Here is a 144,179-nt window from a genome sequence, read left to right on the forward strand (position 1 = left end):
TGTCTCAAGGCCAAATAGAACTAGGGGAGAAATTCACTTCAGTTCGCATTTAGAAGTGAACCTACCTAATTTGCAGTTTCTGAAATAATATACAAATCCAAACACAGCCATCCTTCAGAATTTATCCTCCTCTGAATTTTGCAGTGCAGTTCTCCAGTCAAGCAATGGGTACAAAATGCATATATTAGGGTAAAGTGTGTAAAGCATAAAAAGGCACATGTATTAGTGAAAATAACGGACGAAATGCATTCACTCCTCCGGACGTCCAAGCACGACATGCATCTGAAAATGCATGCACATAGTAAACAGCAGAGTTTAGCAGAAGCTAAGACTGAGGACGCATGGCACCTGAGTTTAGTGATTTATTTACAGGAACAAAATAAAGAACAGAGCAATCATGGCGTGTCTCTTCTCCTCCTGAGAGAGAACAACAAAAACAGAAAGTACAAAGAACAAAGAGCAGAAGTGACACACAGTTTCTTCTGTTCTCATGCTTCCAAAGAATGGAATGCAAAACACAGAGCATGTGATCTAGTAGTCTCACACACACACACCCAGCAACGGGAGAGAATGAAACTGCTGACAACTTGGAGGGTCTGCCATCGTGACTAATAGCCCTCCATAGCCTCCTCCATGAACTTTTCTGATCTCTTTTAGAGCCATCCTGGTTGTTGGCCATCACTGCTTCCTGAGGCAGAGAGTTCCACAGGTTAACTACGCACTGCCCAAAGAAGAATGTTCTCCATCCCGTCTCGTCTAACATACAGCTTCATTCGATGTCCGTGTGTTCTAGTGTCACAAAATGGGGAGAAAGACTTTTCTCTATTCACTTTCTCCATATTTTGCGTGATTCTGCAAAGATCTGTCATGTTGCCACCTCCTTGCTGTTTCTCTCAAATAAGAAAGTCCCAAACGCTGCAAACTTCCCATCCTTTTGTTCATTCTGCTTGATGTAACGTCTGGAGAGCAGCCGGTTGTAAAAGGCTACAGTAGGGACCAGTTCAGACCAGGGCTTGCCTCCCACTCCCCTAAAAAGCTCAACTACTCATTCCACACCCTTACTGAGCATCCGCTAAGGAGGACTTGCAGATTTTATTTTATTTTATTTTATTGTAAAGGGGCATTTAAATGGCGCTCTCCTTGCTGCTGTCTCTGCAGCCTTCCACTGTCAGCTTGCTCCTCCCACTGTTGGTTTTGGAGTTTTTGGTTGCTACTGGGAATCACAAATGGGGGCAACTCTGCTGCCGCTGTTGCTTTCTCAGCTTCCCAGAAGAGGCATCTGGGTGGCTACTGTGAAGTCACAAAGATGAGCTTAGCAGCAGCCTGAAGATGCCAAAGGGTGAGACAGAGCAGTCCTGGAGCCCAAAGTCCATAGGCCAGTCCTTGGCCAGGCTCTGGCTCCACAAAGGGATGCGGAATACTGTGCAATTCTCTTGTTTCTCTGGCAACCAGATGCCTGCCTTGAACTGATTCTAAGATCAGTTGGCAGCACAGACTCCTTCAGTTAACTGTCTTTGGTTCACCAGAAAGCCAGCAGGGAGGACTTCTGCCTCCCCTCAGAGGCGGACCTTGGTCTTTCCCATTTCAGCGGCACCCTGTGCAAATCCATTGATTTTCTAGTTTCTAGTGAGGCTTCTCCTGGGACTTTTTTCACTGGAACTCATTTCCAGATCCTCTCAGAGAACCAGGGAGGTGTTCATGGTGAGTTCTGGCACCCTTCTTCCTAGAAAAATAGCACTGGATGTCTCAGTTTTCATCAGAGAAATGTTGGAGGGTAAGTGAATGCAACCAAACACTGGGGAGGGCTTATCATTGAGCATACCTGGTGGTAGTGAAGGTTGCATTGAAGGCATGCTTTGCTGCCTCAATTGAGTCTCCATTGATTTTCTAGTTCCATTTCAATCAGGGTTTAGGCCCAGTGTTGGCAAAGAAACTGCTTTCGTCACCTTTCCTAACAACTCCCTGCATTCTTAACAAACCACTATTCCCAGTATTCTTTGGGGGAAGCCATGACAGTTGAAAGCGGTCTGAGCAATGACATTGATACTTGATACAGGCCATTTTCATTTTGTGTTTGTTTGGATCCAGGTAGCTGGGATTAAAGTAATCTGGTCTTCTTCAACCTGGTGCCCTCCAGATGTTGTCAGACAACAAATCCCAGCAGCCAGAATGCCCAACGTTCTGGGGTAATGATGGCAGCCTACTGAATCAGGCCAGTGGCCCATCTACTCCAACGTCCTGTTTTCACAGTGGCCAAGCACATGCCCTAATGGGAAGCCCACAAGCAGGATCCCAGCACAATAGCTCTCCCCCTTCCTATGGTCTTCAAAAGCATTGTGGCCTCCAACTATGGAGGAACAACATAGTCATTCTGGGTAGTAGCCCTCCATAGCCTCCTCCATGAACTTTTCTGATCCCTTTTCAAAGCCATCCAAGCTGTTGGCCATCACTGCCTCCTGTAGGAGAGAGTTTCACTGTTTACCATTGCACTGTCCAAAGAAGAACGTTCTTTTCTCCCTCGTGTATCTTCCAAAATTCAGCTTTTGGTGTCACAAAAATGGGAGAAAGACTTTTCTCTGTGCACTTTCTCTATGCTGGGCATCATTTTGCAAAGGTCTGTCCTGTTGCCTCTTTCTCGCTTTTTCCTGCAACTAAAATGCTGCAACCTTCCCATCCCTTTCTTCATTCTGCTTGGCTTAACATCTGGAGAGCAGCAGGATGAAGAAGTTGACAGCAGGGATTTGTTAAGACAAGGGCTTGTCCCCCACTCCCCTAAAAAGCTCAGTTCCTCATTCCTCACCATTACTGAGCATCCCTGAGGACGGGCAGGAGGTTTTATTTATTGTAAAAGGGCATTTAGACCACGATCTCCCTGCTGCTTGTTCCCATGTCCCTCCCTTTCATACTCCCCCACTCCAATTGTTGGTTTCTGAGCCTGTGGCTCAATCTCCCTTCAAGGGGTGACAAGGGCCTGGGAGACAGAGCAGTCCTGGAGCCCAGAGTCCATTGGCCAGTCCTTGGCCAGGCTCTGGCTCCACAGAGGGATGTGGAATCCTGTGGAATTCTCTTGTTTCCCTGGCAACCAGATGCCTGCTTTGAACTGATTCTAAGATCAGTTGGCAGAACAGACTCCTTCAGTTAACTGTCTTTGGTTCACCTGAAAGCCAGCAGGGAGGACTTCTGCCTCCCCTCAGAGGCGGACCTTGGTCTTTCCCATTTCAGCGGCACCCTGTGCAAGCAAGGCCAACATTCAACAGTGTCCCCCCATCTCTCGTCCTCCATTGTGCTCAATTGACTACGATGCCCTGCGATATCCCCTGGGCTCAGCACCCGGTGTGGAGGCACTGGGCACACTGCCCAAAATCTGCCTCAGCTCCCCAGTTGCACAATGTAGGGCTGTTTCAGTGGATTCCACAGAAGGTAAAGTCAGGTAAAGTCAGTTTATCAGTATCCTTCTTAAATTGTGGTACCAAGAATTGAACTGCCATCCCAGGTCGACCTGGGAAGGCAAAACCCAATACTTAAAACACACAAACACGCACAAACAACAACAACACACACACACACGTTAGCTCATTTTCCAGACCCTGCTGGGATTGGCACTTTGGCCTTTTCCTGACATTCCCCTCCTTTCTGCCCTCTTTGTGCAAAACTGCCTCTTAAATTCTCAGAAATACGTTTCTGGGCGTCCTGACTGTTCCCTTCCACCAGTGCATGTTCAAGAAGAACCACAGTAAGTCCACTTCCTTTGCTCAACCAGAGTCCACCCAGACTAGAGTCCACCCATTGACTATGTTGCCCTGTGGCATCCCCTAGGCTCAGCACCCAGTGTGGAGGAACTGGGCACACTGCCCCAAATCTGCCTTAGCTCCCCAGTTGCAGAATGTGGGGCTGTTTTGGTTGAGCACTTCCACTTCCTTTTGCTCACCCAGAGTCCACCCAGACTAGATCCCTGTTCTGTAGCTGGCATAGGCCGCTGCTTCCACATGGGTGGGTTGGGAGCAGGAGGCGAGATTCCCTCCCAAACCGCCCAGAGGGACAATTGGAGCAGAGCACCAGAATAACCCTTGGCAGTTGGGTCAAGCCCTAGGTGGCTCCGCTAGACCTGTGGCCTGTTGTCCCAGGAGCTCACAAGCAGCATGACAGGAGTCTCAGTGCAGCGCTTCCCAGGAACAGGTCTGGTCCAGAGACATCTCCTGCTTTGGGGGCGTTTATGTGAGGGAGAATGGAGGGGCTTGGACTGAAGCACAAGGAGGGTTCTTAAAGGACAACCCACAGAAAGGGATTCCCTCCTCTGTGGATGGCCTTCTTGCTCCTAGGGTCATCAGCTGCAGCAGAAACATCCTTTGGCTCCTGCCAGCACTAACTGCCTCCCATGCTCAGGCATCTCACACAAATATGCCACATTTACATACTTCAGAGTCTAGGGTGCGGAAACCAATTGGGAGATGAATTGAATGCATCTGGGAGAAATATCCAGCTCAATGCATACACTATTTTCCTGGGATGGTTCCGGTTTAACAGAAGCCACCCCAGTTTCTCATTTGATACCAGAATGTCCTGCTTCTTCAGATAAATTTTGGAGGGAATGTTGATAGGGCCCTATTATCATCAGAGAAATGTTGGAGGGAGTGGAGTGGGACTTCTCCTGGGACTTTTTTCTGGCCGGACCTCATCGGATCTCGTTTCCAGACCCTCTCAGAGAACGAGAGAGGTATTTGTGGTGAGTTCTGGCATCTTTTTTCCTAGAAGAATAGCACTGGGTGTCTCTGTTTTCATCAGAGAAATGTTGGAGGGTAAGTGAATGCAACCAAACACTGGGGAGGGCTTATCATTGAGCATACCTGGTGGTAGTGAAGGTTGCATTGAAGGCATGCTTTGCTGCCTCAATTGAGTCTCCATTGATTTTCTAGTTCCATTTCAATCAGGGTTTAGGCCCAGTGTTGGCAAAGAAACTGCTTTCGTCACCTTTCCTAACAACTCCCTGCATTCTTAACAAACCACCATTCCCAGTATTCTTTGGGGGAAGCCATGACAGTTGAAAGCGGTCTGAGCAATGACATTGATACTTGATACAGGCCATTTTCATTTTGTGTTTGTTTGGATCCAGGTAGCTGGGATTAAAGTAATCTGGTCTTCTTCAACCTGGTGCCCTCCAGATGTTGTCAGACAACAAATCCCAGCAGCCAGAATGCCCAACGTTCTGGGGTAATGATGGCAGCCCACTGAATCAGGCCAGTGGCCCATCTACTCCAACGTCCTGTTTTCACAGTGGCCAAGCACATGCCCTAATGGGAAGCCCACAAGCAGGATCCCAGCACAATAGCTCTCCCCCTTCCTATGGTCTTCAAAAGCATTGTGGCCTCCAACTATGGAGGAACAACATAGTCATTCTGGGTAGTAGCCCTCCATAGCCTCCTCCATGAACTTTTCTGATCCCTTTTCAAAGCCATCCAAGCTGTTGGCCATCACTGCATCCTGTAGGAGAGAGTTTCACTGTTTACCATTGCACTGTCCAAAGAAGAACGTTCTTTTCTCCCTCGTGTATCTTCCAAAATTCAGCTTTTGGTGTCACAAAAATGGGAGAAAGACTTTTCTCTGTGCACTTTCTCTATGCTGGGCATCATTTTGCAAAGGTCTGTCCTGTTGCCTCTTTCTCGCTTTTTCCTGCAACTAAAACGCTGCAACCTTCCCATCCCTTTCTTCATTCTGCTTGGCTTAACATCTGGAGAGCAGCAGGATGAAGAAGTTGACAGCAGGGATTTGTTAAGACAAGGGCTTGTCCCCCACTCCCCTAAAAAGCTCAGTTCCTCATTCCTCACCATTACTGAGCATCCCTGAGGACGGGCAGGAGGTTTTATTTATTGTAAAAGGGCATTTAGACCACGATCTCCCTGCTGCTTGTTCCCATGTCCCTCCCTTTCATACTCCCCCACTCCAATTGTTGGTTTCTGAGCCTGTGGCTCAATCTCCCTTCAAGGGGTGACAAGGGCCTGGGAGACAGAGCAGTCCTGGAGCCCAGAGTCCATTGGCCAGTCCTTGGCCAGGCTCTGGCTCCACAGAGGGATGTGGAATCCTGTGGAATTCTCTTGTTTCCCTGGCAACCAGATGCCTGCTTTGAACTGATTCTAAGATCAGTTGGCAGCACAGACTCCTTCAGTTAACTGTCTTTGGTTCACCTGAAAGCCAGCAGGGAGGACTTCTGCCTCCCCTCAGAGGCGGACCTTGGTCTTTCCCATTTCAGCGGCACCCTGTGCAAGCAAGGCCAACATTCAACAGTGTGCCCCATCTCTTGGCCTCCATTGTGCTCAGTTCACTACGATGCCCTGTGGCATCTCCTAGGCTCAGTGCCCAATGTGGAGGAACTGGGCACACTGCCCAAAATCCACCTCGGCTACCCGGTTGCACAATGTGGGGCTGTTTTGGTGGGTTCTACCGATAGTAAAACCAGGTAAATTCAGTTTATCAGTATCCTACTTAAATTGTGGTACCAAGAATTGAACAGCCCTCCCAGGTAGACCTGAGAAGGTAGAACCCAATACTTAAAACACACACACACACGTTAGCTCATTTTCCAGACTTTGCTGAGATTGGCACTTTTGCCCTTTTCCTGACATTCCCCTCCTTTCTGCCCTCTTTGTGCAGAACTGCCACTCACCTGCGGTTCCTGGGCGTCCTGACTGTTCTCTTCCACCAGTTCACGTTCAAGAAGAATCACAGTAAGTCCACTTCCTTTGCTCAACCACAGTCCACCCAGACCAGGTCCCTGTTCTGTAGCTGGAACAGGCTGCTGCTTCCACATGGGTGTGTTGGGAGCAGGAGGCAAGATTCCCCCCAAGCCCCCAGAGGGACAATTGGAGCAGAACACCACAAGAGCCCTTGGCAGTTGGGTCAAGCCCAAGGTGGCTCAGTTAGACCTGTGGTCTGGTCTCCCAGGAGCTCACAAGCAGCATGACAGAAGTCCCAGTACAGCGCCCTCCCCCCCCGGAAGAGGTCTTGTTCAAAGACATTTGCTGCCTTTGGTTTGTGTGGGTGGGGGGGGGGGGATGAAGGGACTTGGACTGAAGCACAAGGAGGGTTCTTAAAAGACAGCCCACAGAAAGGCATTCCCTCCTCTGTGGATGGCCTGCTTGATCCTGGGGTCATCAGCTGCAGCAGAAACATCATTTGGCTACTGCCAGCACTAACTGCCTCCCATGCTCAGGCATCTCACACAAATATGCCGCATTTACATGCTTCAGAGTCTAGGGTGCGGAAACCAATTGGGAGATGACTTGAATGCATCGGGGAGAAATATCCAGCTCAATGCATACAGTACTTCTATGGGATGGTTCCGGATTCACAGAAGCCATCCTGGTTTCTCATTTGATGCCAGAATGTCCTGCTTCTTCAGAGAAATTTTGGAGGGAATGTTGATAGGGCCCTATTATCATCAGAGAGATGTTAGAAGGAGTGGCGTGAGGCTTCTCCTGGGACTTTTTTCACTGGAACTCATTTCCAGATCCTCTCAGAGAACCAGGGAGGTGTTCATGGTGAGTTCTGGCACCCTTCTTCCTAGAAAAATAGCACTGGATGTCTCAGTTTTCATCAGAGAAATGTTGGAGGGTAAGTGAATGCAACCAAACACTGGGGTGGGCTCATCATTGAGCTTATCTGGTGTTAGTGAAGGCTGCATTGAAGGCATGCTTTGCTGCCTCAATTGAGTCTCCATTGATTTTCTAGTTCCATTTCAATCAGGGTTTAGGCCCAGTGTTGGCAAAGAAACTGCTTTCGTCACCTTTCCTAACAACTCCCTGCATTCTTAACAAACCACCATTCCCAGTATACTTTGGGGGAAGCCATGACAGTTGAAAGCGGTCTGAGCAATGACCTTGTGAATCTTCCAAAATTCAGCTTTTGGTGTCACAAAAATGGGAGAAAGACTTTTCTCTGTGCACTTTCTCCATGCTGGGCATCATTTTGCAAAGGTCTGTCCTGTTGCCTCTTTCTCGCTTTTTCCTGCAACTAAAACGCTGCAACCTTCCCATCCCTTTCTTCATTCTGCTTGGCTTAACATCTGGAGAGCAGCAGGATGAAGAAGTTGACAGCAGGGATTTGTTAAGACAAGGGCCTGTCCCCCACTCCCCTAAAAAGCTCAGTTCCTCATTCCTCACCATTACTGAGCATCCCTGAGGACGGGCAGGACGTTTTATTTATTGTAAAAGGGCATTTAGACCACGATCTCCTTGCTGCTTGTTCCCATGTCCCTCCCTTTCATACTCCCCCACCCCAATTGTTGGTTTCTGAGCCTGTGGCTCAATCTCCCTTCAAGGGGTGACAAGGGCCTGGGAGACAGAGCAGTCCTGGAGCCCAGAGTCCATTGGCCAGTCCTTGGCCAGGCTGTGGCTCCACAGAGGGATGTGGAATCCTGTGGAATTCTCTTGTTTCCCTGGCAACCAGATGCCTGCTTTGAACTGATTCTAAGATCAGTTGGCAGCACAGACTCCTTCAGTTAACTGTCTTTGGTTCACCTGAAAGCCAGCAGGGAGGACTTCTGCCTCCCCTCAGAGGCGGACCTTGGTCTTTCCCATTTCAGCGGCACCCTGTGCAAGCAAGGCCAACATTCAACAGTGTGCCCCATCTCTTGGCCTCCATTGTGCTCAGTTTACTACGATGCCCTGTGGCATCTCCTAGGCTCAGCACCCAATGTGGAGGAACTGGGCACACTGCCCAAAATCCACCTCGGCTACCCGGTTGCACAATGTGGGGCTGTTTTGGTGGGTTCTACCGATAGTAAAACCAGGTAAATTCAGTTTATCAGTATCCTACTTAAATTGTGGTACCAAGAATTGAACAGCCCTCCCAGGTAGACCTGAGAAGGTAGAACCCAATACTTAAAACACACACACACACACACACACACACACACACACACACGTTAGCTCATTTTCCAGACTTTGCTGAGATTGGCACTTTTGCCCTTTTCCTGACATTCCTGAAGAATCACAGTAAGTCCACTTCCTTTGCTCAACCACAGTCCACCCAGACCAGGTCCCTGTTCTGTAGCTGGAACAGGCTGCTGCTTCCACATGGGTGTGTTGGGAGCAGGAGGCAAGATTCCCCCCAAGCCCCCAGAGGGACAATTGGAGCAGAACACCACAAGAGCCCTTGGCAGTTGGGTCAAGCCCAAGGTGGCTCAGTTAGACCTGTGGTCTGGTCTCCCAGGAGCTCACAAGCAGCATGACAGAAGTCCCAGTACAGCGCCCTGCCCCCCCCGGAAGAGGTCTTGTTCAAAGACATTTGCTGCCTTTGGTTTGTGTGGGTGGGGGGGGGGATGAAGGGACTTGGACTGAAGCACAAGGAGGGTTCTTAAAAGACAGCCCACAGAAAGGCATTCCCTCCTCTGTGGATGGCCTGCTTGATCCTGGGGTCATCAGCTGCAGCAGAAACATCATTTGGCTACTGCCAGCACTAACTGCCTCCCATGCTCAGGCATCTCACACAAATATGCCACATTTACATGCTTCAGAGTCTAGGGTGCGGAAACCAATTGGGAGATGACTTGAATGCATCGGGGAGAAATATCCAGCTCAATGCATACAGTACTTCTATGGGATGGTTCCGGATTCACAGAAGCCATCCTGGTTTCTCATTTGATGCCAGAATGTCCTGCTTCTTCAGAGAAATTTTGGAGGGAATGTTGATAGGGCCCTATTATCATCAGAGAGATGTTAGAAGGAGTGGCGTGAGGCTTCTCCTGGGACTTTTTTCACTGGAACTCTATTCCAGATCCTCTCAGAGAACCAGGGAGGTGTTCATGGTGAGTTCTGGCACCCTTCTTCCTAGAAAAATAGCACTGGATGTCTCAGTTTTCATCAGAGAAATGTTGGAGGGTAAGTGAATGCAACCAAACACTGGGGTGGGCTCATCATTGAGCTTATCTGGTGGCAGTGAAGGTTGCATTGAAGGCATGCTTTGCTGCCTCAATTGAGTCTCCATTGATTTTCTAGTTCCATTTCAATCAGGGTTTAGGCCCAGTGTTGGCAAAGAAACTGCTTTCGTCACCTTTCCTAACAACTCCCTGCATTCTTAACAAACCACCATTCCCAGTATACTTTGGGAGAAGCCATGACAGTTGAAAGCGGTCTGAGCAATGACCTTGTGAATCTTCCAAAATTCAGCTTTTGGTGTCACAAAAATGGGAGAAAGACTTTTCTCTGTGCACTTTCTCCATGCTGGGCATCATTTTGCAAAGGTCTGTCCTGTTGCCTCTTTCTCGCTTTTTACTGCAACTAAAACGCTGCAACCTTCCCATCCCTTTCTTCATTCTGCTTGGCTTAACATCTGGAGAGCAGCAGGATGAAGAAGTTGACAGCAGGGATTTGTTAAGACAAGGGCCTGTCCCCCACTCCCCTAAAAAGCTCAGTTCCTCATTCCTCACCATTACTGAGCATCCCTGAGGACGGGCAGGAGGTTTTATTTATTGTAAAAGGGCATTTAGACCACGATCTCCTTGCTGCTTGTTCCCATGTCCCTCCCTTTCATACTCCCCCACCCCAATTGTTGGTTTCTGAGCCTGTGGCTCAATCTCCCTTCAAGGGGTGACAAGGGCCTGGGAGACAGAGCAGTCCTGGAGCCCAGAGTCCATTGGCCAGTCCTTGGCCAGGCTGTGGCTCCACAGAGGGATGTGGAATCCTGTGGAATTCTCTTGTTTCCCTGGCAACCAGATGCCTGCTTTGAACTGATTCTAAGATCAGTTGGCAGCACAGACTCCTTCAGTTAACTGTCTTTGGTTCACCTGAAAGCCAGCAGGGAGGACTTCTGCCTCCCCTCAGAGGCGGACCTTGGTCTTTCCCATTTCAGCGGCACCCTGTGCAAGCAAGGCCAACATTCAACAGTGTGCCCCATCTCTTGGCCTCCATTGTGCTCAGTTTACTACGATGCCCTGTGGCATCTCCTAGGCTCAGCACCCAATGTGGAGGAACTGGGCACACTGCCCAAAATCCACCTCGGCTACCCGGTTGCACAATGTGGGGCTGTTTTGGTGGGTTCTACCGATAGTAAAACCAGGTAAATTCAGTTACAGATAGGTAGCCGTGTTGGTCTGCCATAGTCAAAACAAAAAAATTCCTTCCAGTAGCACCTTAAAGACCAACTAAGTCAGTTCTTGGTATGAGCTTTCGTGTGCATGCACACTTCTTCAGATACTTGGTATTCTTCTTGGTATCTGAAGAATCTGAAGAATTGGTATTCTTCTTGGTATCTGAAGAAGTGTGCATGCACACGAAAGCTCATACCAAGAACTGACTTAGTTGGTCTTTAAGGTGCTACTGGCAGGTAAATTCAGTTTATCAGTATCCTACTTAAATTGTGGTACCAAGAATTGAACAGCCCTCCCAGGTAGACCTGAGAAGGTAGAACCCAATACTTAAAACACACACACACACACACACACACACACACACGTTAGCTCATTTTCCAGACTTTGCTGAGATTGGCACTTTTGCCCTTTTCCTGACATTCCTGAAGAATCACAGTAAGTCCACTTCCTTTGCTCAACCACAGTCCACCCAGACCAGGTCCCTGTTCTGTAGCTGGAACAGGCTGCTGCTTCCACATGGGTGTGTTGGGAGCAGGAGGCAAGATTCCCCCCAAGCCCCCAGAGGGACAATTGGAGCAGAACACCACAAGAGCCCTTGGCAGTTGGGTCAAGCCCAAGGTGGCTCAGTTAGACCTGTGGTCTGGTCTCCCAGGAGCTCACAAGCAGCATGACAGAAGTCCCAGTACAGCGCCCTCCCCCCCCGGAAGAGGTCTTGTTCAAAGACATTTGCTGCCTTTGGTTTGTGTGGGTGGGGGGGGGGGGGATGAAGGGACTTGGACTGAAGCACAAGGAGGGTTCTTAAAAGACAGCCCACAGAAAGGCATTCCCTCCTCTGTGGATGGCCTGCTTGATCCTGGGGTCATCAGCTGCAGCAGAAACATCATTTGGCTACTGCCAGCACTAACTGCCTCCCATGCTCAGGCATCTCACACAAATATGCCACATTTACATGCTTCAGAGTCTAGGGTGCGGAAACCAATTGGGAGATGACTTGAATGCATCGGGGAGAAATATCCAGCTCAATGCATACAGTACTTCTATGGGATGGTTCCGGATTCACAGAAGCCATCCTGGTTTCTCATTTGATGCCAGAATGTCCTGCTTCTTCAGAGAAATTTTGGAGGGAATGTTGATAGGGCCCTATTATCATCAGAGAGATGTTAGAAGGAGTGGTGTGAGGCTTCTCCTGGGACTTTTTTCACTGGAACTCATTTCCAGATCCTCTCAGAGAACCAGGGAGGTGTTCATGGTGAGTTCTGGCACCCTTCTTCCTAGAAAAATAGCACTGGATGTCTCAGTTTTCATCAGAGAAATGTTGGAGGGTAAGTGAATGCAACCAAACACTGGGGTGGGCTCATCATTGAGCTTATCTGGTGGTAGTGAAGGTTGCATTGAAGGCATGCTTTGCTGCCTCAATTGAGTCTCCATTGATTTTCTAGTTCCATTTCAATCAGGGTTTAGGCCCAGTGTTGGCAAAGAAACTGCTTTCGTCACCTTTCCTAACAACTCCCTGCATTTTTAACAAACCACCATTCCCAGTATACTTTGGGGGAAGCCATGACAGTTGAAAGCGGTCTGAGCAATGACCTTGTGTATCTTCCAAAATTCAGCTTTTGGTGTCACAAAAATGGGAGAAAGACTTTTCTCTGTGCACTTTCTCCATGCTGGGCATCATTTTGCAAAGGTCTGTCCTGTTGCCTCTTCCTCGCTTTTTCCTGCAACTAAAATGCTGCAACCTTCCCATCCCTTTCTTCATTCTGCTTGGCTTAACATCTGGAGAGCAGCAGGATGAAGAAGTTGACAGCAGGGATTTGTTAAGACAAGGGCCTGTCCCCCACTCCCCTAAAAAGCTCAGTTCCTCATTCCTCACCATTACTGAGCATCCGTGAGGACGGGCAGGAGGTTTTATTTATTGTAAAAGGGCATTTAAACCACGATCTCCCTGCTGCTTGTTCCCATGTCCCTCCCTTTCATACTCCCCCGCCCCAATTGTTGGTTTCTGAGCCTGTGGCTCAATCTCCCTTCAAGGGGTGACAAGGGCCTGGGAGACAGAGCAGTCCTGGAGCCCAGAGTCCATTGGCCAGTCCTTGGCCAGGCTCTGGCTCCACAGAGGGATGTGGAATCCTGTGGAATTATCTTGTTTCCCTGGCAACCAGATGCTTGCTTTGAACTGATTCTGAGATCAGTTGGCAGCACAGACTCCTTCAGTTAACTGTCTTTGGTTCACCTGAAAGCCAGCAGGGAGGACTTCTGCCTCCCCTCAGAGGCGGACCTTGGTCTTTCCCATTTCAGCGGCACCCTGTGCAAGCAAGGCCAACATTCAACAGTGTGCCCCATCTCTTGGCCTCCATTGTGCTCAGTTTACTACGATGCCCTGTGGCATCTCTTAGGCTCAGCACCCAATGTGGAGGAACTGGGCACACTGCCCAAAATCCACCTCGGCTACCCGGTTGCACAATGTGGGGCTGTTTTGGTGGGTTCTACCGATGGTAAAACCAGGTATATTCAGTTTATCAGTATCCTCCTTAAATTGTGGTACCAAGAATTGAACTGCCCTCCCAGGTAGACCTGAGAAGGCAGAACCCAATACTTAAAACACACACACACACACACACACACACACACACACGTTAGCTCTTTTTCCAGACCTTGCTGAGATTGGTACTTTTGCCCTTTTCCTGACATTCCCCTCTTTTCTGCCCTCTTTGTGCAGAACTGCCTCTCACCTGCGGTTCCTGGGCGTCCTGACTGTTCTCTTCCACCAGTGCATGTTCAAGAAGAATCACAGTAAGTCCACTTCCTTTGCTCAACCACAGTCCACCCAGACTAGATCCCTGTTCTTTAGCTGGAACAGGCTGCTGCTTCCACATGGGTGGGTTGGAACCAGGAGGCGAGATTCCCTCCCAAGCCCCCTAGAGGGACAATTGGAGCAGAACACCACAATAACCATTGACAGATGGTTGAAGCCCAAGGTGGCTCAGTTAGACCTGTGATCTGTTCTCCCAGGAGCTCACAAGCAGCACGACAGAAGTCCAAGTACCCTGCCCCCCCAGTAAGAGGTCTTGTTCAAAGACATTTGCTGCTTTTGGTTTGGGGGGGGGGATGAAGGGACTTGGACTGAAGCACAAGGAGGGTTCTTAAAGGACAGTCCACAGAAAGGCATTCCCTCCTCTGTGGATGGCCTGCTTGATCCTGGGGTCATCAGCTGCAGCAGAAACATCCTTTGGCTCCTGCCAGCACTAACTGCCTCCCATGCTCAGGCATCTCACACAAATATGCCACATTTACATATTTCAGGGTCTAGGGTGCGGAAACCAATTGGGAGGTGACTTAAATGCATACACTATTTTCCTGGGGTGGTTCCGGATTTAGAAAAGCTGTCCCGGTTTCTCCCGGAATGTCCTGCTTTTTCAGAGAAATTCTGGAGGGAATGTTGATAGGTCATTGGAGAAATGTCGGAGGGAATGGAGTAAGGCTTCCCCTGGGGCTTTTTTTCTGGCCGGAACTCACCGGAACTCATTTCCGGACCCTTTCAGAGAACGAGGGAAGTTTCATGCTGCGTCCCGGCCCCTCTTTTTTCTAGAAAAATACAACTGGGTGTCTCTATTTTCGTCAGAGAAGGTAAGTGGAAGGTAAGTGAATGCAACCAAACACTGGTGAGGGCTCATCATTGAGCTTGCCTGGTGGTAGTGAAGGCTTCATTGAAGGCATGCTTTGTAGCCTCCATTGCATCCCCACCCCTGTCGTACAATAGCCCAAACCCCAAGTTTAAGCAAAATTGACCGGAATCATAAGACCTGGTATGACCAATCATAGGGCTTAATTGGTAGAACTTTCCAGATAATGAGCACTTGCCTCTCCCATCACCCGACTCTCATTAGTCTTAACCTTGAAGGCCTAATAAGGGACACCTGTGTTCAGCTTCAGTATTCAAGAATCCCAGCAGTTTCTTATACAGACTAACAAATCAGGCCCAAAAGATCCATTTCCCCACAATGTGGGAGGCCAAACTTTAGCATCCCCAAATGGATCTTCTAAGTTACGCACCTTCTCAATTTTGCACCCCCTCAACGTGGCACTCTGTGCAGGGAATCTGCCCCACACCACCCTAAATCTGGTTCTGAGAAGGGGTGCACTTTGCTGTCCCCCCACCAGACAGCCAAACATCTTAGGTCAAAGTGTTTAGTACGCCAACTCCTTTCAATGGTTTTCTGCTGGTCCCGTGGGTTACCTGAGAGGCAAGGTCCAAGTCTGGTCCATGGTCAAAGGTGCAACAAGGAGGCAGTCTGTAGAAGCTGAAGCTGGGTGCAGGGCAGGGCAGGGAGTTGGGTGAAGTCAGGGACAGGCATGCAAGCAGAGAGCCAGGGTGAGTCAGGAGTTCAGGCAGGAAAGCAGGACAGGGTTCAGGCAGGAACTAGCAACCAACAATGTTGCTCCCACAACTTGGGACTGAGGCTGGCTGGCTTTTATCTGCCCGAAGCCATAGGACAGCCCCAATCCTCAGGTGACTCACCTCTCCTGGCCTGGAGGCGAGCACTCCTCCTGCGGGAACTTAGTTCCCTCTGCCTCTCTGCCCTGAGCCTCTGCAGCTCAGGAGAGGCTGGAGGGTTACCAGACCCAGAGGCAACCTCCTCTTCCCCTGACGGGGCTGGGAGAGGAGCACCTGCAGGCAATGGGTCCTCCATCACCTCAGGAGCCAGAGCAAACTCAGCTGGTGCCTGCACCTGAGGACCCAGCACAAGTGAGGACCCTTCAGGCTCAAGCCCCAGCCCTGGCTCAGCTGGTTCTGGAGGTGGGGAATCCTGTGCAGGCTGGGACCCCTCGGGGGGGGGGGAGAGAATGGGGATCTCAGAATTTGATTGTGTATGATTTATGTTTAATACAAAATTTATAAATGCACAGGAATCAGATGTGGTACTACAGAAACCTGTTAAAAGGACAAGAAACTACAAGATGGAAACACCTGTCAAGAAAAACTTGTGGTTTCAGTTGTCTCTCTACTAAAGTACAGAGAACAGAAAACAAGTGAAGCAAATCCTACTCTAAATACAGGATGGCAAATATGATCTAACAGACATTACTGAAACCTGATGGAATGAGACTCATGACTGGAATGTAGAAATTGAGGGATAAAACCTGTTCAGAAGCAATAGACCAAGCAGGAAGAGAGGAGGAGTAGCACTATATGTAAAGGATGTGTACACTTGTGAAGAAATCCATGACCTGAAGCCTGGAAGGTGTATTGAGAGTATATGGATGAAAACTAGAGGAGAGAAAACAGTGACTTTCTGTGGATGTCTGCAAAAGACCCCCAAGCCAAACTGAAGACGTGGGTGATGCCTTCCTAGAGCAGATCACCAAAGAATCTAAAAGGAGATACAGTGGTACCTTGGGTTACAGACGCTTCAGGTTACAGACGCTTCAGGTTACAGACTCCACTAACCCAGAAATAGTACCTTGGGTTCAGAACTTTACTTCAGGGTGAGAAGAGAAATCGCACGGCGGTGGTGCGGCGGCGGCAGCAGCGGGAGGCCCCATTAGCTAAAGTGGTGCTTCAGGTTAAGAATAGTTTCAGGTTAAGAATGGACCTCTGGAACGAATTAAGTTCTTAACCCGAGGTACCACTGTATACAACATAGTAGCCATGGGAGACTTCAACTACCCCAATATCTGTTGGAATTCAAGCTCTTCCAAGAATATAAAGTCCAACAGATTTCTGCATTGCCTCACTGACAATTTAATTTCCCAGAAGCTGGAAGCAGCAGCAGCAAGGGAATCCTCTCTCTTGGACCTGGTCCTCACCAACACAGAGGAACTGATTGATGAGTTGGAAGCACCAAGAGACTTGGGAGGAAGTGATCGTGTGCTCCTGGGTTTCAAGGGAAAGCAGAGTGTAGTTGGGCATGCCCTCTGGACTTCAAGAAGGCTGATTTCAAAAAGCTTCAGGAACTATTGGATGAGATTGAATGGTCAGAAATACTCAAAGAAAAGGGAGTCCAAGGTGGATGGGAGTTTCTTAAAGGTAAAATGTTGAAGGCAAAAATGCAGACAATTGCAGGCAGAATGAAAAGTGGCAGGTCTCCAAAGAAACCCATGTGGCTGCATAGGGAAGAAGAAGAAGAAGAAGAAGAAGAAGAAGAAGAAGAAGAAGAAGAAGAAGAAGAAGAAGAAGAAGTTTGGATTTGATATCCCACTTTATCACTGCCCTAAGCGGCTTACAATCTCCTTTTCCCTTCCTCCCCCACAACAAACACTCTGTGAGGTGAGTGAGGCTGAGAGACTTCAAAGAAGTGTGACTAGCCCAAGGTCACCCAGCAGCTGCCTGTGGAGGAGCGGAGACGCGAACCCGGTTCACCAGATTACGAGTCTACCACTCCTAACCACTACACCACACTGTAAGGAGGTTACAGATGAGCTGAGGGCATAAATGAGAAATGGAAGAAAGGGGAAATCGTGAAGGAAGAGGATACACGAGTAGCAACAGTTGCAGGGAAAAGGTCAGGCGTGCCAAAGCTCAGAAAGAGTTCATACTTTCAAGAAATAAAAATAATAATAAAGCTTTCTTTGCCTATGTTCAAAGTAAGAGGAAGAACAAACAAGTAGAAGCTCATCTGCATGGAGAAGATGGAAAAAGCTGTTAGGTGACAGAAAGAAGACAGAACTATCCAACACCTACTTCGCCTCTGTCTTCATCCAAAAGGGAAGCAGTGCCCAACCCAGGAATAACAGATTAACTATGTAAATCCCATTTGCGAGGGCATTTTGAGGAGACCAAGACATATGAACAGCAAGACAGCTCCTGCAGTGCCCTGCAATGCCTGGGCCATAATGGTCTTCTTTCCTGAGAATGTGTCAAACTACACCTGCAGTAAGTGCAAGCTGGTTGCCTTGCTGGAAGAGGAGGTCCAGCAATTTGAAGCCCGACTACTGAATAAGACGAGGAATATCTCGTTAGAAAAGAGCGAAGTCTCCTGCAACAGCAACTGAAGTGGAGTGCCCCAAGGGAGAAGGAAGATCACCCATTGCAGGAAACGAACCGCTGGAAGGAGGAGACACACAAAAGGATAGTTTGGAGCTGTGGTGTGTCACTGAGCTGGCAGAGTTTGCAGAAGAATTGCTGCCACTGGCCAGAAGAGGAGGAGATGTTTGGTGGTAATTGGTGACTCCCTGCTGAGAGGGACAGAGGCAGCAGTTGGTGAAGGTAACAGGGTGTCCCAGGGGGTGTGCTGTCTTCCAGCTACAAGGATTCATGATGTGACAGAGAAGTGGCCAAGTATTATAGAGACCACTGACCACAATCCCTTCCTTCTGAATCATCAGGGCACAAACAATACTGCCAGGCATGGCTTCCGGCATACAGCAAGGGACTATCAGACGCTGCACAGGAAGCCGAAGGGTCTTGGGGAACAGACAATTTGTTTCATGACTCTTTCCTGTTGAAGGATTGTGGCCCATGAAGAGAGTGGGAAATACTGGAAATAAAGCACTGGATGCACAAGTGGAGTTGTCTGAAAAGGTTTTGCTTCTTGGACCATGGTCTCTGCTTCCTTGAGGAAGGACCTCTGGCAAGAGATGGATTGCACCTCACAGCCATTGGCAAGAAGGTCTTATCAAAGAGGCTCAGGAACCTGATCAGCAGAGCTTTAAACTAAATCCTGAGGATGAGGGATACCAAACTACAGACAAGAGGGGGGCACCTGGTACTGGGGATAAGAGCTTCACTCATGCACAGGAATCAGATGTGATACTACAGAAACCTGTTAAAAGGACAAGAAATTTCAAGAAGCAAACACCTGGAGAGAATGACTTGTGGTTTCAGTTGTCTCTCTACTAATGTACAGAGAACAGAAAACAAGTGAAGCAATTCCTACTCTAAATAGAGGATAGCAAATATGATCTACCAGACATTACTGAAACCTGGTGGAATGAGACTCATGACTGGAATGTAGAAATTGAGGGGTAAAACCTGTACAGAAGAATTGACCAAGCAGGAAGAGAGGAGGAGTAGTACTATATGTGAAGAAATCCATGACCTGAAGCCTGGAAGGCGTATTGAGAGTATTTGGATGAAAACTGGAGGAGATAGAAAAAACAGTGACTTTCCTGTGGATGTCTGCAAAAGACCACAAAGCCAAACTGAAGACGTGGGTGATGCCTTCCTACAGCAAATTACCAAAGATTATAAAAGGAGATATAGAGTAGCCATGGGTGACTTTAACTACCCCAATATCTGTTGGAAATCAAACTCTTACAAGAATGTAAATTGTGATGGTGGGCTGTTATTCCCATTAGTGGCTTGCACCAGGAGAAAAGGAATAGCTCTTCCCATGAGAGGAGGAGGTTGCTCCCCCTATTAAGGAAGGGGGCTCTTCCCTCCATGAGAGGAGTAAAGGCTGCTCTTCCCGTGAGTGGATGAGGCTGCTGGACTCGGTTGAGAAGGAGGCAGCTCTCCCCGTGAGTGAAGGTGGGCTGTTATTCCCCTGAGTTGCTTGCACCAGGAGAAAAGGAATAGCTGTGTTATTCCCCTGAGTTGCTTGCACCAAGAGAAAAGGAATAGCTCTTCCCATGAGAGGAGGAGGTTGCTCCCCCTATTAAGGAAGGGGGCTCTTCCCTCCATGAGAGGAGTAAAGGCTGCTCTTCCCGTGAGTGGATGAGGCTGCTCTTCTCGGAAGAGAAGGAGGCAGCTCTCCCCGTGAGAGAAGGGTGGGCTGTTATTCCCTTGAGTTGCTTGCACCAGGAGAAAAGGAATAGCTCTTCCCATGAGAGGAGGAGGTTGCTCCCCCTATTAAGGAAGGGGGCTCTTCCCTCCATGAGAGGAGTAAAGGCTGCTCTTCCCGTGAGTGGATGAGGCTGCTGGACTCGGTTGAGGAGGAGGCAGCTCTCCCCGTGAGTGAAGGTGGGCTGTTATTCCCCTGAGTTGCTTGCACCAGGAGAAAAGGAATAGCTCTGTTATTCCCCTGAGTTGCTTGCACCAAGAGAAAAGGAATAGCTCTTCCCATGAGAGGAGGAGGTTGCTCCCCCTATTTAGGAAGGGGGCTCTTCCCTCCATGAGAGGAGTAAAGGCTGCTCTTCCCGTGAGTGGATGAGGCTGCTCTTCTCGGAAGAGAAGGAGGCAGCTCTCCCCGTGAGAGAAGGGTGGGCTGTTATTCCCCTGAGTTGCTTGCACCAGGAGAAAAGGAATAGCTCTTCCCATGAGAGGAGGAGGTTGCTCCCCCTATTAAGGAAGGGGGCTCTTCCCTCCATGAGAGGAGTAAAGGCTGCTCTTCCCGTGAGTGGATGAGGCTGCTGGACTCGGAAGAGAAGGAGGCAGCTCTCCCCATGAGAGAAGGGTGGGCTGTTATTCCCTTGAGTTGCTTGCACAAGGAGATAAGGAATAGCTCTTCCCATGAGAGGAGGAGGTTGCTCCCTCTATTAAGGAAGGGGGCTCTTCCCTCCATGAGAAGAGAAAAGGCTGCTCTTCCCGTGAGTGGATGAGGCTGCTCTTCTCGGAAGAGAAGGAGGCAGCTCTCCCCGTGAGAGAAGGGTGGGCTGTTATTCCCTTGAGTTGCTTGCACCAGGAGAAAAGGAATAGCTCTTCCCATGAGAGGAGGAGGTTGCTCCCTCTATTAAGGAAGGGGGCTCTTCCCTCCATGAGAGGTGAAAAGGCTGCTCTTCCCGTGAGTGGATGACGCTGCTCTTCTCAGAAGAGAAGGAGGCAGCTCTCCCCGTGAGTGAAGGTGGGCTGTTATTCCCCTGAGTTGCTTGCACCAGGAGAAAAGGAATAGCTCTTCCCATGAGAGGAGGAGGTTGCTCCCCCTATTAAGGAAGGGGGCTCTTCCCTCCATGAGAGGAGTAAAGGCTGCTCTTCCCGTGAGTGGATGAGGCTGCTCTTCTCGGAAGAGAAGGAGGCAGCTCTCCCCGTGAGAGAAGGGTGGGCTGTTATTCCCTTGAGTTGCTTGCACCAGGAGAAAAGGAATAGCTCTTCCCATGAGAGGAGGAGGTTGCCCCCCCTATTAAGGAAGGGGGCTCTTCCCTCCATGAGAGGAGTAAAGGCTGCTCTTCCCGTGAGTGGATGAGGCTGCTGGACTCAGTTGAGAATGAGGCAGCTCTCCCCGTGAGTGAAGGTGGGCTGTTATTCCCCTGAGTTGCTTGCACCAGGAGAAAAGGAATAGCTCTTCCCATGAGAGGAGGAGGTTGCTCCCCCTATTTAGGAAGGGGGCTCTTCCCTCCATGAGAGGAGTAAAGGCTGCTCTTCCCGTGAGTGGATGAGGCTGCTCTTCTCGGAAGAGAAGGAGGCAGCTCTCCCCGTGAGAGAAGGGTGGGCTGTTATTCCCTTGAGTTGCTTGCACCAGGAGAAAAGGAATAGCTCTTCCCATGAGAGGAGGAGGTTGCTCCCTCTATTAAGGAAGGGGGCTCTTCCCTCCATGAGAAGAGTAAAGGCTGCTCTTCCCGTGAGTGGATGAGGCTGCTCTTCTCGGAAGAGAAGGAGGCAGCTCTCCCCGTGAGAGAAGGGTGGGCTGTTATTCCCTTGAGTTGCTTGCACCAGGAGAAAAGGAATAGCTCTTCCCATGAGAGGAGGAGGTTGCTCCCTCTATTAAGGAAGGGGGCTCTTCCCTCCATGAGAGGTGAAAAGGCTGCTCTTCCCGTGAGTGGATGACGCTGCTCTTCTCAGAAGAGAAGGAGGCAGCTCTCCCCGTGAGTGAAGGTGGGCTGTTATTCCCCTGAGTTGCTTGCACCAGGAGAAAAGGAATAGCTCTTCCCATGAGAGGAGGAGGTTGCTCCCCCTATTTAGGAAGGGGGCTCTTCCCTCCATGAGAGGAGTAAAGGCTGCTCTTCCCGTGAGTGGATGAGGCTGCTCTTCTCGGAAGAGAAGGAGGCAGCTCTCCCCGTGAGAGAAGGGTGGGCTGTTATTCCCTTGAGTTGCTTGCACCAGGAGAAAAGGAATAGCTCTTCCCATGAGAGGAGGAGGTTGCTCCCTCTATTAAGGAAGGGGGCTCTTCCCTCCATGAGAGGTGAAAAGGCTGCTCTTCCCGTGAGTGGATGACGCTGCTCTTCTCAGAAGAGAAGGAGGCAGCTCTCCCCGTGAGTGAAGGTGGGCTGTTATTCCCCTGAGTTGCTTGCACCAGGAGAAAATGAATAGCTCTTCCCATGAGAGGAGGAGGTTGCTCCCCCTATTAAGGAAGGGGGCTCTTCCCTCCATGAGAGGAGTAAAGGCTGCTCTTCCCGTGAGTGGATGAGGCTGCTCTTCTCGGAAGAGAAGGAGGCAGCTCTCCCCGTGAGAGAAGGGTGGGCTGTTATTCCCTTGAGTTGCTTGCACCAGGAGAAAAGGAATAGCTCTTCCCATGAGAGGAGGAGGTTGCTCCCCCTATTAAGGAAGGGGGCTCTTCCCTCCATGAGAGGAGTAAAGGCTGCTCTTCCCGTGAGTGGATGAGGCTGCTGGACTCGGTTGAGAAGGAGGCAGCTCTCCCCGTGAGTGAAGGTGGGCTGTTATTCCCCTGAGTTGCTTGCACCAGGAGAAAAGGAATAGCTGTGTTATTCCCCTGAGTTGCTTGCACCAAGAGAAAAGGAATAGCTCTTCCCTTGAGAGGAGGAGGTTGCTCCCCCTATTAAGGAAGGGGGCTCTTCCCCCCGTGAGAGGAGTAAAGGCTGCTCTTCCCGTGAGTGGATGAGGCTGCTGGACTCGGTTGAGAAGCAGGCAGCTCTCCCCGTGAGAGAAGGGTGGGCTGTTATTCCCTTGAGTTGCTTGCACCAGGAGAAAAGGAATAGCTCTTCCCATGAGAGAAGGAGGTTGCTCCCCCTATTAAGGAAGGGGGCTCTTCCCTCCATGAGAGGAGTAAAGGCTGCTCTTCCCGTGAGTGGATGAGGCTGCTCTCATTCCCATGAGTTGATTGCACCAGAAGAAAAGGAATACCGTATTTTTCGCTCCAAAAGACGCAGCAGACCATATGGCGCACCTAGTTTTGGGAGGAAGAAAGCATAAAAAATTATTCTGAATCCCAAAAGCCAGAACTGCAAGAGGAATCTGGCTTCCGGGATACCGTGTGGCTTTTCTGGCTTCTCTGATAACCGCACCAAGCCCATTCAGGACAGCAAGAGGAAGGCTCCCCCTGCCTGAAGAGGCTGCGCATGGCTAAGGCAGAAGCCAGGACAGGCATGTCGCTGAAGGGGCACTGCGCAGTTCTCCCTCGGAAATCTGTGCAACTTCTTTTCAGCAAAGCTGGAGAAGTAACAGGAGTCCCTTCTGTTCCTCTTCCAGCTTCGCATGACCGGTGCATCGTTGAAGGGGAGCTGCGCAGTTCTCTCTCTGTGCAGCTCCTCTCCTTCACAGGAGAGGCAATGCGCAGAGAGGAAGAACTGCACAGCGCCCCTTTAGTAAAGCTGGAGAAGGAACAGAAGGAGACCCTTCTGTTCCTCCTCCAGCTCCCAGAACCCGCAAAGCCAGAGGAGAAACAGAAGGAGTCTCTTCTTTTCCTCCTCCGGCATCGCATGATAGGCGCGTTGCTGAAGGGGTGCTGCACATTTCTCTCTCTCTGCACAGCGCCCCTTCAGCGAGGCTGGAGAAGGAACAGAAGGAGACCCTTCTGTTCCTCCTCCGGCATCGCATGACAGGTGCGTCGCTGAAGTGGCACTGCACAGTTTTTTCTCTCTGGGCCGGGCCTCCCCTTCACAAGAGAGACGCTGCGCAGAGAGGAAGAACTGCACAGCGCCCCTTTAGTAAAGCTGGAGAAGGAACAGAAGGAGACCCTTCTGTTCCTCCTCCAGCTTCCAGAACCCGCAAAGCCAGAGGAGAAACACAAGGAGTCTCTTCTGTTCCTCCTCCGGCATCGCATGACAGGTGCGTCGCTGAAGGGGCACCGCACAGTTCTTCCTCTCTGGGCCGGGCCTCTCCTTCACAAGAGAGACGCTGCGCAGAGAGGAAGAACTGCACAGCGCCCCTTTAGTAAAGCTGGAGAAGGAACAGAAGGAGACCCTTCTGTTCCTCCTCCAGCTTCCAGAACCCGCAAAGCCAGAGGAGAAACAGAAGGAGTCTCTTCTGTTCCTCCTCCGGCATTGCATGACAGGTGCGTTGCTGAAGGGGCGCTGCACAGTTTTTTCTCTCTGGGTCGGGCCTCTCCTTCACAAGAGAGACGCTGCGCAGAGAGGAAGAACTGCACAGCGCCCCTTTAGTAAAGCTGGAGAAGGAACAGAAGGAGACCCTTCTGTTCCTCCTCCAGCTTCCAGAACCCGCACAGCCAGAGGAGAAACACAAGGAGTCTCTTCTGTTCCTCCTCCGGCATCGCATGACAGGTGCGTCGCTGAAGGGGCGCCGCACAGTTCTTCCTCTCTGGGCCGGGCCTCTCCTTCACAAGAGAGACGCTGCGCAGAGAGGGAGAACGACGCAGTGCCCCTTCACCAAAGCTGGAGAAGGAACACAAGGAGAGCCTTCTGTTCCTCCTCCGGCTTCCAGGACAGGTGCGTCACCGCTAAGCTGGAGGAGGAACAGAAGGAGTCCCTTCCGTTCCTAATCTGGCTTTGCAGGACAGGCGCTGCACAGAGAGGGGGGGAGCTGTGCAGCACCCCTTCAGCAAAGCGGGAGGAGGAACAGAAGGGGTTCCTCCTCCTGCTTCGCTGAAGGGCGCTGCACAGCTCTACCTCTCTGCTCAGCACCATTCTTTCCATAAGACGCACTCACATTTCCCCTTATTTTTTAGGAGGAAAAAAGTGCCTCTTATGGAGTGCAAAATACGGTAGCTCTTCCCATGAGAGGAGGAGGTTGCTCCCCCTATTAAGGAAGGGGGCTCTTCCCTCCATGAGAGGAGTAAAGGCTGCTCTTCCTGTTAGAGGATGAGGCTGCTCAACTCAGAAGAGAAAGAGGCAGCTCTCCCCGTGAGTGAAGGTGGGCTGTTATTCCCTTGAGTTGCTTGCACCAGGAGAAAAGGAATAGCTCTTCCCATGAGAGAAGGAGGTTGCTCCCCCTATTAAGGAAGGGGGCTCTTCCCTCCATGAGAGGAGAAAAGGCTGCTCTTCCCGTGAGTGGATGAGGCTGCTGGACTCGGTTGAGAAGGAGGCAGCTCTCCCCGTGAGTGAAGGTGGGCTTTTATTCCCCTGAGTTGCTTGCACCAGGAGAAAAGGAATAGCTCTTCCCATGAGAGGAGGAGGTTGCTCCCTCTATTAAGGAAGGGGGCTCTTCCCTCCATGAGAGGAGAAAAGGCTGCTCTTCCCGTGAGTGGATGAGGCTGCTGGACTCGGTTGAGAAGGAGGCAGCTCTCCCCGTGAGTGAAGGTGGGCTGTTATTCCCCTGAGTTGATTCAACCAGGAGAAAAGGAATGCCATATTTTTCACTTCACAGGACACACCAGACCATAAGGCGCACCTAGTTTTGGGAGGAGGGAGGAAAGCAAGAAAAAATTATTCTGAATCCCAGAAGCCAGAACAGAAAGAGGGATCTGGCTTCTGGGATTCCGTGTAGCTGTTCTGGCTTCTGGGATGACCGCGCCAAGCCTCTTCAGGGCAGCGGGATGAAGTATCCCCCTGCCCGAAGAGGCTGCACATGGCTAAGGTAGAAGCCAGGACAGGCACATCGCTGAAGGGGCGCTGCGCAGTTCTCCCTCGGAGAACTGCGCAGCGCCCCTTCAGCGAAGCTGGAGAAGGAACAGAAGGAGTCCCTTCTGTTCCTCTTTCGGCTTCGCAGGACAGGCCCGTCGCTGAAGTGGCGATGCACGGTTTTCTCTCTGTGCAACACCTCTCCTTCACAAGAGAGACGCTGAGCAGAGAGGGAGACCTGTGCAGCGCCCCTTCAGCGAAGCTGGAGAAGGAACAGAAGAAGACCCTTCTGTTCCTCCTTCAGCTTCCAGGACGCTGCGAAGCCAGAGGAGGAAAAGAAGTAGTCCCTTCTCTTCCTCCTCCGGCTTCACATGACAGGCATGTCGCTGAAGGGGTGCGGCGCAGTTCTCTCTCTCTGGGCAGCGCCTCTCCTTCACAGGAGAGGCGCTGCGCAGAGAGGGAGTACTGTGCAGCGATCCTTCAGCGAAGCTGGATAAGGAACAGAAGGAAAACCTTCTCTTCCGCCTCCGGCTTCCAGGACAGGGGCATCGTCGCGAAACCAGAGGAGGAACAGAAGGAGTCCCTTCTGTTCCTCCTCCGGCTTCGCAGGACAGGCACTGCACAGAGAGGGACAGCTGCGCAGCGCCCCTTCAGTGATGCGGTGAGGAGGAACAGAAGAGGCTCCGTTCCTCCTCCCGTTTCGCTGAAGGGGCACTGCGCAGCTCTCCCTCTCTGCGCAGTGCCATTCGTTCCATAAGACACACTCACATTTCCCCTTATTTTCAAGGAGGAAAAAAGCGTGTCTTATGGAGCGAAAAATACAGTAGCTCTTCCCATGAGAGGAGAAAAGGCTGTCCTTCCCATGAGTGGATGAGGCTGCTCTTCTCGGAAGAGAAGGAGGCAGCTCTCCCCGTGAGAGAAGGTGGGCTGTTATTCCCCTGAGTTGCTTGCACCAGGAGAAAAGGAATAGCTCTTCCCATGAGAGGAGGAGGTTGCTCCCCCTATTAAGGAAGGGGGCTCTTCCCTCCATGAGAGGAGTAAAGGCTGCTCTTCCCGTGAGTGGATGAGGCTGCTGGACTCGGTTGAGAAGGAGGCAGCTCTCCCCGTGAGAGAAGGTGGGCTGTTATTCCCCTGAGTTGCTTGCACCAGGAGAAAAGGAATAGCTCTTCCCATGAGAGGAGGAGGTTGCTCCCCCTATTAAGGAAGGGGGCTCTTCCCTCCATGAGAGGAGTAAAGGCTGCTCTTCCCGTGAGTGGATGAGGCTGCTGGACTCGGTTGAGAAGGAGGCAGCTCTCCCCGTGAGTGAAGGTGGGCTGTTATTCCCCTGAGTTGCTTGCAACAGGAGAATAGGAATACCGTATTTTTTGCTCCAAAAGACGCACCAGACTATAAGGCGCACCTAGTTTTGGGAGGAGGAAAACAAGAAAAAAATAATCTGAATCCCAGAAGCCAGAAGAGCAAGAGGGATCTGGCTTCTGGGATACCGTGTGGCTGTTCTGGCTTCTGGTATAACCACGCCAAGTCCCTTCAGGGCAGCAAGATTAAGGCTCCCCCTGTCTGAAGAGGCTGCACATGGCTAAGGCAGAAGCCAGTACAGGCACCTCGCTGAAGGGGCACTGCGCACTTCTCTCTCTCCGCGCAGCGCCTCTCCTTCACAAGGGAGGCGCTGCACAGAGACAGAGAACTGTGCAGTGCCCCTTCAGCGAAGCTGGAGAAGGAACAGAAGGAAATCCTTCTCTTCCGCCTCCGGCTTCCAGGACAGGGGCGTCGTCGCGAAGCCAGATGAGGAACAGAAGGAGTCGCTTCTGTTCCTCCTCCAGCTTCGCATAACAGGTGCGTCGCTGAAGGGGCGCTGCACAGTTCTCTCTCTCCGCGCAGCAGCTCTCCTTCATAGGGGAGGCACTGCACAGAGAGGGAGAACTGCGCAGTGCCCCTTCAGCAAAGCCAGAGAAGGAACAGAAGGATACCCTTCTGTTTCTCCTCCGGCTTCCAGTACAGGTGCGTTGCCACGAAGCCGGATGAGGAACAGAAGGAGTCCCTTCTTTTCCTCCTCCAGCTTTGCAGCACAGGGACCTTTTTCCTCCTAAAAAATAAGGGGAAATGTGAGGGCATCATATGGCGCAAATGGTGCTGTGCAGAGAGGGAGAGCTGCGCAGTGCCCCTTCAGCAAAGCAGGAGGAGGAACAAAAGGAGCTCCGTTCCTCCTCCCACTTCGCTGAATGGTTCTGCGCAGCTCTACATGTCTGTGCAGCACCATTTGCGCCATAAGATGCCCTCACATTTCCCCTTATCTTTTAGGAGGAAAAAAGTGCCTCTTATGGAACGAAAAATACGGTAACTCTTCCCATGAGAGGAGGAGGTTGCTCCCCCTATTAAGGAAGGGGGCTCTTCCCTCCATGAGAAGAGAAAAGGCTGCTCTTCCCATGAGTGGATGAGGCTGCTCTTCTCGGAAGAGAAGGAGGCAGCTCTCCCCATGAGAGAAGGGTGGGCTGTTATTCCCTTGAGTTGCTTGCACCAGGAGAAAAGGAATAGCTCTTCCCATGAGAGGAGGAGGTTGCTCCCCCTATTAAGGAAGGGGGCTCTTCCCTCCATGAGAGGAGTAAAGGCTGCTCTTCCCGTGAGTGGATGAGGCTGCTGGACTCGGTTGAGAAGGAGGCAGCTCTCCCCGTGAGAGAAGGTGGGCTGTTATTCCCCTGAGTTGCTTGCACCAGGAGAAAAGGAATAGCTCTTCCCATGAGAGGAGGAGGTTGCTCCCCCTATTAAGGAAGGGGGCTCTTCCCTCCATGAGAGGAGTAAAGGCTGCTCTTCCCGTGAGTGGATGAGGCTGCTGGACTCGGTTGAGAAGGAGGCAGCTCTCCCCGTGAGTGAAGGTGGGCTGTTATTCCCATTAGTGGCTTGCACCAGGAGAAAAGGAATAGCTCTTCCCATGAGAGAAGGAGGTTGCTCCCCCTATTAAGGAAGGGGGCTCTTCCCTCCATGAGAGGAGTAAAGGCTGCTCTTCCCGTGAGTGGATGAGGCTGCTGGACTCGGTTGAGAAGGAGGCAGCTCTCCCCGTGAGAGAAGGTGGGCTGTTATTCCCCTGAGTTGCTTCCACCAGGAGAAAAGGAATAGCTCTTCCCATGACAGGAGGAGGTTGCTCCCTCTATTAAGGAAGGGGGCTCTTCCCTCCATGAGAGGAGAAAAGGCTGCTCTTCCCGTGAATGGATGAGGCTGCTGGACTCGGTTGAGAAGGAGGCAGCTCTCCCCGTGAGTGAAGGTGGGCTGTTATTCCCCTGAGTGGCTTGCACCAGGAGAAAAGGAATAGCTCTGTTATTCTCCTGAGTTGCTTGCACCAAGAGAAAAGGAATAGCTCTTCCCTTGAGAGGAGGAGGTTGCTTCCCCTATTAAAGAAGGGGGCTCTTCTGTCCATAAGAGGAGAAAAGGCTGCTCTTTCCATGAGAGGAAGCTGACTGCCACACACAGCACCGCAGCACCGCCACCTGCCGCACCCCTGCCTCACACCGTGTATCTAGGCTTCAGCTCTGGGCCCCAAGGAACCCAGAATGGCAATGATCAGCAGCTTCTCACCATTCAACCCAGCAGCACGAGACTGGGAAACGTACGTCTCCAGTTTCACCTTCCTCCTAGAAGCCAAAGGGGTCACCAACAATGCCAAGAAGAGGGTGATATTCTTCAGCGTCTGCGGAGACGAGACGTTCAAAATCGCCCGGGCTCTCCTTGCACTACTGTTCCTTACAAAACAATAGTGGAACGGCTGAAGGGGCACTTTTCGCTGGAGCCCTCAGTGGTGGCTTGTCGAAATGCCCCTGGGGAAACCATAACTTGGTATGTGACCTACCTCCGCCATGCCGCCCGGTTCTGCAACTTCTCAGAATTGGAGAACATGCTTTGTGACCACCTCATTGTTGGTCTGAAGGATGAGAAGCTGCAACGACGCCTCTACACCAAGAAGGACCGTACGTTCCAGGTCGCTGTGGAGAAGGACTTGGCAACTGAAGCTGCCGAGAGGTTGACACAAGAGGCATGGGCGAACCTGCCGTCCCAACTGAGGGTCCACCACGAAGACATCACCGACCACTCAGGATCCGACAGGGAGGTGCACTCAAGGAGCGCACAGACCACAGCTGCCTCAATGAGAAGGAGGGAACTGCGCAAGCTGCGGGGAGAATCACGAGAGGAGAACCTGCCATTTCCGCAATGCAGAGTGTAGGCAGTGTGGAAAAGCCGAACACTGACGCCAGACATCAGATGACCGATCCAAGAGCCCCAGGTCCTGGAGCTCAATGCACCAAGGCAACTCGATGGAGATCACGGACTGCCAGGTATACCAGTTGCCCCGCCCCAACATAGAGAAAATTTATGTAGTGGTACAGATAGAGGGGGCCCCATGCTGCATGGAGCTTGGCATGGGTTCAACTTTATCCATAATCTCGGCAAGGGCCTTAAGGAAACTGTGCCCTAGTAGGGGTCCCAAACTCAGGCTGGCCCCATTCACTCTCCGGGACTTCCAGAAATGTAAGGTCCCCACAATAGGGGTGGGGACCTTCAGGGTGCAATATCAAGGGTGGACGCTGCAACTGGACTTGCTTGTGATCAAGGGCCCCTACGTTAGCTTACTGGGATTGGCATGGTTTGGACCACTGGGGCGAGCCATCATGGGGGTGAACTGCACTAGCTTACAAGTGGATGTGGATGTCATATGCAAGGAATTTTCAGGGATTTTCGATGGGAAATTGGGATAGTATATGGCCCTCCCATTGCCCTACAGCTTGACCCCGCAGTATGACCTGCCAGGCTCAAGGCCCGCCGGATCCTGTTCGCCCTGAAACCCCGTATATATGAGGAATTGGACCGGCTCGTGGAGCAAGAAGTGCTGGATCCTGTGCCTAATGCCCCCTGGGAAACCCCGATCGTCACACCCGTCAAGCCTAATCATTCAGTCTGCATCTGCGCAGACTACAAATGTACCATAAACAAGGCCCTCGCGGCCCACACATACCCAGTGCCTGTGGTCAGCCATGTCCTTGCCACCCTGGCTGGGTCAATTTTTTTGGGCAAGCTGGACTTTGCCCAAGCCTATCCACAGTTGCCAGTGGATGAGGCCACAGCAGAGGCGCAGACAATTGTGATGCATAGAGGAGCGTTCAAGGTAAAGCGGCTGCAATTTGGTGTCAGCGTGGCACCAGGCATATTCCAGAATCTAATGGACTCTCTCCTGGCACCCCCATGATGTATTGATTGCCGGGCCCATGCCAGAGGAGTTTGAGGACTGCCTCTGCACTGTTCTGCACCGTTTCCAGATGGCGGGTCTCAAGGTGAAGTGGGGAACGTGTCTACTAGGTGTGCCTCAGGTGGACTTTCTGGGATTTATGGTGGACACAGAAGGGGTCCACTTGACTGGGGCCAAGGTACGGGCCATTTGTGGGGACCTCCGGGTTAGTGCCATCGGCAATGGCGGAATTCCTCTGATTCAGAGGAACCCACTCCGTGAAAATTGGGTTTTTTGCTGCCGCGGTGAGGGCGGAGACCCCTTAAAAATCCCAGGTGGAGGAAGCCTGGGAACGTGGGATTCGGATGACACCAGGAGTGCCTCCCCTACTCGCAGGGAAACCCCTTTTTCAGGGCTCCGAAGTAACGTGGGGTGAGCAGCGCGGTGTCTTGAATCGACCACTACTTTTACGGAGTGAAGCCACACAGCCGTTGCCGGAGAGCGCTGACTTTTTCCTGTGGACAATTGGACTCTAAACAGGTACCCATGAGTAGAACAGAAAATTGGATTAAGAAACACTTGAATTTGGCATTGAAGCAGGAAGGTCTAAACAGGAAGTCCGCCTTCCGCTTTTTGTATATAGACTGAAGCAAAAATTGTGCAAGCTAAAGTCTGGAAAGTCGTATATAAAGACCTAAATTTCCTTCATTTTTAACCATCGAAACCCCTCTTGGAAGCAGGGGAAAAGAGGGGAAATTTTAACTGTTTAAGCCTGCAGAGAGAGAGAGTAAAGAAAGATAAATTTCCACCGTCTCAAACCTGGGAACGGGGTGTCAGAGATAGAAACTTTTCGGAGCCCATCAACTGTGAGTGGAATGTTTTTTGACAGTTAAAGAAGAGAAACAAATTGATTCCAGAGTTACCTTTTGCATTTAAAAGAAACAAAATTTGAAAAATGAAAGTAACTTTCTTTTGCTGGACTTGCCTTCAAAAGATGGATACAAATGGAAATTGTTCCCTCTAGAGGGAGCTTGTTAAATTGTTGCTGGAGTCGATCTGGGGAATCCACAGCTGTGGAGATTAGGATCGTGAGACCAGACTCTGACCTTGAACAAAAATGGATATAGAAGAAGTTTTGGTGCTTGCTTTTTGCAAGACAAACATTTTGTTGGAGCAGTTGCATGAGAAGATGAATCTGATGACTGATGCAGTTCAAAATTTTGGACTAACAGTGAATACTTATATAGAAACCATTCAGGACTCAACCCAGGAACCTGTTTTGACAGGGCAAGTGCAAATGCAGAAGACAATAGAGGAGGTTGCTGTTGAACCTCAAACAACACAAATGGATAGAACCGAGGCCCTGCAGGAGCATAAGCCGCTGTTTATAAAGGTTGAACCGGGAGTGGGCCAGAGGGGTCTGGAGTTGTGGGGGTCCTTAATTTTGGAGGGACTTTGAAACATGCATCTAAATTTTTTCTGGACTATCTGGTTGAATGTGGGGAATGGGACTGTGGGGATTGGACTGATCTGTTGAGGGGAGATGGAGATATCTTTGGGTTGGAGTTTCCCCGAGACCTTCTCCTCAATGAGAAAGGAAAGAAATTAAGAAAGAGACCAACAAAAGACAAGGCAAAGTGCTGGTATAAACAAAAAGAAGAACCACAGAAGGGACATGGAAAGGACTTAAGAGCCTTGGACATAAGATTACCAAGTTGATGGACTAGATGGAATGGACAGTAAGGTCTGACAAAACCCGAGACCAGGAAAAAGAGACGTTGGATGAAGATTGGAAGAAAGCCTTAAAAATTTATTTCGGGAATTAGGGTAAAATTTATTTTTGGAATTAGGAAAAAAGGTGGAATGAAATTATTTGGCTTTAGTAGAAATGATATTAGGAGTTATGTATAAATAAGTATTAAGTTTTAGGATTTAAGGTATTTTATCGTAAGATAAGGTTAAAATAAATTAAGGTAAATTGAATGACAGAATATTGTGAAAGATGAAAAGGACTTGCTGAGTTAACTGACAGGTTAGACTGTTAAGATAAATTAATAAAAAAATTGAGAAAGATGGGAAGAATTTGCTGAAACAAATAATTAAACTAGAATACAAAAAGGGAGGTGTGAGGAGGTCGAAGAAACAAGTAAATGAAAGACAAAGAGATGGAATATTGGATGTGTGTTTTTATTTTAATTTTATTGTTATTGCTGTATTTTTTTATCTAATTTTATTTTATGTTATTTTTTATGTGTACCTTTTATATATTGTAATGTTTATGTTGTTAAAATATATTTTTTCTGTTGTTACTTTTTTTTCTTTCTCTCTTTTGTAACCTCTAAAGTCTTAATAAATATTTAAAAAAAAAAAAAAAAAAGGTACGGGCCATTTGTGATGCCCCAGAGCCCAAGGGCAAGGCTGAACTTCAAGCCCAAGGGCAAGACTGAACTTCAGGCCTTCTTGGAACTATTGAACTTTTACCATGCCTTCCTTCCCCATAAGGCGGCGGTAGCGGAACCCCTACACAGACTCCTGGACAAGCGGGCTCCTTGGGTATGGGGGCACTGTCAGGAGGCTGCAGTCCAGGCAGTCAAGGACTTGCTTGTCTCAAACTCGGTCTTGGCACACTTCGACAAGAGGCTGCCGGTGATGCTAGCATGCGACGCCTCGCCCTACGGCATCGGCGCTGTCCTGGGACACCAACTCCCAGATGGAAGAGAGGTGCCGGTGGCATACTTTTCCCAGACACTCGGAACTACTCGCAAATCAACAAGGAGGGTCTGGCAATTGTGAAGGGAGTAAAAAAATTCCATGATTTCTTGTACGGGCGGCCCTTTACTGTGGAGACTGACCACAAGCCGTTGCTTGGTTTGTTTGCCGCCGAAAAGCAGACCCCCCCAAGTGCTGTCTCCTCGCATCCTCAGGTGGTCAATTTTCCTTGCCGGCTACCAGTATGCACTGATTCACTGCCCTGGGAAGGTGATGGGCCATGCGTACACCCTCAGCAGGCTATTACTACTGGAAACAGGCCCCGACCCAGCACTCACGCAAGAGGTTATGATCCTGGAGCTGCTCCCCAACCGCCCCATTCAGGCACAAGAAGTTGCACACCATTCCAAGAAAGATAGGGTCATCTCTCGGATCCCCAAGGGCCCCATTCCAATCCTGGGAGCCCGCCCGAGCACCATGGTCATGGCTGCACGTGGACTTCATTGGCCCCTTTCAGGGAAAACATTCTTCATAGTGGTGGACTCCTACACCAAATGGCTGGAAGTCACACTAGTACCGTCCACTTCTACGTCCGCAGCCATCCAGGTACTACGCAGGCTGTTTGCAACGCACAGACTCCCTGACACTGTCATCTCAGACAACGGAACCACATTTATGTCAGGAGAATTCCAGACCTTCACAGCGCAGAACACCATCCACCACGTCTGCTATGCGCCATTCCACCCTGCCACCAATGGCCAAGCAGAGCGCATGGTGTGGACCACCAAGGACACCCTCCGCTACATGATACAAGGGGATTGGGCGTACTGACTGGCCACATTCCTTCTAGCACAGCACAGCACCCCCAGCTCAACGACTGGCCAGAACCCTGCTGAACTACTAATGGGCCGGCACCTCACAATCAGACTGGACCACCTTCACCCCGACAGAACTCAGGATGAGGCAGTGGTGGGGGAAGGCAGGAACCCCCGGACCTTCATGGCCCAGCACCCAGTGTACGCAAAGAATTTTGGGGCAGGCCCTTCATGGGTACCCACCACAGTCACCAGGGTCACGGGCCCCGTGTTGTACGAGGTGCTAACGGAGGGGGGGCAATGCTGGCGCTGCCACTGAAACCAGCTACGGCGATGATTCCCAGGAAAAAACCAGGAGGAGGACAGGTCAGAGGAGTCCCAACGGAACAGTAGGGCAGTGAGGCCTGTAGAGCAGGAGGGGCCAGCAGGGGAGGCAGAATCAGTACATACAGAGACGACCCGTGAGGCCAAAATGATGCCGAAACCAGAGCCATGACTGAGTGAGCTGGTTGCGCCAGACCAAACAGCCCCATCACAGCCAGCATCCTCAGAACAAGCAGGACCCGAACCCCTGACCAGGGAACACCCCAGGCCTCAACGCATACGTAGGCGGCCGGCGTACCTTGAGGACTATGAATGCAACCTCCTGGGCAGGACTGGACCTTAAAGGGGAGGGGTGTTATGTACCGAGTTGAATAGGATCCAAAATACAGCAGTCTGATTGGTCCTAGAACAATAGGATTCAGAATGCAGCAGTCTGATTGGTCTGCAGGAGCCACCCAATCCAGTTTCAGGTGGAAGTGAATCTGCAACCTGATTGGCCTACAGGAGATTCCCAGAATTAGCCAATCACATGGGGCCCATTGTGTAAATAATGTATATAAAGCAGATGTTTTGGGGAAACTTTCTCACTACTAGGAGCTGAATAAAGAGCATGAAATCCACACTCGACTCTGAGTATATTTCAAGAGAAAAGGCTGCTCTTCCCATGAGAGGATGAGGCTGCTCAACTCAGAAGAGATGGAGGCAGCTCTCCCCATGAGAGAAGGGTGGTCTGTTATTCCCCTGAGTTGCTTGCACCAGGAGAAAAGGAATAGCTCTTCCCATGAGAGGATGAGGCTGCTCAACTCAGAAGAGATGGAGGCAGCTCTCCCCATGAGAGAAGGGTGGGCTGTTATTCCCCTGAGTCGCTTGCACCAGGAGAAAAGGAATAGCTCTTCCCATGAGAGGAGGAGGTTGTTCCCCCTATTAAGGAAGGGGGCTCTTCCCTCCATGAGAGGAGAAAAGGCTGCTCTTAGTCAAAGTGTTGTTCGATATCTATTTCGCTTTTTGCTTTGAATATATAACTCCTATTCCTCTCAAAAGTGTCCCCCCTACTCCCATCATTTTCAAATTTTCTTTCAAAAGCTTTTTCCGCGTCAATTCCTGGTCTCCAAATATTCAATTATGTCCACTATATTCCCAACATTATCTTTCAATTGTCAATCAGGAATAAAACCTGCTTGATCTTTATGGATTAGCTCATTTAATCTATTGGTCAAAATATCAGCAAATAACTTTTCATTATTCTTCAGTAATGAAATCGTAATATATGCTTCTTTCCAGGTATTTGGAATTTTCCCTTCTTTCAGGATATTATTCAAACTTCCTACAATACTGTTGTCAGTTGTTATCCACTAAGAATATTATATTTTGCCAAAATAAAATCCGGTCCTGGGGCTTTCCCCAACTTCATACATTTTATTGCCATTTCAATTTCCTGCACCGTTATTTGTCGATTCAACTGTTCACTTTTTTCTCGTGGGATTTGCTGTAATTTATATCTTTGTAAATATCTCTCTATTTTCTTGTATCCTCCTCCTCTTTCCTATACAAGTCTTTATAAAATTTCTGAAAGATCTTTCTGATTTCTTCTGGAACCTCAATTACCATATCTGCTTCTCTTATTTTATTGACTGTATTTTGACTTTGATGTGGCTTTAATTGCCATGCTAATAATTTGCCAGTTTTATTTGCCGATTCAGAATTCTTTTGTCTCATTAATTTTATCTTCCACTCCACTTCTTGGTTCACCATCATGGAAAACTGAGTTTGCAACATCTTAATATTTTGTTTTATTGGTTCATCTTTAGGCTTTATTGTTAACAATCTCTCATTCTCCATGAGGTGGGTCAGAATTTCCACTTTCTTTTTTTCTCTTTCTCTTTTTTGAAAACTATTCTTTTGTATCAGAAAACCTCTCATTACTGCTTTACTTGCATCCCATACGATGTCAATGCCGGTTCATTTATTTAAATTCCACTTGAAATAATCTGCTATTGTCTCTTTTGCTTTTTTCAATATTTTTTAATCATCAAACAGACTTTCATTCTCCATCTAAAGGATGATTGTTCTTTTCCTTTTAACTCCATATATAACAAATTATGATCCGCTAATGGCCTTGGGAGAATCTCAGTTTTGGATACTCTTGGAATTTACTCCCTGGAGGGCCATATGTAATCTGTTCTTCCCGAACTTTGATTTGGTTTAGCAAAGAATGTAAACTGTTTTGTTGTAGGGGTTTTAAGTCTCCAAATATCAGTTAATCCAAGATTGTCCACTAAATCAAAAAATGATTTTGGTAACTTGCCTTCTTTTATGGATAGGACTCGAACCAATGTAAATAAATATTATTTCTTGGTAACCACGTGGTGATGCCATTTTAATTGTAAAGGGATTAACTCCTCCCCTTCTGTTGCAACATAGTTTTTTCTTTTAGAAGCTATATTTTTGAATTTGAATTTTTTGCTTTTTTGAATTTTGGATTTTTGGCACTTTTTCTGATTTTAATTTTCCAATCTCTCTCTCTCTCTCTGTGTGTGTGTGTGGGGGGGGGGAGAATCTGTGTGTGTGTGTGTGTGCGTGTGCGTGCGTGTGCATGTGTATGTGGAGAATCCAACTGAGGAAGAAAGCTTCAAATCACTTAAGCTAACTCAGACCAATTTTATACATTGGAGGAGATGCCTACGGGCTGGATTGATAGACTGGGCATTTTAGAATGTGTTAAGAAAATCTCAGTGATAATGATGCCTCAAAGATATGGGGAAAGCAAAATAAATCAGCAGTCTCTGTTATCTTCGATAATATCAGAGGTGCCCGGATGATTCAAACCAAACAAGGTGGACCAGCTACTCCAATGCTTCAAAATTTGGAAAGCACATTTGGATTTGCAAGAAAGCATCTCATCCCATGTTTGTGAAATATTTATTTAGTTTGCGGCTTGAATCCAAGATTGTAACAGCCAAATGACAATGTTCCTAACCTTGGACAGAAAAGGTTTCCATGTATTGTTTGAGAATGGAAAGTGCCAGGTGACCAGAGATGGGGAACTGTATACAGAAGCAAGTCTACTTAATAGTGTATATGAGACTAATCTTTCATAACTCCAGTCTGCAGTGCTTTATCAGCCAGAATGATGAACAGACTTAGAACTTTGGCACAGAAAGCTTGACCACAGAGACATTAAAGGCATTTAAGAGTTGCAATGCAAGGAGTTCGCAAGAGGGATGAAGGTAACCCTTGGTGCATCAAGCAGAGAAGTGTTGAACCCCATCCCCCCCCCCCCCGTGTAATCAGCAGAGAAGCACCCGAGTGCTTGATACCATCTATGCTGATGTGAGTGGTTCTCTTAATGTTCCCTCACTAAGGAAAAATAAGTACATTTTAATATCCTTGGTGATTTTCCAAGATACTGCGTTGTGCATTTTCTCAAGGAGAAAAACAGAACCTTTAAGATGTTCAGAAAATACCTTGCCATGGCTCCACAGGAAACCCACAGCACTTATGGATGACAACAGTGGTGAGTTTTGTTCATAAAATATGAGAACCCTCTTGGAAGAGGAAGGAATTGCACACATGAGGAGCGTTTGTCCCACTCTACAACAAGAACTCAGTTGCAGAGAGAAAGTTTAGGTCTCTTATGAAGATGACCCAGTGCATGCTGCCTGGTACAGGCTTTCCCAAGCACAGGTGGGAAGATGCAGTAGCCAGCTATGTTGAATTTTGGAACAGAAGAGTACCTAACTTGTCACACATACCTTTATTCGACAGCATCGCTTATGTCTCTGTACCCAAGTAGGCCCAAGCTTGACTCCAGAGCAGAAAGAGAAATTATGGTAGAACTTTCTTCTGGGTTGCAGAGTTATAGACTTGAAAACAGGAAAAGTCAAGGTTTGATGAACACAGTAAATCTGACAAGAGAGGAAACTTCTCAGCAGTCAGAGGAGAAACATAAGACTTTGTGTACTTTCCTGAAGTAATACGTAGCAGTTCAGATCTGCCTTCTACTGTTCTGCCACCTACAAGAGATGATGAACAAGAAGAAACAGATAACCAGTGTCCAAGTAGCAGTGCCATCCGACAGGAGAACGATGATGAGATGCTGCCACTTGAAGGTGATGAGAAAGCTAGTGCAGTTCCAGAACAAGATGTCAGATGCTTATCAAGACCCAACAGAAGTGTTCCACTTCCACAACATTAAGGGTACATTAAGGACTACAAATCAACAGGTAGGTATGTCTTTATGTGTGTAAATAGTCCCATTTTTCGGAGCAGCTGTAAACTACCGTATTTTTCTGTCTATAAGACGCCCCCATGTATAAGATGCCCCCCTATTTTGGGGGACTAAAAATTAAGAAAATGGGGGGAGATTGTCCAGAGTTGTCTTTGGGAGGCAGTTAGCAAAAATCACCCGTCCTCTGAAGCGCCACTTTCAATCGCACATGTCGCTAAAGCAGCCTATCGTCTCCCTGATGAGCAAAAGCAGCCGCAAGTCACTCCCAATTGACAGCAGCGCTAGCCAATAAACAGCGGACATTGCCGCAGTTACCAATCACCCATTCAATCACAACTCACACTCTCCTGCTTGCTGCAACAACCATCGCACATCCCAAAAAAAGGCACTACCCATGTATAACACGACCCCCCCCCATTTTATAATTAAATTTTGGGTAAAAAAAGGTCGTCTTATACACAGAAAAGTACGGTAACTTGTGTAGTTTTATCTTCCACAGATTCTGACAATGTAGCCGAGATTAAGGTGTTGTCAAGATGCTGTTAGTAGCTCCTGGCTGGTTGCCCAGGAAAGTATAAAGACACGGGAAAGTTTCTTAAAGTCCTTTTTTATTTCATTTTTTAAAAAATATTATTATTTTTCATCATTTTTTCTTAGGTTTTATATTTTAATACATCAATTTTTCACATCATATAAAGAAGAAGAAATACAATTTCCAAAAAACTCCTTCCCCTCTATGACTTCCCTCAACTTCCTTTTCTGGTTTGTTTTTACATAATGCCTTCTTCTGCATTATTTAGTATGTCTTACATTTTTTGTGTATTAGATTTATAATGTTGTTAAACTTTCCACGCTTTTTACACCATCCTTATATATGCTATATTTATTCTATTAATTGTAAGTGTTTAATCGAAACCTGCTATTTAAAACCAAGAAACAGTTAAGTTACTGAAGCTGGGGAGGATTTTTGTGGGATTTTTGTGTGGGGGGGGATTTTAAGTAGATAAACAGTCATAACAAAAGTGTTTCCCCACTTTTTTGTTGCTCCTGTTTTATTTCAGGAAGATAATGGGCTACAAGTTAAAGCTGCCTGCTCCTCAAATGTTCCCTGGAGATAGAGAGAGAGAATGCCGAAAGGTATGGACTGCAAGTTAATGAAAGGACAGTCACTGGGGTTCCCCTGAACATAACTCAAGTCACCCCAGGGTGCCACGGCACACTGGTAGAAAACCAATGTCTTATTTTATTAGTTGAGTTAGCTAATTCTATATATCATAGCTGTCAACGTTTCCCTTTTTTAAAAAAGGGAAATTCCCTTATTCTGAATAGGATTCCTCGCAAGAAAAGGGAAAAGTTGATACCTATGCTATATATTCCACCAATCTCATCTGCCATTCCTCCTTTGTTGGTATTGTTCCCTCTTTCCATTTCTGGGGATATATCATTCAATCTGCTATACTTGTGTAGAGAAATAAATTTCCCCCGTTCTGGATTTTGTTTTTTAAATTCCTCCTGATAAAGCACACACACATCCAGACATGCACACCATCAAGCTACTTTACTGTTTTCTTGCATTTTTCAAGCCCTCTGTTTAAAACCAAGGAACTGTTAAGTTAATGATGCTGGGGAGGATTTTTGTGGGATTTGGGGGGGGGGATTTTAAGTAGATAAACAGTCATACAAAAGCGTTTCCCCACTTTTTTGTTGCTCCTGTTTTATTTCAGGAAGATAATGGGCTACAAGTTAAAGCTGCCTGCTCCCCAAATGTTCCCTGGAAAGAAAGCGAGAATGCCAAAAGGTATGGGCTGCGAGTTAATGAAAGGACAGTCACTGGGGCTCCCCTGAACATCCATCAAGTCAGCCCAGGGTGCCACAGCATACTGGTTGAAAACCAATGGCCTACTGGAAGATAAACAGATTTGCCTGAAGTTATTGCAGAGTGAGAAGTTCCACATAAGAACCAGCACATCAAAGTACCACTATATGTGTGAAATAATTCAGGGTGCACTTGTTGAGATGACTGCTACAGCAGAGATCAAACCTCTACTGAGAGACAGTTTGGAGAACCTTCAAGTTAAAATGGGACAATGTTCAAAAAAAGAGAAAGATTTAATGGAATTTGCAGACCAGAAAAAGATTCTGATGGGTGATTTAACAGATGAAATGATGGAGTTTTAAGAAGTGCAAGAAGAAACATTTGATCAAATAGCTATACTCGAGATGCACCACAGAGAACTTATTCTGCGCATCAGAGGCATACCAGAAAAGCAAAATGAAGATGTAGAAGCCAAATTAATAAAAAGAACTTGCATGTTAACGGGCTCCCCATAATACATTACAAGAAATTGGAAGAAGTCTTAGCACCAACACTCCAAAAACTCATGAATGATAGAATACAAAAAGGGAAAATTCCACATACATGGGAAGAAGCAAACATTGTTTTAATCCACAAACGGGTCATCCAGAGAAATGGTCAGCAACTACCGACCAATTTCACTTCTAAATAACTATTACAAGATTTATACAGGTATTTTAGTGAATAGATTAAAATTGGTCTTAAAAGTAATAATTAACAAAGACCAGTCGGGGTTTCTCCTGGATCGCCATATGAAAAACAATATGAGGGCAATACAACCAATGTTAACAGTTGGCTTTGGAGAATATTAACCACTCTCAATTTTACCCATAGACTGCCATCTGTCCAGATTTTCATTTGTTCTGAACTAATTTTAAGATGTATTTTAATTAATTGATTACCTGTTTTTATGTTCTTTGTATACTGCGTTAGTTTTATGATGTTAGCCACCCTGAGCCCGGCCCTGGGGTACAAATAAATTTATTATTATTGTTATTACTACTACTACTACTATTATAGACCTGATAGAATATCTAGACTGGAGACCTAATAAAAAAGCTGCCTTCATGTTGGTTGATGCCGAGAAGGCCTTTGATAATCTTTCTTGGAAATTCTTAAGAAAGGTGATAGACCTATCAGAAATGGGAGAATGCTTCACCAATGGAATAAAAGCCATCTACAAAAAGCAAAAAGCAAATTTAATAATCAATAATGAAAAGACAGAACACGTTTTGATTGAAAAAGGAACAAGACAGGGCTGCCCCTTATCCCCTTTATTATGTATATTAACACTGGAAATACTAAATTCGGTAATCAGGAAATAGGAAGAAATCATAGGAATAACACTAGGAAGTTGGTATTTTAAGCTAAAAGCTTTTGCTGATGATTTGATACTAACATTAGAAGATCCATTAAAGAGCATTCCCAAAGCTTTAGAAAAAAATAACAGAATTTGGTGAAGTTTCAGAGTTCAAACTCAATAAAGTAAAAACAAAATTAATGGTTAAGAATATACAGAACCAAGAGAAAACAGAATTAAAGGGGGAAAAAAACAGGTTTAGAGATAGTTAAAGCAAAATATCTGGGTATTGAAATTACGATGAAAAATGTCAATTAATATGAAGACAATTATAAAAAGATTCAGAATTTTTTTTTAAAAGACCTAGAAATCTGGTCAAGATTGAAATTATCACTATGGGGAAGAATCTCTGTGTTAAAAATGAATATGCTTCCAAAGTTTCTCTTCCTATTTCAAATGATTCCAATAATAACAAAATATGATTGCTTCGAGGAATAGAGGAAATTTTTGCCAGAATTTATCTGGCAAGGAAAAAAGCCCCACATCAAATATAAACTAATGACAGATAGGACAGGAAGAGGAGGTTTCGCCCTTCCAAATCTAAAAATTTATTATGTAGCAGAGTGTATAATTTGGATTAAAGATTGGATTATGTTAAGATAAATTAGATATTTTGGATATAGAAAGTTTTGACAGTAGATATGGGTGGCATGCCTATCTGGCCTACAATAAAGTTAAAGTCCATAAAGGTTTTACAAATCATATACCGTGGTACCTCTGGTTACGAACTTAATTCGTTCCAGAGGTCTGTTCTTAACCGGAAACTGTTCTTAACCTGAGGTACCACTTTTAGCTAATGGGGCCTCCTGATGCCGCCACACAATTTCTGTTCTCATTGTGAGATAAAGTTCTTAACCCGAGGTACTACTTCCTGGTTAGCGGAGTCGGTAACCTGAGGTGTTTGTGACCCGAGGTACCACTGTAATTAGAGGTGCACTGTATAAGGTTTAGACTGCTTATCAGTCATTGTTACAACTGTACACAACACGATGGCTATCACCACTAGAGGCCTTTTCAGCTAAAAAACTAAATATGACTGGAAATTTGGGAACATACAGTCAATTATTAAGGGAGGACCGGGGACAAGCAAAGTTGAAAACATTTGTAGAAATAAGGCATTATATCACAGACTGGCTCCAATATCAGCAATTAAGCAATGTCTTTAACTCGGATAAAAAAACCAAGGATTTGGAAAAGAAGATTTGTTATTACAAAAAGTTTTATTAGGAAGTAATCAAAAATTATTATCAAGAGTTTATGATTTATTATTGGAATGGAGTTTAAAGGATGACCAAGTAAAAGAAGTACAGATTAAATGGGCACAGGACATTGGGTATGTAATACAATTGGAGCAGTTGGAAAGGCTGTTAAAGAATGATATAAAATTTACTGCACGCTATACTATAGAAGAAAATATAATGAAAATGTTTTACAGATGGCATATGACCCCAGTAAAACTTTCCAAAATATACAAATCAAACTCCAATTTATGCTGGAAATGCATGGAGGCAGGGGGCACACTGATACATCTATGGTGGGGCTGCAGAAAAGTTTAAAAAAGGGGGGGTATAATTAATGAGGAAATATAAAAGATGCTCAGAGTTACTTTAGAGAAAAAAACCAGAGGTATATCTACTGAGTATAATAGGTAAGGGACGCAGGTGGCACTGTGGGTTAAACCACAGAGTCTAGGACTTGCTGATCAGAAGGTCGGCGGTTCGAATCCCTGTGACGGGGTGAGCTCCCATTGCTCGGTCCCTGCTCCTGCCAACCTAGCAGTTCAAAAGCACGTCAAAGTGCAAGTAGATAAATAGGTACTGCTCCGGCAGGAAGGTAAATGGTGCTTCCGTGCGCTGCTCTGGTTCGCCAGAAGCGGCTTAGTCATGCTGGCCACATGACCCGGAAGCTGTATGCCTGCTCCCTCGGCCAATAAAGCGAGATGAGCATCGCAACCCCAGTGTCGTCAGTCACAACTGGACCTAATGGTCAGGGGTCCCTTTACCTTTATTCTGCTTTGGTCAGACCACACTTGGAGTCCTTTGTCCAGTTTGGGGCACCACAATTTAAGAAAAATAATAACAAGCTGTAATGTGTGCAGAGGACGGCAACCAAGATGATCAAGGATTTGGAAACCAAGGATTTTAAGGAATAGTTGAGGCAGTTGGGCCTGGAAAATAGGAGACTGGGAGGAGATATGATAGCCATCTTCAAATATCTCAAGGGCTGTCACATGGAAGATGGAGCAAGCTTGTTTTTCTCCTGCTCTGTAGGGTTGGACCTGAACCAATGGTTTCAAGTTACAAGAAAGGCGATCCTGACTAAACATCAGGAATAACTTTCTGATAGCAAGAGGCTTTTGACAGCAGGATAGTGGCATGTCTACAAGTTAATACGTCCTGCAGCACTTGTGAGAAGGATATATTTATATGATCTGACGCTTGTCCCTTTGAAATATATAGCAGTGGCAATGGGAGAAAGGAAGCGTTCGCTGCTTCTTGCTGCTTCCATAAATTTAGCAAGTCATCACTTGGGGGTACTGATCCTGTTGCAACCATCAAGAGTCCTCTGTTTGCACTGCTGAAATGACAGCATAGTATCAGGCAGAGGGAAAAGGTGTTTGAGATCCTTATCGACTGTAAACCTCTGTTGTTCCATGAATCCACAATGAGCCGACATTAGTTTTGTAGCAGTAAAGGGCCTGTGCCATTAAGAGTGCAACTGTTTTAATACTCTTTGTGGCTTGTGGGTCAGTTTGGGGATATAACTATAACTGGGAGTTTGCTTAGCTGCACACTATAAATCTCAAAGAGCAGTGCTGGCCGATGAGCTGTGCTATTGTCTTTTACTGCATACATCAGGAGAGGGATTACAGTAAGTAATTTGTTTTGGAAGACTGGTGCCTCTAATGGGCCATGCCTGATAGTGTTGAAAGGTTGTGATTAGGTACAATCCACTGAGGTGGTCTTTCAGTACGCAACTCCAGAATGGGGTGGGGGAGGAAAAAATGGACTTTTGTTGCTTTTATTATTTATAGATAGATAGATAGATAGATAGATAGATAGATAGATAGATATAATATAAAATATAAATATCTTATTTACAGCATCATCTGTTTAGGTTTCTTCCAAAGCCAGGAGCAAAATGCTATAAAAGGCCATTTGCCCAAATCTTATCATACATACACACATACACACAATTCCACTGCCTCCCCTCCTCCTGAACAGAAGTGAACGTCCCTAATCTATTGCACAATTCATTCAGAAACGAAGAAATCCTGTAAATGGAGCAAATCTGCAAACCTCTAGTAGATCAGCAAGATGCCTGCATGTCTCTGACATGATAAGTGCATGCAATTCACCTGGGCCGTCTCTGAGTTCTTAGAGGAGACCTGCAACTGGAATAGATTCTTCTCTATTATAAGGTTGGGCTTGCTTCCCCCACCCCCCTCTTCGCTGCTGCCTACTCTGAACATGGGCATGCTTACTGGAGATCAAAGGCTTCTCAGTGCACACATTGATGTTCTGTCAAAGATGCATAGGGGACCCCCTTATTATGAGCCAGGAAGTTGTGGTTGAGCAGGACTTCCCTTGAACCTAGGAGGATCTCAAGGAGGCCTCTTCCCTGACTTCACAGCATGGATGGAGGCATTAAGCAGCATTAGCCAGACGAGATCGAAGGAGGGCACACCTTTCCGTTCTTATGTCTGTCATTAATCTTTGCAATGTTTGAGTACCAAGAGAATCAAATTGGACAGCAGACCTTTCTCATCTCATTGATTTTTGAAAATTGAGCAACAAGAAAAAAAAAAAGGTATGTTTTACTCTGCTCTTAAGTACCTTCACAGCTAAGAATGTTGTCTTTATTTACCTGGTGGATCTGCAAATCAGTTTTACTCAAGAAATGTAAATCTCCTAGGAAAACACTAGCTGACTATGGGTTGCATGCAACTGCTAAAATTACTGGACTTAAATTAGTCTTGCCTCCTAATTTAAGTGAGTCTACTCTGAGTATGGCTGGCATTAGATGCACCTATGATTGAATAACCATTCCAATAGGCTATCAGCTCACCGATCGTTCTAGTAGGATTTCAGCTCATGGATCATTTCGGTAGGATTTCAGCTGTAATGAGGTTCCCTACCCTGGTACAGACAATACTCAGACAGTGCTCAGCAGCTTTGTATATTGACTCAGCAGAAAGTTAAGTGAACCACGAAACCAACATGGTATCCCTTTGTACTCTAGACCTCTCCTGCTCTATAGTCTAAAATGTCTCTTTGATAATAACCACAATCCATAAACGAGAAGAGTTCTTACCATGTATTTATTCAATAGTCACACAGAGAGACAAAAGAATGCAGTCTCTCTTAGATAGTCGCTTCCAGTGAGTCCCACCCCTCTGTCTCTCCAATTCTGTGCAGTGGCACAGGAAGCCGCTTGGGTGCCTGAGACACGGGCAGGGCGAGCCACCCATAGGGGTGCGGCGAGGACAGGGCGAGCCACCCATAGGGGCAGGGCACACCACAGGGCCTCTGGAGTCTGCCTGCCTCCCTCCACTCAGCCGCCCAACAGCTGGGGGGGGGGTAGGCAGCGGGCGGACTGTTTGGGCAGCGTAGAGCCTGTGCGTGCCCAAGCCACTGTGTGTCTCCCAGGAGAGACGCGTGGCTCAGGTGCACTGCAGACCCTGCAGTGAGTGCAAGCCCAATGCCCTACAGTGACTGCAAGCCCAATGCTCAGTGGTTTACACCACAGCACCACCCATACCCTTAGCTTGCTTTAGTGAAGTTCTAATAATGGAGGGGCAATATTGCTCCCATTATTCCTCTACACTATTCCCTTTCCCCCATTTTTCTTCTCAACAGTCAGCTGGCATTCCCTGTCTGTCAAGTGAGCTCAAAACTCATGGCACTTTTTGCAGCTTTCCCCCATTTTGATCCCCTGCTCCAGCAAAGGTGTTTTATTTTGCTTTGGGTTTTTTTTTAATGATATTTTATTAAGTTTTATCAGAGGAAAAAGGTTACATGAAAAAAAACACAAAGTATATAAACATACAAAAAACATCAGAATACAATAAAACAAACAGTTAACACATAAGAAAAGGAAAAAAAGAAAAAAAACTCTAAAAGAGAATTCAAAAAAATTAAAAAAGAAAATCCCTCTCTTTAATTTCTTACCATTCATAAACCTATTTTCTTGACTTCCTCTCACCCCCTTTCTTGTATTCCAATTTGAAATTAATTAGCAAATTCCTTCTTATTAATTTTATCCTTAATTATCTTTCTTCTCATATTGTTTGTTCCTAATTTTCATCTAATATCTATCCCTTCTTTCATATTTATATTTTACCTTTTTTACTAGAACCCATTCATTTCATTTCAATGTCATCAACATTCAAAAATTTTACAATGTTTTTGTAAGTAGATTTTAAATTTCTTCCATTGCTTTGGGTTTTTTTAATACTTGGGCTTCCCCTGAGCCTCCTAACACCTCCCTTTTGCAAAGGGCTAGTGCTGTTTCATCTGCACAAGAATCCACGCTTGGAGAACGAGCCTACTATCAAGCACGTAGGGCAGATGTTATTTTGGCAAACCGTAGTTCATGTCTCTCCTAATGCCGGAGGTAATCTTCCCTTGTTGAGCTTCATAAGACACTGGGGCCTTTCTCAATTTCAGCCTCCATTGGACAATGCCCGTAGTGCTGCGTGTTCCAGAGACACCTGTAAACTCCACAGTACATGACTGCACACCTGGAGTTCGGGCTGCATAATAATGATTATCTGTGTTGGCAAGATAGAGAGACCTGATCCTCTGGGCTACCAATTTTCTCGCCAACTGTTTTGATGCAAAGGATATTTCATGTGGAATCAGGCCCACACGCTTCTGGGAACTCAAAGGCCTCCGTAAGACACCCGCTCGGCATCTCTCACATTTTTCCAGACGTACGTACTGCTATTGTCCCACAGCTTCTTATTAGAAATTCTGCACTAATCTTCAGCTGAGCCACAGTAACCTGTCATGGAAGGTGAATCCCTTTAATCCTTCCTTCCCCATGAAAAACTGCGAACCCCTGCCCTTCGAGGAGATGGAACCAGAGTGCTGCAACTTCAGATTGCGGAGCAAATATCCAAAGCAGCCACTTTAAGCAGTTTTCCTTGCTGCATTGATACAGCGAGTTTGCTCCAGGGCAATGTTTTGCCATTTCCTTTCTATGCTTGACAAATTTTAATGCTTATATTGCTGGGATGGGTGTCTGTATGGTGTCGTTAAACCCTTACCGTTGCGGCCTTGTTTGAAGGCTGCTTTGTTAGGTCTAGTTAGCTTTCAGTACGTTGAGCTAATAGCAGGATGTGGCCGAGTTCAGAGTTTGGGAGGGAGAGGCTGCGGTGGTGGGACTAAGGCAGAATGTCTACTGGGAAGGGCAAAAGAAAGGTATAAGTAATGGGGGAATGGAATATTATGGTGAGGAGGTGAGCTCTGGCACACGAGGGGGACTTTTACCAAGAGTACACGGCTGCCATCTTGGTACTTCAGTGAGTGGGGAAGCCATATCTCAGGCTCAGCACAAGGGTCAACAAGACTGGGTGGCTCTTAATGGCCCAAGTCGTAAGGAAGCTCCATGGCCTGCCCTGCTGCCAATTCCAAATGCCTTGGCAGTAGAAGTGGGGGGGGGGCATGTATTTTAATATTTTGTTGGAAGCTGCCAAGAGTGGCTGGGGAAACCCAGCCAGATGGGCAGGGTATAAATAATAAATTACTATTATTGTTGTTATTGTTATTATTATTATCTCTAAAAATTCCTGCATTGCAGGGGGGTTGGACTAGATAACCCTCCCGACTCTACAAATTCTATGATTTTATACTCTTTATGATTTTATTTTTTAATCCAATCTGTTTCTAAGTCTGTGTTTTCTCTACACTTTGATCTGTGTTTAAGTTCCAAGCTGCTCTGTACAAAATGAAGTTCCATGTTCCCCATTCGCTATCATGGAGGACCTGAAAACAGCTACAACTCCCCTCCCCCTTTTGGCCAAAGTGGATAAAATTTACAGGCACATCCATTATGGATTAAGCCTGCCAAATAGCCAAGAAATAGGTCCAGGGCCTTTTGTGGAGGAACATCCATATGAGGCCAACCAAAATTTCAAAATCCATATTTGTTTCATGAGATGAGTAGGGTTGGTCCTAATCATTGCCTGGATGGGAAATCACCTGGGAATTGTGAGTGTTCTGCTCTGAGTACCATGATGGAAGAAAGCCTGAAGAGAAATGTGCATTATTATTGTTGTTATTATTGCTTAGACCTCATTTATACCCTCACCTGAAGTGGTATTTGGGAAAGGGGTGTTGTGAACACTTGTATGCTCTCAGTCTAATGGCTTCCACTGTAGGTGTGAAGGAAATATGGGGACATTCATGCTTCTCCAGCCTGCATATGAATGGGCTGCTTTAGGTGAGACTTAATAACAGCTGAAGGCTACCAGTAGGTAATATAAGTAATTTGTATTCCATCTCTGGACTTCCTGCTTTCATATCAGGGTTGAAGATCCCAGTCCACTCCAAAAGGCTATCATTAATCTTAATTCAGCCTTCATCTACCTTAATACATATCTCATGTCCTCCCCCCTTGCTCTTAAACTGAGTTCAATCTTCCTGGCTCAAGATGAATTCATCAGCCTCCTACAGCAGCAGGGACTATTAAGGAATATTTCAGTCTTTGGAGATCAATTGACTTGGATTTTTTCTCCTCCACAGGCTTCTTGGTTTTGAACACACAGAGCTGCCTTTGGTCCACTTGGCCTAGCACTGTTTACTCTGAACAGCAGCAGGTCTCCAAGGTTTATAACTGGAGATGCCCCCGGGAATTGAATCCAGATCTCTTGGATCTCTTGCCACAGAGCAATGGGTGACAAAGGGGGATAATTCGGTTCACATTTCAAGGCAAGCTGATCCGATTTGCATTCTGAAACAGTTTGTGAACCGAAACACAGGCATCCTCCAGAATCTGCATTTCCCCAGATTTCGCAGTGCAGTCCATCAGCCAATGGGTGTGTTCAGAAATTCATGGACTAGGGTAATGTGTGCACAAAAATGTTAGTGGAAATGCCATTGGAAATGCAAATGCAGAATAAGTTTATTTATTGCACATGTAACAGTGCCGGTTCCACAGATTGAAGGAGTCAAGGGATTTATATACTAATAGTAACCTGGCAACCTGTTCAGAGCTCTGAGCTGTTATATGGGGGTTGAATTAGATGACCCTCATGGTCCCTTCCAACTCTACAATTCTATGATTCTGTGTTGGCAAGGTCTCACTCTTCTGGGCTTCCAGGGACAAGGTTGAATCCAGAAGTACCCCAGGCTGTGAACCAGCCCCTTCATTTTAACTCAGAGGTCAGCAAACATTTCAGCAGGGAGCCGGTCCACTGTCCCTCAGAACTTGTGGGGGGCCAACTATATTTTGGGGAAAAATAAAATAACAAATTCCTATGCCCCACAAATAACCCAGAGATGCATTTTAAATAAAAGCACACAGTCTACTCATGGAAAAAATCACCAGGCAGGCCCCACAAATAATCCAGAGATGCATTTTAAATAAAAGGACACATTCTAATCATGTAAAAACACACCGATTCCGGGACCATCTGCGGATTGGATTTAGAAGGCGATTGGGCTAGATCCGGCCCCCGAGCCTTAGTTTGTCACCCATGTTTTAACTTATCTAGCATGTACTTCCTGAAGCAGGACTCAAACTGAAGTGCAGCAAGCCTTCAAAATTTGCACATCCCCGAGCTTGCCAATGGATTCTCCAGCCAATGCAAAAATGCATCTATCTGGGAAAAGTGCATGCTGAAAAGTGTGCTGTAATGAAATCCACATACAGCGGTACCTTGGGTTAAGTACTTAATTCATTCCGGAGGTCCGTACTTAACCTGAAACTGTTCTTAACCTGAAGCATCACTTTAGCTAATGGGGCCTCCCACTGCTGCCGCGCCGCCAGAGCCCGATTTCTATTCTCATCCTGAAGCAAAGTTCTTTACCCGAGGTACTATTTCTGGGTTAGCAGAGTCTGTAACATGACGCGTATGTAACCTGAAGCGTATTTAACCCAAAGTACCACTAAACGGCCTCGGTCCAGGATACCTGAAGGAGCGTCTCCACCCCCATCGTTCTACCCGGACACTGAAGGGCCTTCTGGCGGTTCCCTCACTGCGAGAAGCCAAGTTACAGGGAACCAGGCAGAGGGCCTTCTCAGTAGTGGCGCCCTCCCTGTGGAACGCCCTCCCACCAGATGTCAAAAAGAACAACAACTACCAGACTTTTAGAAGACATCTGAAGGCAGCCCTGTTTAGGGAAGCTTTTAATGTTTGATGTATCACAGTAGTTTAATATTCTTTTGGAAGCCGCCCAGAGTGGCTGGGGAAGCCCAGCCAGATGGGCGGGGTATAAATAATAGATTATTATTATTATTATTATTATTATTATTATTATTATTATTATTACTACTACTACTACTACTACTACTACTTTTTAAAGAGGGGGAAATTGTTTGCAAAAATGTGTTCATTAAGAAAAATTGTGTGCAAAAATATGGGGAAGGGTTTTGCATCAGAGAGAAATGGAGAAAAATCTAGATGGACCGCTTTGTGCACCCCTGCTGTCAAGACTGATCTTGAGCTTCCTGGCCACCATAAACAAGAGAATGCAGATCGGATCCTCAGTGTCATTCCAGCAAGGCAATTCCAATGCGTCCCACATCACCACTGCATCCAACGCCAGCTATTGCCCCCGCTGCAATATGTCTCCCTCCCATGTCGGCGAAACACAATTGTTTGAGAAGAGACAATCCCTCTCTGCAGAGGCTATGCCACATCCTCATTCATCACCCTCAAGTGATCGCAACCAAATTACTCTTTGCCAGTGCCACTCATTTGTCAGCCCTCTCGCTAATTCTCCAAGGCTCGTTAAAATGCTGCGAGCAAAGGTGCCCTTCTGATCTTTCCAAACATTCTCTAAATGGTTTGAATTTATTCATTGGACTACTCTCATCCCGGGTCATTTCTCCCCCTCTCCATCTCTCCCTTTCTCTCCCTTTCTGACCACCCCAACCCCCGTCTGTGTCTCATTGACTTTTAAATTTTCATTAAAGCTGTAGCATCTCCTTCTGTCTGAAGCCAAGTATGCGGGGGGGGGGGGGGAGTTGCCGCTTGGAGAAATGGAAAGAAGCAACAGGGGGAAGCACACACTTTACGCAGCAATCGAAGCCCAAACAAAAGACTTCACCCCATGTACAAGTGGTATTATGTAGGAATTCAGCTGAGATCTGAACACAGATTTACACGAACCTACACCCTCTCTCACAATTGTTCTTCCACCTAGCAGCCAGATGAGTGGGGAAGGCTAACTCATTCATTCTATGGCACAGAACAGCTTTTTGGTGATGGTGATCATGGTACTTAACTAGTCAGTCAGAAACATTGCCTAAACAAAGCGACTGGTTGGGCAAGCTTGCTCTCATATCTTCTACACCAACAGATAAAGCAGCCCAAAAACTGTCTATAAAGAGCTACTCAGAAACAAGCACAGTGGAACCTCGGGTTACAGACGCTTCAGGTTACAGACTCCGCTATCCCAGAAATAGTACCTCAGGTTAAGAACTTTGCTTCAGGATGAGAACAGAAATCGTGTGGTGGCAGTGGGAGGCCCCATTAGCTAAAGTGGTGCTTCAGGTTAAGAACAGTTTCAGGTTAAGAACGGACCTCCAGAATGAATTAAGTTCTTACCCCGAGGTACCACTGTACCCACATTCTACTTTCCTGGTGTAGACAATACTGAACTAGATGGACCAGTGATCAGTCTTGATATAAGGCAGCTTCCAGTGTTCGGTGATAGAGAACATGCTTTGCATCAAGGGTGGGGAAGCTTGTGGTTCTCCAGATGTTGTTGGACTCAAGTTCTCATCAGCCCCTAGCATGTTTTTCTAAATTCAGACGGTCTCCATCTCTTGAATCCTTCACAAAAAGGCTCTTCACTTTTAACAGAAGGTCATGGCTGAACAAAAAGCTATACATATATATCAAGACTGAAATAGAGAGGGAAGAGAAGAGGGGATCTTTGCTAATGTAGTGTACTGAACCTCTCATTTGAGAGAGGCTGATTCATTTAAGATTCAAAGCCTTCTTACATCTCTGTCTCCTGTATATTGGATTTCAGAGCTGAGGAGAGCTAGAGGAGGAAATGGACGGGTGTTGTAAGTCAATAAAGGTTAGAGCAAATGCCAGGCTGATTGAGAGGTTGAAACAGCACCCACCAATGTCATTCTGAAAACAATGCACCTTGAACAAACTCCAATTAAACAAAAACTTCCAGAGCTCCGGATAAAGGATGTTTCCATTACCTCCTCTAAGTGACAATATATTGCAGTTCTTCAGGTTTTAGTTATTTATTTTATTTCATAAAATGTATTCACTGCTCAATTATGGGGGGGAGGGGGGACCTCAAAGTTGAAACCCCCAAAAGAAAACCCAATAAAATTATGACTTTAAAAAATAATAATTTAAAACATATAGAAAGTTAAAACAATAATAGACTGGAACAAATTAAAGCTCACATTAGCTTTCTAAACACCTGGTTAGACTTGATTTTAGCGGTCTAAAAATAATGCATTGAAGGTGCTCGCGTAATATCAGTAGGCAGGGAGCTCGGAATTGCAGGTGCTGCCACACTAAACGAGTTCTCACAAAAGCAGAATGGGTAATATGGGGCACCTGTAATAGTACCAATTCTACTGATGAAAGCAGTTGGGTGGGCACATATGGGGTAAGACAATCTTGTAGGTAAACTGGCCCCAAGTTGTTAAAGGCTTTATATACACCTTGAACTTAGCCTGGTAGCAAATTGGCAACCGTGGAAATCTCTGCACTGGATTTTGCATGTATGACTTTAGCATATAGGACCATTGGTCAGTGTAGCTCAGCAGTGATTCTTCAAAGATATTCCCATAGCTACCAAGAGATGCCAGAGGTTAAACCTGGGATGTTCTGCAAGTAAATGTATGGATGGCTACTAGCCATGATGACTGAGTTTTTCGTTTTTGACAAAATAATAATCATACATAAATAAGAATAAAAATATGCACCCCACCACTGAGACCATTCCATTGTAACTATCCAACCTCCCAAAATTTCAACACTTTTTGTGATGGGTGACACCTGGCTTGAGAGCAGTACATGTGAAAAGGATCTAGGAGTCTTGGTTGACCACAAACTTGACATGAGCCAACAGTGTGACGCGGCAGCTAAAAAAGCCAATGCAATTCTGGGCTGCATCAATAGGAGTATTGCATCTAGATCAAGGGAAGTAATAGTGCCACTGTATTTTGCTCTGGTCAGACCACACCTGGAGTACTGTGTCCAGTTCTGGGCACCACAGTTCAAGAAGGACACTGACAAACTGGAACGTGTCCAGAGGAGGGCAACCAAAATGGTCAAAGGCCTGGAAACGATGCCTTATGAGGAACGGCCACAAGGGCCATCGAGTCCAACCCCCTGCCAAGCAGGACACACCATCAGAGCACTCCTGACATATGGTTGTCAAGCCTCTGCTTAAAGACCTCCAAAGAAGGAGACTCCACCACACTCCTTGGCAGCAAATTCCACTGTCAAACAGCTCTTACTGTCATGAGTTAATGACTGAGTTCTGTTCCTTCTGAATTCCTGCTGCTAAGAATCACGTGGGTAGAGTGCTGTTGAGCTCAGGTCCTACTTCCTGGCATCCCATAGGCTTCTGGTTGGCCACTGTGAGAAAAGGATGCTCGGTTAGATGGGTCCTTGGCCTAACTCAGCAGCCAGGCTCTTTGTCAACAGAAGAGCTGCAGCTCAGTGGCAGGCAGGACGAAAAAGAGAGAAAGGTTGTTTTTGTTGCTGAAGTGGAAAATTTCCACTGTTATAAACGAGGAGGAGTTTTACGCAGATCCAATTACAGTAAAACTCTTATTAAGCAGCCGCATTCCTGAACAAACGGTACTCACTTGGAAACAATATGATAATTAAACCACTGACATTTTGAAGCCACTAAGTCAGAGAGAACTTTAAAAATTCCAATTTTGAGTTTGCACGACTCTAATGCGCTACTTAATTGAGGTGTACTCAAGTAGCAAAGATCGGGTTATGGGTAGGGGGGAAGGAGAAGGGTAGCCTTTTGCATCTTCTCTTGCGGTGAAGCAGTCAAGACCTCTAAGCTGAAAAGTATTTACAATATGTAAACCTGCTTTCCTTCCATTATTCTCTGCTAACAGTGCTTCCACAGCTCATTATTTCCAACATGAAATAGCACTTAATGAATCCTGAATGATGGCGGAATGACTGCGGAAGAGCTTATGACATTGCCTACAAACTCCCTAATGAATCCTTTCTGATTGCCGTCACCGCTTTGAAATTCAAATGAATTCTTATCGATTGCTGGGCGACAAGCACGTTTCTTTCTAAACAGTCATGCAGACAATGCATTCATCACCTTTGCTGAAGGATCAACATTTGCACCTGGAATTCTCCACTCTTCTTCCTGGGCAGAGAAACTCCTGGTGCTCGGTGCTATTTTGCTGCATATTCACAGGGATGGGATGTTACAGATAGGTAGCCGTGTTGGTCTGCCATAGTCAAAACAAAACAAATTCCTTCCAGTAGCACCTTAAAGACCAACTAAGTCAGTTCTTGGTATGAGCTTTCGTGCATGCACACGAAAGCTCATACCAAGAACTGACTTAGTTGGTCTTTAAGGTGCTACTGGAAGGAATTTGTTTTGTTTTGACTAGGGATGGGATGGTATGTTCCCCAAAGACTCACAACAAAGAACATTCTTGGGGGGGGGGGATATCACTGAAATTTCAGCCCTGGCTTCATAGAATAGGGTCCTGCTTTGCAGAGGGCATCCATCAGTTTGAATGGATGTCAGGGAACTGCTTTCTACCTGAAAATAAAAAAAAATAAAGGAAACATGGGTCCCTGAAATCGCTTGTCAACAGTGATCAACAAGACAACAAACTCAGCAGGCAACCCAGTGGCCCAGTCACCATCTCCCTCATTACGGTGAGATTGCTGCATTGCAATTCCAATTGCAATAATTATTTCTAAAATTATGCTTATACATATATATTTTCAGATGCAAAATTTATAAAAGTCCTCTTTTGCACTTTTTCTTAAGTGAGGCATAGTTGGCCACTGTGCTACCTATGAGTGAATCCATGAAATAATAAAGGGGCACAACAAAGAAATGCTGCCCCTATGACACTACTTCCTGAAGTGCCCCTGATGTTGTAGGCCATGTTGCCTGTTGAGTCATACATACCCTCCAACACGTTGATGCCAAAATCCGGGACGCCACCTTCCTGTTTTTTATCACAAAAGCACAGCAGTCATTTGGGTTGCCGTAACTTTGTGCCACGGTCCCCCCCCCCCCCAAAAAAAGAGGATTGGTTTTTTAACAGGCACGATGCCCCAAAACACATGTTTTGGTTTACTGCGCAAGATTGTGACCCCCCAAAGCACTTTCTTCAGGGGGGGAATGCTGCCATTCTCTCACAATAAAAAATGGGGTGTCCCGGTTTTTCCATGACACTTCCGGGCCACTTCCGGGGTATGGTCACATTGAAACCAACTAGTCCAGCATTTGGTTTGCTTAGTGGCCAACCAGATGCCTGCAGGAAGCCCACAAGCAGGTAAAAGGTAAAGGGCCTCTGGATGGTTAAGTCCAGTCAAAGGCGATGATGGGATTGCGGTGCTCATCTCGCTTCAGGCCGAGGGAGCTGGCATTTGTCCACAGACAGCTTTCCTGTTTAAAAGACATTTAATTCTGTTGGGAGCCACCCAGAGTGGCTGGGGAAACCCAGCCAGATGGGTGGGGTATAAATAATAATAATAATAATAATAATAATAATAATAATAATAATAAAGTAGAAATAATATTTTTATTATAATATATTATTATTATTATTATTATTATTATTATTATTATTATTATTATTATTATTAGGGCAGCAAGACTAAACCATTTCTGGTGCAATGGAACACCGTGATGAGTGCCAGAGCACACGGAAATGCTGTTTACCTTCCTGTCACAGCAGTACCTATTTATCTGCTTGCACTTTGACGTGCTTTCGAACTGCTAGGTTGGCAGGAGCAGGGACAAAGCAGCGGGAGCTCACCCCGTTGTGGGGATTCGAACCGCCAACCTTCTGATCAGCAAGCCCAAGAGGCTCGGTGGTTTAGACCACAGCGCCACCCACTGTTCTCCCCTGTTGTGATTCCCTCCAAGTGGTATTCAGAGGCCTACTGCCTCTGACAGTGGAGGTAGAGCTGTTGTGGTGATGGCTTAAGGGGACACATAGGACGTCCGGGTTGATAGTTTGCAAACCTAAACCCACTATAAAGAGTCAGAGTGGGCCATGAAGCACACCTCAAACCCCTTGTCAAGTGCTGAAATGGTTATATATTTGACCTTTCTAATGCACTGCTATGATTGCTCAATCCTCAGCAGACTAAGTGGAATACAGTAGTCCCATTGATGTGGTGGGCCTTTAAACATGATGTAGATATTCATGTGCATGATTTTTCCTTTTTCCTTTTGCTAAATTAGCCTGGGAAGCCAATTCATTTCCTAAGGGGAGAAATATATTGAAATGCTAATGGACCCTAGCAGGTTGCTTTCTGTCCTTTGGGGGAAGAACATAGGAGGGGATTTCTTAATGGTGCGTTCCCCAATCCCTTTCAGGAAATCAAAAAAAGAGGAGCTTTGATATGAACAAATAAACTTTGATAAGGCCCTTTCACCTCCATTGCTAATTGAGAAGAAAGGCCCTGCTTTGCGGGCCACAGGGCCTAAATTCAAAATTTAGAGCGACTTCTTATAAATTTAAAGGTATATAATAAAATGATAATTGAAAAGGGAGGCTTTCGGCCTCCTCGCTGCAGGATGAATGGGTTTGATCTTCACAACTAGGCAAAGAAATGAAGGTCGTCAAGGTATAAATAAAACGGAATGATACAACAATAAGTGAAATATCAAAGAGAGCAAAGCATCATGATTATATTCAGTGGTCAGGGTATTTGTTCAATGTAAACCTTCTTTAGTCAGAATTTAAACGTGGGGCCCCAGGACACTCTATCTGTCCCCTGGAGCTCTCCCCAAGCTACACCTGGGTCACATTGACACCATACAATGAAAGCTTTGTGATACCACTTTAAACATTCTTAACTTCCCCAGAGAAATTCTGGGAACTGCAGTTTGTTAAGGGCAGGGGCACCAAGTATGGGTGGCTCTGGGTGCCTGAGCACCCACAAAAAAATTGTTGTGGGTGGTCAGCACCCAACACTGCAGCGCCCCCGTGCAACTTTCAAGGTCTCACAAGGCCTCAGACAGCATCTCGGAGGCCTCGGAGATGCTTTCTAAGGCCTTCTGAGACCTCGGTACCACTGGAAGTCAGGTTCTGAGGCAGGTCGGCATGCATGATGTCATAATGTCACATTATGACATGACATCATGCACACTGGGCACCCATAATCTGGGGCCCAAGTTGGCTGCCCTGGTTAAGGGTGCTGAGAGTTGTTATAAGATCCCTGTTCCTCTCAAAGAGCTACAATTTCCAGAACGGTTTAGCAATCATTCCCTCTTTGTGGGCAACTCTGGAATTTGTTGTAAGGGAAATGAGGGGCGGGGGCTCCTAACAACTCTCAGCTCCATTAATGAACTACAGCTCCCATAATTCTTTTGGGGAAGCCATAACTTTTCAAAGTGGTATTGTAGCACTTTACAGTAATACCTTCATGAATGTCCACCTCGTCTAGCATCCATTTTGGTGAACATCCGCGGCAAACCCAGAAGTACCAGAACGGGTTACTTCCGGGTTTGCCACTCGCACATGCGGAGAAGCGCTAAATCGCACTTTGCACATGCTCAGGAGCGCAAACCACTCCACGTGTGCACAGACGCTGCACTTTGCCCTGAGTCATAGACCAGTTCCAGCCCACATACAATATCAAGGAAGTCATAAAACATGATAGGGATACATTTGAATTTGCAATTAGGTATAACAGGGACAATATAGATATAGCAACAGTTAAAAAATATATAAATTAAAACTTAGTCACTAGCATATAACCTAAAATTATCATTTAAGGCCTTAATCATTATGATAGCACAGCTTGTTTGCCCTGCGTCTTTTTCGGCTAGGAGCCAGGGCTCCGGAACGGATCCTGGCCGCAAAACAAGGTACAGCTGTAGATGTATGTTATGAACATGGCCCTGGTCTTTCCATGTCACAGCCCTCACTGGTCCTTCTCACCCAGTGTTTTTTTGGGAGGTGGGGAAGGGGGTTGCTGGCTGGAATGTGTCCTTGAACTCTGACCATGCTTCTCGCTTGTGTGGATTGAGGATACAGAGGGATCTGTGACTGAATGCTGAAACGAGCCTATCGTATGGAGTTAAAATCTGGATTCACTGCTGCACCCCTCTGGCCCCACCCACCACTGACCTGTGGCCTTTGGAAAGTTTTGTAGTAGGGAATGAGGCCCCCCAGGCTGAAAAAGATTCCAAATCCCTAACTTAAATCATCACATGAAGAGTGCCATGTGTATGCTCCCACTACCAATCCTCGTGTTTGCTAAAAAATCTTTCCTGGAGGCTGGAGTGACACACATTGCAGAACAGGGAATACAAACGATTTGGTCCTGAAGCTTCTTATCCAGTACTTCCTCAAGCCAGAAGATCTGTAGTACGCAGACAGTTGTTTCTCCAGCCGTTGCAAGGTTTCAGTTAATTGACTCAATTTGTTGGTTTATGGCACGGGGTGTGTGGCATGGCAGACCCGCTTCTAAGAATTGGCCAAATGCTTTGTTGGCGAGGTTCAAAGGTTTTCAGTCCCTGTAGATCAGGGATAGCCAACAGGGTGCCCACCAGCGGTGAACTAGAACTCCCATCAGCCCCAGCCAGCATGACCAAGGATCAAGGGTTGAAGCCTGCTGTAGTCTGCAGCACCTAGTCTCTTTCTTTGGCGATCCCTCGTAGCCGAGTAAGATTGTCTTCCATAAACACAGTTTTAACAATGAGTGTCTGTGGAGATCAATTCTGGACCCACAAATCCTTCCACAGTGGGGACATTGGTTCCTGGGCGGGAGTTGATCACGGTGTGGATTTGCCAAGCGTGCCTTCCTCTTAGCACGTTTCTCCCTTACATCCTGAGTTTGAGTGTCTTCAAAGTCCATGACACCTTTGGTCAAGGCTGTTCTCCAACTGGAGCGCTCGCAGGCCAGTGTTTCCTAGTTGTCGGTGTTTATACTACTTTTTTTTAGATTTGCCTTGAGACAGTCTTTAAACCTCTTTTGTTGACCACCAGCATTACGCTTTCCATTTTTAAGTTCGGAATAGAGTAGTTGCTTTGGAAGATGATCATCAGGCATCCGCACAACATGAGCAGTCCAACAAAGTTGATGTTGAAGAATCATTGCTTCAACAATGGTGATCTTTGCTTCATCCAGTACACTGGTATTGGTTCGCCTGTCTTCCCAAGTGATGTGTAAGATTTTTCGGAGACACCGTTGATGGAATCTTTCAAGGAGTTGGAGATGGCGTTTGTCCACCTAGTGGGCACCACTTTGGCTACCGCTTCTCCAGTTGCATAATAAACAGCGTCCTGCTGCCACGTTTGAATTAGTGCTTAAACAGAGAAAGCATGGAAATCCAACCATTTCAGAGACCCATAAGTTACCACCAAACAGCCGTTTTCTCCTCCAGACTAATTATTTCCCATTAGCATCGTAGGAGAGCATTCTTGTCAAGCAGACAAATCTGGCAGTCACCGTGCACGTCTCCTGATACTATTTCACACACATGTGCACACACACGTATAGGTACACATACTAATTATTAGTAAAGGTTGATAAATTCAGGGTGGGTCAAATAGAAATGTCACTGTGAAAGGCCATGTAATCCATCAGCAAACTGCTCCCATGCCAGATTCACAATCCAGCTGCCACCCAGCTGCCAAGATGGTGTTCAGCATCGGCCCATCAAAATGGGCAGCGTAGGGAAGTCTCCTACCTGGAGGAGAGCAGTGCCAGGCGAGAGGCAGGTCCTCCCAGGCCAATTCCAGACGTTGGCTTTGGAGCAGTGCAGCTGCCAGACACTCCCTGCGAGGGAATAGGACTTCTCCGGGTAGGTGAAGGAAACAGGCAAAGCGAATAGACAGAGAATAGGCAACGACAGTAACAGATGAGCATGAATATTGTCAGCATATGTGTGTATGCACCAAGGCAGCTACTAATTGACTAGTTAGGTCTTTAAAAGCATAATTACTGAATTCATCCAGACAAGCCTCCTCTGCATATACTAATGCTACTATAGTCAACAAAGACATTTGCTGGAACCAAAATATTGCAATAACGAGGGATGCAAACTGACCGAGCTTGTGAGATGCTAAATTCCTTGATTTTCTTTTTTATACATATTTTTTTGTTCAGATATTTTCATACTGTACATGAGTACATAAGGGTATACATTGCAAAACTGGAAAGCTAATACACGCACTTAAATACTGGAGGGGAAGTACCCCAATATACAGCAAATGCATTCCAAATCATCATAGTTCTTTTGCACCAATTGATCAAGAAACATTGCTCCTATTGATGCAGTCCCTTCTTAAGAATGGAATTCATTACCGTGGCAGAAGAGGAGCATGAACAAACCTATAGGTGGTGCTGCATTTTTGCAAATGATGTGATTGCATTTGTTAAAAAGGGATGGGATCCAGAGAGTCCGTTTGTACTGGCTGATTTCCGCCAGCGATTCCTCCCTCCATTCCTATGTCTTATTCCATTCTATAAGGTTCTTTTGACCCACAAGAACAGTTGGGGGGGGGGGGGAGAAGAGAAGAAAGCACAGTTGTTCAATGCTGATGTCCCAAGTGAGCTGAAAGGAGTTCACATTCAAATAACGGAATCAAAAGAAAAATAAAAGCCATCTATGTACCGCTTGCAAGGAATTAATCATTCAGAGGTAAAGGTAAAGGTAAAGGGACCCCTGACCATTAGGTCCAGTTGTGACCGACTCTGGGGTTGCAGCGCTCACCTTGCTTTATTGGCCGAGGGAGCCAGCGTACAGCCGGGTCATGTGGCCAGCATGACTAAGCCGCTTCTGGCGAACCAGAGCAGCGCACGGAAATGCCCTCTACCTCCCCGCCGGAGCGGTACCTATTTATCTACTTGCACTTTGACGTGCTTTCAAACTGCTAGGTTGGCAGGAGCAGGGACCGAGCAACGGGAGCTCACCCCATCGCTGGGATTCGAACTGCCAACCTTCTGATCGGCAAGCCCTAGGCTCTGTGGTTTTAACCCACAGCGCCACCCATGTCAGAGAGGCGGCATCTAATCTCTGGAAATCCCTGTCTATCGATGTTAGCTAGGTGCCTTTACTGTATTATTTCCAGTACCTAATAAATAAATTGTATAGGTCAGGCTAAACAGACATGTAATTTTATCTATGCTGATTTTATCTATATTTTGGTCATTTCTACATCTACTTGCTTCTGAAGGCTGATTCTATCAGATTATTTGGAATGCATATTTTATATTGTTTCATGTAATCTTGGTAAATAAATAAACACCCAAAGGGTGACATGACCCATGACAAGTGATTGAGTGCCAACCCACCACCAGCAGAACTTCCAATCCAGCCATATCCTTCAGGCTTTTTCAAAGGCCTTTCTCAGCTAATGAGCTTCGCACATTCGCTAGCAGCATAGCCAAAGATATTGAGGGAGATTGTTCCATATAGTTCTCGGGGTGACTGCTGAGAAAGCCACTAGCCATGATGGCTAAGTTCTTCCCCTACTGTCAAAGGCAGTTGTTGGCACCCATCTGCCTGGAGAGACAATGGACTACACCTCTGGGGTTGAAGTGAAACCGCTGCATTAGCAAGGACCAAAGGAAAGCAGAGCAAAACATTTTGCACCAGCTGGGCTGCAGGAGTTTCTGGAAGGAGACGTATAAGGCACCCTCCAACCATCTTAGGGCCCCCACTCCAGATTTGTATAGGATTTAGACCTTAGCAGAAGATGCACCACAGTGAGGAAGGAATTCAGTGGCAAAAGAAAATTGTAGGAGAAGAGGAATGAGAATGAGGAGGAGGGAAAGATGAACATGAAAATTCATTTATTTCTCCATTCTAATACACATATTTTTCAATATAATCTTTTTGCTGGTTCTTCTGGGGTTGTTGTTTTTAAATAGAAAGGCAATACATAAATACATATTTATATGGAAGAATTGATTATACTGGAAAGGCCTTTGGCCCATAGCTGTCAACGTTTCCCTTTTTTAAAGGGAAATTCCCTTATTCTGTATAGGATTCCTCGCAAGAAAAGGGGAAAGTTGACAGCTATGCTTTGGCCTGATCCAGGAGGCTCTTCTTATGTTCTTATGACAGAAGCTTTTATTGTTGCCATTTTCATTTGTGCATGCCACTTTGGATGTTTTTTAATGGAAAAGTAGTATGCCGATGTTAGAAATAAACAGATGGTTTCCTAGCAGCTGGGGCAGCCCTAAATTAACATTAAATCGCTGCTGCAACTGCATCCTTCAGTCCACTTGCGAGGTAAAAGTGTTGCTCTTGGAAGTGGTTGAAAGTAGGGAAGCCTGCCCATTTGGGCCAGTTCCATTATTTTCAGAAGCCAAATAGTTTGTGCAGAGCGCGTGGCTCAATTTACATCCATAGAAATCTTATCTTCTGCTTCATTCATGGGGGGAGAGTCATTTGCAAGGATGTTGTTCTTTCTGAGGCCAAGGGCAAATCACAGACCCTGTCTGGCATGTGGACTGCAGTATCTGGGCCGTCGTGGCATAGAGGAACTGATCAGATAAAAGCCAGAATTTACAAAATGAAATAATGAAATCTGCCGGCCAAATTTTTGCTGCTGCCAGTGAATTTCCATGGCGGGTGAAGCAGTAACTCCTGGATGTTTGTTAAGTTTTAAAAGCCCTAGCCAGGAAAAGAAAAGCTCACAGATATGGCTGAATTTTCTGGTTTGTGGAGATTATGAACTGCGACAAAGAATTGCAGCATATCCTCTAATAGCAGTGCTCCTGCCCAGAGTTCTAACCAGCCAGGCAATTCTCCATTCCATTTCACTCTCAGTTGTTGGTTGTTCAGCTGACACTCAGTGTGATCACTGAACATGTTTACTCCTCATCAGAGAGAGGTTTACAAAAATAAGGGGAGGGATAGTATTTCTGCAAACCTGAGGGTTCTCCCAAGCACCCCCCAACTTGGATTGCTTTACAAGATGATTAGACAAATTCACGGAGGATAAAGCTATGAGTGACTCCTGGACATGATGGCTAGGCTCTGCCTCCATAGTCATACCTCTGAAAACGAGTTGCTGGGCACTGCAGGAGAGAAGGCGGCTGTGGGACTCAGGTTTCCCATAGGCAACTGGTTGGACTGACTAGACAGGCCATTGGTCCGATTCAGCAGGGCTCTTCTGATGTTGTTATGTACATGTGTTAAGGTTGGAAGCTGCCTTATACTGAGCTGGCCCATCAGCAATGTCTACATGGACTGGCAGTGACTCTCCAGGATTTTAGACATGGTTGTCTCTCAACCCGGGGTATGTCTGTAGTGGGAGCAGGAGAGCTGGAGATCATGCCAATATATTTCACATCTGGCAATCAATGCACCCCTTGGGTTTCAGATAGTACATGAGTAAAGTGACCCCTGACCATTAGGTCCAGTCGCGGATGACTCTGGGGTTGCGGCGCTCATCTTGCTTTACTGGCCAAGGGAGTCGGTGTACAGCTTCCGGGTCATGTGGCCAGCATGACTAAGCGAATGGTGGAGAGCAAGCTAGAACGCAGTCAAAGCTTGCCAGAAGCAGAAACAGCAGGGAAAGAGTTGAGACAGCCTCTCAGAGAATGGGGAAGAGGAGGGAGCTGACTCACTCAGTCCAAAGTCTTCACAAATGGGAGGGCTGCAAGATAGGAAGCAAAGCAAAAGACGTATGAAGCGAAAGTTCAGTTGCTTCTGGTCTTGCAGGAAGCAGTCTTCAGAAGGGTCATCTTGATTGATGATGGCAGAGGCTGTGTTAAAGCCGTCTGGAGTTATCTGTTTGTTTTGACAAGAAATCATCCTTTTTAATTAACTACGATCATTGTGTTATCAAGCCCTCAGGGACTGGACATCTTGACATCAATTCTGACCAAACTAAACCTCCACAGATATTTTGCTCTAGGAGGCTTAGTTTGGTCAGAATCAAGTACAGTCATACCTCATGTTACGTTTGCTTCATGTTACGTTCTTTCAGGTTACGTACCACGGCGACCCGGAAGTACCGGAAAGAATTACTTCCAGGTTTCACCGCTCGTGCATGTGCAGAATTGCAAAATGACGTCACGTGCATGCGCAGAAGCAGCGAATCGCAACCCGTGTGTGCGCAGATGCTCCACTGCAGGTTGTGCTTTTTTCATGTTGCGAATAGGCCTCCGGAACGGATCCCGTTCACAACCAGAGGTACCACTGTATACACTTCCAGAGTTAACACTAAATAAATTTTGGCAAAGTCGCTAGAGGGCCGTGAAAATTTGCTTCCCAGGCTTATTAGACTTGCCTACCCATGTACTTAAAGGGACGCGGGTGGTGCTGTGGGTTAAACCACAGAGCCTACGACTTGCCCATCAGAAGGTCGGCGGTTTGATTCCCTGCGATGGGGTGAGCTCCCGTTGCTCGGTCCCTGCTCCTGCCAACCTAGCAGTTCAAAAGCATGCCAGTGCAAGTAGATAAATAGGTACCGCTCTGGCGGGAAGGTACACGGCGTTTCCGTGCGCTGCTCTGGTTCGCCAGAAGCGGCTTAGTCATGCTGGTCACATGACCCGGAAGCTGTACGCCGGCTCCCTTGGCCAATAAAGCGAGATGAGCGCCGCAACCCCAGAGTCGGTCACAACTGGACCTAATGGTCAGGGGTCCCTTTACCCTTTACCTTTACCCATGTACTATCTGAAACCAAAGGGGCGCATAGGTTGCAGGTTGTGATTTTTTTTTCCAGCTCTCCTACCCCACTACTGGAATTGAACCATGGATCTTCAGCATGCAAAGCAGTTGCCCTGAGTTATAACCATTCCTCAAACACTCCCATCAGCTTCTGCCTGTATAGCCAGCGATCAAGGATGATGGGAGCCGCAGTCCAACAACATTTGGCCACCCAATGGGACTTCCTTCATTGTAGACAGGTATAGGACTGCAATGTGAATTTGATTCCTTTCCTTTCATCTCTCTGTCCCCTTTCCCCTTTTGTATCATGTCCATTAGCCATTACTTTAAGTTGCAAACCATCCTGCGTGCTTTGGCAAGAAGGAAGCGCAGCAGTATAGCAAACAAACAAATAGATAAACAATTCTTCAAAAATATGAATGCTTGGGGGGGGGAGAAACATATATGCAAATGTTGTTATGGATTTTTTTATTTTAAAAAAATCCTATAGTTTGAGCCTTCAGTTTTTCACTATAATCAACAGAGAAAAGCCTGAAGCAACAAAATGCACTGGGTGCTGTTTATTGTTTTTTCTGGGACTTACCATGAAGATTATTGTGGGCAGTCATGGAGTTTATTTGGTAGCCGAAGAACTGTCTTATCTTGCTGTAAACAAATAGGGAGAGATACCCATTACTGCCTCCTTCTGTGAGTGGCTTTACAGAGGAATTCTTCTTGTCAGTCATCCGTGCCTTTGGCTACGGTGAGCAAATGCTACAACCAGCTACAACCAGCTGTGCAAATAATAATAATAATAATAATTCACGCTTTGGGTATTTGATAGGAAGAGTTCAGCTCAGTCTGTAGAAAATCTAAGGATCATAAGGAAAACTCTTCTGTCCTGCTGTTCCTGCATGCTCCAGGCAGCTGACTGCATGATTAAAAAAAAAACAATCCTTTACATTAAAGGTCTGTTTTAAAGTGCAAGCTTTAAATTGCACCAGCAATCGCACCAAAAAAAAAGCCACCGGACAATGAAGCTCTATTAATCACCCCTCCAAGTGCTTTTAAGAACTGACAAACTTTATACACAGGCACCTAAAATTGAGAAGGTGGGTCCCATATTACAGGGGCAAGCACAGAGAGGGAAATGTTTTTGACAGATTGGGGGTAATGGACCTCAGGCAGCCCCCATCAGCCCATCTCTTTGGGCCTTGAGACTCTCCTGAGGCCACACCCACCAGCAGTCCTGCTCTGCCTGCTTCTTGAGTGCTATGGCCTGACTGGAATCCCATGGAGGCTGTTTCATTTAACCCTCAGCCGGCCTCCACCTGCCTGCTTGCCTTACTTACAGCCAGCCCAAGGGGTAGCCCTGACTGTCACTTTCCTCCTCCTTAGTCTTGGTCTTGCCTTTGTAGAACTGAGCAGGAAGGAGGATGGTGACAGAACAAGAATTATTTGGCTCCAGCTCTCATTGGCTCTGGCTCCACCTACTGCTGGCTCCATCTACTATCATACTAGTCCTAGTTTGCAGCAGCTGCCATGGCCTCCCTATGTTGAGACCTCCTGATTGAGGGTGAAGAGGTAGGAGTGTATGTGTATGTATGTAGACCTTTGATTTTTCGGCAGCAGAAACACATCCTACTTTAGAGAGGTTAGAGTCCAAGCCTTTGCCCCAATCGCTTCTGTCTCTGGCCTTGCCCATGACTGGCATACTGCCCTGGAAAATTGCCCACAAAGGAATCCGACCCTTGGTTTGAAAATGTATCACCACCTCAGCGATAGATGTTTTAATTTCTTGATTTCTTGATTTTTTAAAAAAAGAAAAAGAAACTGAGGATGGGTCCTTGAAGGCGACTTCACCAGTTGGACAGGGCCTAGAGCAGGAGAGGTTGACTCCAGGAGAGATGTCACTAATTGGATCACCTCTTGATGTTGGAGCACACGGGTTTTTGAGTAATCCACTTTCAAGCGGTCGGTTGTGGCTATAAACAATTAATTCCTAAAGGTTAACACTGGTCAATTTATAGAGTTGTCCTCACCTTGGGTGATTCTCACTTGCTTAGCCAATGATGTGGCTTGTTGGGAACTTACACCCCTCTTGGGTTTTTCCAATATGTCACATCTTCATACAATACCATACATTTGGTATTGGACCAAATGTATGACTAAGGTTTCAATTTGTTTTTGCTGTGTTGTTCGTCAGCAAACAGTCTCCTTCATCCTAAGCATATTTACTATTTCTTGCTATCAGCTGTTTACAAATGACTATACTTTAGCAGAACCATCCCCACTCTTTCAACATCTATCTCATGTCATGATCAACATTATCACCACCTTATTTGTGTGCAGCCTTTCCACAGTTAAAACAATGCTCAAGGCGGCTTACAATATGAAAAGATTCACATAGTTACAAACGTAGCAAAGCAGGCATAAAAATAAATGAAACACATTTAAAACTACATTACCAAACTGAACAATTTCCACATAAAAAGAAAGATACAAAAAGGTAATATCAGTTAATATCAGTAACAACAGCAAAAACTCCCAACAAAACTTCCCCAAATACTCCATCCTTGCTGGGCAGTAGCCACAGCAACAGTCCTTATAAGGCCTGTCAGGCCCCACCCTAGGTCAGGTGGGGAGAGGCAGGAAAGGGGCCCTCAGGCACTCAGCAGGGGAGTCATATACTCAGTTTACTACATTAGCTTATCTTAAAGGCTTCTCATTAAGCCTTTCCCATAGCTTAGTGGTGGCCAAACTTGGCCCTCCAGCTGTTTTGGGACTATAATTCCCATCATCCCTGACCACTGGTCATGTTAGCTAGGGATGATGGGAGTTGTAGTCCAAAAGCAGCTGGAGGGCCAAGTTTGGCCACCACTGCCATAGCTGGTATTTTCCCCAGTATCATTTATTTATCTATCAAAGAGCATATCTCCAGGGTCCTCCTTTCAAGGTTCTCCCCAAGAATGCATACATGAAGCACCACAAGTTAGCAAGGTGAGGTGGTGCATGGTGCAAACACCCTGGCAGAACCAATCTGATGCTCCTGCTGGTGTGCTTGCACCATGCTGACCTCTCTTCCAGCTTGGCCTTCCAGTAAGCAACTGTGACTCACTGGGCATGAAGTTAGTGTAGTGGTTCTTACCCCACCCAGCAAACTGCTTCTGCCAAGATGTATGTTCTGCTCCTTACAATGGGCTTGAATCTGTATTTGCTTGCAGTCTTACTAAGTATCATTCACCTTTTCTTTATCCTATGCCTCCTTTTGTTCTCCATTGTGCTGAGGAAGGGAACAGCCCTCGATTCCTCTAACTCCAGGATAAGAAAGCAACACAGCAGGCTGATTGACAAGAGCTGCAAAAGATCAATACTTGAATGTGTAACAAAGACAGATGTGTACACATTCTACTACCCGAACAATGTTTTCGAAACCAGCCTCCTGAAAGTAACTATCATTTCCTCTTGGATAATTTGAAAGCAGGACAAAAACTACAAATAATAATCAGTTGCCATTTTTGAACCGTGAATTTCACAGCAATCCTAGAAGAAGGATGGGGGGGAGAGAGAGAGAGACTTGATGCAGCAGTGTTAAATCAGGAGGTTAAGTAATATGTACAGGTTCACAAAGAAAATGTCTGAGACAAGAATAGAATCAATCTTTCTAATTCCCCTGCCCGGACGCCTTCAAGAATCAAAGCTACTTTATGTGTTTTATAGAAGATAGAGGAAAATACTGGAAATATAAAAGTATGCTACCTTTTGTAATTTGGTAAAGGGTCATAGTTCAGTGGTACTGTGTCTACTTTGCATGCAAAAGGTTCCACGTTAAATCCTGGGCACCTCCAAGTAGGTCTGGGATAGACCAGTGCCTGAAACCCTGGAGACCTGCTGTCAATCAGTGTAGTAGTCAGTGCAGAGGGAGATGTGCACATGTTGCATAATCTTTGGATGCAGATTTAGGGTTTATAATGTAGATACTGACTTGCTAAGGTAAGAAAGTTATAGGAACGTTGAAGAAAGATAAAAGAATCTGAACAAGGCTAGAAAAAGTTACCATGGTCTCTGATGTTGCCATAGTTTGCAACTCCTTAATTTAGGGGTCAGCAAACCTTTTCAGCAGGGGGCTGGTCCATCGTCGTCCCTTAGACCTTGTGGGGGGCTGGACTATATTCTGGAAAAAAATAAATGAACGAATTCCTATGCCCCATAAATAACCCAGAGATGCATTTTTAAATAAAAGCACACATTCTACTCGTGTAAAAACACACTGATTCCTGGACCGTCCATGGGCTGGATTGAGAAGGTGGTTGGGCCGGATCCAGCCCCTGAGCCTTAGTTTGCCTACCCATGACATAAACTCAGGACCCTCCTTTGTGTAGTAGGTTCATTTTATTATGTTTTCCATTTGGGAGTGGAAAATCACATTGACAAAGTCCTGCTCATGGAACATGGAAAATTCCACCTGCAATATTTATGGCATGTTGTGTTAGTTAAGATCAGGGTGGTGCTGGTTGTGGGGAGAATCTGAGTTAGTGTTTACAGACAAAAACCTTGTTTGTTCAGCAGTGGACAGAGCAGGCCAGCCACCCTTCCCTTAATTTAAAATGGCCTTTGAAATGCCCCCACAGAAGCCAGAATGATTTATTGACAGAAATATCCTTTCATTCAACAAATAACTAATCCTTTTCCAAAACGTGGTGTTGTTTTATTAATGTAAGGAGCTGGGAGGCCGTGTTTCAGCTCAGATGCAGGATATTGCGGCTGATCATTTCTTTGTGATGAATGTGATGGCTCTCGCTTCCTTCTCTGATGGGAAGAGGAAAGTTTTGAAAAGAATTGATCATCGGAGGCCATGTCGAGAACTCAAGTAAATTCGCTTCTGTGAAATGAGATCTTGGTTTGCTATTTCCCTTTTGCGTCGCCTTTGTGGGCTTTGCCACAGCAGTGGTTTACAATTGTTTCTTTTTAATCTTCAGGGAGCCTCTCCACAATGATTGCTTTGCCGAGGAACCCCTTCCCATTTGTGCAAGATTCAAGGAGAGACTGTCACTGAGTGATGACAAAGCATGTCCCTGGCATCTCCCAGGCTTAGGTCACAGGTGATGCAGAAGACCTCGTTCTGAGACACTTGAGCACTGCTACTAGACAGAAGAGACAATATGGGACTAGATGGGCAAATAGTCTGCTGGAAAGACTGTAGCTTAGTGCAGAATTCAAGGCACTGTATGTCATGGGGATGAGGATCCTGTTGGATTCCACTTCCCATGAGGACAAGCTGGCATAGTCTTTGGTCAATTATGATTGACCATAGAGCCAGTGTTGTGTGGTAGCTAGAGTGTCGGACTATGACCAGGGAGACCAGGATTCAAATCCCGACTCGGATATGAAGTTCATTGGATGACTTTGGGCCAGTCATTGCTGCTTAAGCTAACCTACCTCACCAGACCCTCCAAGTGCCCCTATTTTCCAGGGACAGTCCTAGATTTACAGAAGGCATTCCTGTTTCAGAATTGATCCTGGAATGTCCCACTTTTCCTTAGGATGACCCTATTCTCATCGCAGAAATGTTGGAGGGTACTGAGTTGCGTGACCCCTGAGGCAAGGAAATAAGTAACTATACAACCTTTAGAAGACACCTGAAGGCAGCCCTGTATAGGGAAGTTTAAAGGTTTACTATACAAAGAGGTTAACGGTTCTCTACAGACAACTTTGGTCTTTTTGCGCTCAGCCAATTAAAACACCGTGACGAGACCCCATTGATGGGCTCAGGAGTTGGGGCAGGCAGGGGGCATGTGACCAAAACCACCTAATCAGGCAAGGAGGAAAGAGGTGTGGGCATTCCATGGAGGTGGGGGCCAAGGGGGAACAAGGCAAGGGAAAAGGGGGGGCAGAGAAAACATATCCAACTATGCCAGCTCCCCCCCTCGAAAGGCAGAGCGTCCAACCATTGTGCCTGGTCCTTCCAAACTAGATGGCAACCACTTTAAAGGGAGATACATTGTCAGTTATAAATGCAGCATTTTTAGGGTGGGGGTGTTAAATTTTTAATTATGTTTTTATATAAGTTATAAGCCACCCAACATGGCTGAGGCAAACCAGTCAGATGGGAGCATAGCTGTCAATTTCCCCCCTTTTTAAAGGGAAATTCCCTTGTTCCGAATAGGATTCCTCCCAAGAAAAGGGAAAAGTTGACAGCTATGGATGGGAGGAGTGGAAATAAACAGATGAAAATAGGGACGGCCTATTCAACAACAACACTAAAATTTATTAAGTGCTTTAAGCTGGGCAATGCTAGACTGGAAAAGCAACTAAAGCATGTCATAGAGAAATATTAAATATGCCAAAGAATCTCATGGCGCATTCCATGCAGAATCCTTTTGCCATTGCCAGCTGAAAAGAGCCTTGACATTATTGACTCTTCCTACCTCAGTTGGTTTTCCACAGACAGTCTCAACAGGGGATACGTAGCTTGAGCCAGATTTTTGCAAACGTTGAAAGCTTTTGGCATGCCCAGAATTTTCACTGGCAACCAGTCAAATGTCCAATGGCTCCCTGGGGCACCTCCATCTAAACACTGTAGTAACAGCTTTCCATTCTTTCCACTCTTATTTGTGCAGTCATGTGCCTTGTATCACATTGAACTCTCACCTCCTATTTGTATTTGGCTAGGCTCCTAGTACAAGGACAACCACTTTCCCCATCCATCACTGATGGCTCTCTGAGGACATCAGCCTTTTCAGCATCCATGGAGACTTAATTGCAGGTCAATTTGGTATCTGACAGCCATTTTAATCTGTGCTGATCCCAGCTGGGTATGAAGATAGCTTGTATACAGCAAGAGAGGGACAGACCTTCATAACCAGAAAGCTTCGCTGTATATTGATCTGCATTCGATAGCCCCATGCCCTATTTTATTTGCAATAATAGGAGCTGGCCTGTGTTGGCGTTTTCGATGATACCTTTGAATCACATAGGCTGCATTTGATACCGGGTCACTCAAAACAACCCCCTCCCCCCTAGTTTTGGTGGGATTTGAAATCAGAAAAACCACCATGTTATGTCATAGCCAGTTACAGATAAATGTATACACTCCTCCCATTATTGCCCTAACAGACTGATTGCTGCAAGCCGATTCAAAAAATTGCTGAACACTAATGCTGGGTTGTTGCATTTACTCAATAAAGCTATACTGCTCCAGAAGGTATAGATGTTGTTGTTTAGTCGTTTAGTCATGTCCGACTCTTCGTGACCCCATGGACCAGAGCACGCCAAGCACTCCTGTCTTCCACTGCTTCCCGCAGTTTGGTCAAACTCACGTTAGTAGCTTTGACAACACTGTCCAACCATCTCGTCCTCTGCCGTCCCCTTCTCCTTGTGCCCTCCATCTTTCCCAACATCAGGGTCTTTTCCAGGGAGTCTTCTCTTCTCATGAGGTGGCCAAAGTATTGGAGCCTCAGCTTCACAATCTGTCCTTCCAGTGAGCACTCAGGGCTCATTTCCTTCAGAATGGATAGGTGTGATCTTCTTGCAGTCCATGGGACTCTCAAGAGTCTCCTCCAGCACCATAATTCAAAAGCATCAATTCTAGATGCTATGGGCTTAATTGCTTACACTCATCTAGGATTTGAGCCATGGCAGAATTTAGCAACTTGCTTCTATATGTTTACAGCAAAAGCTGCTTTTGGGAAACATACTTTTAACCGCTTTCTGCTGGCCTCCGCTCCAGGTTGCAGATTTGCCCTTTGACTAGGATGGTTTTCAATAAATAGCATCGTTGTGATGCCAAGATGACTTTGTACTCCTATCACCTGAAAAATTGAAGGGTTATTGGGTGATTATGGGAGGTGTCATCATTCCAAGGTGGAATATCTATCCAGGGGTGTGGAACTTGTGGCTCTCCAGGTGTTGGAGTCCCATCACCAGCTGTCAACAGCCCCATCAAGGCTGATAGCCAAGGGTAACCAGAGATGTAGTCCAGCAATATCTGGATGCCCACAGCTTCCTTCTTCCTAGCAATCTCAGGGAAAGGATGGCCAAATCTGTCAATTTTAGATTGTCAGTTTTTCATTTTTACAATCTTAAGTACAGTTTGTCACATTTCTGCAACAGTTTTCACAAATGCCAGCACTTTAGAGTGCATTCCTCCTAATTTACACATTTCTGTATGCAACTTTGCCTAATACTCATTTTTGCAATATTTTTTCCCTTCATCTAATGAATTTTTATATGTTATTTTCATTAAAAAATGTTTTATGGACTCTCTTAATTTTTCTCCTGTGTTTATGAGTGCACTTTTTTTTTTTAGTTGAAAGACTGCATCACAAAATTCAGAGAAGTGTGTTTTTGAAGGATAACTATGTTTCAGTTTGCATATTGTTTTCGGAATGCAAACTGAATTTCTTCCTCTAACCTTTATCTCAGCAGGCGTTATTTCAGATTTAGGTGTGGATTAGAGGTGTATTATGTGTGAATTTCAGAAGGGTAGGACAGGTTTTGTAGCAAACTTTGAAACGGTTCTCTCTTGGAAATAGTCAAGATTAGAAAGAGTGTATGTTCTATAGGTATATTTGAAGAACATTTCTCCATGTTTTCTGGATTCTTTATATGGATTTGTGTGCTTGCTGGGTATAAGAGATCCTTCATTTTTGTGAAGAGATTAGTCTAGATCAGCTGTTCCTAGCCTGGACCTCTCTAGATGTTTTGAACTAGAAGAAGAAGGAGGAGGAGGAGGAGGAGGAGGAGGAGGAGGAGGAGGAGGAGGAGGAAAGTTTGGATTTGATATCCCGCTTTATCACTACCCGAAGGAGTCTCAAAGCGGCTAACATTTTCCTTTCCCTTCCTCCCCCACAACAAACACTCTGTGAGGTGAGTGGGGCTGAGAGACTTCAAAGAAGTGTGACTGGCCCAAGGTCACCCAGCAGCTGCATGTGGAGGAGCGGAGACTTGAACCAGATTATGAGACTACCGTTGTTAACCACTACACCACACACACTGGCCCATCAGCCTACACTTCCCATCAGCCTCAACTATCATGACAAATGGCCAGGGGTAATGGCAGTCTATTTATATCAAGTATTTATAAACAGCAGAAAAGATTCCAGAGGTTTTTTTTTTACAGAGCTGTTGAACAGTTCAGTTTCTAGTGCATAGATATTACAAGACATGATGCACATGATGTAACAGTTCCATGTCCTGAAGCCAAATTGCAAACCAGGCTCTGCTGCTCAGCCACTTAAGTGTTGTACATTCTTCAGAAACTGCTACCATTTTGGAACCACCCTATGCTAAGTACAAGCATCTTCCATGTATTCTCCAAACACAGACCTTAAAGAATCTCAGAATCATAGAACTGTAGAATTGGAAGGGACCCCAAGAGTCATCTAGTCCAACCCCCTGCAGTGTAGGGATCTCAGCTAAAGCATCCATGACAGATGGCCATCCAACCTCTTGTTTTGCTTCATCTTCCACAGCATCAACTAGTCCGGCGACTTATGGAGAGCCACAGGTTCCCCATCACTGATCTAGTCAAGTCCCCTCTATCCCAGCATCCTGTGTTCCAGAGGGGCCAATCAGATGTTTTCTTGAAAACCGCAAACAGGTCTCCCAACACAGGCTCCCTTCTGTATAGCTGTCATGGGTTGTAGTCATTGATAGATTTATCGACGGCACTAAAGAATTATAAGCCAGCTCTTCACACAGAAAATAAGCATACTGAGGGTATATTTCCAATATTCCAGCTACTGACGGGAAAGTAAGGAGCACTGGAGAAATGCAGAACACAGGAAAAGGGGAATCACACGAAACTGTGAACCAAAACTGAGAAAGACAGTGGAGAAAGGATGTGGGAGGGAGCAAGTTGAGATTTTTGTTTCCTCCCAGGCCCGATACAGAATATAGAATGTATCTATTTTCCTCTCTCTCTTTTTCTTAAAAAAAAGGGGGGAAAAAGGAGTCTTGCAATCTGGGCAATTTCCCACTCGGCTTGATGACAAAATGCATTTTCCTCAGAATAGCTGTAAATCACACGGAACTCCTACTGATAGCACTTTGCAGTAACAAGGAAAAAGCTTTTTTTCCTAAGCTGCGCCTCTCCCCGAGATAATGGCTTCCACCGTCTCCTAGTCTGTGCCAGGTATGTTGTGAATAATGCATTCCTCCTATAACAGGATGCACTTCTGCTGGTCAAAACAGAGTCCTACACAGCGCTGGTACCAGTGGTTAGCATCACTGGGAACCTGCTGAAGCCCACACTTCAGTGGGAGAAACCACTGGTGACCTCCAGACCTTCTTTCTTGATGTATTTACCTATCAACAAGGTAAATAAGATGCAGCTTTTACTTGCCTGCTTGCCCTGTACCTCTGGACGGTAGTGCATACTGGACCTGTAGGGAGAGGTCTAGTGAAAGGAGAGATTTGACATTGACAAAGAGGCAGATTCAGTTGGGAGAGGGGACCTCCTAAGGGCATTTTACCTGAGGAACGCCCCCCCCCCAAAAAAAGCTATATGCCTAAAGTGTCTGGGCTTCCCCTTATAACAGGTGGAGGGAACCTGTTCTGTAGTTCAGTGGTAGAACATCTGCTCTGTACGCAGAAGTCCCCAGGTTCAATCACTGGCCTCTTCGTGTAGGTCTGGGAATATCCCCTACCTATAGTTCAAGCTATGGTTTTCCCAGTAGTGATGTACGGAAGTGAGAGCTGGACCATAAAGAAGGCTGATTGCCGAAGAATTGATGCTTTTGAATTATGGTGCTGGAGGAGACTCTTGAGAGTCCCATGGACTGCAAGAAGATCAAACCTATCCATTCTGAAGGAAATCAGCCCTGAGTGCTCACTGGAAGGACAGATCCTGAAGCTGAGGCTCCAATACTTTGGCCACCTCATGAGAAGAGAAGACTCCCTGGAAAAGACCCTGATGTTGGGAAAGATGGAGGGCACAAGGAGAAGGGGACGACAGAGGACGAGATGGTTGGATAGTGTTCTCAAAGCTACCAGCATGAGTTTGACCAAACTGCGGGAGGCAGTGGAAGACAGGAGTGCCTGGCGTGCTCTGGTCCATGGGGTCATGAATAGTTGGACACGACTAAACGACTAAACAACAACAAAAACCCTATGGAGCCACTGCTAGTCCGTGTAAACCAGGGTTTCGAAACATGGGTCTCCAGCTGTTTTTGGACTACAATTTCCATCATTCCGGACAACTGGTCCTGCTAGCTAGGGTTGATGGGAGTTGTAGTCCCACAAAGCCACTCCCGACATAAGGCTCAAGCCCCACCTACATCCTCGCGGGGCTGGCTGCAGCCCTACCAGACTTGGGAATCCCGGGATTCATTATTATTCATCATTCACCATGCCAGCCAATCGGCTGGCAGCGGGGGCGGGCTTAGTAGAGTTCAGTTAAGGTCGGGGCAGCCCGTGCTCGCCCCTTTCTTTTCTTACAGCCAGCTGCTGTTTCCCACCCACCCACCCTCTAGGTTGTCATTTGGACTTTGCTATGGACTTCAGTTGGTCGCCGCAACTTGGCTAATTGGCATTATTTTGGAAGCCACTTGGTTTTTTCCGCCTACCTCGTAGCAAAACGTCACAACACCTTTGGTTTGGGCGGTTAGGCATTGGCAGGGGTATTATTATGCAAATGAGTTGGGGGGAGGAGCGCCATCACCTCCCCCAAATGTTGAAGGGTAGTCCGATAAAGGGCTCCGGGGGCCATCGCCTCGTCTGAAACCTACGGAGGCTAGGGCCTAAAGCGCGCTCCCGAGCGGTAACCCCTTGGGGAGCACCTAGGGATGTGCATCTCGGGGGCTCCCCCTGTTGGTGCTTAACCCTTCCCGGTTCTATTCTGGTTAGTCTGATAGGGCCAATGCCTAAAACCAATACCGCTCTTACCTGCAATCAATAAAGTTGTGGCCATTTTTCGCCCATTAACCTAAATTCTGGTGTCCAGTGTCTTTATTTATTCCATCTGTGGGAGGGGGCGGGAATCCCCACGCAACAGCTGGAGACCCAGGTTTGGGAAACTCTGGTGTAGAGAATACTGAGCTAGATAGACCAATGGACTGACCTGTTATAAGGCAACTTCATATGTTTCTGTGCCGCTATGTTGACGGACTACAACGCCTGCCATCCTTGGCTGGAGCTGATGAGAGCTGCAGTACAACAACATCTGGAAGGACCAGAGGCCCCCCCATCCCTTCCTCAGAGTATGCTTTTTGAGAAGCATTGTTGTTTGACATGCACCACATACCCTACCCTGAGATTAAGTGCCACAGGTTGTATAATAACTATTCTTAAAGATAAATTACAATTAAACATTTCTACAATATTGTTCTCCAGAGGAGGATGGATGCAAACATAGGTGGAATGTCCTGCATGAACTCCCATTTGGGGAGGGATTTTTTGACAGCTGACCTTTTTCTCCATGGCTCTGTTTTTGTTTTGGTTGTGGGCTATGCACACTGCTAAATTCAGCCTAAGCAATGTGATGGAAATATATATATATTCATTCAGCGGAAACATGTGGCAGAGGGCTTGGCTGCCTTGGTTTGACCTCTGTCATGTTAGTTTCCTTCCATGTGCCATTAGAATGGGCCTGGTTTAGGAAACAGAATGATACTCATAATTAAGAACTATCTAAGCAGACACAAATATTTTCAGGAAAGGGGAGGAGATTTGTGAATGTTTTTACCTTTCCCCCTTAAAAAAAGTGACTGCAAGAAATTGCTATACATGCTAGTAAATTCTGCTTGCATTCTTTGGGAATAAGTACACTTCCCTTAGGAGGCTACTGGAAAACTTCCTAAGGCTGATTCAAGCGTCTGAAGGAATAGCTCTTACATCACAGCATGTGCCTGAACATGTGAGCACTCTATCCCAGGAATGTGGCTTCACCCAAAGTCTTGGTTTCACCCAAAGAACCTTGGGCATTTGCTAAGGGCATTAGAGCTGTTAGGGGATTCCTTTTTCCCCCCTCCATATTTTTTATTGATTTTAGGGGATTCCTATGCCCCTTCCAGAGCTACAATTCCCAGAGTTCCCTGAAGGTTCTCTGGGAATTGAACTGGGGTATTGAAATGACCCACAGTTTTAAGAGCTCTCCCACACTGAACCTGAAAGTTCTCAAGCAGGAATTATTGGTGTGGCCCCATGAGATAGAGAAGTGAATAAAAACCCCACATCTCCTTTAAGTAGGATCTTCTTTGGAAACTCTTGCATCATCATTTCATTATTTATACCCCACCCATGTGGGCGGACATATAAAAACATAATAGGACATCAGACATTAAAAACTTTTCAATACAGGGAAGGAGAAGGAGAAGGAGATGGAGGAGGAGGAGTTTGATTTGATATTCCACTTTATCACTACTTGAAGGAGTCTCAAAGTGGCTAACAATCTCCTTTCCCTTCCTCCCCCACAACAAACACTCTGTGAGGTGAGTGAGGCTGAGAGACTTCAAAGAAGTGTGACCAGCCCAATGTCACCCAGCAGCTGCATGTGGAGGAGCGGGGAAGTGAACCTGGTTCACCAGATTACGAGTCCACCACTCTTAACCACCACACCACACTGGCTCTCAGATGTCTTCTAAAAGTCAGATAGTTGTTTATTTCCTTGTGTTCCACAGGGTGGGTGCCACTATTGAGAATGTCCTGTGCCTGGTTCCTTGTAACTTCACTTCTCACAGTGAGGGAACTGCAAGAAGGCCCTCAGAGCTGGATCTCAGTGTCCAGGCTGAATGATGGGGAGTGGAGATGCTTCTTCAGGTATACTGGGCCGAGGCCATTTATGCCATAGTCCTCTACTGCCAGCCACAGCAGAATTAAGTGGAGGAAGAAACTAGACCACCAGCTGAGTCTCGGGGGGGATGGTACTTGCCTGAGTCTGCATACAATGTTTAGTCCAGTCCTAAGGTCAAGAGTATCTCAGTTCACATAGTCAGATGATCCGGGGGTCAAGAAAGCCGAAAGTCCAAGGTCTCAAGAATCAAGAAGCAGCAGCAAGGTCTGCCCAGGAACAATGAATGTTGTTTCCAGCAACTGACTGAGGTGGGAAACCCTGCTGAAGAAAGCTGGAGCCAGCTGCTTCACATCAGGAGCAAGAAGGCTGATGAGCAGCAGGTGGAGTCACTTTGCTTTCTGCTCCTTCAGGCTGCTGCTCAACAGGTGAAGCTGACTCCTGGCCCATGACAATTTAGGGCTTTAAAGGTCAGCACTAGCACTTTGAATTGTGCTCGGAAACGTACTGGGAGCCAGTGTAGGTCCTTTAGGACTGGTGCTATATGGTCCCGGTGGCCGCTCCCAGGCACCAGAGTAGCTGCCGTATTTTGGATTAGTTGTAGTTTCCGAGTCACCTTCAAAGGTAACCCCATGTAGAGCGCATTGCAGTAGTCCAAGCGGGAGATAACCAGAGCATGTACATCTCTGTGCAACTGCCCTATTTCAACTTCTTCCGGGATCAGTCTTTGAGTAGGTGATCCATTCACCTGCCTCACCTCCTCCTTCGTTGTTTTTGAACTCCCCATTTGTGAAACAAATGGTTTGAGTTTCCAACGCTTACTCAGTCGTTTGAATCTCGCCTAACATTATACTTTCAATTTGCCACCATTATGGTTTCATTTGACATTCAATATATGGTAATAGCAATGAATTGGCTAGATATGGAGTGTCATATACTTGGTAAGGATAGCATTTCATTGTAATGTAAAGGGGGTTTAGTGCACAGAGGCTTTTCAGAAGCCATTCTTTATATGCCTTTTCCCTTCCAACAGAACAGTAAATGCGCTAGTAGAAAAAGAAACCTGGAAGCAAATGTTTGGTAGGAAAACTTTAAGGAAATCTCTACCTCCCTTGAATGGCCCTGAATCTTTTCTGGGGTTTCTTCCAGCCCTCTGGAGCAGATTTGGGGTTGGGGGGGGGGAGGAAGAAGAGGAAGGGAAGTTTCTCTGATCAAGCGGAAGTCATTCTGGTGGTGAAATTATTTAGTTGAATTCCATCCAAAATAATTAAACCATCAGAAAGTCGGACTTGCCCCCAAAATTTCAACTGCTGACCATTTAGTAATACTACTGGCATGGCTCTTTCCCATGCATTGTCTTACTGGATGATGCAGAATATTATTATTATTATTATTATTATTATTATTATTATTATTATTATTATTATTTTATACATACATACATATATACATACCCTCCCATCTGGCTGAGTTTCCCCAGCCACTCTGGGCGGCTCCCAATTGAGTGTTAAAAACAATGCAGCATTAAATATTAAAAACTTCCCTAAACAGGGCTGCCTTCAGATGTCTTTTAAAAATAAGATAGCTGCTTATTTCCTTTGACATCTGATGGGAGGGCGTTCCACAGGGCAGGCACCACTACCGAGAAGGCCCTCTGTCTGGTTCCCTGTAACCTCACTTCTCGCAATGAGGGAACCACCAGAAGGCCCTTGGCGCCGGATCTCAGTGTCCGGGCTGAACAATGGGGGTGGAGACGCTCCTTCAGGTATACAGAACTGAGGCCATTTAGGGCTTTAAAGGTCAGCAGCAACACTATATAAGAGGCCCCCGGGCCGCCCTTCCTCCTTTCTTACAACAGGTTCATAAAGCGGGACAGTATTATGATGTTCAAACTGCAGCCGTCTGTGTGGGTATCTTCCTTAGAAAACAAAGGAGCCAAGGCAATGAGTTTGAGCAAGAAAACTGTGGAGACGAGTCAAACAGCCCTCTCCTCTCTTCCTCAGCTGAGGGAGCCACCCATAGCTGCTTTACCTGATCAAAGAGGATGTGGTTGGGGGAGGGGAGAACCCCAGAACTAGACTGCGTGTGCATCTATGTGCTCCGACACACACTCCCAGCATGGGAAAGGTTTCGACACTCCCCTGTCTAACAAGAGCTTCCTCTGCATTCCATCGAAATAAGCAATTGCCCTTTGTTGTAGAAAAGCAGAATAAATATTGACTCGCCAAATACCATGGGAGAAATGGATAAAGAAAGAGACCCTCTCCCCCTGACAAACACCCAGCAGACCCAAGGATAATGGAAATGTATAATTGCCACCTGACGCAGGCAAGTCAGATATACTTTGCCGTTTGCACTAAGCATTTATTTAAAAGTCAAGGTTGCTGCAGGTTTCCGAGGGATCCATTTAGGCATAATGTTTGTTTGCTTGCACTCTGCTTTTCTGGCTTAGCGCACGGAGGCTGTCCCCAAGCAAGGTGCCCTTTGGCGGAAAACAACAGGCCGCGGGGAATCTATTATAAAAGAAACAGTTTGATGGAATAAACATGCCACTATGTATTCTGCAAGAAAAGGATGCTTACTCCGCAGCAACCCTGTTTACATAACTGGGAATACTCCAGCGTTTGCATTTTCAGGAGGGCAGCTAGGCTTTTACAAAAGCAGAGGGGATGCTTGAGGAATTTGGTCTTTCCAAATACTGCTACAAACTTCCCTGATGCACACCTCTCAGGCTAATGTGCAAATCAGGAGTACACAGCACGTCTTGAAATGCCCATTTTGAGAGAAACGATGCTCAGAAATATGTCTTCACACACGTATTTGAATGCAAATTGTGTGCCAGTTAACTATGCAGAAAACGAAAACGAATTGGCCAATGGGTGAATGCATATGAAAGACTGGAAATAGAATGATTTGCCCAAAAATGGAAATTACAAGAAACTCCTACTATTGCAGAATGGCAGGCGAAGATGATGGACTTTGCTGAGTTGGCCAGACTGACTTGCAGGATCCGAGACGAGGACGATCAGAAATTTCAGAAAAATTGGAGTAAATTTATTGTATATTTCAATGATAATTGTAAAAATTTGAAGACACTAGCAGGATTGAAGTAAATCCTACAATGCAGAGAAATTGTAAAGAGTCAGAATGTGCGAGTGGATTTGATATGGGATACCAGTTGAAGGAAAGGAGGGAAGTTGTAAGCTTGGTGGAGCAAAAAAAGATTTATTTGTTGATCAATGTGTTGTTTGAAAAAGTGTGTAAAGAAAAACAATAAAAAATTATTGGGGGGGGATAGAATGATTTGATCACCCCTCAAAAAATAAGAGCTTGTGTTGTGTTAAATTTCATAGAATCATGGAATCATAGAGTTGGAAGAGACCACAAGGGCCATCGAGTCCAACCCCCTGCCAAACAGGAAACACCATCAGAACACTCCTGACATATGGTTGTCAAGCCTCTGCTTAAAGACCTCCAAAGAAGGAGACTCCACCACACTCCTTGGCAGCAAATTCCACTGTCGAACAGCTCTTACTGTCAGGAAGTTCTTCCTAATGTTTAGGTGGAATCTTCTTTCTTGTAGTTTGGAACCGCTGCTCTGTGTCCGCTTCTCTGGAGCAGCAGAAAACAACCTTTCTCCCTCCTCTATGTGACATCCTTTTATATATTTGAACATGGCTATCATATCACCCCTTAACCTCCTCTTCTCCAGGCTAAACATGCCCAGCTCCCTTAGCCGTTCCTCATAAGGCATCGTTTCCAGGCCTTTGACCATTTTGGTTGCCCTCCTCTGGACACGTTCCAGTTTGTCAGTGTCCTTCTTGAACTGTGGTGCCCAGAACTGGACACAGTACTCCAGGTGAGGTCTGACCAGAGCAGAATACAGTGGCACTATTACTTCCCTTGATCTAGATGCTATACTCCTATTGATGCAGCCCAGAATTGCATTGGCTTTTTTAGCTGCCGCGTCACACTGTTGGCTCATGTCAAGTTTGTGGTCAACCAAGACTCCTAGATCCTTTTCACATGTACTGCTCTCAAGCCAGATGTCACCCATCTTGTATTTGTGCCTCTCATTTTTTTTGCCCAAGTGCAATACTTTACATTTCTCCCTGTTAAAATTCATCTTGTTTGTTTTGACCCAGTTCTCTAATCTGTCAAGTTCGTTTTGAAGTGTGATCCTGTCCTCTGGGGTGTTAGCCACCCTTCCCAGTTTGGTGTCATCTGCAAATTTGATCAGGATGCCCTTGAGTCCATCATCCAAGTCCTTGATAAAGATGTTGAATAAGACCAGGCCCAAGACAGAACCCTGTGGCACCCCACTAGTCACTCTTCTCCAGGATGAAGAGGAACCATCGATGAGCACCCTTTGGGTTCGGTCAGTCAGCCAGTTACAAATCCACTGAGTGGTAGCATAGTCAAGTCCGCATTTTACCAGCTTCTTTACAAGAATATCATGGGGCACCTTGTCAAATGCCTTGCTGAAATCAAGGTAGGCTACATCCACTGCGTTCCCTTCATCTACCAGGCTTGTAATTCTGTCAAATTTATATACCACCTGTCCTTCCAAATGAGGCTGTGTTTCGAATTCCATCTCTCAATGTGGGGAAGTGAGCAGTGGCTTCTCTGTGGTGGCTCCGTTATGAACCTCTTTACTCAGAGCAGGTTTTCCCAACTTGAAGCCCTCCAACAATTTTGGACTACAAACTCGCATCATTCCTGGTCATTGGCCAGGCTGTCTGGGGATGAGGGAAATTGGAGTCCTACATTATTGAAGCTACAAAAAAAGGAAATTCTGACGAAACATCAGGAATAACTTTTTGACAGTAAGAGCTGTTCGACAGTGGAAGGGACTCTCTCGGGAGGTGGTGGACTCTCCTTCATTGGAGGTTTTCAAGCAGAGGTTGGATGGTCATCTGTCATGGATGCTTTAGCTGAGATTCCTGTATTGCAGGGGGTTGGACTAGATGACCCTTGGGGTCCCTTCCAACTCCACAATTCTGTGATCTGGAGTGGACAAGGTTGGAAAAGGATAACCTCCAGCAATCAATAAAGCTTCTATGCTGCAGTCATAGTTGGCATTTGCAAATTAGCCGCTTTATTTTCTGATAAAGATTTAGTAGCTGCGCTGTTTCTTTTCAGTTTTGTTTTATTTCAAATATTTCTTACCCACCCTTCATCGAAAGGACAATGTGTGAATAAGTACCAATGGTGTGAATAACACAAATCCACACAGCATATAGAAAGAATTGTAAGCCAACCAACAGCCTTAACAAAACAATCAAACAAAATATAAAACGACATAACAGAATGTAATTCCTACAAAAATATACAATTTTAAATGCTGCCTGAATAAACCTGTGGCACCATGTTATTTCCGATTATAAGTATGACTCTTTTTGGCTGTGTGTTTTGCAAATCTTGGGCCAGAGCATCTTGAGGCTATCAAGCAGAATATGACTCAGGGTTGGGGAGCCTCCGGCGTACAGGCCAACTTTGGTTCACCAGGGGTCTGAATTTGGCCCACCAGGCTGTTCCCGGCAAAAAAAAGAGGAGGAATCCGTTCTAGCAGGAATCTCAATGCAAACCACCTTTGTGATGGTGCAGCAAGGCAGTCTCCAACCACCCAGCAGCTGATCCCTTTTCACGGGGTTTTCAATACAAACCACCTTCATGATCATAGAAGCAAAGAATCATAGAATTGTGAGTCGGAAGGGACCCCATGGGTCAGTCTGGTTCAGCCCCCTGCAACGATCCTGGGAACGCACCTCTGAGTAGGCTCATCGCCTGATGCCAACCTGGAGTGGTCCGGAGATGTCTTGATCCAACTCAGCTAAAGCCTGGATCCTTTTCGATTGGCCTGATTCAGTCATAGCTGTCAACTTTTCCCTTTTCTTGCGAGGAATCCTATTTGGAATAAGGGAATTTCCCTTAAAAAAGGGAAAACGTTGACAGCTATGGATTCAGTTTGGGCTTCAGCCAAATCGGCTGCATATCCCTAATATACAGCCATCTCAACTGGTTGCTTTGCCTTCCATGGTACATGCGAAAAGTCTCTCTTTCAACATAATGCCAAAGGTGAGGAAATCAGGGAGAGCAGGGGGCATGATACTGATTTTCTGTTAGGCCTAGCAGGAAGTGATATAAAGAACAATGACAGTAAATTCTTTCAATATGCAACAACGGCCGCAAGGGTCCTATTGGCTCAAAATTGGAAACAACAGAACATACCGACGCTTGAGGAATGGAGAGCAAAACTACTAGAATACGCGGAGATGGACAGATTGACGGGGAAAATTAGATATTTAAAAGACCAAAGGTTCATTGAGTACTGGGGGAAATTTGTGGAATATCTGGAAAATATAAGTGAAGGTCAGATAACGCTAGTTGGGTTTAAAAAAGCTCTGTGAAAAGGTTGGAATATTGTCTAAAGAGAAAAAGAAGGAAAGAGAAAATAATGTCAATATAAGCTAGGATTTGTGTGAATTTGTTAAATTAGGGTATGGATGATTTCAGGGGAAGCTGAAGGAAGTCTTATAGAAAGAAATCTGTGACAACAAGGTGTAAACTGTTTTATTTTCTTGTTTGTTATGATTTAAAAAACAATAAAAATTATGCAAGAGAAAAAAAAGATACTGATTGCTTTGGTCTTGTTCCCCTTTTTGCATTGCACAAAACACTTCTGGTGTGCCATCATTTCCCCCTCCCCCCAAGAAATGATGTACTATCCTTGGATACCAAACCAATCCATATTCTGCTCTTACTACTGGGACAAAGCTGGCTGCACTTTAAGTGTATATGGTTCTCAATTCATTTGCCAATAGCACATATTTTAAAGCCCTTTGCTTTCCAATTTTGATATTACTGTCATCTGTGACAGCAATACCTATTAGCTACTCATGGTTCTACTCCCTATTAATTAGCACTGTACAGCGGCAGGAATTTATTAATAACGATTCCCTTGATCCCAGTACAGTCTACCTTTTATCCTCTATAACTGCTTTTTAAAAAATCATAGTAATTATGGTTGGAAGTAGAATACCTTGCTCTTACAGATACATCATAATAGAGCAATTATTGGCGAACAGTTTTTCCAACCTGATTATAATGATTCTAATCATTTTCTGATCTAGGTAGCCTGAGGAAATGGGAAAAGGTTGGGTTCACCACTGCATCTGTAATAGATACCGTTGCATGGGTATCGGTGTCAGAAGTTTTCAGCTATAATCATAGAATTATGGAACTGTAGAGTTGGGAAAGGACCTCACAGGTTCATCTAGTCCAGCCCCATGCTATAATCCAGGAATCACAGTTAAAGCATATCTGACAGATGGACATTGCCACAGACTGATTGGATGCGGAGGAATGGTGGGATGAACCAGCTGGGAAAAGCCCCAAGGGAAGAAGGCTCAGAGCCAGGAGATTGGTGGTGGGACAACAATGAGTGGTCAGAGGGAGAAGAGGGAGAAGACTGAGGGGGGCTTATTCGGTGGGGGCATCTGTGGTAGTGAGAAGTCCAGAATCAGGGCCAGAAGCTGAAGCAGGAGAGGAGGGAGGCCAAGAAGCAGAGATGAGTGCATCTAGTGAAGAGGCACAGGTGTTCCCCCTCTTGCTGCGATAAGCTCCCCTCCCTCCCCAGGTGTGAGGCGGGTGGCGCTCTGGCCTAGGACTTGCCAATCACAAGGTCGGCAGTTCGAATCCCCGCGATGGGGTGAGCTCCCGTTGCTCGGCCCCTGCTCCTGCCCATCTAGCAGTTTGAAAGCACGTCAAAGAGCAAGTAGATAAATAGGTACCACTCCGGCGGGAAGGTAAACGGTGTTTCCGTGTGCTGCTCTGGTTCGCCAGAAGCGGCTTAGTCATGCTGGCCACATGACCCGGAAGCTGTACGCCGGCTCCCTCGGCCAATAAAGCGAGATGAGCACCGCAACCCCAGCGTCAGTCACGACTGGACCTAATGGTCAGGGGTCCCTTTACCTTTACCTCCCCAGTCTCCCAGAATCACGAGAGGCATGAAGAGGGCAGAGGAGAAGTTAGCTTCACACGGGCGCAGTATCGGATTGCTTGGGGAAAACCCTGGAGAGGAGGGAGACTGTTGTGGGGAGGCGGTGACTTTCAGTCTCAGCAACTGCTTCATGGAGGCAGGACCTGCCGGAGATGAGTTGCTGTGCCCTTTAGGCCTGATACTCCTGTGCAGATCCTGTTTTTGCTCATGAAGAGTTAACACCAACTCGCTCGGTGTGATTTACTGCTGGCTCGCTCCTGTAAGCCATCCAACCTGTGTTTGCCAACAAAGGAGAATCCACCACCTTCAGGGGTCTGAAGCTGGGAAGGGGGTCATGGGTTGGGGGCAGGGGCAGGGGGTTGAATGCATTGCGATGGGTTGGACTTGATGGCCCTTGGGGGTCCCTTCCAACTCTACAATTCTATTCTTCTTCTCCAGGCTAAACATACCCAGCTCCCTCAACTCTTCCTCATTAGCTTTGGTTTTTATAGACCCTTTATCATCTTGGTAGATTGGTGTCCATTCACCCCAGGGACAAGGAACCTATGACTCCAAATGTTGCTGGACTCCCTTGCCGCCAGCCCAAGCCAGCATGGCCAATGGTCAGGAATTACTGGAGTTGTAGTTCAGAAATGTTGGGAAGGCCACAGGTTTGTGCCAGTCTGCAGTCTGACGATTAGTTCGGGCTTTCTGTATTAATGGATATGGAGTCATGAACTTCTAGTGAAATTGTGGCAATAGTGGAACCTGGTAATAATAACTCCCATCGGCCTCCCCCAGCATTGCCAGTGACTAAAAAAGTTATCATTTGAGGGTGGATTGACCCCCTATTCTTTAGCATGTTCCTGCCTCACTTATGGCAGCATCTGAATCTCAGAAGTGATGACTTCAGGGAAGTCTTTCCTTTTTCTGTTGCCACATAGGAAAGGAAGCCAACCCATCACTCCTTCCTCCAGCAACTAGAGTCCCATTATTTAAGCAGAGTTTCTGAAAGTCAGACAGGCAATCTCATTCCCTTATGGCACACGCGAGGCCCAGCTCTCAATATTAAATTGTTTGGGGGACAGCTCTTAATCTTCTCGGTTAGAACTCGTGTCAATAGTTTAGACGTCTTGAGCAAAAACAAGTGATGGATTGATTGTTTTTTGGCCTGCTGAGATATCATATATCTCAATCCCTGGGCTCTCAGATAAGGCCTAGGGGTTGGCTGCCAAGGGGCCTCCCACACAATCATTTTCGGTGCTAGATGGGCTCAGACGGACATCACTCAGTTGTGCCGGGGGAATCCAGATGCTGCTCATTTGTTGTGAGGAAGCCAGCTCTAAGAAACTGTCCGCTTTAAAGGACAAGGTAAACCAGCCTAGTCCGCTCTTGCTCTTCAACAATGGGCAGCAGTCAACATAGGCAGTCCATCTAGCTCAGAAATGTTGACACTGACTGTCTGTGACTCTCCAAGGTTTCAGACAAGGGACATTCCTAACCTTACCTGTAGATGCAGAGGATTGAGCAGCCAGATATAAGCCAGATGTTCTACCACTGAGCTATGGCCCTTCCCCCAAACTTCCCATCTGCCCCAGCCAAGTCCATCAAGCTCAGTCTTGCCAACAGTGACTGACATCAACTCTCAAGGTTTCAGGAAGGAGTATTTCCCAGCCATACCTGGATCACGGGTGGTGCTGTGGGTTAAACCACAGAGCCTAGGGCTTGCCGATCAGAAGGTTGGCGGTTTGAATCCCGTGGCGGGGTGAGCTTCCGTTGTTCGGTCCCTGCTCCTGCCAACCTAGCAGTTTGAAAGCACAAAGTGCAAGTAGATAAATAGGTACTGCTCTGGCGGAAAGGTAAACAGCGTTTCCGTGCGCTGCTCTGGTTCGCCAGAAGCGGCTAGTCATGCTGGCCACATGACCCGGAAGCTGTACGCTGGCTCCCTCGGCCAATAAAGCGAGATGAGCACTGCAACCCCAGAGTCGGTCACGACTGGACCTAATGGTCAGGGGTCCCTTTACCTTTACCTTTACCTGGATCAACCCTGGGAACTTTTGCACGAAAGTAATGTCCTCCACCCCTGAGCCACATTCCTTCCCCTGTGACCTATGGCCAGGGCAGAGGTGGAGACAGCTGGAAAAAAAAAACTTTAAGCATTTGAATAAAAGCATTGACAGGGCCATTCATTTACTGATGTATATAAACTGTGAATTTCGTGAAAAGGGAGCTCTATAGCCAATGAGAACTGGGGCAAAGTGCGAAAGGCAGGGTGAATTTCACGTGCTGATTTGAACTAAACTGCCACATTCTTGGCTGCTGTTCCTTAGTTATTACCTTTATTAGATTATAACTTACTTGTCTCTCTTCCTGTTGTCTGACCCCTCCTGCACCAGAAGATGGAGAGGGTGCTATTTCTAAGGCGACAAAAACATTAGCATGCACGCATGAACTGTCAGGGGTTGGTGTGAAGGCATTGTGCAGAAACACACAAAGCTGTTTAGTGTCTCTTGCAAAATCAGCCCGCGTTGATCAAACCAGCAGCAATTGTAATAAGAAATGCAACTCGGAGGAATAATAATCGCAACAATTGTTTCCCCATGCATTATGGCAGTTCTTTCCAAAGTAGTCCTATTACCATAATTGGATCGCTCCTGAGTGAGTGGTACTGTGGACAAGTGCCAAAGCACCACCCCTTTTCTTTCGTTTAAAGTAAAGGAGATGTTTATTTCATCAGTTGTTTTGAAGGGAGGTGCAACTGTTTCGGAGGGGTCAAAGGATAAGAAGGGGGCATCAAACCGAAAAAACGGCTAACATCAAGCTGAAAAACAGCTGGCAGTCAAAATGATGGATGGCCAAAGCACTCCCTGACCCCTGGCATTTCTGTTTAGTTCTTCATATTTATATGGCAACTTTCTTCCATGAAAGACGGAAAACCAAGGTAGCCAACACAAGTACTATTAAATATACTAGGTCTCTTGCCAGGCCAATTGAAAGGGCCTGGCTCTCTCTAAGTTTTCTTCCACCAGCTGAAGTGGGTTGGGGGTGCGTGTTTTGTCCTGGGGGATGTTAAGAAACCACTGGTTCCAGAGATATGATCAGAACTGGTTCACTGGGTGGAGAGGAGCCACCACACTTGCCTCCCTGAAGGCTGGGCGCTGCTGTTTCTTGGGAGACACAGAGAAGTGAGGCACTGCAGAGGTCAACATGTATGGGTGCATTGGTGGAGCCAATGCAGCTCTCCTGCCAGTGCATTCGCACCGTGCCAACCTCCACAACACCTCATCCCTCCTGCTAAGCAACAGCTTCCCTACGGTTTCCCTCAAGGCAACCTTTTAGGTCCCTGAGCTAAGTGTGTTGAGGAACTGGGGGTTGGATTACTTAACCCTTGGAGTCCCTTCCAACTCTACATTTCTATCATTCTATGAACCAGAGAGCTGGTGGCAAAAGGCAACCAGCACACTGGAGAATGGCTAATGGAGGCCTTTAGATACACACAAACACACACTGGCCTATATTGACTTGCTTGTGACTCTGGTTTATTTGTTTTTATTGAGGTTTAGTCTCTTCAAATACATTTTCCACCCCGCCCCCTGCTTTCCTCTCCATGCCCGATTTAGTTGATTATTCCAGTTCAAATGCGTACCACAAATAACCTTCTCTTACCTCACAGAAACTGAGAAGTTGCTAGACATCCCATTACAGTGGTACCTTGGGTTAAGTACATAATTCGGGTTGCCCAAGGTCCCAGCTCACAAAGGACCAACGCCAGTTCTTGTTATATACAAAAGTCTTTATTAAGGTTCAGTTTCGATTTCAAAGCCGCGGCACGCAGCTCTACGTCTCAACGCTAGACCGCTGAAGCTCCGGCGTGCTTTAGGACCTGGCTCCCAATCCGGGCTTCCAGCTGTCCCGCGCGCCTGTACATTTGAACTTGGCGCGCGCGCCCAGCCGGCAACCTTCCTTCTGACCGTTTCACTGCTCCTGTCACTGCTTCCCCCCTCGGGGGGGGGGTAGCTGGACCTGACTTCCCCTCCGTTCCCTCACTCTCCGATGGAGGCGTGGCCAGCCCTGACTCATTTTCTCTCCCTACTGGAGAAGACGCTGGCCCTGATTCATGGGACTCCTCCCCCCCACTTCGCTCTGGTGGGGGAACTGGTCCTGATCTCCCACTGCTGCTTTGGGAGTCCCCGCTGGCCCCTTGCTTCTGGTGTGTCCCCCCTGGGACCCCCCTTGCCCTGGCCACTGGCGCGCCCCTCTGGGAATCTTCTGAATCACTGGAGAAGCTCATGGAATCTCTCGGGCCACTTTCATACTCCCCTAAACTGCCCTCAGATTCCTCCCCTTCACTCTCCGTTTCCTCTCTCCCCTGTGTCTCTGCTCCTGAGCCCCTGACAAGTACATAATTCGTTCCGGAGGTCCGTACTTAACCTGAAACTGTTCTTAACCTGAAGCACCACTTTAGCTAATGGGGCCTCCTGCTGCCGCCGCACTGCCAGAGCCCAATTTCTGTTCTTAGCCTGAAGCAAAGTTCTTAACCTGAAGCACTATTTCTAGGTTAGCGGTATAACCTGAAGTGTATGTAACCTGAAGCGTATGTAACCCGAGGTACCACTGTATTGACTTTTCATTCCCTAAGCACTTAAGAGTGTGAGCCTTCCTTGGCTGCAGAGAAATCCAGCCAATATACCTCTTAGAGCAGGAGCGAGGGGACATTTGACTCTCCAAATGCTGCTGAACTACCCAGCAAGCACAGCCAATGGCCTAGGACAGGCTTCCTCAGCCTTGGCCCTCCAGATGTTTTGAGACTACAATTCCCATCATCCCTGACCACTGGTCCTGCTAGCTAGGGATCATGGGAGTTGTAGGCCAAACATCTGGAGGGAGAAAGCTTCCTCACACTTGCCTTAAAGCCTTAACAGTATTTGTTTCTTTCACATCTTTCTCAAAAGAGGCTCACGTGGTTAACAAGGTCCATGGAATAACAATCAATTACATTTAATACTAATAATTCCAGTAATAAATAACAACAAATCCATGCCTTTCAACTGAGAAAATGGCTTTCCTTTTCAACAGTGGCCCACCCTCTTGCTTATGTGGAGAAAAGAACTGGGACAATAAGGTGAAGGTCTGATTCCATCGTCTCCTCAGAATAATTACAAGGTATTTGATATTCTGCCCTGAGCTTATTTCTTCCACAGCTGGCCAGTAACCATAAACATTTCTCAATTCTTATTCCAAGCATTTATATCAGTTGGAAATTACTGTGCAATCCTTTCTGAGCCCAAGAGCACCAGCCAACTAAACAAATGCAAATAATTCATTTGATCTATTAACAGCCAGACAGAAGAGTCTCTTTCACTTAAAATTAGAGCATAAATATTTTTTTCTACAGCATATTTTTCCATTCAAGGTTTGTTTGTTTTTGTTTTTTACGGGTGGGTGGGGGGGGCAGGGAGGAATTGCTTTTGTCTCAGACACAGCTTTCCTGTATACTAGGAGTATGCACTGGATTTGGAAGCAAGAAGTCAAAGTGGGGATTTCTGAAATGGTGCCTCGATGACCCAGACATGAAACAAGAATGCTGCAGAAAAGCATTTTCTGAAAACAAAAGCAATGGCCAGTCCAGTATCTTTAAAAAGAGGAAGCATCTATTACCTTTCAGTTTTGGGGCAGAAAAGGTAAAAAGGTAAAGGACCTCTGGATGGTTAAATCCAGTCAAAGGCGACTATGGGGTGTGGCGTTCATCTCGCTCTCAGGCCGAGGGAGCCAGTGTTTGTCCACGGACAGCTTTCCAGGTCATGTGGCCAGCATGACTAAATCACTACTGGCGCTTTTGGGACACTGTGACGGAAGCCAGAGTGCATGGAAATGCTGTTTACCTTCCTGCCACAGCGGTACCTATTTATCTATTTGCACTGGTGTGCTTTTCAACTGCTAGGTTGGCAGAAGCTGGGACAGAGCAATGGGAGCTCACTCTGTCACGGGAATTCGAACCACCGACCTTCTGATCGGCAGGCCCAAGAGGCCCAACTAGATCTGCAGACAAGGTGATGTATCCTGCTACATTTCAGAAGGATAGCTGCCATGATTTCCCCTTAAGGACAGCCTTTACCATTTTGAGGTGCATGAAATCCCTGAATCTTCCTTTAGTGTTTTGTGGTTCGGTCAGTTGGACTGAAAAGAGCAGAAGAAGCCTTATACTGTACAGAATCAGAATACTGGGCTATTGACCTCAGTATGGAAACACGGAAGCAGCTCCCTAGGGTTTCAGGCAGGGAGTCTTTCTCAGACTCGGGAGATGCTCAGGACTAAACCTGGGACCTTCTGCCTCTATCACTGACCTACAGCCCTTCCCCACAACCTCATGGTGTTGCAGTCTGATTTTGAAAGCCCTTCTCCTTCCATCCTCTGGTTTCAAACAATTGAATCCGCACACCAGAGACTGCTATTGCTGTGGATTTAATAAAATGGCCTATTAGATTACATTTCTTATCAAGCGCAGTGTTGTGAACTTTATCACGTATAAGTAACCATTCACAAATAATTCACAAATAATAGGAAACGTGTGATAGGCTCATTTCCACCAAGGATAACAAAACCCGACCAGGCTTCCCGAACACAAATGCAGCTTCTCTTTTTGAAGAAGGAACATTCCTACTGGCTGACTTCGCAAGCCTGCTGGGTTGACACTAGGTTGAAACGAATTTATATGGAATGATCTGGCAGGCTCTACAGCGCTGGCTTTATCTCTCGCTCAAATGTTTTATCAGTTGTGTCCTGTTTTCTGCTTCGTTGACAATTCTGTTCTCACCTAATCAGATAAAGTTCTACTATATTGGAGATTCATCCAACAAAAACATCCAAATCCTAAACCTTGTTTTGCATCGTTTTCACCCTGGCTTGAAATTAATTTACTTGGAAGCGAGTACCAGCGAGGGACGATTCAGCCTTTACCTTGTGAACTTGAGTACAGAAAAAAGAAAAACACCAATGGAGTTTTTTAAATGGAAAAATACAAGAATGGTTTCAACAGCTGCGAATGGTACACTTTACATGTAAATGACCAGTTTGTTGATCTTCTTTTTTTTAAGGAAACCACCAAAATTATTTTAAAAAAAATTTAGACCCCCCCCCTTTTTTTACAAAAATGCCAAAAACCCGCAATTTGTTCGTATACTTGCCGAAGAACCAGGACAAACTGCCGCCTTCCGAAAATTCCCAGTAATGTCTGGGAAAATTCAGACAAAGGGAAGCCCTAATTAAAGCAGCCAGATCACACACACAAAACACTTTTTTGCAGGAAAACCCAACAATTTAAACTTACATTGCACCCATCAGAACTGACAGCAAGGGTGTTGAGCCACACCTCCATTTACCCTGCCACATTTGCCCTGGGGAAACTCAGTCTTTAGCGCTGAATTGTAACAAATAGCAATTGGGTTATCCACGAATTGCTGTTTGTTCCAATTTATCAGAAAGCACATGAGAAGAAGAAGAAGAAGAAGAAGAAGAAGAAGAAGAAGAAGAAGAAGAAGAGTAGTAGTAGTAGTAGTAGTAGTAGTAGTAGTAGTTTGGACTTGATATCCCACCTTACTCTCCTCTTAAAGGTAAAGGGACCCCTGACCATTAGGTTCAGTTGTGACCGACTCTGGGGTTGCGGCGCTCATCTCGCTTTATTGGCCGAGGGAGCCGGCGTACAGCTTCCAGGTCATGTGGCCAGCATGACTAAGCCGCTTCTGGCAAACCAGAGCAGCACACGGAAATGCCATTTACCTTCCCGCCAGAATGGTACCTATTTATCTACTTGCACTTTGACGTGCTTTCGAACTGCTAGGTTGGCAGGAGCAGGGACTGAGCAACGGGAGCTCACCCCGTCGTGGGGGTTCAAACCGCGACCTTCTGATCGGCAAGTCCTAGGCTCTGTGGTTTAACCCACAGCGCCACCCGCGTCCCAGTTCCTCTCCCCTTAAGAGGCCTCAAAGCGGCTCACAATCTCCTTTTCCTTCCTCCCCCACAACAAACACTCTGTGAGGTGAGTGAGGCTGAGAGACTTCAGAGAAGTGTGACTAGCCCAAGGTCACCCAGCCGCTGCATGTGGATGAGTGGGGAAGTGAACCCGGTTCACCAGATTACGAGTCTCACCGTTCTTAACCACTACACCACGCTGACAAGTGGAAAACCACTCAGATTCATGCTTTCTATGAGTAGGAGTGTGGAAGTGTGGATGAGCCCTCTGTCATACAAACATCTGTACTGGCAGTTTGTACCAGCACGCACCCTTTGTTAAGGGTGGTGAGAGTTGTTTGGAATAATAATAATAATAATAATAATAATAATAATAATAATATATTATTTATACCCCACCCATCTGGCTGGGTTTCCCCAGCCACTCTGGGCGGCTTCCAACAAAGCACTAAAATATAATAACCTATTAAACATTAAAAGCTTCCCTAAACAGGGCTGCCTTTAGATGTCTTCTAAAAGTTTGATGGTTATTTTTCTCTTTGACATCTGGTGGGAGGGCATTCCACAGGGCAGGTGCCACCACTGAAAAGGCCTCTGCCTGGTTCCCTGTAACTTGGCTTCTTGCAGCGAGGGAACCACCAGAAGGCCCTCGGCACTGGACCTCAGTGTCCGGGATGAACGATAGGGGTGGAGACGCTTCTTCAGGTATACTGGACCGAGGCCGGTTAGGGCTTTAAAGGTCAGCACCAACACTTTTAATTGTGCTTGGAAACGTACTGGGAGCCAATGTAGGTCTTTCAAGACCAGTGTTATATGGTCTCAGCGGCCGCTCCCAGTCACCAGAAGCTACTATTTCCCCCAGAGAACTAAAATTTCCAGAGTTCCCTGTAAAGATGGATTGATTGTCAAACCACTATGAGAATTGTAACTCTCTGAGTGGAAACAGGGGTCTCCAAACTGTTCTCAGCACCCTTAGCAGTTCCCAGAATTCTTTGGGGGAAGACACAGCTATTTAAAGTGGCATAGCAATATTTTAAATGTATGGTGAGAATGGAGAACAGATTTCTAGGGATCCCCAGTGGCAACTCTCACCACAGCTCATGGAAGCAAAATTTCTAGCACCACCCCTGTTGACAAAGAGGTCAAATCGTCCAAGGCACTTTCCACTCCCTTCACATTTGTATGCAGTTATTCATCGCAGGTGCATTTTCAAAAAAGAGAAAAGAATAAATAAAGCAATAAAAATAGCTTTTCTCCTTCAAGTTAAGAGCACAAGGAGTAAAATGTAATGTGAAAAAACATAAACCGGGTTGCTATGCAATTAACTGAAAATTTAATGAGCAGTAAAAACACAATTAGGCTGCTGTAATGCATTCAACCTGTATTTCTCTTTCATCCATTTAAAAGGGCTCTATAGGTGTGCAGTTGGCATAACAAATAAGCCATAAATTAGGCCTATTATGTCTCAGTGAGCCATGTGCCCATGTAGCAGTGGATGGGAGAGAGCAGGCATGAAGTGGACTTCATGACAACTTCATTTGAGCAAGAGTTGGTAGATTGGCGATGAGTCTTCATTGCCCAGCTAGATGAGACCCAGTGCTTAGTCAATTAATTGATTAGATCCAATGACTGAAAAGAAAAGAAAAGGACAGCACATTTTGGGATGATTGAAAATGTGCTCAGGCATCAGGTTGTTTAAAACTGCAAATTATTTTTAATTCAGGGAGTTGCATCATCTTCAAGGGTTAGTAAAAGTAAAGGGGCCCCTGACCATTAGGTCCAGTCATAACCAACTCTGGGGTTGCGGCGCTCATCTCGCTTTACTGGCTGAGGGAGCCGGCGTACAGCTTCTGGGTCATGTGGCCAGCATGACTAAGCCTCTTCTGGCAAACCAGAGCAGCACACGGAAACGCCATTTACCTTCCCGCCAGAGTGTTACCTATTTATCTACTTGCACTTTGATGTGCTTTCAAACTGCTAGGTTGGCAGGAGCAGGAACCGAGCAACAGGAGCTCACCCCGTCGCAGGGATTCAAACCGCCGACCTTCTGATTGGCAAGTCCTAGGCTCTGTGGTTTAACCCACAGCACCACCCGCATCCCAGGTGTTAGGTACCGTCATGAAATATTTGTTTCATCTTCTCTCACATGTGAGAAGGAAGGTAAAGCTATTTGGGGGGTTCGATTGAGCAGGGCTCTTCTCACACTCTGGAATTATTGCTTGTTCATGGGCTAGAAGGTAATAATTCTTGTAACACTAGAATTCATGGGCATCCAAATGAACCTGAACTTGGAAGATTCAGGACAGATAAAAAGAAGTTATTTGTCACACAATATGTAGTCAGACTAGCATCAGGGACTGGGCAGAGGAGGAATGGTGGAGACGACCTCCCCAGCCTAACCCTCCCAGAGAAAAAGGAGACAGTTCAGAATTACAACAGGGGTTTGAGGGAGATCACAGCTCAGAGGTGGATGAGGGGGAAAGCTAGGTAATAATGGGAGAGGAGGAAGAAGAAGCACTAGAGGTGGAGATAGCTGACAGACACAGCATCTTTAGAAAGCATTCCAGACCACCACCACCCCGAACCTGACAGGCATTTAAAGTAGGAGAGAAAAGAGCTCAAAGGCAGAGACTTAGCACCCATAGTGATGATGTGTAATGGGAGAGAGGGAGGGGGTGGAGACTCACTCAGGAAACGCCATTGTGATGGCCTGGGACTCGGGCTCAGACTCGGAACGAGAAGAGTCTCAGTCCGCACCGGATCCTTTGCCTCAGGCGGCATCTGAACCAAGTCTGGGGCCTGATTCATAAGACCCCCAGTGTGCACAGGTTCCCCTGCAACAAACACCAGCTGGGCCGAGTCAGGGGCCTGAGCCTGCCCTGGCTCCAGATGTGGGGATTACCTCGTTGCCTCCAGCTGGGCAATCACTTACAGCTGCTCTACTACCAGTTGGGTCAGGAGAGGCTGAGGTGGCCTCTGGGTTTAGTAACCCACCGACATCTCCCGAGCTGCAGAGACTAAGGTCAGACAGAAGGAGAGACCTGAGTACTCGCAGGAGGAGTGCTCGCCTTTGGGTGAGACAAGGAGGTGAGTCACCGGGGGATCAGGACCGGCCATTACCCCGACAAAGATAAAAGGCTGTCAGACCCCGCCCCAGATTGCGGGAGCAACATTGATGTTTGCTAGAACCTGCCTGAGACCCTGTGCCTGACCCAGCCTGGTTTCCTGCCTCATGTCCTGCCTTGGCCCTTTTGGACTGACTGCTCGCAGAATCCTTGGATTCGGGACCAGACCTGGACCGCATTGCTTGGGTTAACCCCCAGGCCCAGCACAGCCATTACAGTGGTACCTCAGGTTAAGAACTTAATTTAAGAACTTAACCGTTCTTAACCTGACACCGTTCTTAACCTGAGGTACCACTTTAGCTAAAGGGGCCTCCTGCTGCCGCTGTGCTGCCGCCGCCACATTTCTGTTCTCATCCTGAAGCAAAGTTCTTAACCTGAGGTACTATTTCTGGGTTAGCGGAGTCTGTACCCTGAAGCGTCTGTAACCCGACGTACCACTGTATTCCAAGAGGCATCATTTCCAAGCCTCTCCCTGTGTCAATATTGAATAAAATGCAGTTGGTAAGAACTTTCCTTGTCTTATTCGTTACTGGCAACCTGCCATGGGGGTTGGATCCTCTCCCGACTGGCAACTAGGGAACTCCCTGCCGGAGGAGGCAGTGATGGCCACCAACTTGGATGGCTTTAAAAGAGGACTGGACAAATTCACAGAGAGGGATGTCCACGGCTACTAGACATGATGACTATGCTCTGCTTCCACAGTGCGAGGCAGTAGTCCTTCCGAATACCAGCTGCTGCAAAAAATGGGAGGGGAGGGTATTCTTATGCCCATGTTCTGCTCTCCAGTTTCCCACAGGTAGGCTTCTGTGAGAACAGGATGCTGGACTAGATGGACCATTGGCCTGGTCCTGCAGGCTGTTCTTGTGTCCCTGACACACCTGGACACACACACAGGTGCATACAAAATCTCTTGATGCAGTCTAGCAACGATGCTGTCTTGCTCACAGATTCAGTTGTCTTTAAACATTCAGGGTGGGAATAATAATAATAAAAAGTAGAGTGTTTTGACGTGGGCTATATTTGCAAAGCGGTCTCTCTGGTTCAGGCTGCCGAGCTGACCCAGGCTTCGTTTCCAACAGGTATTGATGATTCCTGCTTTTTACTGCATTTATGAGACCTTGGTTTCTAAGACACTCACAGCCCTCAGTAGGCACTCTCCTCACAAGCTGATGACAAGGTAAGGAGGGTTTTCTTTTCACCTGGTAGAGGAAAAGACAGATGGAAACGAGGTGACTCGTCAACAGCCGCAGCAAATAATCCCTTTGCCAGGGAAAACCAGCTCCCTGATGCTCAGTGACTGGCGGAACAGAATGTCCTTTCTACCTGGAACTTTCTGCGGTGAATTTAAAAGAAGAGGTTCGGCCCTACAGTTAGGCAGATTGAGGCAGCAGCTTCAGGATCCCAGGGGACAAGAGGGGCAGAGTGCTTTTGTGCTCAGGTCTTGTTTGCAGGTTTCCCACAGGCATCTGGCCAGCCATTGTAAGAACAAAAAGCTGGATAGATGGGACATTAGCTTGATCCAGCAGGCTTGTCTCATGTGCTGTTCTTAAAGGTAAAGGTAAAGGGACCCCTGACCATTAGGTCCAGTCGTGACCGACTCTGGGGTTGCGGGGCTCATCTCGCTCTATTGGCTGAGGGAGCCGGCGTACAGCTTCCGGGTCATGTGGCCAGCATGACTAAGCCGCTTCTGGCGAACCAGAGCAGCGTATGGAAATGCTGTTTACCTTCACGCCGGAGCGGTACCTATTTATCTACTTGCACTTTGACGTGCTTTCGAACTGCTAGGTTGGCAGGAGCAGGGACCGAGCAACGGGAGCTCACCCCATCGCGGGGATTCGAACCGCCGACCTTCTGATCGGCAAGTCCTAGGCTCTGTGGTTTAACCCACAGTGCCACCCGCGTTCTTACTTTGCAGGAAAAGACTAACACAATCTTCTTTTGCATGTTATGTATGCATTTTTGTGCATGCTTTATCTGAGTGCATGTATTTTTGTATGCATTTTCTGGCTGGTAAACTGCATTGCAAAATTTGGAGAAGTGCAATTTTTAAAAAGATGGCTGTGTTTCAGTTTTCATTTTGTTCCGGAAAGTGTAAGTTAGGTAAGGTTCACCTGGACCAAACCCTCCTTCGGTGGAAGAAACCTTTAAGTTTGTAGATACCACAAAGCACAGGATACAGAGAGGCACAACACTCTGATCCATATTTACACCACCCTGTTTTTTAGTTTCCAAGGCCATCCCATTTAAATCAAAGGACCTTCCAAAATGGAATTCTACACATACTATTGTGTTTCATTTTAATTTTCTGATTGCCTGCATGCAAGACAGAAATATTTAAAATGAATCATCAGTTTGTCTAAGAGGAGGGCGGGGGGAAGGATGAGAGGGTGAGAGCAACAAGCTGTGGTGATACATTAATTATCTACTTAGAATACGCCGTCTTTTCAGCTGCTGTCATGTTGAAATCAACAAAGAACTGAGCTGCAGAGAGCCATAAAACGAACTGATGGCGAGCTGCAAGCAGCTGTGATGAAAGAACAGAATCTACACACACAAGCAAGGAAGCAAGCGGGTAATAGGACAGTCTGCAAGGCTGTTTAGATGAACAGTGGGCAACTCCAGGGTTTTCTGCCACTCACTCAGCCAATCTGGTGATGTGGTATAAGCCGTTTGCCTTATCCCTTTATGTGCTGAAAGCACATGCAAGAGGGTTATGGATGTTGTGTGCCAGCTTGCCCTGTCCCACTGTGGTAGTGCGCATGCAAGGCCTCACTCTGGTCACTTAGGCATTGCAAGAAAACAGGACAAAAGCAGACACCGATTTGACAAAAATGTGCACAGGCTAATTTATATGCACAAATGCACATTTAGAGATAATTGCAAGAACATGCATTTCAACTGTTGATGGGCAACTTCAGTTCCTTTCTTCTTCCCTGTCTTGGGGTTCATTATCTTTGAATCAGATTTGGACCAGAAGGACTTCAAAGAGAGGACACTTTCAAATGCAGAGGATTGTCCTCTGCAAAGTAGGAGACAGGGCGGCCTTATCAGTGCACCACCCAAACATATATCAGTGCACTGTCCCCAAACATATATTCCTACCCTATGCAAGTATCTCTCTGAACTAGGGATGTAAGGAGGCAGAGATTTATGCGCTATCCTGGGGTCGCCAACATCAGCGCTGTGTCCATTCTGCTGCAGTTCGGCTTCCACTGAAACCTACATCACTCACTGATTTCACTATCTACTATGGCCAAAACAAATGGAATAAATTACATAATTAATTTAAATGGAAGGAAAACATGCAGAAAATATTGTAATTATTTACATAATGTTTGCACACCAAAAAAAGGTAGCAAATACTGCTCTTACTTGTGTGCTTTCTGTTGGTGGCCTCAGTCAAACATGCGAATGGTGGGAATTCCTTCTCCCATTTCCAATGAACTTCTCTGAACCCAGAAGTTTTCTAATCAAGACCTTTTTTAATTCTGCGCCTTTATTCTCCTTCTAGTATGTGTAATATTAGTCTGATCAATTAAACTGCTCTCTCCCTCTCCAGCCCCCCGACTTGACAATTCCAATGAATCTGTTTGGGTTTGTTTGGCTGTGGTTCATTGATCACTTTTATCGCTTTAGCATTAGAAATGCAAAGCTTTATTATTATTTTTATTATTTGAGATTGATTTTAATGAATTTTGTAATTAAAAGATTTTCACGTCTTTCCTTGTTCTTCTTTTTTTTATTTTAATCACAGGGCTTACTTCATGCTTGATGGCAAAAAGCCGCCACGTGAATGTAATGTTTATTTATCAAAGTGGCAAATAGCTGATAATGTATGCAGGGGACTGCTATGCACAATGAGGCTGGTGTCACAGTAACAAATTTTAATTAAGCAGTGATAAGTTAGGGACCGAATGCACTGCCGTATAAGCTGTATGAGACCAGTATTTCATTATACTCCTGTCACTTTTCGGTGTCACTTGGAAGTAGCTGGAAATTAAAATGGTAAGTATATGTGTGATGGGACTCGTTGCTACTCAAAGACAGAAACTAAACCTGGTTTTGAAGCTTGGGAGTTCCTATAACACTGTGCCAGTTCGTTTACAAGTTGCTGGGAATCACAGGATGGGAGAGGGCTCTTGTGTGGTCAGATCCTGTTTGCAGGCTTCCCTCAAGCATCTGGTTGGCCACTGTAAGAACAGGTTGCTGGACTAGATGGGCCAGTGGCATCATCCAGTAGGCTCCTCTTACATGTGGGGCTAAACCAGGGGTCAGCAAACTTTTCCACCAGGGGGCCGGTCCACTGTCCCTCAGACTTTGTGGGGGCTGGACTATATTTTGAAAAAGGAGGAAGGAGGAAGGAGAAAGGAGAAAGGAGAAAGGAGAAAGGAGAAAGGAGAAAGGAGAGAAAAGAGAAAAGAGAAAAGAGAAAAGAGGAGAAGGAGATTGATTTGAAATCCCACTTTATCACTACCCGAAGGAATCTCAAACCGGCTATCATTCTCCTTTCCCTCCCCCCCCCCCACAACAAACACTCTGTGAGGTGAGTGGGGCTGAGAGACTTCAGAGAAGTGTGACTAGCCCAAGGTCACCCAGCAGCTGCATGTGGAGGAGCGGAGATGCAAACTCGGCTCACCAGAATACGAGTCTACCGCTCTTAACCTCTACACCACACTGGCTCTCTTGCTAGAAAGTGTCCAGCCTATCAGTCCAAGGTCACGTAGAGCAGATAAGGTAGCTACAAAAAAGCACGGTGGTTGCGAGACCAGTTGCAAGGTGCGGAAGTGACGGAGGGGGGGAGTGGGTGGAAACCTTAATTGGGAGCACCTTCATTCCGAGAATGGTTGCTTTGCTCTTTTGCTGTGATCATTAAAGACTCTTTAAATGGTAAGCAACTCTTTTCACTTTTTCTTGCTTCTCTACAGCCAAAGGGGGAGGGAGCCAAGTCCCCAAAGCCTGACAGGTATGGTGGAATGGAGTATCCTGGAAATGGTACACGGCTGGCTGGAACTCTGAACAGGAGCACCCAGCACTGTGACATTTTGCTGCAAATCCCACTTGTGCACTTAGAATTAGATTGCCTCTGAGCACATGCTCAACCCAAAGATGTGCTTTCAGCACAGAACTGATCAGAGCAGTCTCTTCACTATCAGCATCTGACACACCCCCCCCCCCCCGCCGCCAGCATTATTAGTTTCTTGTCCTTAATGCAGGAAACAAAAAGCCTGTTAGCCATTGCTATTCTTGAACAACTGGGAGCCAGAAATCCTTGCTGATCTACTGCCAATTACCCTTCCTTGGGCTGCCGGTGTAGAACTTATCCAAATATTAGGATAATATTGGCAATGGCATTTCCACTGGTATTGATTGAAACGTGTTTCTGACTTATCAAATAAAACTTCTTCAGGGCTCTTCTTCTTTTTTGTGTGCAGATGTGTCTGTTGTTTTTGTACTCGCTCTCTGACATGTGTAAGTTCATGGAAGTTTGCCAGGAACCCACCATGAATAATTCAGTATTGATCAAAGGGCAAAGCAGTCTTCACTCAAGCAAAACCCAGGTCTTTTATTATGCAATCATTTGGAAAGTGAGATCTAAGTAGGCCTTCATTCCACACCATATTTGTGATATCTCCATAGCAGAATTTGGGAGCGGGTATGCAGAAAACAGAAAGGCTGCCATTTTGCATTTCGTTTTAAGAAAAATAAAAAATAAAAATATATATGTATTTTCTTTTGCTTAAGAAAATCAACTGCTTTTTACATTGCTCTAATTAAATTTCCAGGCGACTTTTTTTTCTTCCCCTTTTCCTTTTTGCTTGTGAGAGAGAATTCAATTAGGTTTTAATCTCAGTAATCAAAAATGCACTGGTGCTTTGAGTATTTGATTTTTAATTTAAAAATTTGACATGGCATTCCAATTAAAATGTTCAACAGTTGCATCGTAGCATAAAAGTCTATTACCTCTGGTAATCAGGAGAAGCTGGAGACCATAAAAAAAAATACAAGTGGTATTCAAAGCAACCCCCAGGTAATTGCAATACTTAGCCCATCCTAAATCACTCTGTTGCAGCTGCTTGTAAGAACTCAGATCTTAATGGGAATACATACCCTTGTTCTCTTCTGAGATTTGAATGAGGATTAAGAGTAGCTGTTTGAATGAGGATCATGCAGTGTAGCAAATGGGGGCAAATGGGGCACTGCCTCACCAACCCATCTGCCCTCACCTGCCTGCCTCCTTACTTACAACCAGTCCAGGTGGTGGCGCTGCTTCCTCCTCCTCCTTAGTCTCAGTGTTGCAGGTGGTGGATGGGGGACACAACTGAAATAATTGTCTCTGCCTGACAATCACTCTGGCGCCACCTACTGTTGGCCTCCCTGACTTCCATCCTACCAGATCAACAACAGCCACTGGGATCATGGGTGGCTGTTTCGCGAAGAGGAATGACCAGAACTGGCAAGCCCTTCAAATGTGGAACTATGGGTGAATTTATACTGAAACACCAAGGGGGGGCGGAAACGTTATATAGCTCTCAATGCTAATTTCCATTGTGCCTCCTGGTGTCACATTTCATAATGCATTTATAACATTATAACTCACCAGTATAGATTAGTCCTCTGAGGCATACATTGAGTTTTCAGTTCGCTCTAATGAAGGGGAGCACATTTTGTATTGTTTGGTACACCAAGAGCTGCCCCCTTTATTGAAATAAACGAGGAACAGACAAAATGTCTGCATTAGGGGTGTGCATTGGATTCAGAGGAGTTCTGAATCCAGAACGGAAGTGGGCTGCTTCAGACAGATTTCAGGAGAGGGCTGAAGAATCTCCCATTCTTCAAACAGACCTTGAAAGATAAAATGTCCACAAACACATCAGAAATTTATTTTTAGGGAAACTCTTACTTAGCCCTAAATTCTTGTAGGAATGTTCAGAGTGGCAGGAGAGGATATATTGTTTATTAATATCCTTCCTAACTTTCGTCAGCAAGTTCTTTTACTTAGCAGACTTTACATTCCCCTTTGCACTCATAGCAGGTAGCTGGTTGCAGGCTTGTATAAGCCTCTCACTATTATACAATTCAGTCTGTCTCAGATTGAATTGTATAGTTCCTGGTAAATTCCCTTTAATCCCCCTTAAAAGAATAAAGACATGACAATCTTATTCAAAGTCAATAAAAGAAGTTTACTCACATCAGTTCACAGTTGGATTCCTGAATGTGGATCTACCCCATATGGGGGAATAATACAGTGTTTATGCTAGCTGGAAGCTAGCATAGCAGTCCCTAGCTAAAAATCTGGTCCAACGAAGAAGGAAGTCAAAAAGAGAGAAAGTGGCAGCATGCCTTGTCCTTTTGTTACCTCGACAGGTAAAGTCACGCCCATCTCTAGTCACATGCAAGGAAGCATGCTCCAGCCCAGGAGGAAACAGGAAGTAGATGGTAGAGCTGAGCCTTGAGAGTGATGTGGAGGGTATAGAAAACCACTGGATCTGTGTGAGCTAGCTAAACAGGGCAAAAACCTAAAAGATGGGTGGACGATGACTTGGCCAAACCAGCCGCAATTTGTAAGAACTGTGTTCCAACACACGGAAAATACTCTACTGTAGTGGCATAATGCAAAAGAAGATCAGTCGGCATGAAAACTCTTTTTCAGAGAGCCTCGTCTCTAGTGCTGAACTTCTCTATCACCCCAGGCCTTCTAGAGACACAGTGTGAAAACAGCTGTTTTATTGGCCAACACCAGATGATTAGAAATATCCCAAACACACACTCAATAATGTATGGTTTAGAAATGTGGCTCCAACTCAGAGGCCAGACATAATTCCAGGCTGCCAGGAGCTATATCAGAAAGTGCTGACCTTTTCTGTTTACTTACTCATGGAGGCAGGCATCATTTTGCGAGCCCATAAAGCTATGTCTGACAATATCTCCCAACCAGGAGATTGCAACCACTGCTTAGCAATCTGATACATTATCATGCTCTGTTTATTATCCAATTTTCCTGCCTGCTCCAGGCCGCTCGCTAGCCAGGTGATTACTTACCTCCTGCATGGAAGATATGCAGCCAAATTTGCTTTCAAGCAGCTTAAAACCCTGACCTCTCTCTTCCTTACCTGCAGCTGTTTCTTCGCACATCAGGGCCAATGTTTCAGGCCAGATTGCTAGTTGATGAGAGTCGCAGTAGTGCCATTGCCTCTAGTAAAAGCTTGGTTAGTTTACAGCAGCTGGAAAACTTACTAATTATTTTCCTTTCTGTACTAACCCTTCAGCGGTCCAGAAGACCACACACTTCCAGGGCCAAACTTCCTGCTGCACAAAGCGATCAGTTTCAAATGCACGCACTTTCCCCTATCACACCATTTCCCTGATTTGGTCTCCCACTTCGAGCTTCTGTTTCTTCCATGGTGGTTGCATACCACTCTATAGTCCCAAATTAAGTGAGACATCACAGATTCACAGAAGCCACCCCTACAGCCTACAGCCGAGGCCCAGCCACCACGGTGGTGGTGGAGGAGAGACAACCAGCTAAGGTAAGGCAGTGGTAGGTGGGGGTGGCTGCACCACAAAGATCAGGCAGTGTCAGGAGTCCAGGTTCCCAGCTTGATAACACAGTAAGCGTAGGTAATTAAAAGGAGGATTTATTGCAAAAACAAACAGCTCCAGACGGCTCTGGCAAAACCTCCGGCATCATTACTCAAGATGACCCTTCTGAAGACTACTTCCGGCCTCTCCAGCAGATATTGAACTTACAACCTTTATGTCTTTTGTTTTGCTTCATATCTAGCAGCCCTCCCATTTGCCGACTTTTTGAACTTAGTGGATCAGCTCCAACCTCTTCCTTTTCTGAGAGGCTGAATCTATTTGTGCCTATTTGTGCTTCTGGTGAGCATTGGCTGTGTTCTAGCCTGCTCTCAGCTACTGCCTTATCACTAACATCTAAGCCTCTCTGCTCCTGGCTGCTTTCTGCAGTTGGATGCAAACCTTTGCTTGGAGCTGGCTCATTCCTGACAGGCAGGTGGGGGCAAGAAAGAGCACTACCATGAAGACTGGACTATGTCACTCATGGGTGCCCTCTCGGCTTCAAGGCAAGCATTTTGCCAGCTGACTCCTAGCTTAATACTTGGCCAGTTGACCCCAAAGAACCAATCTGGCTCCACCAGATTCTACAAAACCCCAGCCTTGGAACATGATCTCAGTCTGAGCAACCTGTTTGATTTGTGAGGACGCTGCCTGACTGAGTGCCTGGTCAGTCTTCCTTACTATGGCAAGGTCACGGATACAGAATATGTGGCCTCCCATCACCCTTGATCATTGGCCATGGCTAGCTGAGGCTGAAGGGAACTGGAGTCCAACAACATCTGGAGAGCCACAAGTTCCCCATCCCTGATTGAAATTATTGAAATTGTTTCTCAATTTTGCGTCTATATAAATAAATAAGGATGCGCACATTTACGCTGCATTCATACAGCAGCTTATTTCTCCAATGTTTCCCTAAGTGTTAATTTCCACTTTATATCTGAGCTTTCACATGACGCAAAAGCCACTTCTGGCAGAATATATCTGGCAGAATATAGCCCATGTTTAGCACTCCTTTCTGTGATAATTCCTTCCAGAAAAATCTCTTTGCAACTTCTGAATGATAGTTGCTGGAAACCAAACGGTGGGAGATCACTCTTGCGCTTGAATCCTGCTTGCAGGTTTCCCACAGGGATCTAGTTAGCCATTGTGAGAACAGGAAGCTGGACTAGGTGGATCATTGACTGATCCAGCAGGTTCCTCTTCTGTTCTTAGGTTAACCCCATTGACCCCAAAAATCAAAGGAGCAAAGTGATGGATTTTAGGGTGGTTTACCATTTTGCAGTTATTTCCTTCTCTTTTCATGGGAGAATCATTGGGGAACAGAAACATGCACGTCTGGAAAAGATGGTGATGTTCTCCAAAGACATTCTTTGTTGTGTCACACCATGTCAATTGGTGTGAATTACATATAGTGTGGCATGCCACAGTTGCATAACACAACAGCTGCAGTGTGAGAGCCATTGGCAGCCAGTGTGGAAAGCCATTGGCTCACTCTCTGGAGTCTCCAGGTAGGGCGGGGGGGGGGGAATAACAACTCCTACCTGAAACCTTGGGGAGCTGCGGCCAGTCAGAACAGACAATATTGAACTGGATGGTCCAATGGGCTGCTTTGATATAAGGCCGCTTTCGATGTTCCTGTCCCTATTTTAGAGGACTTTAATACTGAAAGGAAACCAAGTCACCTCGATGCCAAGCTTAAACAGGAGGAAAATTGCCAAAAAGAATAAATCAAGTTTGTAAAAAGATTGTAAGGGAGGGAATAATTTTTGGAAGAAAGAAAAAAAAACAAGCCAAAGAATCATTTACATGCCTAATTAAGAGGGGAAAGATGTAATCTCAGCCTATTAATGAGACAGCAGAAGGAGAGAGAGAAAACGCAAAATGAGTTTATTTCACCACAGGCAAAAATATCCGAGCTCCGTCCTCCCCTCCAGTTTCCCAGGTTAAATTGCAGAAGGAGAATAGACCTCTGAAAAGGAGGAAATCTCTTTCCAAGCCACCCACATGCTGGCTTCCATTTGAGACACAGGAATACAAAGTCGTGTGGGTTTTAGAGCAAAAACACCTCCCAGCGGTTCCCAAAACTTTAATTTTGGAAGGGTGGGGGGAGGCAGGGGCATGAAGGAAGGCGTTGCAGTGAGTGGCAACAGACGGCAATTTAACGAGGAAGATAGGCAGCTGAGAAATGTGAAAAAGAAACAAAATATAATTCAGACTGCTTTGGGCAATAATTTTCCTCTCAGGTTTGGCACAGAATAGTTACGAGATTGCTGCCAAATCACATTTCTGAAGTGTGTGTGTATGTGTGTTTTTATAAATGCTGAGCATGCCAGTAGAGAAAAAGAAAGATGCTCCTACTACAAGTAGAAATTAATTTACCCGATGGGAGGGGAGGGGAAGGGGAAGTTCCCTGAGATGATACCGCGTTAAAAGAAAACAGCTTCATCTTTTATATTACAGTTTGCTTACTCTTTATTTCCTTTTGTGAGCGCTCACTACAGAGGTTCTCGCAGCTGGGGATGGATGCCTCACTCTGAAGTCGTAACTTTTTCATGCGCAGGCCCAGAAGTTGGAATAAGGGACGCCAACTTTTGGGTTAAAAAATGCAGTGCGTATTTAGGCTACGGAATTCACTTCCATGAGAGGCAGTGAGGACCATTTAAAAAAATGGTTTAGACAGATTCCTGGAGGATGAGGCTATCAGTGGAAACAAGCCACAATGGCTATGAATACAAGTAGGGAGAGTGCTGTTGCAGTTCGGTCCTGTTTGCACCTGGCTGACCACTGAGAGAACAGGATCAAACCCTCCAAGTGTCCCTATTTTCCAGGGACAGTCCCGGATTTACAGAAGCCATCCCAGTTTCTGATTTGATCCCAAAATGTCCTGCTTTTCCTTAGGACTATTTTCATCAGAGAAATGTAGGAGAGTATGGAGTTATGCGATCCCCGAGCCAAGGAGATAAGTAAATACAGTGGTACCTCGGGTTAAATATGCTTCAGGTTACATTTGCTCCAGGTTACAGACTCTGCTAACCCAGAAATAGTGCTTCAGGTTAAGAACTTTGCTTCAGGATGAGAACAGAAATCGGGCTCCGGCGGCGCAGCAGCAGGAGGAGGCCCCATTAGCTAAAGTGGTGCTTCAGGTTAAGAACGGACCTCCGGAACGAATTAAGTACTTAACCCAAGGTACCACTGTATACAACTTCTAGTAGACATCTGAAGGCAGCCCTATATAGGGAAGGGGTTTTTTAAAAAAATGTTTAATGTTTTATTATGTTTTTATATACGTTGTAAGCTACCCAGAGTGGCTGGCGCAACCCCGCCAGATGGAAGGAGGAATAAATAAATAAAAATATTATTGTTATTATGGAATAGGATGTCCCTATTTTCATTGGAGGGTATACTAGGTGAACTTTTGGCCCAATCTAGCAGAGCTCTTTCAATACTCTTATGAGTGGTCAGTCAATACCTCTTCACAGGGAACTCAGGGAATTGTAGCTCTGTGAGGAAAATAGGGGGTCTCATCCACTCTCAACAGCATTAGCAAACTACAGCTCCCAGGATTCTTTGGGGAAAGCCATGATGACTGTTTGGAGTGGTATAGTGCTGTAAACCTATGGCGTGTCACTGTCTCTCCATTGGCTGTGGAACTCCTTCTTTACAATCTCTGGACATCTTGCCAATCTTCATGGGCCCAACCCTTCCACACACACACACACACACACACACACACACACACTTTACAGCCACTCCTTGAGAACTAAAAAAGGTCTGTGCTCCAGGAATCCCATGACACAGAAATGTCTTCAAATGACATCCAAAGATGCTGTGTCCATAGCATGCCAAGGTCCCACTGCTTTGTAATAATAATAATAATAATAATAATAATAATAATAATAATAATAATAATTTATTTATACCCTGCCATCTGGCTGAGTTTCCCCAGCCACTCTGGGCAGCTCCCAATCAAGTGTTAAAAACAATACAGCATTAAATATTAAAAACTTCCCTGAACAGGGCTGCCTTCAGATGTCTTTTGAAGATAGGATAGCTGCTTATTTCCTTCACATCTGGTGGGAGGGCGTTCCACAGGGCAGGCGCCACTACCGAGAAGGCCCTCTGTCTGGTTCCCTGTAACCTCACTTCTCGCAATGAGGGAACCGCCAGAAAGCCCTCGGCGCTGGATCTCAGTGTCCGGGCTGAACGATGGGGGTGGAGACGCTCCTTCAGGTATACAGGACCGAGGCCATTTAGGGCTTTAAAGGTCAGCACCAACACTTTGAATTGTGCTCGGAAATTGTATTGTAATTTGAATTGTAAGCAGCACCAATGCATGGCTTTACAATTTGAATTGTAAGCAGCACCAATGCATGGCTTTGGGAAGGCTGGTGGCCAGTGAAGCCCCAACCATGCTGCCTCACTGGTTGCTACTGTGCAAAGCATAAATTGCCCAGGGCATCTAAAGTTGGGATCACGAATCCACCGCTTCTTGTGGCACACTAGCCAATCCACCATCATAGTCAAAAGCAAAATCAGGCACCTCTTCCTCCAGGCTAGAATATGGAAAGGGCCTAATTATGAGGTACACAATATGTTGACCTTTGTGGGTCTTTAAAAGCTGTAAAGAACCTTGGCCCTGTATACCTGAAGGAGTGTCACCACTCCCATCATTCAGCCCAAACACTGAGATTTAGGTTGGAGGGCCTTTTGGTGGTTCCCTCACTGTGACAAGTGAGGTTACAGGGAGCCAGGCAGAGGGCCTTCTCGGTAGTGGCATCTGCCCTTTGGAACATCCTTCCAGCAGATGTCAAAGAGAGGAATAATTATACGACCTTTCGTAGACACCTGAAATCAGCCCTGTATCAGGAAGTTTTTAATGTGTGATGTTCTGTTGTGTCTTTGTATATTTGTTGAAAGCCATAGGCATTCCAGTCAGATGGGTGGGGTATAAGTAAATAATAATAATAATAATAATAATAATAATAATAATAATAATAATAATAATATCATCTAACCCTATCAAATCTCTCTCTCTCTCTCTCTCTTTCAAAAGCAAAAACTATAGCAGTTAAAGTTTGTCACCAAAGAAAAGAGGGGAGAGAGAGGTGATCTAGGCCTCCTAATGCCATTTACTGTTTTGTTCTCCCTCCGACGCGAGAGAAGTTATTAATTTTTAAAGGCCCTCAAGGACTTTATAACAACCGAGCTCACAGAAGGCTTCCTTCCTCCAATGCTTTTACAACCTGAACCATGTACTGATGCTTCTACGCCCAAGGATCTGAAACCAAAACTGACTACAAATGGGATCGGAACAAAAGTGGAAGAGACTGGATCATTTCAGAGGCGAGCGAGGCAAAAATGGCAAACGCGATAGAACTAATGGAAAATAAATTAGGCTGTTAAAGTTCTTTCTGTTTAAATAAACCGAGTGGCCCTCTTTAGTAACATTGACAAAGTATTCCTTTAATTACATTATGCCCTTGCAATGGTCTGCTAAATCTGAAGGAGAGTCTATATATAGCCAGTCACAGAGTGATGGTATTAATGTATATTAAGCCAGACAGCCAAATACTCAGTTCTCTGAACAAGCTAGTAGTGTGGGAGCAAATTTTAGGGATTCTGGAGAAAGAATGCTTGCCATTTTGGGCAGCAGAGGCAGTTGCATGTTGAGGTCTCCAAGCCACCCCAATAAATCACACATCACACATAATTTTTGTTTAAGGTTTTTGGCATAATTTTGGCCACAACTTTATTTAAATACATAACTGTGAGTGGTTGCTTAGGCATTGGTGCCGACTATCTGTCCCCCAATCCAGGGACAGAACTGACTTCTGGATTCCAGCGGAAGCCAGTCAGGGAAAACATTTTGGGGAGAAATGAATTTGGGCACCAGACCCTCACCTCTCCCCACATGCTCCCAGAGGCTTGCGCGACCCAAGCCCGATGCCAGGGACTTGGACGAAAGCATGGCAAGTCCCTGGATTCCTTTAATGGAATTCCCTTGCAACGCCAGCATTGGAGGGGTAGGCACTTACCCCTCCACCAACCAATTTTTTAACCAATGCCTAACCGCAAACCTTACAAGTTATGACGATTTGCTATGCAGTAGGCAAAAACCAAATGGCTCCATCCAGTCAGCCAAATGGACAAAATTCCTACCAGGCCCCTGCCCCAAAAGCAGGTGACCCCATGACAGGCATAGCAAGGTCAAGCGCAAAATCCCCAGTTCAGGGAGCGTGGGCAGGTGATCCGGTGCACGCAGCAAAAGAGAAAGCCCAAAGCTGGGTGCCCAATATTTAAAACCTTTGAGGCCAACCCACAAATTGGTAACATCAAAATCTCCCCAGAAACACAAGTTCCCAGAAATCACAGCCTGTGACCATCCAAACAGATCTGCCCAGCAATAGTGGGGTGGCCTGCTAGACCCCACCGCAACACGTGCTCTCTATTAAGGAGAACACGCTTTGTGGTTTGACACGGCCTCAGGCGAGCCAGGGGGGAGCCCCCAAAACTCCTACACGGCCAACTGGCAACACCATCAGACTCAGCCGGCAATGGGGAGTGATGGTACACGTCCGCACTTTGAATTTGCAGAGTAGGGCCTTGGGGGATGGACCTGGGTCAAGTCTGTCTTCACCCAGGTCCACCTCCAAACCATTTAAATGGACGTGCTTGCCTCTCACAGTGCAATTGGCAACAGACATATGCATATTTGGGCCCTGCTCTCAGGACACTGGGTGATGCATGTGAATGACCTTGCTGTGAAATTACTTGACCGCCGTATTTGGGGCCAGCGAGGAATTTGCCTGCGTACAAATGGGACCGTTTTGGAGGCTTTGCCTATGTCACAGCAATTGTCACAACTTGCTGGCAGGAAAGGGTATTGGGTTGGATCCTTGGACTGCTCTTCGCAGCCCACAAGTGGTTGGAGAACATTTTGCAAGTGTCTAATAGATGCAAAACATCTTCTGTGAAGCCATCAGAATGGCCAGCCTGGCAGCAACAGCGGTAAACAGTAGCATGAATATAGATATATCCAATTTTAGGTCTACAACTTTGTTGGAATATGCCTTTAGTGGACTTGGGTGGTGTCCCTCTTTGAAGAAAGCATAGATTTAATATGCAACTCATTTGATACCTTCTAAGCAGGTTGCTTAAGGCAGTGATGCTACACCCTGATTGAGAAAGCCTTCATTGATGAAAAGTAATTGCTAAATCTAATTAAAATCACATACTATTTTAATGATCTAAAGTACATTAATGATACTTCAGTTACTTGGTACTTTAAAGAATACCGGCGAGTATCCGTGGCATGAAATCATTTTCACATTGTTGGATTTGGGGAGAGGTTTTCTTCTTTAAAAGGAGTTGGTCTCTTAATAGAGGGAGATGAATCAAATTCATTATTCAAAGGGCATCTTCCATTCCTTCCCTGGCAATCTGCCAGAGCAGATTTGGATTCTATTTTGTTATTTCTCATGATTCACTATGTTGTTTCCTAAACAATCCATTTCTTGGAGCAAGCCCAGATTTAGAGCATGGAGAATATATGAAGCATGTATATGGCATTTAGTGTGTGTGTGTGTGTGGACATACATACACACATACACACACTGCTTGATTGTAAGAAAACCTCCAAGTGGTTTGCAAAATATAATATATACTAGGGGTGTTCACAGGCCTCAAGATTCACCTTCTATCTGTTTTTTAGGTTTAATGTTTTACTATGTTTTTATATATGTTGGAAGCCGCCCAGAGTGGCTGGAGCAACCCAGTCAGATGGGCAAGATACAAATAAATTGTTGTTGTTGTTGTTGTTGTTGTTGTTGTTGTTGTTGTTGTTGTTGTTGTTGCTGCTTTTTTTCTGAGTCGCTCTGCATTCTACCCACTTTGATTTGCGATTCGAGTTCCAAGTCACTTTGTGTGACATAAAGTTCTGTACACCCCATTCATTGCTATGGAGAATCTTTTTGTACAAGCAGGAACAAGAGCCCCTCCAAAGTAGTTTAAGTCTGCCAGGCTGCAGGTCTAAGTACTTTAGTGCAGGACTTTCCTCCATAATCAATATTAGGGCAATGCCCTTATTGATTGGGCAGACCAAGGAGTCATATTTGCCCAGTGGAACTTTCCCCCCTTTCCTTCTTCTGCAACCCCTCTAAATCTGTTCTGGGTGTTCCCCCAGCCCTCTAAACCGGATTTGGAGAGGGCATGGTGTTCAGTTGCAAAAGCACAAATCCTTCTGCTAATGAAATGAGTACATTGATAAGGCTCATATTTTCAGAGATGAACAGGGGGTTGTCTCTTGCTGCTTCGTACCATAAAATAATTAAGAGGTGGCTGAATAGAGTCTATTCTTGCTTGTAATTTTTTCTTTTTAAATTCTCAGCGTTTCACACCAGCTAGCTTAGTTTTCCTGGAGCTTGTTTGTGCTGGGAGGAGATATCTTGCGAGAGGCATTGAAACGAGAGGTTCTCCTTAATGCTATCTGAAGAGCTATAAAGGAATTTCTTTCCTCCCAAGAAAAACAGCAAGGGATTTTTTAAAAAGAAGTTAAGTGAAGCTTTTAGCTCTTGCTTTTTTTAAAAAAAATCAACTGTTCTGCAGAAACAAAACAACAACAACTATCAAGAGCTCTTCAGTGCTCTGCAGGCAGATTTTGGAGAAGCTTACTTCTTGCAAATCACATGGATGTAGAGAAATACAGTGGTACCTCAGGTTAAGTACTTAATTCGTTCCGGAGGTCCGTTCTTAACCTGAAACTGTTCTTAACCCGAAGCACCACTTTAGCTAATGGGGCCTCCTGCTGCCGCCGCGCCGCTGGAGCCCGATTTTTGTTCTTATCCTGAAGCAAAGTTCTTAACCTGAAACACTATTTCTGGGTTAGTGGAGTGTGTAACCTGAAGTGTATGTAACCCAAGGTACCACTGTATAGAGACATAGATCATGTAGAGATATAGCAGATGGGAAAGTAGAGAGTACAGAAAAAGTGTCTTCCTATGGGTTCTGATCTGACTCATGGCACTTTGTTGACATCACAGTTTGATTATGGTGGGGGGAATCACCCATATCATCCCAATTCATCTCACTATTTGGTCCCTGAAAAGAGAGGTTCCCCACTCCTAACATTTTCGCTATGCAGAATGCAGAGTTATAGATGTATGAAGCAGAGAAGCAGGTTCGACAGAGGCACAAACAGTGGTATTTAGCTAAGCAGACCCATTAATATGAATGAACATTTAGGTATAATAATTTCAAAGCATTTCTCTGAGAAAAACTTAGATGAATACCACACAAAGGGTCGTATTGTTAGTAGCACTAAACAGTGCTTTGGGCAGACGGGAAAGCCACCTGCTTGCGCAATGGCGCTTTCCCTACTCTCCCCAACCTTCTGGAGAAGATTTGGGGATGGCGTGAAGCCATGGCTTGCCAAAGACATTTTGGCACCTGAGGTGAGCCACAAAATGGCACCCCCTCAACCTTTCAGGGAAGAAGGGATGAGTGAAGACCTATATCAGGAATGGCGGGCTGGGGGGGGGAGGGAAGGAGAGAATAAAGATCCACATCAGGAATGTAAGGGGAGTGAACATATAACATCAGTCCTAAAAGATCTTCACTGGCTCCCAGTACATTTGTGAGCACAATTCAAAGTGTTGGTGCTGACCTTTAAAGCCCTAAACGGCCTCAGCCCAGAATAACTGAAGGAGCGTCTCCACCCCCATCGTTCAGCCCGGACACTGAAGTCCAGCGCCAAGGGCCTTCTGGCGGTTCCCTCACTGCGAGAAGTGAGGTTATAGGGAACCAGGCAGAGGCCCTTCTCGGTGGTGGCACCTTCCCTGTGGAACACCCTTCCATCAGATGTCAAAGAAATAAACAACTATCTGACTTTTAGAAGACATCTGTTTAGGGAAGTTTTTAGTGTTTGATGTTTTATTATGTTTTTAATATTGTGTTGGAAGCTGCCTAGAGTGGGTGGGGAAACCCAACCAGATGGACGGGGTATTATTATTATTATTATTATTATTATTATTATTATTATTATTATTTTAGGAAAAAGGGGGGAGGGCAGTGGCAGCAACAGCAGGCAAAGCTTTGCTTGGAGGCCGGATCTGCTGTCCCTGTGAATCCAGCTGCCTGAGGAGATTGTTTGATGTTGCCTTATGGGTGATTCACTCATGCATGGGGGAAGGAGTGGAAAGAAAGTCCCATTGTGCAAACAGAAGTCGCTCTGCTTGTGCATTTATTTTATTGAATGCTGGCATTCCCGAAGCACAAGGAAGGAAATGCCATCAAAAGTCAAATGGAAAATAGAATGGCAAGGTTCATTTTAATGTTTAACATTCCCATTCCTCTCTGCACCCCAAAAATCTGATTGAGAGGGATTGGTGACCCTCCAAACCCTATTGAGGGGGGAAAGAAGGGGGTTGCAAGTGAGAGGGAGCTGAAATTATTATTATTATTATTATTATTATTATTATTATTATTATTATTATTATTTTACAAGGGATGTGGGTGGTGCTGTGGTGTAAACCACTGAGCCTTGGGGTTGCCGATTGGAAGATCAGTGGTTCGATTCCCCTCGACGTGGTGCTTGGTCCCAGCTCCTGCCAACCTAGCAATTCAAAAGCACATCAAAATGCAAATAAATAAATAGGTACCACTCCGGCAGGAAGGTAAACGGCGTTTCCGTGCGCTGCTCTGGTTTCGCCAGAAGCGGCTTAGTCATCCTGGCCACGTGACCTAGAAAAACATGCTGTGGACAAACGTCGGCTCCCTCGGCCAGTAAAGCGAGATGAGCGCTGCAACCCCAGAGTCATCTGCGACTGGACTTAACTGTCAGAGGTCCTTTACCTTTACCTTTTCTATATTAAAATTTGTATAGCGCCCTCCATCCAAAGATCCCAGGGTGGTTCACAACCATACAGCAAGTGGAGGCTCACTCATGCAATCTTGAACACCATCTTTTATTGCTATATTTTCACTTCATTTGAATTTCTGCCTCAAGCCCCAGATTGTTTGGGTCTGTACTTTAATTGGAGGGGGCCAGTACCATCTCCCTAGAGCTATGATTATTCATGGCATGACTCACTGCCAAATGGGAATATCTATGTGTGCTGAGTAATTACAGGGCTCTTTTTAAGCGTTCAGAGGCCTGTTGTACACTTTTCTCAGGAACTGTGAAGCCTCGATCAGATAATAAGCGAGAGCACCAATCCCTTGCTTGAGAAGGAGTGTAGGGCCTGGATTCAGGCCTTCTCCATTCAAATAGTTGATTTGAACTTTTGCTGATCATTTGGATCGGCACCAGTTATTACAGAAACTCATGAATCTTGCATTTCTATCTAAATTCGGGTTGGGTTGGGGTTTTTTCCACACTGATAAATTTAGCTTCTGAATGAATCTGTTTTTTTCCCATTCGCTCTTTACAAACAAGGCACATATTCTTCATGGTTTTCTTTTTTTCCAAGCAATAAAATCTTACATAAAGAAAGTCGTCCCAGCAATTGTATGAGCGCCTTGCATTTCCTAGTTCCAAAACAAAAAGAAAACAAATTGTTTGACTTCTCCATTCTTCGTTTCACCTCCTTATGGATCTGACCATCTGCATCACTTGGGCTTCCAAGACTTAATAACTCATTAACCTTGACATATTCTCAACTTATCAACCAACCACATAGCAGCTTTAATCATTCCTCTCTCATCCATTGTGACTTTCCTGTATTGATGGTGCATCTCTTCAGCGGCATCCTCATATTATTATTATTTGTTGTTGTTTCAAGAAAGACAAAAAACATAACATGTGCTTATGACTCTCAGCTGACTAATGAGATTTAAAATAGGATTTGAGAACTTGTTATCATTATCCTGACATAATTGTGCTCGAGTCTAGCCCCATCCTGTTGGTTAATTTCTCTCTCTCTCTCTCTCTCTCTGAACCAAAAGAACACACCCCAAACTAAGAAACTAAACATTCTGTGATGACTTTATCCTTACACTATCATAATGACAGACTCTCATGAGTTGCCCAAGGATGCAGGCGGAAACATGTCATCTGGAAGCCCTCACTTCACAGCATGGTGAGAGTGGCTACCAGCCACAATGGCCATGATCTGCCTCCACAGTCGGATGCAGTAATGTTTCTGAATACCAGTTGCTGGAAAACACAGCAGGGAGGGGATTGTGCTCTTGTGCTGGCGCCCTGCTTGCTGGTTTTCCTCAGGTATTTGGTTGGCCACTGTGAGAACAGGATGCTGAATGAGCTGTGCTTCCTTGCATTGCAGGGGGTTGCTTCCAATTCTACAGTTCTATGATTCAATGATTAGATGAGCCATTGGCTTGATCTAGCAGGCTCTTCTTATGTCTATCCAACCCAGCTATTTTCTCCAGACCCTCCAGGCCATCTAGCCAAAGCTGATCTCATGGCAATTGAAAATAAAAAAATTCCTTCCAGTAGCACCTTAAAGACCAACTGAGTTAGTTCTAGGTATGAGCTTTCGTGTGCATGCACACTTCTTCAGGTATCTGAAGAAGTGTGCATGCACACGAAAGCTCATACCTAGAACTAACTCAGTTGGTCTTTAAGGTGCTACTGGAAGGAATTTTTTTATTTTGTTTTGACCATGGCAGACCAACACGGCTACCTATCTGTAACTGGAATCATGGCAATTGGTAACAGGAGGGGTGGGGGGCAAGTATCTTACAGCATCAGGATAAGGCAGCCAACAGCAGAACTTCCAACCGTTCCTATTTGCCAGTTTCCCACTATGTCCCACATTTTTGGTCCATAGCCCTGGCAAATCACAGTTTGGGAATAAAGAGTTCTCATGGGTGGGGTGCTGCTGCTTCAGCAAGAGAGGAGGCTACTTTCACTGGTTTCTCCTCCATCACCCTCCCTGCCACATATTCCTCCATAAATGATGCTCTGCAGGGTTGAGGGACGTTCTGGTACAGTGTGGAATGTTGTGCTGGAGGTTACAGGAAGAAGGGAATCAATGAAAGCTTGCCTCTTCCCCATGCCTCCACTCAGAGTCTCCAGTGGAGGTGCCTTCCATTTTCAGAGGGGACACAATGGATTCAACCCTCCGTTCCTAGTCTACCTCATCAACATGCTGATAGTGTGAGTTGCTAGATTTGCAGCTCTTCGGGGTTTCAACCCCTAATGATTAAATCTCTTAGTTAGGTGGGAAGTATACAAATTCTCTGCTGCACATGCATGTAAGTGCCTGCACACGAACACACTAAGGTGTATTCAAGCTCAACGGTACTTACATCTGAGTAGATACACATAGGGTTGTTCTGTAATGCATACACCTTTGTGAAGCAATATGTAAATATTAGCAGTTATCTAACTAATATCTCTCACTGCAGATGGTGACAGCAGTCACGAAATTAAAAGACTCCTGCTTCTTGGGAGAAAAGCAATGACAAACCTAGACAGCATCTTAAAAAGCAGAGACATCACCTTGCCAACAAAGGTCCGTATAATTCAAGCTATGGTTTTCCCAGTAGTGATGTGTGGAAGTGAGAGCTGGACCATAAAGAAGGCTGATCGCCAAAGAATTGATGCTTTTGAATTATGGTGCTAGAGGAGACTCTTGAGAGTCCCATGGACTGCAAGAAGATAAAACCTATCCATTCTGAAGGAAATCAGCCCTGAGTGCTCACTGGAAGGACAGATCGTGAAGCTGAGGCTCCAGTATTTTGGCCACCTCATGAGAAGAGAAGACTCCCTGGAAAAGACCCTGATGTTGGGAAAGATGGAGGGCACAAGGAGAAGGGGATGACAGAGGACGAGATGGTTGGACAGTGTTCTCGAAGCTACAAACATGAGTCTGACCAAACTGCTGGAGGCAGTGGAAGACAGGAGTGCCTGGCGTGCTCTGGTCCATGGGGTCACGAAGAATCAGACACGACTAAACGACTAAACAACAATAACAACAACTAATATCTCCAGGAGCTTCCCATTTTTTCTTGTTACATCCACACAAACACTGTCCAAATCACCAACACACACACACACACACACACACACACACATTTTGCCACCTGACAGTAGGGTGGTGGGAGGACATTTTGGCTCAGCGATCTATCTAGCTATCCATTCATCTCTGGCCATCTTTGACCATTTTTCTGCTCAAAAGCGTTGGCCTGAAAGCGCAGGAAAGCTCTCCCGCAGAAATGCTCTTGAACGAGGTCAATGCAGGACTGAAACAGCAGAGGAGAAGCCGAGCCAGAAATGCATAGAATTTGTGTCCCTCCTTGCAAAGGCTTGCACATTAAAGAGATGGATATTTAAGCATAAAGACGTGGGCGAATGTGCAAAGTGAAAATGGAAAGCAGGCATGCCCGGTGAATGTCTGGATCATTCATGGTGAAATCTATTAGTAAGGTGGCTTTTGCAGACACTGCAATAATCCCATGCTGGTTGTTCTGAAATGTTTGGTGACTGAATTCTATCAGTTCAGTGTAAGAAATCAGTTCCACCCCCCCAGTGGGGCTGTGCTTCGAATACAAAGCCAACACTTAATGTAATAGGCAGCAATAGACAGTATTGATGTCCTGTTTGGTATTGCCTTTTCAGATTTGGACTCAAATACATAATACTGATTAGACATGTCATAATAGGAGGATATGCTCTTTGCAGCATTCAGTGATATTCATCATAGGTCCCCATTTCATTTCGTTTATATCATTTGTTGCTGTGAAGCCTGGAAAATAACATTCTAGTGCCAATGTAGTTTCTATGACCTCTTTTATATTGAATGTATTCTAAATATTATATTGTATATTCGTATCACCTCTTTTAGATTATAATGGAAATGTGATTTCTATTACCTCTTTTCTATCCTGCAAATCCAGTCCAGAGCTTGCCTAACCTTTTCCCATTTTTTGTTATTATTCTTTTTTTTAATAAAACAAGCAAACAAATTCATTCTCCAGTAATATCTATCCATCAATCCAGTGCTATTTTTCTAGAAAAATAGGTGCAGGAACTTGCCATGAACACCTCCCTTGTTCTCTTATAATGGTGCTCACTTGAGTGCTGGAACTAAGTTGCAAGTTCCAGCTGAAACAAAGCCCTGCACCTATCAATCCATTTCAGGGTTGGAAAATCTGTGGTCCTCCAGATAATGCTGGACTGCAGTTTTCATCTGCCTTAACCATTGCCCATGCTTGGCTGGCTGCACTTAGTGGAAGAAAACCCTGAATCCCAAAACTAAGAAGGGATCTCTCTGAAGATCAAAGTGAATCCCAGTGATTTGGAGATCCAGACATTCCAAAAGCTGTGTGTACATTTTGTATATTATTAATATTAATACTTGTTGTTGTTTAGTCGTTTAGTCGTGTCCGACTCTTCGTGACCCCATGGACCAGAGCATGCCAGGCCCTCCTGTCTTCCACTGCCTCCCGCAGTTTGGTCAGACTCATGCTGGTAGCTTCGAGAACACCATCCAACCATCTCGTCCTCTGTCGTCCGCTTCTCCTTGTGCCCTCCATCTTTCCCAACATCAGGGTCTTTTCCAGGGAGGCTTCTCTTCTCATGAGGTGGCCAAAGTATTGGAGCCTCAGCTTCACAATCTGTCCTTCCAGTGAGCACTCAGGGCTGATCTCCTTAAGAATGGATACGTTTGATCTTCTTGCAGTCCATGGGACTCTCAAGAGTCTCCTCCAGCACCATAATTCAAAAGCATCAATTCTTCAGCGATCAGCCTTCTTGATGGTCCAGCTCTCACTTCCATACATCACTAGTAGTAATAATAATAATGATGATGATGACTCTCTTATTTTAACATATTGCATTATTTCCCCCATTATAGATATAAAAAAACAAAAATACTTCAGCTGGTAGACCTTCCAGTTGAGGCAGTTAAGTCTGACCTTAATCAGTAACTCACGTTTTTAGCTCTTAGATAACAACCCAGAGATCAAGAAGCCAAATATTTCTGCAGCTGGAAATGTATCAACACAATAATAGAAAGCAGCTATTTTCTTAACTCTAGAGCAGAGCTTTCCAAACTGTGTGTTGCGACACGTTCGTGAGTCCGCTGCAGTGTGTGACATGAATGCTCCCCGCGCTCCTTCCGGGGCTGGAAAGGGGATCGTTTAACCTCTGGTTTAGTAGTGAAACTGAATTACTGTGTCATGAAATGATGCATGTCTTTAAAAGTGTGTCACCAACATGAAAAGTTTGGAAAGCTCTGCTCTAGAGGTATGGTGGGATATACTATGGAACATAGCTCTTTCAGAGAAACTAGCAAAGCATCTTAGAGCACTAAGGAACTCAAAGACCAAAGATTATTTTGAAAATGTATGGTACATGTTTATTCAATACACTAGATAGGACAGTGTTGTTCCCTCACCACCAGCTACCATTGGCTCTCTCTGGGACAAGCTGTTAAGACATAGAGTAGAGATGCAGAAGACACTGTGGTCTAAACCATCAAACCACTTAGGGCTTGCTGATCAGAAGGTCAGTGGTTCGAATCCCCTTGACAGGGTGATCTCCCATTGCTCTGTCCCAACTCCTGCCAACCTAGCAGTTCGAAAGCATGGCAGTGCAAGTAGATAAATAGGTACCATTGTGGCAGAAAGGTAAATGGCATTTCCATGTGCTCTGGTTTCTAACAGTGTTCCATTGCACCAGAAGCGGTTTAGTCATGCTGGCCACATGACCCAGAAAGCTGCCTGTAGACAAACACCGGCTCCCTTGGTCTGAAAGTGAGATGAGCGCTGCAACCCCATAGTCGCCTTTGAATGGACTTAACCATCCAGGGGTCCTTTACCTATGTACCTTTGACCTTTTTAAAGACATGGAGTAGAAGATGCTTAACTGATATAATCAGCTCTAAACCATTATGCAAACCTGCTTCCCGTTTGACTGTATTATTTGAACTGTATAGGCATGAAATGCTTTTGGAGGGTTGGTGGTATGTGGAGATTTTTTGTTAGAAGTATTTTTCAGAAACTGAAAAATAAAGTTAGAATATTGTAGGGATGATCGCTGGGTCCAGAGCACACTCCCCACCCGCAGGCAGCCTCAGCCTGCCTGCACACGTGACCTTGGGGTGTGGGGCACACTCCCCCTGACAGACAAAGCCACAGCTGTCTGAACATCATGCCCTCTGTCTAACCTTTTGCAGTCTCAGTAGTCTGTGGTGCCCTGTCGGTAACCTTTGTCTCTGAGACCTTTTGTCTCCGTCATACATTGTGCAAGGGGAAAATGACACGGTGGAAACAGGTGCCAAAATAACCTTGTACCACCCCACGATCTCGGGACTGGAAGATGTGTAAAGGTCACTGCCCAAAATGTATCTGCCTGGGTTAGCATATTTGTGTCAATAAAAGGAGGCTCCACAGAGCTAGCCGGCAGCTTGCTTGCAGCTCACCTGCATTATCAACTCCTGCCTCATGTCCCTCACTTCAGAATATATATATAATAAGCCCAATATGGATGGCTTTCGATGAGGATTAGACAAATTCAGGGTACCAATAGGTAATAGCCATGATGACGATCTATTGCCTACAGTATCAGGCAGCATGCATCTACATACCGTTTGCTGATCCTCGTGCGTAGTAGAGCTCTGTTGTGCTCACGCCATGCTTGTGGGCTTCCCATTTGGGGCTGGATGGCCACTGTAAGAACCGAATGCTGGACTAGATGGGCCTTTGGTCTGATTCACTTGGGCTCTTGTGTTCTTAGAAGAAAACGAAGCACAATTAGCAGAGGTGCTTAATGGCGAGGCCCAACTTCATTTCACCATCCCATCAATATGAGGAGGAAAATCTGCTTTTATAAGACAGGTTGTGTGTGTGTGTGTGTGTGTGTGTGTGTTGTTTTTTTTACTCTGAGAAATAAAAACATAATGTCAGCAGCTTTTATTATTATAGCTCTAGGGAATAAATTGGAATCTTTTAAGGTAAAGGCATTCAACCATTAAAGCGTATCTGTTTATGGTTATAGAAAAATGGAATAGAGGATCTTTAGCATATACTGTATTCATAGTGTCATCAAAATGTTCATTTCAGGTCCTGGAGGTTTATTAAGTTGCCTTTATGAGTTAGGGGTGCTTAGACAGGCTTGAGAAACAAGGTCATTTGAGAAGCCAAATTGCTCCGTGATGAGAGAACAGCTCTCCATACCAAGCTTTTGGAAGGATTGTAGCATTGAACCAATTGCTTTCTGCCACCCATTGCCATGGTTTGGGCATGATTCTGGTCATGGCTACGGAAACACCGGGAGTGCCATTTTATTCCACCTGAAGCAGAATTTCAAAGCAAATGTGAACGCATCTGTGTAGATAAATCTCCCTAGAAATTTCAGGAAAGGTTCTTTAAACATTTGCTGGTCATTTTCTGGCATGTACTGCATAAATTCCCCAGTTTTATGTGAAGTGAAATTTCAAGGAGATTTAAGGGGTGGGTTCCTTTTCTCCACAGAGAGGGACACGTGGCATCTTCACTGCACAACTTTCATCATATGAGGAAGAAGCACCACTTTATCCTGGCCTTTGACACCTTAGAAATATGTATTTAAGCGTCTGATAATAAATGTTGGAAATGTAAAGAAAATGAAGGAACATTCTTTCACCTCTGGTGGACATGCCCTAGGGTGAAGGCCTTCTGGGAAATGATATATAATGAGTTGAAAAAGGTATTTAAGTATACCTTCACTAAGAAACCAGAGGCCTTCCTTCTGGGTATTGTTGGCCAGAAGGTGTTAAAGAAGGACCGAACATTCTTTATGTATGCAACAACGGCAGCAAGGATACTCATCGCAAAAAACTGGAAAACTCAAGATCTACCCACACTGGAAGAGTGGCAGATGCAGCTGATGGACTATATGCAACTGGCCGAGATGACTGGCAGAATCCGAGACCTGGGAGAAGAGAAAATGGAGGAAGACTGGAAGAAATTTAAGATGTATCTACAAAAACATTGTAATTTGGTTGAATGTTAAGAAGGATGCTAGATTATAAAAAATTGGCCACCACTAAATTAGATTTAAATTTGATGATAAGTGAGACTAAAGAAAATATAAATTTTTTTTGGAAGAATTGCTAGATTATATTTGAATGAGCGGATATGAGTTTGTAAACAAGTTGATAATTTGTTTGGGAAAAAAACTTTTAATGATGTAAATGGGAGCGGGAGACGTGAGGGAGTCCAAAGGAGTGATGAAACTATGTTTGTGACAGAAGTAAGATTGTTTATTATTCGTGCATTTATATTTAAAAACTTTAATAAATATTTATATATATAAAAAAAGAAATATGTATTTAAGGGCCAGCCCTATTCTTCTGATTGCACTTTTTAATACTGTACAGTGGTACCTCAAGTTACAAACACCTCGGGTTACAAACACTTTGGGTTACAGACTCCACTAACCCAGAAGTAGTACCTCGGGTTAAGAACTTTACCTCAGGATGAGAACAGAAATTGTGTGCCGGTGGCGCGGCAGCAGCAGGAGGCCCCATTAGGTAAAGTGGTGCCTCAGGTTAAGATCGGTTTCAGGTTAAGAATGGACCTCCGGAACGAATTAAGTTCGTAACCAGAGGTACCACTGTGTCTTAATATTGTTGGAATCCATCCTGGGACCTTATAGTGAAGGATGGGCAAGAAATCCTGAGGACGATGCTGATGCTGATACCATGTGGGAGTTCAGAACTTAACTGGTTAAGTGTTCTGAGCTGTGCGTCACTTTCTGACGTCAGCTGTAGAAGCTGGGAGGAGTCTGGGAGGAGTCTGTATTCTTGTTGTTCTCCCTGTGTCTTGAGAGAGACGGACATGGCTGCAAGCAGTGATGGACAAATGTTTGAATAAAAGCTGTAAATAGACGAATCTGTCTGTGTATGCTTGCATGGAGCAAGGGAGAAAAAGACTGTTTTACACCGCTGTATGCTACTCTGCTAAGCCGTGGCCAAAGAGACAGCAGACTTACTTGCGCAGCTGAGAAAGAAGCGTGCCGGACGCTGCGAATGACTGATTGGGATCGTAAAGCTGTCTGAGTACACGGCTCAACGGTCAAGCTATCAAGATCGTTATCTCTGACATACCAGGCCAGGTTCGAGGTTCTTGTATTAATTTGCAAGGCTCTTAACAGTTTGGATCCAGGATACCTCAAGGACTGCCTAATCCCTTTTATTGCTACCCTGTCACATACCCTCCTACATTTCTCCAGTGAATATAAGGATGTCCTATTCAATAATAACAATAACTATAATTTTATTATTTATACCCCACCCATCTGACTGGGTTGCCCCAGACATTCTGGGCGACTTCCAACTTATATAAAAACATAATAAAACATTAAACATTTTTTTAAAAAAACCTTCCCTATACAGGATTGCATTCTGATGTCTTCTGAAGGTTGTATAGTTACTTATCTCCTGGGCTCGGGGGTCGCATGACTCCATACCCTCCAACATTTCTCCAACAATTTGACCCCAGAATGTCCTGCCTTCCCTTGGGGCTTATCTGACTTAAACTGTGTGACGCGGCAGCTAAAAAAGCCAATGCAATTCTGGGCTGCATCAATAGGAGTATAGCATCTAGATCAAGGGAAGTAATAGTGCCACTGTGTTCTGCTCTGGTCAGACCTCACCTGGAGTACTGTGTCCAGTTCTGGGCACCACAGTTCAAGAAGGACACTGACAAACTGGAACGTGTCCAGAGGAGGGCAACCAAAATGGTCAAAGGCCTGGAGACGATGCCTTATGAGGAACGGCTAAGGGAGCTGGGCATGTTTAGCCTGGAGAAGAGGAGGTTAAGGGGTGATATGATAGCCATGTTCAAATATATAAAAGGATGTCACATAGAGGAGGGAGAAAGGTTGTTTTCTGCTGCTCCAGAGAAGCGGACACGGAGCAATGGATCCAAACTACAAGAAAGAAGATTCCACCTAAACATTAGGAAGAACTTCCTGACAGTAAGAGCTGTTCGACAGTGGAATTTGCTGCCAAGGAGTGTGGTGGAGTCTCCTTCTTTGGAGGTCTTTAAGCAGAGGCTTGACAACCATATGTCAGGAGTGCTCTGATGGTGTTTCCTGCTTGGCAGGGGGTTGGACTCGATGGCCCTTGTGGTCTCTTCCAACTCTATGATTCTATGATTCTATGATTCTATGAAACACAAATTGTAACCAATTTGTCACCTGAATTCTGGCATCTTCTAGTTTATTCAATTTTACCTCTTGATCTGAAAAGTCCAAAAGGCCTCTGTTTGTTGCCCAGGTAGGTCTGGAAGTGTCTGTCTGAACTCTCCAGGTTTCAAACAGGGAGTCTTATCCTGGCCCTACCCGGAGATGCCACTGAATTTGGGACTTTCTATATGAAAATGATGCACTCTGCCACAGAGCTACAGCCTCCCTGCAAGAGCACAAATTAAAAAGTTCTTGAGGATATTACGTTATGAGTAATAACCTACCTATGAAATACTCCTTAAAAAGTATAGAGAGTGCAAGCATGCCCTCAGATTATTTAAGAAAATTGTATGTTTAGTTTACCCACAATTACAAATAGTGCTCCATGTGGTATACCGGGTCAGCTGGTAGAATAACAGTTTTCTCTGAATTCCCCTCCCAGGAATTCAAGAGCACGTCTTAACTGTGGTTGTGGTATTGAAAACCTTCATTTGGAACATGCTTTTACTGCCCTTTCCAACGACCTTTCCAAATTCATGAAATGCTAAATATCCCCAGATGCATAATGAACATCTGTGGTAAAAACTGCCTTATTATGGCTTGTCTGGAGCTGTTTATTACACAGTTGCAGTTCTTTGAAACTCATTAGTTAGCTTCATTTTTTGAAGTCATCTGCTAAATAAACTTGGCTGGGTTCTACGAACATCATCAGAGGCAGCAGTTCAAAAGGGGTGGATTTTCTTTGGGCTGTGAAGATTTACAGAATATAATTTCAACAAAGGGAATCGTGTTCATCTGACTTCACTGGGGAAATGGTATGGGATTTTCTTTCAGCCAATTACACCTGAACTCTAGCGGAGCAGACCCCATCTACCACATGGATAGTCAATCTCTTTTCTCCCCACCCCAATGGTGCTAATGTTCAAACACACAAGTATGCCACATGCACAATATATATGAAAAAAAACCAAGTTGATTTGCTTCAGAGAGCCAGTGTGGTGTGAGAGCGTGTGTGGTGTGGTGGTTAAGAGCGGTAGTCTCGTAATCTGGCGAACCGGGTTCGCTTCCCCGCTCCTCCACATGCAGCTGCTGGGTGACCTTGGGCCAGTCACACTTCTCTGAAGTCTCTCAGCCTCACTCACCTCACAGAGTGTTTGTTATGGGGAGAAAGGGAAAGGAGATTGTAAGCCGCTATGAGACTCCCAGGGTAGTGATAAAGCAGGATATCAAGTCCAAACTCCTCCTCCTCCTCCTCCTCCTCTTCTTCTTCTTCTTCTTCTTCTTCTTCTTCTTCTTCTTCTTCTTCTTCATAATTCTTTGCTATTCATCTGTTAGTTTTCCTGCACATCCACTCCTGCAAATCTTGACCCAACAGAGTGTGCAATTGCACGCAAAGTTGCCTTTTTGCAACATTCAGCCAGTGCACACAAATGTTCGTGCACACCAGTAAAGCCCTACGCAGAGAGATCTTTGAAGCTCTTAACCACTACACCACACTGGTGGTAGTAGAATATGCAAGAGGAAAGCTATGGTCCTTTCTCCTGAGCAAACCTGCAATGAAAGGGTTAAAGAACATAACAAATACTTCCCAGAAAAGTTCATTGGGAGGAGGGGGAAGAACCCACGCAGATAAGCACCTGGAAAACTGAGACAGCAGGCTTTCTGTTAAGTATGTGACAGAAATTTCTCCGCTGGAGGAAAGGAAGATAGAGACTCTTCTAAATTATGTTTCCTGGGAGTGTTGCTAAGGCATACTTACACATATTCTATGAGGTAGAAAATTAGCACTTTAAATTGTTATGGTTACATATGCAGTAAAGTGTAAGTGTTTGCAGTTTTTCAAAAGTTTGCCTATGGTTTATCACACAGTTTGCCCACTGAGAAGAAAATTTACCTGCTGTAAAATGATGAAGCAGCTCAGGGGTTAGATGGAAACCACTGCGAACTCTTAACTCCAAACCTCTGAAATTTCCTTAGGGATGAACAAGTTCCACGTACGTGAGATCGCCAAGGCTGATATATTGCTTCCCTTTTTCTCTTTGTAAACATTGCCGGCATGGAATGAAAAATGACAAAACCAGGCAGGCAGAGGGAAAATGACTTATTGGGGGAAAAAATCTGTTTAGAAATTAACCAAAACTATTGATTTGATTTTTGAACATCTGCACTCTTCATCGAGAGAAACTGTTCTCCTATACTTATTCTTCCCATGTCTTTGTTCATTTTTTCCCACATTTGCAAGTACTTGGAACATTTTGAAAGCAATCTTTTGCTAAATTATGTTTTTTTGCACCAATTTCCTCCACCTTCTTGCCATTTCCCCCCCTGCTGTGTTGTTCAGCCCTTCCTCTGGTTCTTGAGAATCAGAGGTGGGGAGCTAGATCTGGCTGGCAGGTCAAGCCCCTAATTCTCCCCTCCCCACACACACCATGGGCCAATTTTGACATCTGGACAGGATCGTCCACCTGTCAATCTCCTGACATCAACATGACATCAGAGGATTGAAGCTGTAGCTGCTGATCAGCTGATGGGTGGTTGCAGTGACCTCTGAAGATGCACTTTCTCTGCACCTTCAAACAGGCTTGCTGTAACCAGCTATTCAATGCTTGGAGCCCTTTGGAAGATGATATGGAGGATGCAATTTGGATTCAAGCGGCTTCTTCCAAGTGAAGCATGCTCACCTCTGCAGGCACCTGAAAATTCCTGTTTGGCGGAAGGGCTCTGAATCCAAATTGCTCTCTCCAAAGGGAGAACGTGAGTCCCCTTGGCTGTCCTGGGGGGTTCCCAGCTCCCTAGTAGAGCTGATCCCAGTGGGGTTGTTTGTCAGTCCCGATCAGCTGATTGACAGGGTCAAGCAGCCTTGCTTGCAAAGGAACAACCAGGAGCTCATCTGAAGCTCCAAATGGTTCAATCTCAGTTGTCACACACAGTGCCAGATTTACGTATAAGCTAAACAAGCTACAGCTTAGGGCCCCACTCTCTTGGGGGCCCAAAAAAATTTAAAGGGGGAAAAACTGGACGTACATTTCCAAAATATAAGATAAAAAACAAATAAAATAAAACCTACATATAGCAACAGTGTTTTGTGTTGTGTAATGGGCCCCGACTGCTAACCTGCTCCCTAAAATATCACTGGTTTGCTCATTTCTATATACAGGGTGCCAACATTCTGCATGGACTGGCTGCATGGCAACATGTGCAAATGGCTTTAGATACCTATTAGGCCCATAAATTGCCATATAGCATATAAAGGTAAAGGGACCCCTGACCATTAGGTCCTGTCGTGGACGACTCTGGGGTTGTGGCACTCATCTCGCTTTATTGGTTGAGGGAGCCGGTGTACAGCTTCCAGGTCATGTGGCCAGCATGACTAAGTCACTTCTGGTGAATCAGAGCAGCACGCAGAAACGCCGTTTACCTTCCCACTGGAGTGGTACCTATTTATCTACTTGCACTTTTGATGTACTTTCAAACTGCTAGGTTGGCAGGAGCAGGGACCAAGAAACGGAAGCTCAACCCGTCGCGGGGGTTCAAACCGCCGACCTTCTGATCGGCAAGCCCTAGGCTCTGTGGTTTAACATATAGTCAACACACAAAAAACAGCAACAATTTGTTGTTGACAAAGGACAGCTGGACATATAAAGGGGCCCATTACCTTCAGTAGCTTAGGTCCTCATCAAACCTAAATCCAGACCTGGTCCCACATATGTCATAAGTGGTTTGCAAGGTATGGCCTCACAAGCCATTTTCTCCCTGCCATTGGGGTCAGACCACCTTCTGCAAGAAATTAGTCTGGAGATGCTTTGAGCCCAGGTGCTCATAGCTTCAAGCTCCCTCCCCGCTCTCCTGGTTCTATAGCCAGAAAGACACAGTTGACTGCCACCTTCAGAGCTGGGCTGGTGTCCCCCACTTTTCCCCCTCTTAGTTCTTCCCTATTCATGTGTACACATTTTGGGGTGCACTTTTCCTTAATATATACAGTTTTGCATGCATTTTTCTTGTTCTTGGAAGGCTACACTGCGAAATTTAGAGAAGCACATATTTAGAAGGTAAGCTGTGATTCAATTTGCACATTTCTTTTAGGAGCTGCAAATTTTAATGAGAGCCAAAGAACTTCCTCCCTCATCCTCACAAGTAGCAGTGCCGCCTATTATTATTATTATTATTAGTAGTAGTAGTAGTAGTAGTAGTAGTAGTATTATCATCATCATTATCATACATTAACCTTTAATAACTACATAGTTCTCTTTTCCCCCGTGGGGTTTGTTTTTTTTCTGGGGGGAGATTTATTTTTAGAGAACACCTACACGGATTATGAATTGCAAGTAGAATAGCACTTATTAACACCTTTCCCTATTAAATGCTTTTGAACCTTATCCAATATGCTTTGTCGGTAAGTGGAAATCCCAACTTCTAAATGTATTTGCCTTTTCCCAGGCACCCAGCAGAGGGGGTGGGGAGTCTCTTTGTGGAGGCCCTAACAGTGGCATCTCCCTTGGTGGAGATGGAATATTATGTTGAACATGCTTAAAACAGGATGTTTTATGGAGTAATGTCATTTGCAGAAACAGAGAGGTGAGAAGTGGCTCCCTGATTTCCATATAAAAATAGTCTGAAGGCACATATGGGAATGTGTTAAGGAGATAACAATGCCCAGGGGGGTGTTTGAGTTGCAACGATACTTATTCCGCAGCTGCGATGCCCCCAGAATTGAACATCTCCTTTTAAGGCAGCGGCATGGGAGCAAATCCATCACCGCAAAGAGAGAACAGAGATGAGAAAACGAGGGTGCAGTGATTAGAAGCTGAACCATTTGGACCGCTTTTGTATTTGGAAAGTGTTATAAAGCAAGGGGTTGATGCATTATGGCTTCTATTTATGAAACACCCGCTTCCCAACATTCTGTTCCACTCCCCCAGCATCCTGTCCGTGTGGTGTGGTGGTTAAGAGCGGTAGTCTCGTAATCTGGGGAACCGGGTTTGCTTCCCTGCTCCTCCACATGCAGCTGCTGGGTGACCTTGGGCTAGTCACACTTCTCTGAAGTCTCTCAGCCTCACTCACCTCACAGAGTGTTTGTTGTGGGTGAGGAAGGGGAAGAAGAATGTTAGCCGCTTTGAGACTCCTTCAGGTAGTGATAAAGCGGGATATCAAATCCATACTCTTCTTCTCTTCTTCTGTCACTCTCTGGTGTGACCAAGAAACAGGACGAAGCAGATGAAAGGATGGGAAATGCAGAGATGGGCTAGCTTGTTACTTAGCAGCTCTGGCATGTGTTACCAGCGAGGCGCTAGGGTCCCTGAAGATAATGGCTTCTTAGAGAGCTGCACAAACACAGTTAGGTATTGCCTCATCTATAGAGAATGGTCCTCAGAGATGTGCACATCAATACAGCTGGTGGAACCTTCCCAATGTCTTCTCCTACTGACCCAGCGAAGGAGGTAAGGAAGGACACCAGCCAGGAGGCAGCGTCCACTCTTAAATCATCTTCCGATGCATCTGGTGAAAACAAAGCACAAACATTTGCAAGCTCTCGCCACTTGGGAATCCCAGCTACTGTTACACAGAGACTCGCAGTGGAGACAGGGCACAGCTGTCATGTCTTTTAAAGCCTTCCAAGTAGGTGGCCATTCCTGCCTCTTGTGGGAACAAATTCCACATTTTTAACTATAATAATAATAATAATAATAATAATAATAATAATAATAATAATAATAATAAAATACCTTTATTATTGTCAATGTACAACCTGTGTACAATGAAATTAACCAAGCCTCCCTCCCCCCCCAAACTATGAGCTGTAGGGAGAAGCACTTCCTTTTGTCTCACCTGAATCTTCTTTCATATGTGTGTGTGTGTGTGTGTGTGTGTATGAGTTTTTTTAACATATCATTTTCAACAGTAATTAAACATACTTTTACATCTTATTCAAATTTTTGACTTCCATCAATCCTGTCTGAAAAGTTTCCAATCTAACCTCTCAGTATGCATTTCTTATCTTCCCTACTGCATTTCAAACTCATAAACAATATCTCTATCTTTTTCTACTTTGTAACACTTCATATATTTCTCCTTACAAAACTTCTTGTAGTCCCACTAGCATAATTTGTTGATTACAGTTGCTTGTCTAACTTTCTTCTAATTTTCAGCTTCATTGAATGGCTCTGAGTTCTAGAAGCACAGGAGAAGGGGAAAGATTTCTCCCTATCCATTCCCCCCCTACACACACCAGTTGTACTTTTTACACACCTCCTGCATGTCCCCTGTTACCCACCTTCCCCCTCCCACAAAACTAAAAAGGCCCAAGTATTTCTTCATACGACATTATCGCCATCCCCTTAATAATTTTTGTTGCCATTTTCTGCAGCTTTTCCAGTTTTCCTTTTTTTTTACATGCAGAGACCAGAAGTGTACACAATACTGAAAGGGCATTTGTAAAGCAGCATTAATACATGGTCAGTTTTATTTTCAATCCCTTTCCTAATGATGCCTAGCATGGCATTTCCCCTTTTCACAACTGCTGTTCTCTGGGTTGACATCTTCACTGAGCTATCTGCTACAACCCCAGAGTCTTATTTCTGACACCACCAGTTCATTATACTGTACACCATTGGGCACCAGGCGAAAATGTTTCTCTTCAACCAGAGGGATGGGGTTATTGGTTTATTTTTGTCCCTATTTTTATTATGTATTTTGTGTTTTTCATATTGTCATTTTATGTTGTGAAACACCCTAAGATCTACAGATGAAGGACGTGTAGGCATTTAATAAATAATAATATGAAAGAAATAATTCTGTGGGGTTTTACCCAGACCTTTGACCATTAAATAATCAATGGCTTGTTAAAGCAGCGGTGGGACTATTATTATGATATTTTTATTATTATGCTGCCTGTTATGATGCTTTGTATTATGGTATTATAATTATTATCATCTGTAAAGTGTGTTCTTAATGTTGTTCGCCACCCTGGGATCTTTTGAATAAAGGGCAATATATAAATCAAAAGAACAACAACAACACTTGTTTACATTGAACAGCATTTGCCATTTGACTGCCTATTCACCCAGTTTGGAGAGATCCATTTGGAGAGCTTCACAACTGTGTTTTCTTTTTACCACTCTAAACAATTTGGGGTCCTCAGCAAACCTGGCCACATTATCACTCACTCCCAACCACAGGTCATTTATCCCAATACAATTCATTGGGAGACCCTACTTCTTACACCCCTCCATTTTGACAGCTATCCATTTATTCCTACTCTCTGCTTCCTGTTCTTTAATCAGTTACTGATCCATAAAAGGACCTGGCTGTTTATCCCATCCCTGCTAAGCAGACTTAGGAGCCTTTTGTGAAATACTTTATTGAAAGCTTTTCGATAGTCAAAGGCAGTTAGGCCTACTGGATCACCCCCTATCCACATGCTTATTGACCCTATCAAAGAACTCTAATAGGTTACAGTATTTTTCACTCCATAAGAAACACTTTTTTTCCTCCTAAAAAGTAAGGGGAAATGTCTGTGCATCTTATGGAGTGAATGTGTGGTCGGTCGCCCAGGCCTCCATTGTTGAATGTTCTGCGGACGGAGGCTGTTTGTTTTCCCAGTGACATGTGACTGGCTGATTAGATTTTCTGTCTGGAAACTGTAGAAACTGCTCCCTTTCCTTTCCTAAAGAAGCTGCAGAACTGTGAGTTGAACCTCATAAAAACAGGATTTTTTCCCTTTGCAAAGTAAGCTCAACAACTTTGAGCTGATCCTCAAAAAAACGGGGCTTTTCCCCTTTGCAAAAGAAGCTGCACAACTGTGAGCTGACCCCCCCCCCCCCAAAAAACCCCAGGGCTTCCCCCCTTTCTTCCTCTAAAAACTAGGTGCGTCTTATGGTGATGTGTGTCTCATGGAGTGAAAAATACGGTAGTTAGACAGCACTTGTCTGTGCTGAAGCCCTGCTGGTTCTTCTTCAGCAAGGCTTGTTCTTCCATATAACTTGTAGCATCTGGCTGCAAACTAGCAACAAAACATGTTCCTCAGTCCACACACTGGGATCATGAAGAGCATGGCGGCAGTTAGAGCTCCCACCCCTATGGGTCTCTGAGCACCTTTTTACTGAGTGAATGTCTGCCATTTACTTTTACAGGGGAAACGAATACTGCATTCTGAGAAAATGTGGCAAAGAGGGTAAAGCTGCCTGCCATTGCTAATGCTGGTGCTAATGGAGAATGCAGTGTATAAACCTCTCTACCCCTGCCCCATGAGCTCTGTCTGCAGTACGTACATCTCATCCTCATAATGACAGGGATGTCAACAGCAGATAATAAAAACAGTCCCCGTTTCACAATAAGAAAGACTGGGGTCAGTTGCTTGGGCTGTCAGGTACAATCTTCAGACACAAAAGGCTGCCGATACCTCTTTCATGTTGCTGTTGTCTGCTAATGCAATTTTGAATATTATTGCTTCCCAGCCTTCCCCTGCTTACACCCGGAGACTGGCAAGACTCGTTCATGTGAATGAATGCCAGGAGATGACATCATTTCCATTTAATTGTCTTGTTTATCAGCAGTGTCTAAACAGTTGTTTTAATAAAAGGCCAAGGAGATAAAAGGGCTGCATTTGCATTCCCAAAGAGCTTCTTACAAGGGTCTAGGAGGGAGGTTGACACCTATTGTTTGCAAATGAGATAATGAAGGAACATTTTTATTTGCTGTTCCTGCAGCTCAATCCCCCCTCCCCTCCCCCCCCCGGTTTTTTATCCCATCCTATTAGTAATTATGGGTTGTTTTCGATGCTGTTTTTAAAAATCTGAAATATGAATGGCATTATTTATTTATTTATACCCCCACCTTTCCCCCCCAAGAACCAAGACTCAAGGCATCTTGAAAAAAATTAAAACAAAAATGGATATAATAGAAAAAAGCTAAAAACATATAAAATATAATAGTTTAAAAGTAACTAAATTATAACAGAATTAAAATAAGTCGCCTCACGGAGCTACATTTCCCAGGGTCTCCATTAAACCATTCTAGGAATCGTAGATCTCTGACAGGAATAGGGGTCTCTTAATACCTTCCAGGGCCCTTAACAAGCAACAGTTCCCAACTTTCTTTGGGGGAAGCCATGCCTGTTTGAAGTGTTGTTGTTGTTGTTGTTGTTGTTGTTGTTGTTGTTGTTAGCAGCTCAGTGGCCTTCAGTCAAAAATCGCAGGGCAGTTCACATAGGGTGTGAATGTGGCCTGCACTTGGGGCCTCTCTCATCCAAAATATTTGCTCTCCCCATGAGCTACGACATCCCTCCAACATTTCTCCAGTGGAAATAGGGACATCCTATTCCATACCCTCCAACATTTCTCCAATAAAAATAGGGATGTCCAAAGGGAAAGTGGGACAATCTGGGATCAAATCAGAAACCGGGCCTGCTTCTGCAACTCTGGGACTGTCCCTGGAAAATAGGGACACTTGGAGGGTTTGAGAACATGCCAGGAAGTCCAGCAACATTTTGCAAGGCTGTTTTCACGCAGCCTTCCTAATAGTCATTGGGAGATCTATCTATCAAGAGCCTGTTTAATCCTTTAAAAAATCCATTTCAGTTAAAGGCCATCCCTGTGCCTCTCCCATCCTTCACTTTCTGCCTCATACAAAAACACATCTAATCTCTATCATCCTTTCCTCTGATCACATGGCAACGCTGTAAATAACCCACTGCTGTGGCACTGATGGTATTGGTGGGCGGGGAAGAAAAATTGTGATGGAGAGTCAGCTTTCCATATGACAAGCCGTAAATGTGAGAAATTACTGCTTAGGCATTGCAAGGAGTTCTAAAAATGTCGATCTTATCTAGCAGACTCTTAATGAAATGGAGGCCTCCTGGAAAGAAACCTTTATGTTCTTCTGCCTGTTAGGTATTGACTTTCTTAAAGCTTTCCGTAAATTAAATCAAGTACATATGAATGTTCGACATACACAGAAGAGGCAGCTCCTGATTCATAATTATTGGACCTGAATTATTTGCAGCTACAAGGCTCTTGCTCAAAGGACTACATCACAAGCTTGGGGGGGGGGCAAGGATTCATTAAAGCCACAGTTGTTGCATCCATTATAAGAGTACCTCAGCCTCCCATTCATGGAGCCAGTGCTCTTTTTATACAATAGCAATACATAAAGCTTATACAGTGGTGCCCCGCAAGACGAACGCCTCGCAAGACGGAAAACCCACTAGATGAAAGGGTTTTCCATTTTGGAGGTGCTTCGCAAAACGAATTTCCCTATGGGCTTACTTTGCAAGACGAAAATGTCTTGCGAGTTCCTGTGGGTTTTTTTCCCTCCCCCCCTTTTTCTAAGCCGCTAAGCCGCTTATCAGCTGATCCGATAAGCCGATAAGCCGCTAAAAGCCGCTAATAGCCGCTAAGCCGCTAATAGCGCTAATCCACTAAGCCGTCCATGGGCTTGCTTCGCAAGACGAAAAAACCACTAGACGAAGAGACTCGCAGAACGGATTAATTTTGTCTTGCGAGGCACAACTGTAATATCACCACAGTTCATAGCTGTCAACCGTCCCTTATTTGGCGGGAAACTCCCTTATCCCAGCGCTGTGTCCTGCTGCTGACCCTTATTGATGATGTCCCTTAAATTTCCCGAGTTTCAAAGGAAGCAGCTCCTCTCCCTCCCTCCCTCCCTGCCGGCCAGGGAGGAGAGAGGCTCAACTGTGTTGCTTGGCTGCCCAACCCGCCCCCCTCCGGCCTCCTCTCACCAGCCTCGGCCCCCGGGAGCCCCTCCCCGCCAGGACTGAGGAGCCTTGAGAGGAGAGCGAGGGCAACCATAGAGAAAGCAGTTCAGAGAGAGGAGGAGGAGGAGGAGGCAGAGGCGCAGGCAGGTGTTCCAAGGGCTAACCATAGAGGAGGAAAGCAGAGGAAGGACCGCAAGCTCTTCTCCCATAGATTTGTAGTGGTAGACTAGCATAGATGGTCTGATCTGCGGGTTTACTTCGGGCACTATTCCCCCCCCCTTTCTCCCGTTCCGCCTGATGGAACTGAGAGCTGCAGATGGAGCACGAGAGAAAAGATTCAGAACTGCAGCAGCATCTTCGTAGCTTGGACTTCGTTTTGCGCAAAAAGTGGTTGCTGCTTGTAGTTATATAATTGCAGTGTTGAATCAGCTGGTGTCTTGAGCAGCAACCTCTGGAAACGAAGGGCTGAAAACCGGCGCTGCTCTCCCAAATTATCTGGTCCCTTTTAACTTCGTATTTCAGCTGGTTGACTAAAATCCCTTATTTTGGCTGCTGGTCCCTTATTTTCGAGGTTGCTGGTCCCTTCTTTTCAAATCTGTAAGTTGACAGCTATGCCAGAGACATGTGTCAAACATGACATAAAGGCTGGCAACATCAACCCCACCATGTGGGAATTATTTGCAGATGGCTGCAACGCCTGGGGACAGGCAGTCAAATCATGTATCCATAGTAGTGACCAGAGGAGAAATGGCCACTGGGAAGAGCACAGAGAGGAGAAACGCCATGGTGCATCTGCAGCTGCACAACCGGACGCCTTCTTCTGCCACTGCTGCAAGGAAACATGTCTCTACAACCCCAGCAGGTGCTGTGTGCTGGTCCCGGGGGGAAGGTTACCGTTGGTGTAGTCAAAGTCCGGTCCTGGGTCAATAGCCTGGAAACAGTTCCGAAGGAGCGGGGCGAGGTCCGAAGCAGGAAGCCGGGCGGGGACAGGAACACTGGAGGAACAGGACTGGATGCTGGCCGAAACAGCTCTTCATCGACGTTGCTCCCGCAACCTGGGACCGGGCTGACTGGCCTTTATCTTCTCTGAGGCCAGGGGCGGTCCCGGCCCCCAGGAGACCTGCCTCTCCTGGCCTTAAGGCAAGCACTCCTCCTGGGAGAAACCAGTTCCCTTCGCCTCTCTGCCCTGAGCCTCTGCAGTTCAGGAGAGGCTGAGGGTTACTGGGCCCAGGGGGAGACTCACCTGCAGGCACTGAGTCCTCAACCACCTCTAGAGCCAGAGTGGAATCACCTGGTGCCTGCTCCTGAGGATCCGGCACAGGTGCAGGCGCTTCAGAATCAAGGCCCTGCCCCAGTTCAGCCGGCCCTGGAGGCAGGGACTCCTGTGCAGGCTGGGATTCCTCTGGTTCAGCCTCTGAATCGGAATCCCAGGCCATCACACGCTGCAACCTGCCAGCAGTTTGACCTCAGCCACAAAGAGACACTCCTCCTGTTGGGAAACTGTGTACGTGCAGCTACTCACACAGACTCAGTTAAGGTTTGACAGACAGACAGAAGGCAATCTGAAGGAGTAAGTCTGCCTGGTGATAACAGAGGCATAGAGACAGCTCCCTGACTGGTCAAGCTCTCTCAAAGGAGTGATAATTAATGGCCTACTAGCTGGAATGTGTTAGTTCAGTGTGTCAGTGTAGGAGTTGTGAGTCGTGTCAGAGAGAGCTAGCAAAAGATCTGTGTTCTGTTCCTGTAAATAGTCCATTGTATATAATAAACACCTAACTACAAGCTCCTGGTTCCTGCTTTGTCTATCCTGTCTGCAACCAAGTTGCCAATTGCTTCCGTGGATTCTGCGTGTACTCTGGTAGGTCTGGCTAAGGTCCTGCAACTAGTCAGAAAGTTGCGAAACACCAAATAGGTTTTGTCAATACCTCCATCATCTCCCAAGGCAGACAGATGACAATTTGAACTAGAACTACCGTACATACACTAAAATTAATAACAATTGACAGTTCATTTAATTATGAGCCATATGAACCTACCCGGACCCTGATATCATCTTTTGAGGCCCTTCTCTGTGTGTCACCTCCACGAGAGGTCAAGAGGGTGGCAACATGAGGACAGGCCTTCTCTGCAGTGGCTCCCTGAGTGCTGAATGCTCTCCCCAGGGAAGTTCGCCTGGCGTCTTCACTATACACCTTTAGGCACCAGGCAAAAACGTTCCTTTTCAACCAGGACTTTGCCTGAGTTGATCTACGTCCTATACCCTGTTTAAAAATGCTGGCTCTTTTTTAGGTTTTGTTTTGATTTTATGTATTTTGTATGTGTTTATATTTTATGTGACCCACCCTGAGACCTTTGGGTAAAGGGCGGTATAGAAATTAAATCATCATCATCATCAACAACAACAACTAATATAAGCATGTAAGTCAGCATACAGCTAACCAACAGTAAGTGGAGCAAGGCAAATGGGGACAGCCATATCATGATGGCCAACAGAGCATCATCACACACTTCTATAGAGTAGTGGCACCTTGAATCAGGGTTCCTGGATTTCCTAGCTGAGATGGAACCTGCACACTGCCACTTGGGGATGAGGATGAAAGTACAGGACAAGCACAAAGATCAGGCCCATGGATTTCTCTCTTGGCTCCTGTTTAGCTAGCAGTGGAAGCACTAGAAGCAATTTGTAACAGGGCTATTTGGGGAGTTTGGAAGCCCCATCCATGCCTGCATTGGTCAGCATTGTTCTCTGGATCCCACAGGGATAAAGGGAGAATGGAGAGGCTTGTGAATCTGAAAATGTTACCTGCCCTACAATTAGAGCCAACAGGAGTGTGATGCTATGCTCCTTGGCTAGATGGGAAGCCTGCAGTGTGCTGGAACTCAGGGATTTATTCCTCCTCAAATGCAAGCGCTAATAGAAATCTCAAAAAGGAGAGGCTTCAGCTGAACTGTGTTTAAGTGAGCCTGAGGAAATGAGACAAGGTAATACCTGCAGTCATCTTCAAAATGACATGCTCCAGAGGAGGTCAATTTAGCCATAAGCTTCCTTCCAGCAAAAGGGTCTAATGTGCCCTGAAAGTTCACAGTGGATTCCAAAATGGGCTGCAATTTGTGTCCTTGAAAGGAGTGAATGACCCTCTTAGGAAATTAGGCTCTGCACGTTCCGATAATTCATGGAGAAGGCTGCAAGACTGTCCATGATGGTCCCATCCTCAATGTCACCACCCATGCCAGATCCCAACACAGTGGGCTGAAAGCTATGTGGGTTCAGCTGAACAGGATTATAGGCTCTTTCATGAGATTGGTCACCTCCAATCACACAGAGCTTCCAATTTCATGGATCAGGTTATGCACATTTTGCTGAATGAGCATATGTTCTTCCTTCAGGCATTTATGAAGGTCTAGTGGTCAGGGACAGTGGTTTTGAGGAGTAGGATCAGAATGCATGTAGCCTTAATAATGAAACCAAACATGGTTACCATCACTTTCAGTCCCTTTCCTAATATCCTTTCCTAGAGAAGTCTACAGAAATCACTTAAGTGGACCTTATAATGCATCCTTTAAAAAAACAACAACACAGTTCTGGGTTCATTCATTAATCCAGCTTGTTTAGAGCTATCTGCTTGTTGTTCATTCCTCACAATCAATAGCATGTATAGGGAATGGTCTGGATTTAATTTGGAGCTCTTCCCATGTGATGTGTATGATGTGGGAAGAGGAATGTCTTCAACAGGGGTGGATCAACATATAGACATCCTGTGCCATCCAGTTTAGTTTGTTTGCAAAAGTGGCTTGACTTCTTTCCAGGGGATGGGGGCAGATTTTTAGGGAGAACCCTGAAAAACCTGGTGATCTGAGGATGACCTTTTATTTCCTCTAACATTTTACAGTTGCTTAGAGTAGCTCTGTGGCTGTGTGGTAAAAACCTATCTTGTTTTCATAGGATCATAGAATCATAGAGTTGGAAGAGACCACAAGGGCCATCGAGTCCAACCCCCTGCCAAGCAGGAAACACCATCAGAGCACTCCTGACATATGGTTGTCAAGCCTCTGCTTAAAGACCTCCAAAGAAGGAGACTCCACCACACTCCTTGGCAGCAAATTCCACTGTCGAACAGCTCTTACTGTCAGGAAGTTCTTCCTAATGTTTAGGTGGAATCTTCTTTCTTGTAGTTTGGAACCATTGCTCCGTGTCCACTTCTCTGGAGCAGCAGAAAACAACCTTTCTCCCTCCTCTATGGGACATCCTTTTATATATTTGAACATGGCTATCATATCACCCCTTAACCTCCTCTTCTCCAGGCTAAACATGCCCAGCTCCCTTAGCCGTTCCTCATAAGGCATCGTTTCCAGGCCTTTGACCATTTTGGTTGCCCTCCTCTGGACACGTTCCAGTTTGTCAGTGTCCTTCTTGAACTGTGGTGCCCAGAACTGGACACAGTACTCCAGGTGAGGTCTGACCAGAGCAGAATACAGTGGCACTATTACTTCCCTTGATCTAGATGCTATACTCCTATTGATGCAGCCCAGAATTGCATTGGCTTTTTTAGCTGCCGCGTCACACTGTTGGCTCATGTCAAGTTTGTGGTCAACCAAGACTCCTAGATCCTTTTCACATGTACTGCTCTCAAGCCAGGTGTCACCCATCTTGTATTTGTGCCTCTCATTTTTTTTGCCCAAGTGCAATACTTTACATTTCTCCCTGTTAAAATTCATCTTGTTTGTTTTGGCCCAGTTCTCTAATCTGTCAAGGTCGTTTTGAAGTGTGATCCTGTCCTCTGGGGTGTTAGCCACCCCTCCCAGTTTGGTGTCATCTGCAAATTTGATCAGGATGCCCTTGAGTCCATCATCCAAGTCGTTGATAAAGATGT

General features: G+C 45.8%; 1 protein-coding gene and 2 long non-coding RNA genes across 13 annotated transcripts; 2 read left to right on the plus strand and 1 right to left on the minus strand.

The window, feature by feature from the left end:
* Nucleotides 1-349: 349 nt before the first annotated feature.
* On the minus strand, nt 350-3,425 carry LOC309345678. Its single transcript, XR_014158344.1, has 2 exons — nt 2,394-3,425; nt 350-626 (listed from the first exon to the last, which is right to left on the minus strand). It is a non-coding gene; the product is annotated as an uncharacterized lncRNA (long non-coding RNA).
* Nucleotides 3,426-3,791: 366 nt separating this feature from the next.
* LOC309344426 (uncharacterized protein) lies at nt 3,792-70,977 on the plus strand. Of its 11 annotated transcripts, none has more exons than XM_081866783.1 (4): nt 4,433-4,723; nt 13,794-13,867; nt 69,373-69,532; nt 70,806-70,977. In XM_081866783.1, exons 1-4 carry the CDS (start codon nt 4,589-4,591, stop codon nt 70,956-70,958), a joined length of 522 nt encoding a protein of 173 aa, XP_081722909.1. In that variant the 5' UTR covers nt 4,433-4,588; the 3' UTR covers nt 70,959-70,977. The 11 variants fall into 11 exon arrangements, 1 of the variants encoding a protein (XP_081722909.1); XR_014157717.1 differs by lacking the exons at nt 4,433-4,723; nt 69,373-69,532; nt 70,806-70,977 and adding exons at nt 12,941-13,579; nt 45,680-45,892; nt 55,373-55,662; XR_014157720.1 differs by lacking the exon at nt 4,433-4,723 and adding an exon at nt 12,948-13,579.
* LOC309344831 lies at nt 37,067-41,795 on the plus strand. Its single transcript, XR_014157899.1, has 3 exons — nt 37,067-38,862; nt 39,929-40,004; nt 40,592-41,795. It is a non-coding gene; the product is annotated as an uncharacterized lncRNA (long non-coding RNA).
* Nucleotides 70,978-144,179: the final 73,202 nt, after the last annotated feature.

This window comes from Podarcis erhardii, assembly GCF_964252035.2.
Source record: "Podarcis erhardii genome assembly, chromosome: 1".
Taxonomy (NCBI): Eukaryota; Metazoa; Chordata; class Lepidosauria; order Squamata; family Lacertidae; genus Podarcis; species Podarcis erhardii.

Excerpts from the sequence above, each read along its gene's own strand:
- LOC309344426 (XM_081866783.1), top strand. The coding sequence starts at position 4,589 with ATGTTGATAGGGCCCTATTATCATCAGAGAAATGTTGGAGGGAGTGGA. Across the intron at positions 4,724-13,793 it reads GAACGAGAGAGGTATTTGTG|AACTGCCTCTCACCTGCGGT; the intron begins GTGAGTTCTGGC and ends CTCTTTGTGCAG. Across the intron at positions 69,533-70,805 it reads TCGAAACCAGCCTCCTGAAA|GAGCTGGGAGGCCGTGTTTC; the intron begins GTAACTATCATT and ends TATTAATGTAAG.